General features: G+C 50.7%; 6 protein-coding genes across 11 annotated transcripts; 2 read left to right on the top strand and 4 right to left on the bottom strand.

Moving 5' to 3' along the window:
- Positions 1 to 17,699: 17,699 nt before the first annotated feature.
- Positions 17,700 to 36,271, bottom strand: ST6GALNAC1 (ST6 N-acetylgalactosaminide alpha-2,6-sialyltransferase 1). The gene is made up of 9 exons (XM_044250333.1): positions 36,045 to 36,271; positions 20,591 to 21,224; positions 19,622 to 19,790; positions 19,298 to 19,469; positions 18,957 to 19,095; positions 18,605 to 18,705; positions 18,343 to 18,432; positions 18,147 to 18,246; positions 17,700 to 17,891 (listed from the first exon to the last, which is right to left on the bottom strand). The coding sequence occupies exons 1-9, from the start codon at positions 36,173 to 36,175 to the stop codon at positions 17,700 to 17,702; spliced, it is 1,728 nt and encodes a 575-aa protein (XP_044106268.1). The 5' UTR covers positions 36,176 to 36,271.
- Positions 36,272 to 63,580: 27,309 nt separating this feature from the next.
- Positions 63,581 to 90,459, bottom strand: MXRA7 (matrix remodeling associated 7). Its single transcript, XM_044250202.1, has 4 exons — positions 90,199 to 90,459; positions 75,612 to 75,684; positions 71,450 to 71,546; positions 63,581 to 64,621 (listed from the first exon to the last, which is right to left on the bottom strand). The coding sequence occupies exons 1-4, from the start codon at positions 90,457 to 90,459 to the stop codon at positions 64,507 to 64,509; spliced, it is 546 nt and encodes a 181-aa protein (XP_044106137.1). The 3' UTR covers positions 63,581 to 64,506.
- A 1,284-nt stretch (positions 90,460 to 91,743) lies between these two features.
- On the bottom strand, positions 91,744 to 101,771 carry JMJD6 (jumonji domain containing 6, arginine demethylase and lysine hydroxylase). Of its 2 annotated transcripts, XM_044247357.1 has the most exons (7): positions 101,518 to 101,771; positions 100,607 to 100,995; positions 99,827 to 100,113; positions 98,924 to 99,059; positions 97,455 to 97,593; positions 96,437 to 96,564; positions 91,744 to 95,183 (listed from the first exon to the last, which is right to left on the bottom strand). In XM_044247357.1, exons 1-7 carry the CDS (start codon positions 101,644 to 101,646, stop codon positions 95,147 to 95,149), a joined length of 1,245 nt encoding a protein of 414 aa, XP_044103292.1. In that variant the 5' UTR covers positions 101,647 to 101,771; the 3' UTR covers positions 91,744 to 95,146. The 2 variants fall into 2 exon arrangements, with proteins under 2 accessions (XP_044103292.1, XP_044103293.1); XM_044247358.1 differs by lacking the exons at positions 91,744 to 95,183; positions 96,437 to 96,564 and adding an exon at positions 98,363 to 98,456 and having other exon boundaries at positions 97,461 to 97,593.
- A 420-nt stretch (positions 101,772 to 102,191) lies between these two features.
- Positions 102,192 to 106,330, top strand: METTL23 (methyltransferase like 23). 2 transcript variants are annotated; one of them, XM_044247355.1, is made up of 5 exons: positions 102,192 to 102,419; positions 104,225 to 104,329; positions 105,543 to 105,780; positions 105,866 to 105,950; positions 106,100 to 106,330. In XM_044247355.1, exons 2-5 carry the CDS (start codon positions 104,246 to 104,248, stop codon positions 106,263 to 106,265), a joined length of 573 nt encoding a protein of 190 aa, XP_044103290.1. In that variant the 5' UTR covers positions 102,192 to 102,419; positions 104,225 to 104,245; the 3' UTR covers positions 106,266 to 106,330. The 2 variants fall into 2 exon arrangements, with proteins under 2 accessions (XP_044103290.1, XP_044103291.1); XM_044247356.1 differs by lacking the exon at positions 102,192 to 102,419 and having other exon boundaries at positions 104,241 to 104,312.
- Positions 106,331 to 106,755: 425 nt separating this feature from the next.
- On the bottom strand, positions 106,756 to 109,972 carry SRSF2 (serine and arginine rich splicing factor 2). Of its 2 annotated transcripts, XR_006384499.1 has the most exons (4): positions 109,367 to 109,971; positions 108,835 to 109,145; positions 107,708 to 107,806; positions 106,756 to 107,205 (listed from the first exon to the last, which is right to left on the bottom strand). XR_006384499.1 is itself a non-coding variant. In XM_044247353.1 (3 exons), exons 1-2 carry the CDS (start codon positions 109,726 to 109,728, stop codon positions 108,842 to 108,844), a joined length of 666 nt encoding a protein of 221 aa, XP_044103288.1. In that variant the 5' UTR covers positions 109,729 to 109,972; the 3' UTR covers positions 108,470 to 108,573; positions 108,835 to 108,841. The 2 variants fall into 2 exon arrangements, 1 of the variants encoding a protein (XP_044103288.1); XM_044247353.1 differs by lacking the exons at positions 106,756 to 107,205; positions 107,708 to 107,806 and adding an exon at positions 108,470 to 108,573 and having other exon boundaries at positions 109,367 to 109,972.
- Positions 109,973 to 110,559: 587 nt separating this feature from the next.
- On the top strand, positions 110,560 to 135,500 carry MFSD11 (major facilitator superfamily domain containing 11). 3 transcript variants are annotated; one of them, XM_044247351.1, is made up of 14 exons: positions 110,560 to 110,602; positions 110,884 to 111,054; positions 111,589 to 111,644; positions 113,140 to 113,247; positions 114,183 to 114,262; positions 114,384 to 114,480; positions 115,711 to 115,769; positions 116,397 to 116,538; positions 120,235 to 120,275; positions 127,290 to 127,355; positions 129,507 to 129,632; positions 132,768 to 132,942; positions 133,806 to 133,941; positions 134,865 to 135,500. In XM_044247351.1, the coding sequence occupies exons 2-14, from the start codon at positions 110,959 to 110,961 to the stop codon at positions 135,027 to 135,029; spliced, it is 1,347 nt and encodes a 448-aa protein (XP_044103286.1). In that variant the 5' UTR covers positions 110,560 to 110,602; positions 110,884 to 110,958; the 3' UTR covers positions 135,030 to 135,500. The 3 variants fall into 3 exon arrangements, with proteins under 3 accessions (XP_044103286.1, XP_044103285.1, XP_044103287.1); XM_044247350.1 differs by lacking the exon at positions 110,560 to 110,602 and having other exon boundaries at positions 110,624 to 111,054; XM_044247352.1 differs by lacking the exons at positions 110,560 to 110,602; positions 133,806 to 133,941 and having other exon boundaries at positions 110,624 to 111,054; positions 134,865 to 135,025.
- Positions 135,501 to 136,247: the final 747 nt, after the last annotated feature.

The raw sequence follows: 136,247 nt of genomic DNA, 5'->3' as shown, positions 1-136,247 counted from the left end.
ACTGCGACTCGTGGACTGGCCTCATGACTTCCTTCGGCTAACGGAATGAGGCCCAGAGGTCACTGTGCCTTCTGACATCGGCCTCCAGTGACCTTGTGGATTCTGCTCATGTGCTCTCGGTTCCCCTCCCACCGCATCCAGGAGCTCGCTCTAGCCTCCTCGAGGATGAGAGGCCACATGGCAGAGGACAGAGATGCCAGGAACTGGGGCCGCCATGACCTCCCAGACGGGAGTGAGGCCACCATGGACAGCAGCCCCATCCAGCCCCTCGATGTCCGCACCTGCAAGGGTCACCCCGGGCCAGAGCAGAGGGAAATTGACCCCAGCCCCAGTTGCTGGTCCATAAAATCATGAGCCTTTAAGCTTTCAGATTTTGGAAGGCCTGGAGGGCAGCCTCACGGGCAGCGGGCTGTGCTCATTAGGACTCTTGCCTTTGGGGTACAGCTGCTGGGAGCCCCTTGAGCTGTGAGCATTTCCCACCCAGGCTCCAAGACAGGGCTTGGGGTGTGCTGTTTGTTCATACCTCGCCCACAGATGTGGACACTGTTGCTCTTACCTCACATCTCAGATCCTTGATGCCTGGCCTGGTTGATGAGAAAATACAGGCTCTGAGCAAGCGGAAGGAGAGTGGCTAATTTAGAAGAAGAAGGATTGCACAACCCAGGAAGGAAGGTCAGGTCGAACCACCAACGCCACCTACGGCTGTGGAGCACGGGAGGGGCTCCTGGGAGCTTGAACTCGAGGGCAGCAGGAATCCTTTCCAGGAGGTTTTGTTAGAACAGCTTTAAACAACTTTAAACAACTTTAAAATGAGGGGAAGAAAAGGGAGTTGCTTTAAACAACTTAAAAACAAGTTCTGGGATTAAAAACAAAATGCAAACCCCATGTTTTTTTTTGTTTTTTGTTTTTTTTTTTTTTAAGATTTTATCCATTTTATTTGACAGACAGAGATCACAAGTAGGCAGAAAGGCAGATAGAGAGGAGGAAGCAGGCTCCCTGCTGAGCAGAGAGCCCGATGCGGGGCTCGATCCCAGGATCCTGGGATCATGACCTGAGCTGAAGGCAGAGGCTTTAACCCACTGAGCCACCCAGGCGCCCTTTTTTTTTCGTTTTTTAAAAGATTTTATTTATTTATTTGACAGATCACAAGTAAGCAGAGAGGAGGCAGAGAGAGAGGGAGGAGGAAGCAGGCTCCCTGCTGAGCAGAGAGCGCGATGCGGGGCTCGATCCCAGGACCCTGGGATCATGACCTGAGCCGAAGGCAGAGGCTTAACCCACTGAGCCACCCAGGTGCCCCCCATGTTTTTTTAATTTAAAAATTCACTAGACAATCTGAAAAAAGAAGATAGCCTTTGTGGAAATCCCAGTGATTGATGGAGGGAAACGGCAACAACAACCCTGTTTGTAAGATGTGAATTTTAACGGAGAGTGGGGAAGCGATGGGGGAGAAGCCGACACCCGGAAAAGGCAAAAGACCAAGAGATGGCAGAGAAAGGCACATCGCGGGTAAACGTTTCCTGGTCCGGGGGAGCTGGGTTCGCAGGCTAGAAGGGCTCTCGAATACCCGGGTGGAATCACCTCGGCAAAGCCAGACATGGAGGCCTCTCCTGGCCACACTCTGGAATTCCAGGGACGAGAAGGTCCCGAGGGCGAGAATGGGCTAGAAAGAAGAGAGAGCTCCCCTCACGTGGACTCTCGCTCCTGAGTGGGGTGTGGGTACGTTTCTAGGTTCTTTCAGGCCACCAGCAAGAGTGGACGTGCGTCTCTATGCCCAGCCAGGCGCTGTGACGGCAGGGGGTGCTTGGCTGGTGGAAATGGTCTTCTCGAAGTCAGACACCTGCCTGCTCCCTCGCCCCAAACGCCTCTTCGCCAAGCTTCCCTTGCGGACCTCAATCATGTCACCTAAAGTGGTTTTTCTGATCTCATGAGCCCCTAGCTCTGACACATTGATGTCACTGCCGTTTGGGGAGACCCGGAGACGACAAGCAGCCCTAGATCAGTCTGAGGCATCTGTGGGCGAGAAATTCCCCGTCTATGACCTGGGTTTGGCTCTGCCAAGTTTGTCTTTCATTCGGAAGGAGTGTGGCGCCTACACGGAATGAAAGGGCATGCTGGGCCGTGTTTTCCCTGCACTAGCCGTCAGCTAATGTAGCTGTCACGCATGGCCCTGCGTGTGCCGTGAGCGATCCCAGGACCCCGGGATCACAACCTGAGCCAAAGGCAGACGCTTCACCGACTGAACCACCCAGGCGCCCCAAGAATGTCATGTTTTAGTATCAACTGCTTTGCCAACAATTCTGTGGCCAACTATAAATCTTTGACTGTGGTAAGGGGTACTTTTCTCCTGGGAAACCAGGGTTGCACTTGAACCTTTTTTTTCCATGCAGGTCAACAGGGTGTGTGTGTGAGGACCACCACGGGGAAAAGTCCCCGTAACCACCCTCTCCTCAGCAAACAGCACGCCCTCCTTTCCTAGCCAGAACTTCCATCCTGCTTCTTAATCTCTCGTAATCTCTGTGGCAGCTCAGTGGGACAGGGATGGACAAAGCAGAAAATTGTGTGCAGTATTAGAATTGTAACTTCATCTTCCAAATCCCCTAAATCTATTGACATAGCAACATGCGCCCGAGGAGAGATGAGAAAGGAGGAACGTGTTACCCATGGGTGGGGGGTGGGGTGCCAAATAGGGTGCGTACTAGATCCACGGCTCCAGAAAGGCCAGGGAAGCTGGGAGACGGGGATTCCCACAAGGCTGCGAGCCGCACCCTTGAAAGGGCAAACCGTGGTTCCGCCCGTGGGGAAACAGCTCCCTTCCTGGCCCAAGCTTTGAGTCCGGCCCAGCTCACGCCTGGTGAGAAGAGGCCTTAGGGTTTGGAACTGGGAACTTGGAGCTGTTTAGCCTGACAACTTCTCTCATGAAACCGTAAGTTCCTGTCAGCATTTTATTTCACGTCTGCGAGAGAGCTCGGCTGTCAGGAAAGCCAGTTTGAGGGGCACCTGGGTATCTCAGCCGGTGAGGTGTCCAAGTCTTGATTTCGGCTCAGGTCGTGACCTCAGGGTCATGAACTTGAGGCTGGGGTGGGGCTCCCCGCTCAGCGGGCAGTTTGCTGAGATTCTTTCCCTTTCCCTGTGCCCTTTCCCCTGCTCTTAAACGCACATGTGCACTCTCTCTCTCTCTCTCTCAAATAAATAAATAAAATATTTTTTAAAAATGAATATGTCATAATACATATAACATACAAAATATGTGTCGACTTGTTTATTCTCTTGGTAAGGATTCGGGTCGACAGCAGGCTATATTAGTAGTTACGTTCTGGGGGACTCAAGAGTTACATGAGCATCATTATAGCAAGAAAGAGCGGCTTCATAACATTGTGAGACCAGATATAAGAAAGTAACCTGTGCTTGAAGATGTTAGACCTCTCCCCAGAGTTAGAGTCAGCTGTGTGGGTTCAGGACTGCTCAGAAAGGGCTCTGTCTCAAGACGGCTTCCCAGAAGCAGAGCCTGAGGCAGGGATTTTGTCAACAGAGGCTCTCCGGGAAATACCTGGAAGGGGGAGAGGAAAGGACAATCACGATGGGGCCCCAGCTAAAGTCTAGACATGGGTACCCAAACCGAGATGACACCACACAACTGTCCTGACCTAGGCATGGGGACAGGCCTTCACACTCCTTCAGTGAGGCACTGGACTCCAGGAAGGGGGTTCAGGGTGGAGGGTCCCAAGATTGTCAGAGCAAAGGGTCCCATCTGCCAAGGGCCATCCTCCAGGGAAGGGCACAGGTGTCGGCTAACAGCCTGCGTGCTGCCACACTAGCCCTGGGCTGGGGATTTGGGTGGGTCCTTAAAAGAGTCTGTTATCCTCACCAGGCAGGAGTTCTGACCGTCTGTCAGGAGGTTGCTCAACGATTGCATCAGAAATGCCCGATAAAGAGACTTCACCTTTTTTTTCAGGCTCAAGACTGTTCCTTTCTCAGAAGCTTGTACTTTATTTCCCCTTTGCACAGCTTGTGTATTCCTCGGGCACACAGGTCATACACAGGACTGTAGCTGATGAATGGCAAATGATCATGGTTGTTTTCCCCCCTCCTACCTGAAATGTAGGATAATCTTTTTTTTTTTTTTTAAAGATTTTATTTATTTGTTAGAGAGAGGGAGAGTGAGCGAGCACAGGCAGACAGTGTGGCAGGCAGAGGCAGAGGGCAAAGCAGGCTCCCTGCCAAGCAAGGAGCCCGATGTGGGACTCGATTCCAGGACGCTGGGATCATGACCTGGGCCGAAGGCAGCTGCTTAACCAACTAAGCCACCCAGGCGTCCCTTTTTAAGTTTTTTTGTTTTGTTTTTGTTTTTGATTTAACAAGGCTCCATACCCAGTGCAGAGCCCAACATGGGGCCTAAACTCAGGGCCCTGAGATCAAGACCTGAGCTGAAATCAAGAGTCAGATGCTTAACTAACTGAGCCACCCAAGTGACTCAAAGATTTTTTTTTTTAAGTTTATTTATTTAAGTAATTGCTATACCCTGTGTGGGGCTGGAGCTCACAACCCTGAGATCAAGAGTCCCATGCTTCATTGACGGAACCAGCCAGGCCCTCCCAGGACAAGCTTTTAGATGTGTTTAGTGGCCTGTGGCCAGGGTGGAGAAATCCCATTTCACCTTTATCTCCCCTTTGATCTTTATCAGCCTGGGTCTCCTGGACTCAAGCATTTTTAAAGGTTCTCCTTACTTCCTGGGAAGACAGCATTTCACTGTCTGTTTTAGGGAGTACTGTTCAGGGAATTTTACTGTGGGGCTTAGTGTACTCACGAAGTTGTTTAGGTTTTCCTTCATTTTTACTCTATCAGAAGAACCCAGTCTACCCCGTGTCTTTATTTTTACACAAAACACTTCACTTCTGACGCTTGCAGGCAAGTTCACTTGGAGACAGCGTCAGATTCCACAGGTTAAGGGGCTCCAACCACCATTTTCACCAAAGATGTCTCAAGAGTTCTTTCTTGGTCGTCTGCCCCGGGCCTCACCCATATTCCAAAACTGCATTAGTCTCTATGAAGCTCCATCAGGAGAAGCTTCCGTCCCTATGGAGATGGGATTCCAATGCGTGGCTGTGTTGGTCCACCTGCACACTCTCCAAACCCCATACTACTAGGGACTTCATCACTCTATTTAAAGCCCCTCTCCCCTCTCTGGAGGATAGTGGGTGAGGCTAAACATTCCAAGCTTCTAATCTTGGCTTTGTCTCCCTGGTGACCAGCCCCCATCCTGGAGTCCTCCTGGAGTCACTGCCTGAGAACAAAAGCCATTCCTTTCACCCAGGGAATTCCAAGGGTTCTAGGAACTGGGTGTCAGGAGTGGGATGGGTCCAGGGGAGGGGCCAGGGAGGAGGCAGAGACCAATATATATTTACATTTTTTTTTAAAAGATTTTATTTATTTATTTGACAGAGAGAAATCACAAGTAGGCAGAGAGGCAGGCAGAGAGAGAGAGGGAAGCAGGCTCCCTGCTGAGCAGAGAGCCCGATGCGGGACTCGATCCCAGGACCCTGAGATCATGACCTGAGCCGAAGGCAGCGGCTTAACCACTGAGCCACCCAGGCACCCTATATTTACATTTTTCTCTTATCTTACATTCAACAATTTTTTTCTTGTTTGGCCCAGCTTTCTTCTCCCATTTCAGACTTTTGTAGGACCATTTCCTTTCCTCTAGAAATACATTCTCTAGAGGTCCCTATAGTGCATTTCTGTTCGCAGTAAACTCAGTTTTTAGACATCTGAAAAGGCCATTGGTTCACCCTGTCGTTGCTACTTTTACAGGGGTGGGGCTGACATTCTCTCAGCACTTTGAAGATACAATTCTGTTGCTTTCTGGTGTCTGTTATGGCTGTTGAGAAAAGCCTGCTACTGACTGAATTATAGGTCCTTCAGAACTGTTCTAGATTTTTCTCTCTGGCTGCTTGAAAGATCCTTGCCTGAGTGCTGTGCAGTTCACCACAGGGTGCTGTGTGCAGATTTCTTATTTATCCCTCTTAGCATACGTTATGCTTCCTGGGCTGTAGATTCCTATCTCGGGGCGTGTGGCTGGCTCAGTGAGTAGAGCACATGATTCTTAATCTCAGGGTTATCGGTTCAAGCCCCATGTTGGGCATGGAGTGTACTTAAAGAAATAATAATAGATAAATCAAAAAGATTCATATCTCAATCACATGTTGAAAATTGTCCACCTTTAACTCTTATAATGTCTCAATTCCATTAAATTTATTTTTTTAGTGGTGGGGGGAGGGAGGACTGTTTAGGCTTACATTAGATATTTTTATTTCATTTTCTATATTTTTTCAAAAGATTTTTTTTAAAAGATTTTATTTATTTATTTGACAGAGAGAGATCACAAGTAGGCAGAGAGACAGGCAGAGAGAGAGGAAGGGAAGCAGGTCCCCCGCTGAGCAGAGAGCCCAATGTGGGACTCGATCCCAGGATCCTGAGATCATGACCTGAGCCAAAGGCAGCGGCTTAACCCACTGAGCCACCCAGGTGCCCAAAAGTTTTTTTTTTTTTTTTTTAATTTATTTGTCAGAGAGAGAGAGCACAAGCCAGCAGAGTGGCAGGTGGAGGCAGAGAGAGAAGCAGGCTCCCCGCCAAGCAAGGAGCCCAGCAGTGCAGGACTCGATTCCAGGACCCTGGGATCATGACCTGAGCCGAAGGCAGAGGCTTAACTGACTGAGCCACCCAGGCGTCCCTTGTCTTCTATATTTTTAAAACTCTCTTAATTAAATATTTTTATACCTCTGCTGGAAAATTTCTTTAGATCTATCAGTTTACTAATTATTCTCTTTTTAAAAAATATTTTATTATTGTTTTCCTAAGTAAGTTCTACGTCTAACAACAGGGCTTGAACTCATGACCTGGAGGCCAAAAGTCACCTGTTCTTTTTTTTTTTTAGATTTTATTTATTTATTTGACAGAGAGAGATCACAAGTAGGCAGAGAGGCAGGCAGAGAGAGAGAGGAGGAAGCAGGCTCCCTGCCGAGCAGAGAGCCCGATGCGGGACTCGACCCCAGGACCCTGAGATCATGACCTGAGCCGAAGGCAGCGGCTCAACCCACTGAGCCACCCAGGCACCCCAAAAGTCACCTGTTCTTCCAACTGAGCTAGCCAGGCACCCCATCACTTTCTAATTTGCAGCTTTTTTATGGGAAAGAATTTGAGGCTAGGGAGATACCTCATTCCTCGTCAAACTTTAATCTATTAGTTGTGGCATCCATTAATGATGCTTGTTTAAACCTATAAATATGATGTTTGTCCAAAGGTGGTTTTCTAAATTCTTCATCCCAGCGACAATTATTGGATAGCATTGTTTTGCTTTTAAATGAGGTATGCCTGGAATTACTTATCAGTTTCTTCTGGAGCATTAAAAAGTCCTTTTTTCCCATCGCATTGCCACGCTCCCAGCTCTTGGTCCTCTACTTCCTGTTCCCAGTCTTGAAGCATTTTCTCAGCGCTCAGTGATGATCATGGCAATGGCCTGAACATGGCAGAATGCTCTGCTGTCTCGTGGCCACACCGGGAGGGCCGAAGCAACCGTGACCAACAAGGATTCCCCTTCCACAGGCTGGCTGTGGGTGGTGAAGGCTCCTATGCGGTCTGCAGCTGAACCCACTGAACTTGGCCATTGCCTACTCGGGTAGGATTCTACTGCAAGAGAAAGTATTTCCTCCCTGCCGCCATGAATTGTGTATCTGTATCACTATAGACCTGTTGATTCCTGTTCTATTGAATGTGTTGGAATTCTTTACTATCATTATTTGTTTTGGGGTCCCTGGCTGACTCAGTCAGTAGAAGATGTGACTTTGAATCTCAGGGTTGTGAGTTCAAGCCTGAGTCAGGCATAGGGCTTACTTAGGGGAAAAAAAAAAAAAAAGAAAGAAAGACTCCCTTATCTTAATTTGTTTTCAGTCTCTGATTGTCCAGTGTGTAGCCAGTGGGAGCGCCTTCAAGCTCCTTTCTTTGGTCTTTTGATGTGTGTACCACGGTTTAAGCACTTCCTTACTTCCTGGGATCATAAGATGTTCCAGGTTCATTTTATGCCTTCCTTACCCCAGCTGTGGAGCTGGCCATTTGTCCAAAAAGGCCCTGGTTCCTTCTTGTGGAGAACAGTGTTTAGGGACCCACGATCTGGTCCCCTGCATGCGGTCGTCGTTACTAGAGTGTCATTGCTTCTAGGCCCTCACAGCCGAGAGGGAGGAAGGCGTGTATGCATGTACGTGTGCGGGTACATACGTCCCCTTACATATAATGCTGTGTCTCACATCACAAGTGCGCACTGACACCTCCAATTCCAGTCCAACCTACAAGGTTCATTGTTCACTATCGTCTTGCCCCTTTCCGTATTTATAACTTTCTTTTCCTTCTTAAAGAACAAAACAAGTACAATTTTCCAAATGTAGAAGGGAGCGGTGCTAACAATTCCCAGCCCGGCTCTGAGCTGTAACAGAGTATGTAAACGTTTTTAGATCAACTCTCATGTTCCTACTTATCCATACATAGATTCACATACTCTGCTCCCTCTCACCGCGGGGATGCGGAGAACAAAGGCAAAAAGAAGTGGAAAAAGTAAATCTTACAACTCGCAGCCGGGTGACACACTCCGGAGGCAGACAGAGTGACCTTCCTCCAGGCTCAAACGCCTTCAGGTTCATACTACGCTGGAGGCAGAGTGCAACCTCGGTGTAAGTTAGGGTGACCTCCAGGACCCCGTAAGTCTTCTTTAAAAATCCGTTGGAGGGGCGCCTGGCGGGCTCTGTGGGTTAAGCCTCTGTCTTTAGCTCAGGTCATGATCTCAGGGTCTTGGGATCGAGCCCCGCATTGGGCTCTCTGCTCAGCAGGGAGCCTGCTTCCCCCTCTCTCTGCCTACTTGTGATCTCTCTCTCTCTCTCTCTCTCTCTGTCAAATAAATAAATAAATAAATAAAATCTTAAGCAAATAAATAAAAATCCCTTTGAGGGTGCCTGGCAGGCTCCGTCAGTAGAGCACGTGACTCTTGATCTCAGGGTCATGAGTGTGAGCCCCACGCTGGGTGTGGAGCCTACTTAAAAAAAACAAAAACATGGGACGCCTGGGTGGCTCAGTTGGTTAAGCAGCTGCCTTCAGCTCAGGTCATGATCCCAGCGTCCTGGGATCGAGTCCCACATCGGGCTCCTTGCTCGGCAGGGAGCCTGCTTCTCCCTCTGTCTCTGCCCCCCATTCTGTCTGCCTGTGCTCGCTCTCTCTCTTTCTCTGACAAATAAATAAAATCTTTAAAAAAAAAAAAACAATAAAAATCCTTTTGAAACTTCTTTTATCTCCACTCCCTTCCCACCTCCCAAGATAGATGTTGGCAGTCATCCTCCAAACACATGGCTGACTGATACACATCTGAAGGGTCTCACTGATGTGGGAAACAAAGGCAGAGGAAAAATTACTACGTTTCCTTACTACCTACAGCCCATTGACAAGTCCTTGAAACAGGCAGAGTGACCTTCCTTGAGGGACTTAACTGCCTCCATGTTAATACTTTGCTGAGGGCAAAAGGCAGTCCTGGCCTGACCCCTTCCACCCACAATCCTGTAAGTCTATTTTAACATATAAAAATTCCTTTGGAAATTTCTTTTATCTCTAAAACCCACCAAGCATATGGCCTACCCATATACGTCTGAAGAGTCTCATGACTGAGGTTTTATTAGGCAGTAATAAATGACCTTTCCCCAACAACAGCCAGCCCCCTCAAAGTCCTAGAAACTTGCTTCCAGAATTCCTTCGAAACTTAAGCAATCCCTCACCCTCTCCCAGCTTGGAAGTACAGAATAGGCCACTCCTTCTGACCCCTCTGCAGCTCTCTCTGCCCATGGGTCCTGTCCCAACGCTTTAATAAAATCACCTTTTTGCGCCAAAGGTGTCTCAAGAATTCTTTCTTGGCCTTTGGCGGCTTTGGGCCCTAATGTTCTTTCCTACATCATCATCATGAACATTATCTTAACAGCAGCTAGCCCCTCCAGGTCCTGGAAACCTTGCTCTAAATTCCTTAAAGACATACACTATCCCCAACCCCCAACTAACTAAAAAGCATATAGTCAGTCATTCCTCACCATCCCAGTGCCCTTCTCTCTGCCCAAGGGTCCCGTCCCCCTGCTTAAGAAAGACACCTTTTTTTTTTTTTTTTGCACCAAAGACATCTCAAGAATTCTTTCTTTCTTTCTTTCTTTTTCTTTTTTTTTTTTTTTTTAAGATTTTTATTTATTTGACACAGAGAGAGAGAGCACAAGCAGTGGGAGAAGCAGGCAGAGACAGAGGGAGACACAGGCTCCCCGCCACAGAGGGAGTCCTCTGTGGGGCTGGATCCCAGGACCCTGGGATCATGACCTGAGCTGAAGGCAGACGCTTAACCGATTGAGCCACCCAGGTGCCCCTCTTTCCTCTCTCTTTCTTTCTTTCCCTCTCTCTTCCTCTCTTTCTCTCTTTCTCCCTTCCTTCTTTTCTTCCTTCCTGAGAGAGAGAGAGAACAAGCACAAGAGCCCATGTGCAGGGGGTTGTGGTGAGGGAGAGACAATCCTAAGCAGGCTCCACGCCCAGCGCAGAACCTAATGTGGGGCTCCATCTCAGGAATCTGAGATCATGACCTGAGCCAAAATCAAGAGTTGGACACTTATGGAGCGCCTGGGTGGCTCAGCCATTAAGCATCTGCCTTCAGCTCAGGTCATGATCCCAGGGTCCTGGGATCCAGCCCCACCTCAGTCCCCCTGCTCAGTGGGGAGTCTGCTTCTCCTTCTCCCACTTCCCCGGCTAGTGTTTCTTCTCTCTCGCTGTGTCTCTCTCTGTCAAATAAATAAAATCTTTTTAAAAAAAAAGGAGGGAGAGAGTTGGGTGCTTATCTAACTGAGCCACCCAGGTACTCCGAAGATATTAGAATCCTTTAAAACTGTCAGGTGATCTTCCTGGAAGACCAGGAGAGGTCTGTTGTGGGGGGCACAGATCAGCTGACGTGTAACATTGAGATAAATAAAGTGTTGTTGCATTTCATTTTGGATATAACTTTCTTTTCTGATAATGAGAAAATTGCTTTCCATTATCCTTAATATATTTACTTATTTGCTTAATCCTATAATACACTGAAAGTGCTTTCAGAATTACTAAGCCACAGCACTGTGTACAACAAACCTACCGATAAGAATTTAATATTTACTTGCAATTCTTTTTGTCTTTGTTCTGAGGACATACAGTTGAAATATAATCCTGTGTCCCCCACTGCGTCTGTGTGGTTATAAAAAACATTTTAATACAATTATGTTCCATTTTTCTTCTTTCCATTTTTTTTAAGAGTTTACCACTTTGTCTTTTTTTTTTTTCAGTTGCTTTGCAGGGGCCTACTTAGCTAGAGCGACTCCATCTCAGTTAAACAGCCATTTTGTTGTTTCTGCAGTAAAACTTAAACTGACCCTGCACCCCCCGCCCCAAGGGAACTTACTTAAAAGCAAGTCCGGGAAACCAGTAAAATATGGTCAACCAGTCCCTGATAACAGAGCCCAAATACATGGATGGTCAGGGCAGGGGGAGATAACAGAGCCCAGAATGCAGGGACAAGTCAGGCCAGGTGGAGACATCCAATCAGTAAAGCAAACACACTATCTCCTTAACCACCAAAGATTGTAAACCCCGCCTTTTGGGCACCAAACGAGGGCGCCAATTCTGACCAGAGTGATAGGCCAGTTCCAACAGCTACTATAGGGTAAATTGTAATTCAGATGGCCACCTGCGTGTGACCTAACATGACTGTGCATCTTTCTCTGCATGTTACAATCTTGTTGGCCAGGCTCAACCACAGGCCCTTTGCTCTGTAAAAGCTAGTCTGTGAGGCTGGGGGTGGTCGCTCTCTCCATAAGGGATGGCCCCGGCCGGTCGGTTTGATTCTTGGTGCTGGTGTGAAATAAAGCTTTGCTTGACCTTCGCTTTGTATCAGTCTCGCTCCTTTGATCATGGACCCCATCGGTTTATCTTTGTATTCCGCGTTGGGATTTTCCCCCATCCTGGCTGATTTTAATGTTTTTTGAGGATTAAGTTTCTGTTAAAGAAGAAAAGAGACAACGGACTCCAAATACAGTCACTTGTGCTGGGCCATATGTCCGCAAACCAAGACTTCTCAGCTAATGTAATTGCAGTTTTAGCCTTTCCTGGGATGGTGACCTTTTCCCGGTCAATCTGGAATTACCTGATCAGCACCTCTGAGGTAATCTGCAGGTGACCTGTGTGACAGACCCCAACCCTTCCCCCAAAGGAAGGAGACTTTTCCTGAAACAATCCACTCTTTTGTTAGAAACCGCCCCTCCCCCAACCATCTTTGGCCTGTGAAAGCCTTATATTTTGCGAGCACAAAGCCTTATATTTTGTATCGCTCTTTGGAGCTCTTCTTTGTTTGTTAGATGACATGCTTCCCAGTTCACGGCTGCTAAATAAGGTCAATTGGATCTTCATATTTACAGTTGGATTTTTTTTTTTTAACAGTACAAAGACAAAGCTATGCCCAAAGTTTCGCTTGGAGAAGTGTCACTCCCTCCCCGCCCCTGTTCTCCACGCTCATCCTTTCCGTCCTGTTCCTATTCACCCCGGAAGGGGTTCAGAACCAGTCTGTCCAAAATGTGCCCCTTGGGTTGTGGACGACTTAGAATGGAAGTCAATCACGACCTGTGGGCTCAAGAGAAAGTTATGACTTTCTCTTAACTTCTAAGAAGAATCTACAGTGCAGTTCTTTCCCAGAACAAGACTCACTGCCAGAGATAAGTTATATCTGAGTGACCCATCTGTATGGCAGGGCAAACATCTCGTTAGGAAAGATCCTCTTTTCTCATTGCGCTGTGAACTGCACTCCTTCCCTCTGAAGCCCGAGCTTCCATTCCCTTCCTTGGCTCAGAATGGGGATTTGGGAAACAAAGGCAAAAGAAAAAATTAAATTTCCTTATAACCTGCAGCCCATTGACAAATACTTGAGACAGGCAGGGTACTGATGAAGTTCTAGAACATAGGTGAGGTTCGGTGGAGTGAGGTCTGGAGCCAATGACCAAGAAAGAATTCTTGAGACATCTTTGGTGCAAAATGGTGGTTTATTGAAGCTCGGGGACAGGACCCGTGGGCAGGAAGAGCTGCTGCCCTGGGGATATGAGGAGGGGTCTGTTATATATTGTAAGTTGAGGAGGGGGTTAGGGATGGCATAAGTCTCTATGGAATTTTGGAAGCAAGGTTTCTAGGACCTTGAGGGTCCAGATATTGTCTGGGGAAAAGGTTATTCATTACCAGTAATAAAACCTTCTCATGAGACCCTTTAGATGTCTATCAGTGGGCCATATGCTTGGGAATGATTGTCGACACTATCTTGGAGGTTTAGAGATAAAGTTTCCAAAGGAATTGTTAAAGTAGACTTTCAGGATCCTGGTTGGGGGTAGGGGGTCGGTCAGGCTAGGATTGTCCTTTGTCCTTAGCAAAGCCTTAAGGCGGGGGTAGTTGAGTCCGTAGAGGAGAGTCACTCTGCCTGTTTTAAGGGCTTGTCAGTAGGTAAGGAAATTAATAATTTTTCTCCTGCCTCTGTGTCCCACATCAGTATAACACTGCTCTAGGAAAATCTCAACTGTTAAGAGCCCATGGGTCCTGTTCTTGTACTTTAATAAAATCACCTTTTTTGCACCAAAGATGTCCCAAGAATTCTTCCTTGGCTGTTGGCTCCAGACCCCAATAACACCTCTCCAAAATGACATCCAGGGCATATATACCTCATTTTACCTTTCTGTCTTTGAACCTCTCATGTATGTGGGGTTCCTGTACATATGAAATTAAATTAGATTTTCTCCTATTACTCTGTGTCATGTCAATTTCATCCTTAGACCAGCCAGAAGAACTGTTAAAGGGTAAAGAAAAAAATTTCCTTCCCAACACCCCATTTAGGTAACCAGTCTCACTGGTTTCTGGTATCTTTTCCTCGCATTTCCTTTTTGCAAAAATAAGCAGGTACATGTATATTGATTTCTTCTTTCCTATGTAAAATGTATAAATGCTATACTCTTTTCTCTCTACTTAAAAAAAAAAAGACTCTTTATTTGTTTTTGATAGAGTGAACAGAGGGAGGAACAGAGGGAGGGGGACGAGCAGACTCCACTCTGAGCACGGAGCCCCACGTGGGGCTCATTTCACAGCCCTGAGATCACAACCTGAGCAGAAAACAAGAGTCAGATGCTTAACTGACTGAGCCACCCAGGTGACCCTTGTCTTTCCTTTTTGAAAACAACTAACAATATACCATAACAACCACACCATGCCGGTTCACAGAGATCTTCCTCACTTTATTTTGGCTGTTCAGTCCTCCATTGTGTGGCTGTACCATCCTGCACGTTTACGTCTCTTATGTTGAAGTAGCGCAGCACTTCCCAGTAGTGTGCAATTTTGAACAACGCTGCAGGGAGCCACCTCGTGTCTATTTATTTTTGTATTGTTGGAGATAAAGCTTCAGGGTAAATTCCTAAAGAGAGGATTTTTTTGGTCAAGAAGCTGTTGATTCCTGTGTTCATTGTATATCTTGCTGATGTAGGGGAGACTTTAGGGTTCAAAGCCAATGGCCAAGAAAGAATTCCTGAGACGTCTCTGGTGCAAGAAGGTGGTTTTATTAAAGCCGTGAGACAGGAAGCGTGGGCAGGAAGAGGTGCACCGGGGTCACGAGGAGCGGCCCATTATAGACTTTCAAGTTGGGAGGGCGTTAGGCACAGCATAAGCCTCCCAGGTATTTTGACAACAAGGTTTCCAGGATCCTGAGGGGTTTGGCTAATTTTAAGAAAAGGTTTCCCACGTCACTGCTACCTAACTCTATGGGGCGCCTGGGTGGCTCAGTGGGTTAAAGCCTCTGCCTTCGGCTCAGGTCATGATCCCAGGGTCCTGGGATCGAGCATGGGACTCTCTGCTCAGCAAAGGGCCTGCTTCCTCCCACCCCCCCGCCTGCCTCTCTCCTGCTTATGATCTCTGTCTGTCAAATAAATAAATAAAGTCTTAAAAAAAAAAAAAAAGAAAAGGTCATTTATTGGTGTTTAGTAAAAACTCAGTCATGAGACTCCTCAGATGTTTATCAGTGGGTCATATGCTTGGGGGATGATTGCCAACATGCATCATGTAGAGATAAAGAAAGTTCCCAAAGTTATTATTATTATTTTTTAAAGATTTATCTATTCATTTATTTGACAGAGAGAGAGAGAGATCACAAGTAGGCAGAGAGGCAGGCAGGGAGAGGGGGGGAAGCAGGCTCCCTGGCGAGAAGAGAGCCCGACGCGGGGCTCCATCCCTGGATCCTGAGATCATGATCTGAGCCGAAGGCAGAGGCTTTACCCCACTGAGCCACCCAGGCTCCCCAACCCCCAAAGTTATTTTTATAAGTTAAAGTAGACTTACAGGTTCTTGGGGGTTGGGCTAAGATTGCCTTTACCCTTAGCAAAGTATTAACATCGAGGCAGCTGCGTTCCTAGAGGAAAGTCATTCTGTTTCAAGGTCTTGTCAGTGGGCTGTAAGTAGTAAGGAAACTTAATTTTTCTTTTGCCTTTGTTTCCCACATCACTGCTACCTAACTCTATCAACACCATATAGCGTATTGTATCATATACTATCAGCAGACGACATCTGAACCTACCTCCTCGAATTTAAATTCAGGCTACCCAAACATAAAGGTTGAGCCTCATTTATTTGGATCCAAAGGGAAGTCAACCATTGTGTTAGCTCACTCCGGATGTACCAGTCAAAAGATGCAGAAAAGAGATCATCAGAGGCATAAAGAATTAGAAAATAATCTATGTGCCGATGATATGATAATAGATCACACCCTTCACCAACAGTTACCAGGGAGAGGATTTAATGTAAGAGAAAATCCATTTAGAACAGCAACAAACAAGATAAAATACTGAGCAGTGCATTCAACAAGGAATGTTTGAAATCTGTATGAGGGAATACTAAAATACTGAAAGACACAAATTTGGAGAAGTGGAGAACCATCTCTTGCTCTTGGAAAAGAGGACTTGATGTAATACATCCATTCACTCTTCCCGGGGAAATGTATAAATCAAATGCAATTCCAATTAAAGTACCAAAACTTTTTTCCCCCTAGATCCTAAATAGATACTAAAATTCACACGGAGGAATAAACATGTAAGAACAGCTGGGAAAACGTGAAAAAGACCAGCTGAGCATTCCAGAAAGGGGCAGAGGGAGGCGTGGGGTAGGGTGGAGGGGGAGTGTGTGCAAGATATTGCCACCTGCTGCCCAGAGCTGGTACTGCAGCCTTTCTGAACAAAGCAAATCCTGTCCTATCTGTATTAAGTTAGCTTTTGATCCTTGAGCATGAAGTCTACAAGACAGCTTACTTTTCTTTCTTTCTTTCTTTCTTTCTTTCTTTCTTTCTTTCTTTCTTTCTTTCTTTCTTTCTTTCTTTCTTTCTTTCTTTCTTTCTTTCTTTCTTCCTCTCTCTCTCTCTCTCCCTCCCTCTCTATCTTTCTTTTTTTTTTTTTCCTTCCACACCCTCCATCTCCTTCATTGGGGGCCTTTATTCAGTTTGGGATCTCTAGAATTCTTCTGGGTTTCAGAGTCCAAATCCTGTAGCTAGAGCTCGAGGGGATAAGATGAGCCGAAAAACCTTTGGCTTGTTCTGGGTTCTCTACATGAGGTCTGAGGAAGTGCAGGCCCGGCGGGAGGATGGAGAACCAAAGGGGAGGAAACTGGGTCCTTGTTGCCCCAGGTTTTTATAGAGAGTAATTTTTTAAAATCATTGTGGAATGGGTACCCCAAAAATCGTGCTACGGATTATAAAACAGTGGCCTCAGGACATGATAGAAGATATTTTTTCAAGGGTAGAACAGTAACTCTCATACAAATACAAAATGAACGCATGTCAAGGATTTTATTAACTGGTTAACTAATGAAGAAACCAGTAAGATGCAAAAACCGGTTCGAAGGAGAACCTCGAGTACAGACAGACACACAGGCAGTCAGGAACGTGAACATGAATTTGCTTGTTTGTACAGAACAGGTCACTGCCCCCGGGGGGGTCATCACTTGCCTCTTGACTGTACAAGATTTATTTGCATCTTCACGGGCAAGAATTATTTTTATTACTACCCGTTTTCTGCAACCCAGAGAGTTGTCAAAGAGCTCAAAGACAAGGAAAGGTCCAGATCCTTCTAGAATCAGATAAGTCCCAGGAGGAAGGGTCCTGTAGATGATCCCTAGTGAAATTAAGTAAGGCCTTCAAGATTTCACAGCTGCTAAGTACAAGATTTGGAATTCGAAACCGAATCTCCATGTCTCGTCTCCTAGGCTGGGGCTTTTCCCTGCCGGCGTCAGGTAGCTTTTGGATGGTGAAGGTTGAGATTCAGTGGGCGGTGTGGGCCCGTCATCACTCCATTTAGTTCAAACTCTTGGGTCTCAAGACGGGAGTCCTCCCTCCTTTGAGCATCCATGTTCCAAGGTCTCCAAGGCCTCAATTGGTCATTTGCCATCTTGAACGTGTGTCCCCTTCGGTGCCAGAGTTCCCCGGGGGGACAGGGTCTGGAGGGGCCAGGAGGCCGGCCTGAGCTCCGGGAGAATGGTGGTTAGAGTTTCAAGACTCCCACCTTGCCCGTGCCTTGGAACGGCCCATGAGACCGCAGCGGCCCAGGCCCCAGTCACATCTTTGGTTTGGAAATTATGGGCCGCTGGTACAGTCGGATGATACCTTCGTCGTGCAACCGCTTCCAGAGCGTTCTCTCTAACGGGAAGTCATGGTTGATGTAAAAGACGGTTCGTTTCCAGGACTTATCATAGTAGTGGTCAGAAAAGCGCTCATGGCCCTCGGTGATGAAGCCATAGGCGCTCACCTATGTGAAGGTTGGAAGAGAAATGAGGCCCAAGGTCACTCCCTCCTAGGCTTGTGCTCAAGGGCTACGTGTTATTGGGGGTCTGGGAGGCCCTTCGACCTAGGGGGCCGGGCGCAGGCTCCCTGGTGTACGCTTGCACAGGTGTGTGCATGCACACTCACATCCCTCCCCCGTCCCAGCCGTGGTCCCCCACCGAGGGGCCAGTCCAGGGACCCCCCAGCTGCTTCTCCAGCAGCTCCCGCCGTAGAGTCTCACCTGGTCACAGAGCTGAAGGGCCGTGAGCAACAGGAGGGCTCCCGTGGTGGGGCGGTAGATTCTCCAGTGTTTAGTATCCAGGGTCTTCGATCTCAGAAACCTGGGAAATAGCCCAGCCCCCCTCCCCGCTGTCAGGAGGCGCAGGGATTCGAGGCAACCCGGTGCCTTCCACAAGCGCCGGCTGCTCTGCTCTCACCTGTTCTTTATGTAGCGCATCAAGTCTGGGTGCATCAGCAGGTACCTGTCCATCCGCAAGCTTTCCCGGAAGGCCTCCTGGGGCCGGCGCCTGTGGGTGGCGGTGGGTGTTTCACCTTCCTGACTCGGGCCAAGTCAGGGCCAGGGGCATGGCAGGGGGGCCCCCCTCTCCAGGTGATCGCTAAGGTGGTCCCCACCGGTCCAGCCCTTCACAGCCGCCCAGGACGCAGCTCGGCCAGGGGAGAGGAAGGGGCGGTGGGTACCTGAACCATAGAAGGCTTTTCACCAGCGTCTGATTCAGAAGTAGCGCTTCCAGCCACTCGTAGTCTCGGGTACCCTCCAGGAAGTGCAGGTAGCGGACATCCTGAGGACAAAGGACAGCGGCTCCGGAAGTCCTGCCTTCAGGACCCCCGGGGTGGGGGGCGCCTGTCTCCAGTACCAACCTGCCCTCTTGCCCTACCACAGGCCTGTCTGCCCATCCTCCCTGCCCGTGCCCCTCGGATGAACAGAGCCTGCGTCAGCCAGACTCCAGACACGGGACGCTGGGCTCCCTTTCTCCTCTCGTGCTCCCCATTCAGATTCTGTGTGTGGGCAGGCCCGGTCCTCTTGGCTCACCTTCCCCAGGGGCACGTGCCGGAAACCCCGACCGCCCAAGGCAAGCAGGGACTGCGTTATGGAGAAGGCGGTGAAGCCGTAGAAGGACGTCCGGGTACCCACATCCTGTTCGTAGCCCTTGGTGATAGCTCCACTCAGTCTACGGGCAGACAGGACAGACCCCGTGAGTGCACGAGGGAAAGGCATGGAGGCCGGTGGGGAAGGCAAAGAGAGATGGGGAAGAAGTAGGTATAAAGGGAAAGTCTCTGGACAGCCCAGGCCTTCCACCTTCTGGATCGGGGCGTAGAACACCCTCCTGGATCTCTCAGTCGGGATGGGGCGCTTGGGATGGGACCGCTTACCGGAACACGTAATTGTGGCTGTCTATCTCCTGGCCCATGTGGGAGTTGTTCAGGATGCCCCCGTTGCCCACCACGGCACAGGTGATGCACTGGGAGCTCCCGGGGGGCAGGGCGGCCAGGAGCAGCTGCTGCTGGGGCACCGGAGGGAAGTGTTTCACCACCTTCTGCACCACTGCAAGGAGGGGCTCCGCTCAGAGCCCTGGAGGGGTGGGGGGGAGCGGCCCACCATCTCTCCCAGCGCCGGTGGGGGTCCCCCAGGGAAGAAGCCGGACCAGAGCCAGAGGCTCAGCGGCTCAGGCTCCTCGGGGCGGGGGACAGACTCACGGGAGTGGTTGAGCTCCATGAAGCCAAAGGGCGGTGCGAAGTGCTCTAGGCGCTCCCACTCGCTCTGGTTGAAGTGGTCGGAGTCCAGGAAGAGGGTGAGATTGGCCAGAAAGAGCTTCTGGAGCCAGGGTGACTTGGAGGCCTTGACCTTCACTGAGTCGGGGCAGCTCTACATGCAGGAGGGTGGGTCAGGCAGGCAGAGGCCCAGGAAGGCCATGGCCAGGGGCCGGGCTGGGGGCAGGGGCAGAAAGCGGGCCTCAACGTCCGGAAGGCGCCACTTCTGCTGCCTCTCCCGTCACCTTCGGAGGCCCCCTGATCCTCCTCGCCCTTGTCCTGGCTGCTGGAGCCCCGAGGGTCCCAGAGAACGGACCTTTCTTGGGGCTGGAGGGGATGCACCCTGGTGGGTGGGAGGGGGACGGGGCTGCGGGAGAGCCTGGAGCGCTGGCCGGGGCCTGGCTGCAGGTGTGTGTGCAAACATATGTATTCTGAAGGTTTCCCTCCCGAGGCCGTGGGCCCAGGCTGCTTTTCTTAGAGACGGAAGAGGGGGAAGGCTGGCGAAGCCAAGGCATTCCCACGAATCAGGGTCGGCATCAGGCTGGGGGGTCCTCAGCTATTAGTCCTGCCCCTCCTTGCCCCCTCTCAACCCTTGCCCCTTCCCCCGCCTGAGGAGGGCCCCAGAGCAAGTAGACGTCTCTCCCCCTGCTCAGTGACCTTCCAGACCTTCTGGGGGGCTCCTGGGCAGGACTCTTCTCCCTCGCCCCTTCCCACGCTGCCTGGGCTAGGATCTGGGACCTGCCTTCCCCTCCCACTTCGAACACTTAAGGAAAGAAGGTGGGGGTCAAAGCAGGGTAGGGTAGGGCACTGTGCGGTGGGGATAAGGCAGAGCCTGAGGGCAGAGCCTGGGAGGTCATGGAGGTGGGGGGCTGTCCGCAGGGGGCTTCAGAGCAGGGAGGCTGTGGCCAGACTCACCGACTGTAGGGCCCGCGTGTCAAAGCTATATTGTTCCTCAAAATCCCACTGGGGCTCAGACTTGAAGTTGGTGGCCCGCAGACTTAGCTTTCTCTCTGTGGTGCGGTTCCAGAAGGGAGTGGAGGGTGGTGTGGCCCGGACTGTCTCCCGGGGGGGGACAACCACTGTGGTCACTCCTTTCACTGTCCTCCCCCTGGACCCTGCTCCTGGCATGGTCAGTGCCTCGGCCTGACTTTTTGGCACGGGTGTCCTTGCTGTGGCCTGCGCTTTGCCCTGAGGCTTTGGGGGCTCTGTCCTGGCGGCTGTGGGCTCCTTCTTCTGGTCCTGCTTTCCTTTGATGGTCCTGGGGTCCTGACTGCTCAGCGACAGTGTCTCTGCCCCATCAGAGGCCACCGTCCTGTCCTGCGCCTTCGGAGGCAGCGTGTCCTGCATGGGGTCCTTCTTCTCACTGGCCTCTGCTCTGGTGTCCTTCTGGGTGGGGTGTGCGGTGGCCTGGGCCAGGGGGGCCTCTGTGCTGTTCTCCTGTGCTGACAGCGCCCCCGGGGCCATTGTCCTTCCTCCTGCGGTGGTGACCTGCCATGCAGTCTTGTGGAGAAACCCTGGAGACCTCTTCTCGTCCAGCGTGTGCTGATCCCTAGGGAAAGATGGAAATCTGGATGAAGGCCAAGGATCATATCCACAGGTTGTTAGTATTTTTTCTGGCGCCTTGGGTAGACTTCAAACCAGTTTGCATAAGACATGAAGGCAAGGCGTGTCACCGTCCATACCCCCAGATTAAGCTGCACCCGTTGGCGATGGGTCTAGAAACTTGCCTCTGACCCCTAGAGACCGTGGTGGACTCGCCCTGGGGAGCACATGTACTTGGTGGGCACAAGGGAAGGGGCTCTGTCTGGGCAGGGGCTGGTCCCAAACAGGTGGGCAGAACCCGATTAGTATCTGCCTTGTAAGTCAGACTGAGGAGTTTGGACTTTATCATTCATCTTCTTGTCCAGGAGAAGCTACTGGAGAATTTCAGGTCAGAGATAGGGATTAGGACAAGGGTCTGGGGGCACAGGAGCTGAATTCCAGCCGGGCCATGCTTTCTTCTAGCAGTGGGAGAAGACCGGTGCAGGGTGCCTGCTCTGGCTTCTGGCACCCCCAGTTTTTGGCTCCGAAGATTAGATTTCTTTTCTTTTCATTTCCCCCCTTTTGCCTGAGGCTGCCAAAAGCATCCCTTCATTTCTGCAAATTAGCATTAGGTGTTCCGCTGAGGAAAGCGTGGGGCCTGCACTGGGCAGGTTTCCCCAGCTGGACTTCAAGGTGGGTTCTCTGTGCTACACAGGTTTTCGGGGGATTCCTGGGAACCGTGGGAAAAAGAACTGTCCTTTCTGGTGACCCATAGCCATCACCCTCATGGATTTCCAGATGTCCTTAACTCCTGCTCCTTTCCCTGACATCCTTGGCCTTCCTGGCTCACTTGACGCCTCTTGTCCCAAGTAGCTCTCCTTTGTCTGCTTCTACCATTCTTCTTCCGAGCCCTATATCTCAGACTCGCTGAGGCCACAGAAAGAGAAGGAGAGAGAACATGGAATGTGTAGCCAGAGAGAGCTGAGGGAGAATCCCTAGCACTTTCCATGTCTTAGCTGGTGTGGCTGGGAGAAATCTTAACCCACCTGCCCCTCGGTTTTCATATCTGTAAAATGGGTTGCTGCCTTTTGTTTCCGCAAGAAGTCTCTGTGAGCATTAACACGGGCGTGGCCTCTGGCACAAAATACGTGCTCAGCCAAACCAGTTCCCAGCTTCTCAGCACTGCCTTGGTGCTCTGCTCCCAGTCACTCATGGTTTGTCCTGCGCAAGGTGGGGGTCTCCTGAGTCTGGTCTCCTCCTTCTCTGGTTGCAGCTTTGACGTCCCACCTCCCAACTCCATGGCCTCTAATTTGTTCTTTTATGCGGCAAATATTTATTGAGCGCCTCCTATGTATGGTGGTGTGCTAGTTACTGGGGTATCTTCCTTCCCCGGACAGAGCCCAGGATGTAAAGGGGACGACAGATCATCACACAGATAGACGTCAAGTTGTCCCCCAGACATGGGCTGGGGAATGGGCGAGCATGAAGGAGCCATGGGCGGTGGCCTGACCCACAGCTCCGTCTCCTGGGACAAACGACAGGACTACAAACCTACGGGCTCTGCCGAACTGGGCGTGTCTGGGGATTGTGTTCATTCAAGGGCAAGGTCAAACTCCTCCCTAAGTCGCAAAGTTGGAGGCAATCACACCCAGCAGCCCTTCCCACGAAGCCCGCCACCACTTCCCACATCATCACACAGAAGCTTTAGAGTCTAGAACAGACTCTGAAATATGTAAGACGGAGAACATCTCATTCAACAGATGTTGGGTGCAACATGCTGTGTGGGTCCCGGGAATGCAGATTTGAATAAGGCACAGCCTTTCACCTGTGGAGGACGCTGTAGACATTGTTATTACAGGCGGAAGATGGAGGGGACGTTCATCACTAGAGAAATACAGGGCAGCCCCCCCCCCCCCGGTGGTCTGTGCACGAGGCAGATTATGTCTGTCAATCCTCTCTCATTTAGGGTCTCCCTCCCGCATCGCGGCCAGCCCTTGTGGCAGTACCGTATTTCCTGCTTTCTGGGCACCAGGGAAGCACATTCATTCTGGTTTTGCAAGAAGGGCGCTCTCTGGCCTGACCTTGAAACAGAGAAGGCCTTACTCCTCTGGGAGGTTGTTAGGGAAAAGGCTAGCAGTGGGTCCTTCCGTCTTGGAGCACACGCATTTTTAACTGGCCTCATGTAGCCAATGCCACTGCCTGTTACCAGGCTCAAAGAAGCGATGCGGAGAGTTATCCCCGCCCAGAGGGGAGAGGAAGGCGGTGACAAGGGGCCAGATTGTGACATGGAGCAGCCTGGAAAAACTAATAGCCTTCGAGACTTTTAAGCCTTTATTCCTTGTTTTCCATTTTTAACTAAGAAAAAAAAAATGGAGGGAGGGATTTATCATAAGGATAGAAAATGTCTTGAGGAGCCCAAGCGTAAGATGTGGCAGAGCTTCTAGAAGGGTCTGGAACCTGGAGTCTCTCTCTTAGGCTGCTTTCCGCTCTCCACTCCTCAGCCCGCGTGACGGCGGAGGACGGCCGCCCCAGAACACCTCTTCCCGGGACTCAGGACTCTCTGCTCCCAGTGCTTAATTTTTATGGTTCCGGCCCACTTGTGTCCCTTCCTGTGCCTGACCAACATGGCAAGTGACGCAGGTCCTGGGGTCCACCCTGGGCAGGAGAGGAGGACAGTCTCAAGAGAAAGAGACGGCTGTTGGCTCATGAACTGGATAGACATTGCCGAAGTGTCCATTCTGGAAGGGTACCATCCGTGCAGAGTGGAAACCCTGAGATAGTCCTGATCCTATTCATTTTTAAAATATTTATTTATTTATTTATTTGAGAGAGAGAGAGGAGAGCGCACAAGCAGGGGGACCAGGAGACAGAGGGAGAAGCAGACTTCCGTTGAGCAGGGAGCCCAAAGCGGGGCTCGCTCCCAGGACTCTGGGATCACGACCTGAGCCGAAGGCAGATGCTACATCGAATGAGCCACCCTGGCGCCCCGGTCCAGAACATTCTTGAGGGATCTGGGCCACCTTATGTTGGTGCTGTGAAGTTTGAGTACCGTAAGACTCACTCTTCTCCCCTTCAATGGCACAAGGGAGCTGAAGCTTCAAGCCAGAGGCACAACAAAGGCCTAGGCGTTAGCTCAGAGAGCAAACAGCTCTTGTTACCCACCCGTGAACCTCGGAATCGCCTCCCCCTGCATTTCCCACCCCCAAACCACAAGAGGCCTCTAGAAGTTTCCCTTCCAAAGTGCAAACACCTCGGCACGGCTGTGATCGGGGAGATGGCGCGGCAGGGTGGGCTTCTCCACGAGACGTCTCACACACACGGCCCAGAGAGCTGGCCGTCCGCCTCGTGGCCACGCCAGCCCCAGGCCAGCCCCAGGGAACGGAGCTCCCCCGAACTCCTCTCTACAGTCCCTCCCAGAGGCAGAAGGCACAAGGTCCCTGGCAGGTTACCAATGACTCCTTCACATTTTACAGGGAGTCGCAGCAATGACCTAGGTACTGACAAAATTATGTAATTAAGTTTCATTTCATTTCCCTATAATTAAATACAACTATGATTGCTAGGAATGTGGGTGTCTATGTAGGCATTTCCTTATGCTCATGCATGGTATTTACTGAATGCTCAAATTCCTTCCGTCTGTGTGGTGGGTGCCCTGTATTCGCCTTGTCCAGACCTTGGGCGATCCTGGGTTTGAACAGCATGAGTAAGGCCAGGGTGGGGTGAAGGGGGGGAGCCTGTTTTCTATTAAGGGTTCAGAGGGATAGATAAGTCACGCTTGGATCTCATCCAAGCAAAACAACAACTCAGTATCAAAGTCTGATCTAGTTGGGAGGTAAAAATATAAAATGTTGCACTTTAAAAATAAATTTATCCTTAGCAGGGTTTACCTGGCTCTGTGCAATAAAGGAAATGGATACAAAAGATTAATTATCTGGCATCCTCTTCCCTCTTAAGTCTGAATTACCCAACACCGCGGGAGACCTGGAAGTGAAGAAAGGGCAAAAGGCTCAGAGTTTATATGTACTTGAAGTCATGAAAAACTGTGGGCAAGAGAGCAGAGTTTTCCCACGAATATGGCAGAGATGATCCTTGAATACTGTGTGGATTAGGGGCACTGACCCACACACTGTCGAAAATCTGCACATGACTCTTGGCTCCCCAGACCTTGACTACTAATAAATAATAAATAATAATATAAATAAAAATAATAAAATAAAAAATAGAATAAAAATAATAATAAATAAATAATAATAAAAATAAAATCTTTAAAAATATCTACGTACATAATACATATAACATATAAAATATATGTTGACTTGTTTATGCTGTTGGCCAGAATCCTTACCAATAGCATAAACAAGTCAACATATATTTTGTATGTTATATGTATTATGTACATAGATATTTTTAAAGATTTTATTTATTTATTTGACAGAGAGAGACACAGCGAGAGAGGGAACACAAGCAGAGGGAGAGGGAGAAGCAGGCTTCCCGCTGAGAAGGGAACCCGACATGGGGCTCTATCCCAGGATCCTGGGATCATGACCCAAGCCAAAGGCAGACGCTTAACAAGGGAGCCACCCAGGTGCCCCTATTATGTACATATCCTTACAATAAAGTCAGCTAGAGAAAGGACAATGTCCCTCATAAAACTATAAGGAAGAGAAGATACACGTACACTACTGTACTGTAAAAAATCCATATGTAAACAGACCCACATGGTTCAAACCATGTTGTTCAGTGCTCAATTGTATCTACCAGAAATAATACAGGGAGTGTTGAAGGTGTCTCAGCCACGGAAGAGGTCATCCCAACTGAACCTGACCAATAACACCCGGAATCCGAGGCCATTGATAAAACCAGTAGGAATAGAAGATTATTTTATCAAGGAAAAGACAAGAGCTCAAAAGACCTCCTTGATGATCTCGCAATTCCACTTCTAGATATTTATCCTAAGAGGGGCCCCTGGGTGGCTCAGTGGGTTAAGCTGCTGCCTTTGGCTCAGGTCATGATCTCGGGGTCCTGGGATCGAGTCCCGCATCGGGCTCTCTGCTCAGCGGGGAGCCTGCTTCCTCCTCTCTGTCTGCCTGCCTCTCTGCCTGCTTGTGATCTCTGTCTGTCAAATAAATAAATAAAATCTTTAGATATTTATCCGAAGAAATGAAAACACTAATCTGAAAAGACATGCACACCCCTGTGTTCACTGCAGCGTTATTTACAATGGCCAAGACATGGAAAACAGCCCAAGGGCCCAGTGACAGATGAATGGAGAAATATATATGTATATGTATATATATATTATATCCATTTATATATATATGGATATGTATATATATATATATATATATATAAAATAGAATACTGCTCAGTCATAAGAAAGAATGAGGTCTTGCCATTTGCAGCAACTTGGATGGGCATAGAGGGTATTAGATTAAGTAAAATGAGCCAGACAAAGACAAATACCGTAGGATTTCACTTATATGTGCAATCTCAAAAACAGATAAAAATGAAACAGAACAGAAACAGACTCGTAGTTACAGAGAGTACAATGGTGGTTGCCAGAACAGAGGTGGTAGGGGAGGATGGGCAAAATGGGTCCGAGGGATTAGGAAGTACAGTGTCCCGCTAGTAAAATAAGTAAGACACAGGGCTGTACAGTACAAGCCTAGGGGACATAGTCCATAATATTCTGACAATTTCATATGGTGACAAATGGAAACTGGCCTGATTGTGAGCACTTCATAATATATATAAACATCAGTTCATTCTTGTGCACCTAAAACGGATATACAATATTGTGTATCTGTTATTCTTCAATAAAATCCCAAAACCAGAAACCCTTTGATTTCCTAAATAATTCTGGGCTCTGATGTTCAGTGGAACAGATGATAGAAGAGGCTCCAGGCATCACAGGCTCCTGCTCCGTGATGAGTGGCTGGTCACAGTCACGCCTCCACTCGCGGCCTCGCGACCCGGACCCCCTCCCCGCAGTCCCCACAATCCGCTTTCCTCATCGCTCGCTCATTCTATCCGGGGCATGCTTGCCTCTTCGGGGTTACACATCTGGTTCCCCATCCTTGGCTTCCCTTATGCCTCTCCTTGAAAGGGGAACAAACCCCAGGCTCCCCAGCACTGCCTTTCCTCACCCCCAGCCCAGGCCCCTCCTTGATGGGCGGCTCTCACCCGCAGCGCCCGCCTTCGTGGTCAGCCCAGCCTGGAGCCGCTGAAACTCCCTTGGTGTCCACATAGCTCTTTAGGGGCTCTGGTCTTATCTGAAATGGAAACCAGTCATTCCATTGTCCCCCCCCATACCCCAAACTCTGCAGTATCTTACCCCCAGGAAATCCTGAAACTTTTTGTATGATTTACATTTTAGAACTTTACTTTGAAACTCTAGATGGGTCCACAAGTTGCTTCCATCACTAAAATTGTACTTTGCTTTAACGAGCCTTAATTCTCTTTGTAGGCTGGGAAAAACAATACAGAAATCTGTATTCTGTTGTTACTCCAAATGTTCTTTTTTCAAATCAAAGCCAATTCTCTTATTTGTTTAGCTTCTGGCCAATTAAATCCTAATGGAGAACAATATAAAATGGGAACAGAAGAGGAAACACATCTAAGCCACTGTTTCTAGTGCTTTAGGAACTGGATCCAATTTCCAAAGCTCTCCCCCAACAGAGGGGCCCAGAGTATTCCCTGAGATCCTGTTCACTGAAGTAACTGTGGCCCGGGAAATGGGAAGCTGGTTTAAAATTTGGATGTGCTCCCTCCCTCTGATACATGAATAACACACAGGTCTCTCCAGACCCCCTGGGGTGAGTCTTGAGAGTTTAGGAAAGTAGGGACGACCTTGAACAGGGTGGTGGAGGGTGGGACCAGGGTAACAGGGGAAGAAAGTGTTTTCAACAAAACAGTGGCAGGTACGTAGAGGTCCAGAATCACAGATACGAGGCGAGACCCTGTGCTCCAGTGGCTGGAAACTCTCCCCGCGAACCTAGATTGTTCAAAGCGGGGTCAGTTTTCATCACCCGGATCTGGCACCGGGCTTAGCTCTTTTGCGGCTAATCACACCTGCAAGTACAATTTGTTTCAGGGGTAAGCCCGAGTTCCGGGGACATTTTTATCCTGGCGTGTTTGACATAGTGACCTTGGGGGAAAATAAGATTCCTCCCCTTCCCCAGCCCTCCGCCCGAGAGTTAGGAGAAGAGCGAGGGGTCCAGTGGGCCGCTACCCCTGCCGTCTGTTGGGGCCAGAAGCTCTGCCCAAGAAACTGCCAAACCCCACAAGTGGGGTGGCTTTTAATAACTTCCAGATGAGGCTCCCTGAGGCCACAGGGCAGCACGATCAGCCCATCCCCCACGAGGAGGCGGCCACCCCGCTGTGGCTGTTACCTACCCAAGACTCAACCTCTGGAACTCTGGCTGTTCTCCTGTGTTGCGCTTGAGTCTGACACAAAACTAACTTCTTGGCACTTGGCAAAAAGGCGGTGGCACACACGGGGCGGGAAGGAGCCTGCTTTAGTTCCAGCCCGGCCAAGAACCAGTCCGCTGTGTGACCTTGGGCGAGTCACAGCACGCTTAGACCCCTTGCTTTCTTATCTATTAGATGGGAACCTTTTTTTTTTTTTTTTTTTTAAGATTTTACTTATTTATTTCACAGGGAGAGAAAGCATGAGAACACGGGCAGGGAGAGCAGCAGGCAGAAGGGGAAGCAGGCTCCCCGCTGAGCAGGGAGCCTAACACGGGGCTCGATCCCAGGACTCTGGGATGATGACCTGAGCTGAAGGCAGATGCTTAACGACTGAGCCACCCAGGCGACGCCCCCCCCCCCAGATGGGACTCTTTTTTTAAAAAAAATATTTTATTTATTTATTTGACAGAGAGAGAGACACAGCAAGAGAGGAAACACAGCAAGGGGAGCGAGAGAGGGAGAAGTAGGTTTCCTGCCGAGCAGGGGGCCTGATTCGGGGCTCGATCCCGGGACCCTGGGACCATGACCTGAGCTGAAGGCAGACGCTTCACCAACTATGCCACCCAGGCATCCCCCCTGAGATGGGACCCTTCATACCAGTCTCATAATACCATTGTGAGGACTTCATGGTGTTATAAAAGCCACTTGGGAAAGTACCATGTTACACAGATGGGTCGGGTGCTAACACGTAGACAGACAGTGACCATCCGCTCCCCTTTGGGTTCACGTGTCCAGAGATTGAAGCCAAAAAGGGCGATAGGCGTCAAGGCCATGGTAAGTGACATTTCATTCACAGCACTAAACCACTTAATTGAGAAGTCAAGAGGTAGCAGGTGGCATGTGACTTAGAAATAGGATGGTACGGGGCACCTGGGTGGCTCAGTCGGTCAGGTGTCTGACTCCGGCTCAGGTCATGATCCTGGGGTCCTGGGATCAAGCCCCACATCGGGCTCCTGCTTAGTGGGAAGTTTGCATCTCCCTCTCCCTCTGCTGCTGCCCCTGCTTGTGCTCTTTCTCTCTCTGAAAAATCAATAAATAAAATCTTTAAAAAAAAAGGTGGTAAATACCAGAAGAAAGGGCAGAAAATTGAAGTAGGCACCTTGGGAATCAGGATTCTGGAGGAAGGAGAAGTCACAGGGAGCGCTCTGTGTTCAGTACTATCTGGAACATTTGCATGTTAGCGTAATAAAAAATAAATAAATAAAGGGGGAAAACATGAAAACTAAATGAGATATCTTATCAAAAATTCTATGAAAATCTGAAAATGCAATGCAACATGTAGTGAACAGATACTCAGTGACTGTTGCGTGATTAGATTCCTGGTACTTAGAACTATCTGTTGAGGATTAACGATGAGACAGCCAGAGTCACTGATCTTAAGAAGGTCCAGCTCTAAGAGGAGAACAGACATAAACAGTGACCCGGAGTTAGCAATCCGAGGCTATTAGTCACGCAGGCGTGGGGAGAGAGTGTAGACACGACCCAGGGACGGGGTTCTGCTGGGGGGGAGGGGCGCTTCACTATGGCAGTGGGGGGGGCCCTAGATGGGTCTTCTGTTCCTGAATCTTCAGAAACGAACTTTGCTGAATTATTCTTTCTTTTATAAAAGCAATGTGCGCTCATTCCCAAAAAAGCAGAAAAGAAATTTAAGCAGGAAAGGATATCAGCCAGTGATTGTGGAATCACAAGAATTTGCTGGTTGCCCCTTAGGGGGCGCACACCCAGATCCCCTTCCGAAAATTCCCACACCTAAGCTGGTGGGCATGGAATAGCTAAGAGACAGAGACGATGGATGTCTCGAAGGCAATACAAGGGCCAAGAATCAGCGTCGCCCCCCGGCACCCCCCCCCGACCCTGGCACCACATCTGGTATCCGGGAGCCCTTGATGCCATCCTGGGAAGGGGGCAGAGGAACAAGAACGGCTGAAATTAGGTTTCCCAGACGCTCGGTGAACGGGGGTCCACAATCAGAAATCGGGAGGTTATAGAAAATAAAGTTATATTTCTTAGACCAAAAGAAAAGAAAAAGAAAATCCATAGCCCTGATTTTATAGCTCACGCTTCCCGGGTTAGCTCTAAAGCCAACACAAGGCACAGAGCCTTTAAGGGCAAAGTCATTCCAGACCAGGAAACCTAAGCAGGTAGAGACAAGGTCTGAGATCCGTATCTACATACCCAGGACCACGTAGGAGACTGGGACCAAATGAAGAAAATCCGAAAGGTAGTCCAGTAACCTCGGCTGGAAATCATACCGTCCTATCCCTTTGTTGGCAAATCCAGCCAATCTCATTCCCAATCCTTTCTCCCTAATGTCCTTCCACCGGAGCCTTCCTGCCCAGGGCTCCTACCGTAAACCATTCCAACAGCCTCAATCCCAGCCACCCTGAGAACACCCCCCCACAGTCTCCCCTATAATCTGGTAACAGAGGAGTCTTGAAAACGCAGGAATGTCATCAAGTCCCTCATGCTAAAGTTTTCGGTAGCTGGAGAATAAAATTTAAACTGTTGATACGTTACCGAGGGTCCTGCCTTTACTCTTTGGTCAACGAGCATTGAAAAAATACCACCGTTTCTGGGACCGGCTCAAAATACTGTGGGAAGAGACAAATAAGCCAGTCCCTACCCATAGGAAATGCACTGTCTGTCAGGAAACAAACTTTGGGTTCAGGACAACGCGTTATGAGGGGTGTGATAGAGGAAGGAGGGACAGTGCTCGCCCAGGGCATGGCTGGGAGCGGGACTCTGGAGCTGGCTGGTCTGGGTTTGAACTTAACTGACCAAGGTGACCTTGAATAATTTGCCTAACCTCTCTTATTTGGAAAAGAGGGTGTTGTTAACAACAATATTTACCCCAAAGCCTTGATATGTGGTCGCTAATCAGGGATTTTGGAGGCCAGTGCCTGGCATGCCAAGCCCTCTAGCGTCAAGTTTCATTAGTCACCAAGCTCTCACGCCCGCACACGCCCGCCAGTTCCCGTGTCTACACTGCTGCTCCCGCCGCTTCCTCGGTGCGCAATCTTCCTGCGGGCCGAAATGTCCCACGGCCTTCAGGCGCTCTACAAACACCACCCTCTCCAGGATGTTCTCCGTACCCTGCCCCCGGGGTTGAAATGACTCTTTTCATTTTGCTCTCATAGCGCCTGGGACTTAACTGCGGGGACTTCTCACGACTCCTAACACCCCGCACTGTCTCTGGTTCTGTCTCCGTCTCTCTGCTCCGTTAGACTTTGAGGCTCTGGAGAGTCAACCTGTCCGAGGGAGGGAAAAGCACGGATTTTGGAGCCCAAATCCCCCGGGTTCACATCTCCAGTTTGCGACTTCCTGGCTGGATGGAATTAGGCTCAACTTATTACTTTTTTTTTTTTTTAAGATTTTTTTTTTTTTAATGTCATCTCCACACTCAGCACAGGGCGCGAACTCACAACCCCGGGATCAAAAGCCGCAGGCTCCACCTACCCAGCAAGGCCGGCGCCCCCAGGCTTAATATTTTGAGCTTCATATCCTTCATTTGTGTAAAAGAATAAAAATGCTACTCTTGGGCGACAATTGTGAGGACCAGAAATAACCCACAGAAAGCTTCTGAACATGGATTCAGGTGTACGGACATCTCCAGCTCTGAAATGATAATCTTGTGTCATAAACAAGGAAATACCTCGGTAACAATGACCTTCAGAAACCACAGATAACAGGGCACCTGGGGGGCTCAGTTGGTTAAGTGACTGCCTTGGCTCAGGTCGTGGTCCTGGAGTCCCCAGACTGCTTCAGGCTCCCTCCTCAGCAGGGAGTCTGCTTCTCCCTCTGACCCTCCCTGCTACCAAACTCACTCTCTCAAATAAATAAAAAAAATTTTTTTTAAAGAAACCACGGATTGGGGCGCCTGCGTGGCTCTGTGGGTTAAAGCCTCTGCCTTCAGTTTGGGTCATGATTCCAAGGTCCTGGGATCGAGCCCCGTTTCGGGCTTTCTGCTCAGCGGGAAGCCTGCTTCCTTCTTCCCTCTCTGCCTCTCTGCCTACTGTGATCTCTGTCTGTCCTTACCCATAGGAAATGGGTATGAATAAATAAATAAATAAAATCTTTCAAAAATAAATAATAAATAAATAAAATCTTTAAAAAAAAAAAGAAAAAAAGAAACCACTGATGCACATTTGGGTTGGCGTTTTACAACTCCATTTTATCTGATTTTATTTTCCCCAGGCTGCACCGTGGGGAGAGATGCCTCAGCTCCCCCTGCACCCCCCGCCCCCACCCTCCACCCCCACCTCCCGTCTTGAGCTGCACCCTTGTCTCTCCCTCCCACCCCTCTCCTTCATCAAAACGTGACCTGATTTTCCACTTCTTCCTTCCCTCCCGCCCCAGGTCCTCTTCACCTTGTATTTCAAAGGCTAAAGCCACCTGTCAGCCCCAGTCCCTCCCTTCCTCGCGGGATAATCCGCTTGTGAAGTCCGTCCCTTGGTGGCCACTATGGGCCAGCCCAACGCGGTGACTCACTCCTCGTCCTAATCTATCTTGTTCCCTTCGGACAGACTTACCATTGCACAATACCGTTTTCAGGAGGTCGCCTCCCTGCCTAAAAGCCTCCTGGCGTCTACCCTCACCCGCGCCCTTCTGGAATGCCCTTCCCCTGCTCCCGAGATCGAGCCCCTCATTTCTGCAAGGCGTGTTGGTCCGCGGCTCAGCCAAGAGGACACAGGCAGTCCCGCCTCCCTGTTTGTGCTTTCTGCCCACACGCCTTACCTGAGCCCTGTGGGTCTCGGATATCCGAGACCCATCTTCTCATGGAAGCTTCCAGCGGACACACCTCCTTCCCTCTCGGGACCTCTGCTCTCAAGGTGCTCACTCGTCACTTGGTTTGTGGCTTAGTTATGGAGACGCTTTACTGAGACGTCTCAGTGCATTACCTTCTCCCTCATGTCTAACGCCTTGGGCAGTTCAATAACTTTATAGTCATGTTTCATGGTTAAAACTCAGTCTAGGGGCACTTGAGTGGCTCGCTCAGTGGCTAAAACATCTGCCTTTGGCCCTGGTCATGATCCCAGGGTCCTGGGGACCGGCTCTCTGCTTAGCAGGGGGCCTGCTTCTCTCTCTTTGCTCCCCCTGCTTGTGTTCCCTCTCTGGCTGTCTCTGTCAAATAAATAAATAAAATCTTAAACAACAACAACAAAAAAACTCAGTCTAAAAAAGTTACAGCAGGGCGTCTGGGTGGCTCAGTGGGTTAAGCCGCTGCCTTTGGCTCAGGTCATGATCTCAGGGTCCTGGGATCGAGGCCCGGGCTCTCTGCTCAGCAGGGAGCCTGCTTCCTCCTCTCTCTCTGCCTACCTCTCTGCCTGCTTGCGATCTCTGTCTGTCAAATAAATAAATTAAAAAAAAAAATCTTAAAAAAAAAAAAGTTACAGCAAAGATTGAAAAAAAAAAAAAAGAAACCCTAAATTCAGTCTCATCCATTTTAAAGCTCCAGGTGTCCTCTCGGTTCAGAGCTCTTTCCCCCACCCCGCCAGGTCAGAGCCAAGGCTTGGGGGGTGGGGCAGGAGGGGTGGGGGAGGTGGAGAAGCTGGAGGGAGCGGGGCCAGAATCCGGGTCAGCCACAGCGAGGATCTTCCCTTGGTTCTGAAAGCCTAGCTCTTCTGTGGACATGCACACCCGTTGTTCTAACCTTCTCAAAGGGTTATCTGGGGGCGCCTGGGTGGTTCAGTCGTTAACCGTCTGCCTTGAGCTCAGGTCATAGTCCCAGGGTCCTGGGATCGAACCCTACATCAGACTCCCTGCTCCGTAGGAAGCCTACTTCTCCCTCTCCCATTTCCCATGCTTGTGTTCCCTCTCTCGCTGTGTCTCTCTCCGTCAAATAAATAAATAAAATCCTTAAAAGAATAAAAAAAGGGGTGACCCGATGGCATCTGTTGGCATTTGCTGCCAGTGTACCCATTGCCTTGGCCATTCCAATCTTAGAAATTTGCCTTCTCAAATACCCATGTAAGTGTGTGACGAGCCAGTGGCAACCCAATAGGGTCAACCCAAGGGTCAACCGATAGAGATTGGTTGAGTAAACCCATATCCTTGCCATGCACCGTGAGTAAAATGGGAGTAGATTTGTACATGTCGACACGGAAGGATGTCCATGGCATAGTGTCGATTTAAAAAGCCAGCCCGTGGAACAATGTGTGTGGTGTGAAGCCTACCTACCTGCCATATATCCACTTATCTACCCACCTATCTGGTTTTTTTTTTTTAAGATTTTATTTATTTATTTGCCAGAGAGAGAGAGAGAGAGAGAAAGCACAGGCAGGCAGAGAGGCAGGCAGAGGCAGAGGGAGAAGCAGGTTCCCGCCCGACCAAGGAGCCCGATGTGGGACTCGATCCCAGGACGCTGGGATCATGACCTGAGCCGAAGGCAGCCGCTTAACCAACTGAGCCACCCAGGTGTACCCCCACCTGTCTGTTTATCCATCTGTGGTAAGGGCTTGTGTAACATAAGGTAAAAAGCACAAGCTAAAGAAGAACACCAGGTTTTGAATCCTGGCCATGCGACTTCCTAGCAGGGTGACCTTGGGAGGTTCACTTTCTGTATCTCTGTAAATTCATAACCATCAGAATTAATTAATGGTACATAAGGCATTTTGAATAGAAGTGTTGCCTACAATTATGTAATAATTATAGGTCCACTAAAGAAGCAAGTGTGGTCAGCCCTTAAGAGTGGATAGACATGGGGGTGTGATGGGGGACCCTCACTTCTTGCTTGGATTTTTCTAAACATTATGAAAGCATGTATTACTTTCAAATTTTAAGAGTAGTGAAATAAAGTCATTCCCCCAAAAAAACTAGTCTGGAAAGAAAAAAGGTCTTCTGCAGCTGGAGATGTGTTGATGCTCTAAGAAAATTGATCTACAAGGTCCTTCTGAAGGATGAACTTGGAGCCCAGAAGTAAGCTAAGCGGGAGGTATCAAAGTTTCTCACCAGGTCCTCAAAGAGAATGAGATTTAGAAGGGAAGGGTAACCACGGTGTAAATCTTTTACTTTACGACACCGTGAATGGCAGGAGTGGCATGTGAGAACTATCCCCAAAGCCCCTGTTGTTACTCACAATCCCAGAGGGAGACGTCATCTCCCATCTGTGCCTTCCAGAGACCCAAACCCATCGTTGGCCAGCTCCTGCCCATGTTTCCGCTCGATGTGGACACCTTGGTTTCCCCACTCCTACCACCTGTGTGTTCCCTACGTGCCCCCTTGGATCTCCCTTGCCAGGGGGTCCTTGACAACATTCCTGCTTGCTGACACCCCGTGTGGACACGACAGCATCTCGGGGCTCCCAGGGCTTCCCTGGGCTAGAGTCCTTTAATGTGCTTCCAATAGAGTATGAGGAATTTGGGAAGGGTCAGAGCCTTACCTGGAAGGTTTTATGTTGGGCTCCTTCATAAAGGAGGGCAGCAGGAAGAGGAAAACCACCAACACCGCCAAAAGCAAGAGCCACTGGGCGGCATGGTTCAGACGGCTGATTCGAGGCAGACAGGTCCTCATGACGCTGGGTCAGGCACCGCCAGAAGGTTCTGCATATCCTGGAGCTCTGATGGGGCCCGCAGCTGGTTTGAGCGCTGACGCCTCCTGGTCAGGGAGTGCACACCTCTTGTCTTAACAATGAGCCACTCGGGTAAACAGGGAGTTTATCAGCATCTGCCAGGGGAAGGAGGAGCTGCTGTCCCTGCTTTGCAAGGGCTGGCGTGGCTTGAAGGAAAAGAAACTCCTTTTGTTCAAACAAGTTTACTTTCCTTTTCTTGGTCTCAGGAGCCAATTTCTGCATGTAGAGCTTTATGAGAAACATGTACGTGTTATAGGGAACCTCGCTTTTATCAGGTTCCAAACCCCTGGGGATCCTGGGCAGCTGCACGGGCTGGAAGACCCCTGCACGGCCTCCGTGTGCCACATGACCTTTAGGAGAAAAGCACAGGGACTCTCTTTGGCTTGGAGAGCCCTCTAGCAATAGTCCCTCAAAGAACATTGTGCCACCAGAGACTAGAACTACGAGGACAGCTCATTTCCAAGGCATTCCAGAGTCCCGGCTCTCAATCCTGGGATGCATACAGGAAACACTTGGGAAACTTTCCTACACCAGGTTGCAGAGAAACCAACAAAGCCAGGATCTCCGGTACATACTGTTTTTCTGGCAGGGTTTTTTTTTTTTTTTTTTAGTCCCCCAGGTGATTCCAATATGCAGCCATGCGGAGGACTGATTTACAGTCATCCGGCTCAGCCTTGCCGATGTCCCTTTGGCAGTCATGACCGTGACAGCCCTGAGCTCATACGTGCAGGCGGGAGCTTGGAGCCAGGCTCTGGGGGGGCTGTCCTCGTGCAGTGATGCCTTTGCAGCTGCTCGAGGTGCTGGTGTGGTTGTCAACCCCATTCTACCGTTGGCGAAACCTCCCGGGGCTCAGATCTCCTCAGCGTGGAGACCCATCCAGAGGACCCAGAGAAATCATTAACTCTACTTTGATATGAGGAATAAAAGCCGTAATGCTTAGGGGGAATGTGCAACTCAGAGGAATAATGATCGAGTTCGGGGTAGAAAACAGAAGATGCAGAGAAGCAGCCCTCCCTGAAGTACATATTCAGAGGAATGCACAGCTTCCCATTCTGTACCCAACGTCCTTGGCCTTCACCCAGGACACGCACCAATAAATGCTTAAAACACCTTCGCCAAGCAGGATGAAAAAGGCAAAACATGCTTCTGAGTGGCAGGGGGTAATACGGACGCACGATGGCCTTCCCTTGTCCCGCACCGCACCCTGGAACTCAGGGCGCTATTCCAGGGATTGGGCTGGGAGCAAGAAGAAAAGATCCTTTCGGTACTAATTTAATCTCTCTCTCTCTCTACCTGAACACACCTAACCTGTAACGGCTGATAGAATGACTCTATAAACAACTTCTGAATGACTCTATAAACAACTTCTGAATGGACTCGGATCAAATCATCACCCTTTGCTTTAAGTGATCCTTAAGTGACCGGAGTTCCCCTGTGAACTTGCCACAAACGATTACCCTACGCCCTGCTTCCAGTTTGCAATGCTAGGCAAATCACCTGCACAAGGGGAAGGCGTTTTCTTACCCCCTGCCCGGTTCCACAGCAAGGAGTGTCTCTCTCATCTCGCCCCCTGTTTTGGGGAAGGCTCTCGGGGTCCGTGTTCTCTCTGGCTTGCAGAGCATGAAGATCTAGGGGGGCTCCCGGGTGTAAGCTGTGCTGCGGAACACGGTCTGTGCTGCTCGCCACCTCGGGGGCGGTTGAACTTGAAGCTATGGAAGCCCTGCGGGGAGCGGGGCGGAGAGGGGGCCGGATCATCCACAGTTCTAGCTTCCTGGTTATCAGGGAGCAACCAACGCTGCTGCAGTGCATGCCTGTGCGCCGTGGGAGATCCAGAGGGACACGTGTTCTAGTGGAAACAGACTCTCCAAATGGGTTTCCAGCCATCTCCCCTGTTCCACTGTTTCACATTCAGTAAGGTCAACTCCCCTCTCCTTTTTAAAGCTTTTGCCTTCAGTTTTTATACACCTGTCACCAGGAGGCACGAGACCTCCCATGCAGACAAAGTTGTTAAAAGATCATTTTCAGGGTACCTGGGTGGCTCAGTGGGTTAGGCGTTTGGCTTCGGCTCAGGTCATGATCCTGGGGTCCTGGGATCGAGCCCCTCACTGGACGCCCTGCTCAGGGTGGAGCCTGCTTCTCCCTCTCCCTCTGCCTGCTGCTGCCCCCTGCTTGTGCTCTCTCTCTCTCTCTGTCAAAGAAATAAATAAAATCTTAAAAAAAATTAAAAGATTTTCGGGAAAAGGGAAGCTCGCGACTCTCATATGGATAGGAAACATGAAAATGTGTTAAAGATTTTTTCCTACTCATGAGAGTGAGTAGATGCGGTAATTGATTCAAAAGAGAAGGCTGGAGGCACGAATTAACATAGAATAAGGATAGCTGACCATGAACGGCAAGTGGGCCCAAACTGGTTTTTCCACAGGGAGGACAAGCAGAATCAGTGTGACTATCAACTCCCTACAATTTACAGAATTGTAAAATAGTTCAAAGGCTAGAATAGTAAATTGTAAAATAGTTCAATAGGCTAGAATCAGCTAAGCTGGAAGGTTATCTCCTAGATGATGCATCCTTTTCCACGTAAACACACGTGGTGTTTCTAGAGTGAAGGTAACTTGGAACCACTCCAGGATTGCAATTGTTGGAAACGTCCTCTCCACGGGAAGATACTCTTGGTGACTTAGGGGAATGCTCGTACTGACGGAAAGAGGTCAGCTGTTTAGGGACATTGAGTAGCAGGCGTTCAGCCTCCCCTTATATGTCCTGCCTTCTCTGTTTTCTGTACCCCGCTCACCCCTAACTTTTAAAAAACAGTCTCATTGTGATATAAGTTATGTACTATTTAGTTCACACACTTAAGTGTACAATTCAATGGAATGAATTGAGTGTATTTACAGAATGGTGCAACCATCGTAATACTCTAATTTTATTATTAGTTTTTTTATTATTAGTTATTTTTATTTTTAAGTCATTTCTACACCCAACATGGGGCTCGAACTCACAACACCGAAATCAAGCGTCCCAAGCTCTGCTGTTGAGCCAGCCAAGCACTGCTCAGTAATCTGATTTTAAAACATCTTCATTGGGGCGCCTGGGTGGCTCAGTGGGTTAAGCCGCTGGCTTCGGCTGGGGTCATGATCTCAGGGTCCTGGGATCGAGTCCCGCGTCAGGTTGTCTGCTCAGCAGGGAGCCTGCTTCCCTCTCTCTCTCTCTTCCTGGCTCTCCATATACTTGTGATTTCTCTCTGTCAGATGAATAAATAAAATCTTAAAAAAATGCAAACTATTAAAAAAAATAAAAATAAAACATCTTCATCACACTCGAAGGAAAAAACCTTATGCCATAAAGGGGAGCAAAATACACCACCCCAAAATATGCCTCTTTGGTACATTGATTATTTTAAGCTGGTTATTTTTAAGAAACTGCAGGCATGAGAGAGTTGCTCTGAAGACCAAGTATAAGTTTGCCTTTTATAAGAGACTTTCCCATTATAAAGGAAATCTCCATTTGTAAGGGTGACTCCCTCCACGTACCAGGAAGAGGATACTAAATTCCCTAGGAACTCTTGCTCATGGAGGTGGTGTGGACTTGGATCTGCGCAGCAACCTCACCCTTGTGAGCCATGAAAACTGGGGCAACTGGGTAGCTCAGTCAGTTGAACTCTTGATCTCAGGGTGGTGACTTTGAGCCCCGCCTTGGGCTCCAAGCTGGGCATGGAGCCTACTTAAAAAAAAAAAAATGCAGTCAAAACACAGCAGATTCAGGAAAAGCCCTTTATTCCCTTCTCCCCCACAAAAAAGGTCAGAGTTGCTGCTCTGGGAACAGAGTTGTCAGCATGGATAACCTTGTAAGGATGGGAACAGGGAGGAGGCTAGCAAGGTCTGGTCCATCAAAGTCCTCTCTGTCCCATTGTTTCTGAGTGACCCTGCAAACATTTCCCAGTTTTCATCTTCCTGTGAAGTGCATTCCTTCTGCTTGAAATCCCAGACCCCAACCCCCTCCTCCTTAGTTCAGGATGACATATGTACCTCCTTGAGCCTGACTGTCTTTGGAATTTCCACATCTTTGTGGATTCCCTGCATGTATGCTATTAAATTGGATTTTCTTCTGTTAAAGTGCCTCATGTCAATTTGATTCTTAGTCCAGTTAGAAAGTGCTTGATAGTATTTAAAGTGATGGCTTTGGCCATTTAGGGGAACCACTGTTTTCCTGGGTCTCTCCCATGTATACAGGAGGGATGAATGTTATTCAGCCTCTGTTTTTCGGTGTTAATCTGTCTGCTGTCAATTTAATTGTTAAATCAGTCAAAGAACCTAGAAGGGCAGAAGAAAAGCTTTACCATCCCTGCAGCCCCTGACTTGCCACTTGTTCCCTTGTTGTAACTGTTTGTCTGGTTACTTCTGTATTTGTTTAATTCTTTTTTTTTTTTCCAGATTTTATTTATTTATTTGACAGACAGATCACAAGTAGGCAGAGAGGCAGGCAGGGAGAGGAAGGGAAGCAGGCTCCCCGTTGAGCAGAGAGCCCGATACGGGGCTCGATCCCAGGACTCTGGGATCATGTAAAAGTCCCCCCTTATAACTAACTCTTTTCTCTTTCTTTCTTTTCTTTTCTTTTTTTTTTTTTTAAGTAGGCTCCACACCCATTGTAGGCTTGAACTCATGACCCTGAGATCAAGAGTCATATGCTCTACCAACTGAGCCAGCCAGGTGCCCCCAAAGTTCCTCTTTCTGAGGGTAGAAGCCTTGGGCATTTACACAGTGTTCTAGATCACCGAGAATCAGTGTGATTTTATTTCATATACTTATTTTTTCTTTTAAAGTAAGGCATACTCCCATTTGCAGTCCTTCATGTGGATGTGTCCGGAGTCTTGGAAATTTGACTACCCTACATTCTCTTACAAATGGACCTTGAGGGGTGCCTGCGTGGCTCAGTGGGTTAAAGCCTCTGCCTTTGGCTCTGGTCGTAGTCTTGGGGTCATGGGATCGAGCCCCTCGTCGGGCTCTCTGCTCAACGGGGAGCCTGCTTCCTCCTCTCTCTCTCTCTCTCTGCCTGCCTCTCTGCCTACTTGTGATCTCTGTCAAATAAATAAATAAAATCTTAAAAAAAAAAAAATGGACCTTGAAAGCTCTTTTAGCCCTTTTGGTAGGAGACAGCAGGTATTTGTATGCCCTTGACCATAGAATAGTCCTCCTCTGTTGGGGAAGGTCATCCTATTCCCCCCAGTACACAGCTTTGGGAGGGATGCCCGTGGAGTGGTGAGGGAGGATGGGGACCCCACCTAGCCAGTCAGATCAACCAAAGCAATCCTGGAGCGACGGGGTGATGGGTATCACAGTCAGATGGCTCTCACAGCCAGTGTGATCTTATTTTTAAATCTGAGGTCCAAGTTGCTTGTTTCAGTCCCTTGAACCAGGAAGACTCCTGACCTTTGCTGATGGGTCTTTGTGGTGCAGAAAATTCTCTTGACTCTGCTCCCCATCCTACTCTGACTGCTCCAGTGTGGGGACACGTGCTTTCTGGACCCCCAGGAATGAGTGGAATCCTGTGAGGATTCTTCTTGGCTGTCTCTTTCCCTGGCTCTTTCCGTTAAACTTTTGGCTGGTCTGCTGTTTTGCTTGTCTCTACTAGGATCATGGAGCTACCATCCCTATTAATGGTTTGCCCAAGATGTGCTTATCTCTGAAGAATCTATAAGCCTTCATAGCACCAGGACACTATTGCCTTTGACTTTGAAGATAAAGGGCAAAGGACATGAAGAAGTCTTTCTCTGGGGCTTGAGCAGCGTAAGTCTGAAAAGCATATGTTGACAGTTATGGGTCATGCTGTGACAGCGTTGAGTACCAGCTTCAAGTGAAATAATCTTTAATTTTATCTTTGATTAAGTCTGTGTTTGTACGTCTATGACATGGGGGCTTCTAAAGTGTGGGGTCCAGGCTAGGGGCTCCTCTTATCTGTATCTTAATGTAATGTTATTCTATACCCTATTCAACCACACTTTTCATCTCTTCTCTTCTCTCTCCCTTCCCTTCCCTTCCTTTCCCTCCTCTCCCTCATTTATTTCCTTCCTTCCTCCCTCCCTCCCTCCTTTCTTCTTTCCTTCCTTATTTTCCTTCCTTCTTTCTTAGCTAGAATGCCCTGGTTCACAAAAGTACAGTATTTTACAGCATTTGTCTTTATAACAGGCTTACATGGCATATTCATTACTTAGAAGTTTCTCACAGAAAGAGAAAGGCAAACATAAAGCCATTTGGTTAAAACAATACAATTTCAATTCATGAGTCTTTATGGTCTGATGAAGGAGTCGATGATTACGGGTGCCCTAGGCAAGTGTTCACTCTTATGCTAGACAGCCTGTCTTCCATACAGAATGTCCTATCTCTTGGGTGGTCATGGTCAGAGGTGTGCTTGTCTTGGAACACTGAGTCTGGATCGGGCGGCCTGTCAAGTGCCTTCTGGGCTACTGCAGTGTTTGTGGAGGTGGCTAGAAAGGCCAGGCAGATGCTGATGGACCTTTTTGACAACATTTCTTCCATCTCCAGATGCAACGACAGTATTTCCTGTTCTCTTAAGACTCTAACATCAGGGGTGCCTGGGTGGCTCAGTGGGTTAAGCCTCTGCCTTCGGCTCAGGTCATGGTCTCAGGGTCCTGGCATTGAGTCCCGCATTGGGCTCTCTGCTCAGCAGGGAGCCTGCTTCCCTTCCTCTCTCTCTGCCTGCCTCTCTGTCTACTTGTGATCTCTCTCTCTCTGTCTAATAAATAAATAAAATCTTAAAAAAAAGGACTCTAACATCAAAGAAGAAGCCTACCTCACTTTCTAAGATCATTGCCTCTCCTTCCTCAACACATGAGAAAGCTTCTGCCCTTCCCTCGTCCTCTCATCATGAAGAAATCCATCCAATAGAAAGGTCGGTGCACCACTGAGCCTGGTGTCATGGTGACAAGTGCTATTGAAAGGAAATACAGCACGAGGTCAAAGTTTCTCCTGATGAATTTGTTCATTTCATACTTATTGAGAGATTCCTGTATGCTGGGCTCTTGGGTGACTCCATGATGGAAGACGTACAGGGTCACTGAAGGCATGGGGCCGGGGGTGCTGACCTGGGGGTGCATGAGTATAAAAAGCTTCTCCAGCAGTGCTCCCAACATGGCCAGTGAGTCCCACAGGATAACACAGGACATGGATGCATGAAAGGCAGCACCAGGAAGGCTGAAGATGCACTGTAAGCAGGAAAACTCTGCCCAGCGCACATCCAGCACTGAGTGCCATCAGTATCTAGAGAGGAAAGGCTGAGCGTAAGTGGCCAACTTGCCCTGCAGACCCCCTGCAGCATTAATAATTGCTATATAGAAGGCAACTTTGTGCAGAGGGTGGACAAAGACAAAAGCCCATGTGGCTGGGGCTGAGCCAACAGAGGGCACAGGGTGGAGGGACAGCTAGTGTTGGGAAAATAGAATTAAAAACAAATCTCCCAACCCCAAACCATCTCCACAAAGGTAGAGGAGAAAGGAAACACGCAATTGAATAAACTTAAACCAGAATTCAGTGGGCTTTGTAAGCAATCCGCTAAGAGATTGCTGCAAAGATGGAAAGAAACCTTGCCTTCTGATGCAACCAAGTGGGTACAGGTCCCTACAAATATGTTCCCATCATAAACAATGATTAATCCTCAACTAAGAGTGCTGGACAGCACAATCGTCACACTGAGTCCATCCTATCCTCTCTTGGTGGTTGGGGGGACCATCTGGGTAGCTAACTGGCTTTGAACAAAATAAACGAGACTCCTGCCTTCCCACAGAAATTGGATAAAGGGGGTGCTATCTTCCTCAATCATGTTTCCAAGAGATGCTTCCGGGAGTCCAAAAAGTCCAGAAAGACTTTCCTGGGTCTGGCAAGAGGATTCTTCAGCTTTAAAAAGACTCACATGCATTTCAAATGGACAGAGGAAGAATTCCCAAGTTTTCTAAAGCAAATGCTCTAAGAAAAGGGAGGGGAAGCAAAATCTCCATCCTTATTCTCAACAAGGGAATTAAACATCTTAATTTTTTTGCTTGTATCTGCTCTTACCCTAGACAAGCAGAGCATGTGGGCCTCGAACATCTCAGTGAGGAATTTGGGTTTACTCTGAGCTTGATGGGAAGCCCGGGGAAGTCTTGAGCTGACAGCGTTTGAAAAGTTTAGTCTCGGTGCTGAGTGGGGACCTGGCCCCCAGGCTTGGCCTGATGTCTGTAGGGAGGAAGCGGCCTTTGGAGGCACCAGAAGGTTGAAAATGGAGCTGATTTCCATTGATGGTTTGTGCCAAGGAGCCAAGCGGGTCTGCTAACTACAGCACTTAGGGGTGTTTCTTGGTATTGTTCTGCTGGGGCCCCAGATTCCTGTATAACGAGTGTCATCTGGTCATTGTGGAATATGCCAACGTTCTTCCACTTTTCTGGTCTTTTCTCTAGTACAGTGTCTCTCAAATGTTTCAAACTTCCCCCTAAAAGGTGGAGGTAAAGTAGAGCTCTGAGAAACAAATTCAGAAGAGCTATTTATGAGAAGAGTAAAGAAATGCTAATGAAGGCAGTGGCTCAGGGAAGTCAAATGAGGTAGACAGTAATGTGTGCAACCATAGGGCAAGGCTGTGAATGTGCCCACCTCCTGAGAAAGCAAGCAAAGAGAGACGGCATTACCCAAATCAGACCAAAACCAGTTTTTTTTTTTTTTAGGTTTTCCACCTGGATCCTTTGTGCCTTCATCATCCTTTATGTAACCATTTGCTGGGAGAATATTCTAGCTAAACAAACAGGTCTCTGAAAAGAAGCAAACTAATTACATAGTCTCTTTTATGCTTGTGGCATAGAATCATAAATAGAATTACACACCACACTGCTCTGAACGTTTGGTTTCCTCTCTGCCTTGCAGGCTGGGAGCTAATTCTTACCTGTTGGATCCACCTGCTCACCTGAATTCTTGGGCTTGTTTTTGCTCTTATTTGTTCTTTGGCTGTTTGTTGTTGTTGTTGTTGCTCAGCGGCCGGTTGGTTTGGGAGCACTCACCCTGTTTCTGAACCTCTGGCTGTTCTGAAACAAGAAGCTAATTGGGTCTTTACAGCTGCAGGAAGATTTGTTTTGTTTTTATATTTTTGCAAGGTCTTGGCTCTCAGAAAACGCAGATGTCATTTCACATGGTACATGGATCCTCTACCGTGGAAACCTTTGTCTCCTAATTGCACAAGTGTAACGGATAAAGACAAAGTGCCAAATTGTAGAATAAGAAGGACCTTCAGGTAACTTTGGGAGTGAAAGCCCTTTAATCTTTGCACAGTCCTCTCCCTTCTCTGGGGTGAGAAGGCTATTTGCAGCTGTCTGCTGTAACTGGGTATCAGTGGGTTCCATGGCAAGCAGCCTCCCTCCTGAGAGCAACACAGAAAGCATTTCATCCCTTCCCTGTCTTGCTCGCTATACCTGGCCACTATTTAGCTGTATGTTTTTTTTTTTTTAAGATTTTATTTATTCATTTGAGAGAGAGAGGGATTGAGAGAATGAGTGGAGAGGCAGAGGGAAAAGCAGACTCCTCACTGAGAAGGGAGTCTGCTGTGGGACTCAATCCCAGGACCCTCAGATCATGACCTGAGCTGAAGGCAGACGCTTCATTGACTGAGTCACCCAAGCACTCCCTAGCTGTATAGTCTTCAGCAAATCACACATTAATGGTTATAATAACAGTTCACAGGGAACTTGTTAGAACTCTGTTGTAATCAGTTACATATATTATCTTAGTCCTCAGAACAAGCCAATGAAGTTGGCAGTTAAAATCCCCATTTTATAGATAAGACAAAGCAAACAGGAATTTGCCCCAGGCCCCTCAGCTGGGAAGTAGCACAGCCAGGATTAGGACACCTGTACCACGATGCTGTGTGGCCCCGGGCTTTGTTAAACCTTCGTGTGGTCATCTGTACCATGAGCTTGTTGACCAGATGTTCTCAAAGCTCCCAAAGACTCCTGGATACATCCGTGATGGGCAGTGTCTCACTAGTTTGACTGCAGAAGAGGAATGCTCCATGTTGGCTCTGTTCACTCCCCAGAACCTACCGCAGCAGACAAGTTCAGAAACCACTGCAGGCGGGACAAACCAGATAGGGCTCGTCTTCATGGACCAGTGTTCATGGAACTCTGCTCTGTCTGACCGTCAGTGTCTTGCCCTACATCATCGTTCATATACTAGCTGAAATTCTTGGTCGGATAGAGCCCCCAAACTTCTGGAAACAATTGGTTCTGGGGTTGTTTAATGGAACTAAAGTAAGTTAAGCCTTCTACACCCCAGCTAGAATTTGCTTCTCTGTCCTTCGCCCTCACATGTATCCAACCAAGATTTGATCAGTGGTATTTATCACATATCTTCTTGGTTTCTCCCTTGACAATACAGTGCATGTTCTTTTTTTTTTCTTTTCTTTTCTTTTTTTTAGCCAGGGACATTTGTATGTGTTTCCCCTGGCACAACCACTATTGTGTAGTTGGCATTTGGTGAATATATGGCAAATCAGCTGAATCAAAACAAAACAAAACAAATAGACAATAACATATGTAGTGTAAGCCCCTGCAGGCATTTTTCCCTCCTCTCTCTTTTTTGTAATCCAAGTGCTTTATTTAAGTTTTACTTGCCAAGGCATGCACTTCGAAGACAGCTAGTTCAAATAAACACATCACCAGCCACCCCACTCGATAAGGAGCCGACTGTCTCCCCTGCACCGAGGATCTTGCTTGGCGCCGATAACTGACCACGGGCCGCCTTGCCTGTTCTCTTCCCATGCTTTAAATGCCTGCTATTGTGTTTTAAATTTACCAATAAGGCCTAAGCCCTCCAAACCCCAGGTCCCAACCCTCCACCCCAATAAAAGCAGAACCCCAGGCCTGCACTCCTCTCTCTCTCTCTGTGCCCCCAGCTGTGTGGTGTAATTTCCAGATACTGTTAAATCATCAACCTCTTTCAGAATTTCCTCATGTTGTTGCTGAAGGGCCGCTTGTCATTGCAGCAAGAACCACGAGGGTCTACCCACTCATAATGCTGGTTTGGAAACGGTGGGGGTGGGTGGGTGTGTAAGGGAGTCTCACCCAAGCTGGGACTGTGACAAAGCAATAGAAGACTCTGGTTTTCCAACCCAGATGTCAGGGGTACGTGTTGTCAAAGAAGCACTCAGTCTAGTCCAGGAAAAGGGTTGGGAAGAGATTGAACTGAAGCTCTCTGGGCCTGTTATTATACATGGCACATCCAAAACATCCTGCAAAATGGAAATTAACTTCACATTAGTTACGTAGGGGCCAGAGCAGTGCCCCTTCCCATCCCCAAAGATGGGCCACTTTGGCGTGAAAACTATCTTGAGATAAAAAGTAATCAAGGGGTGCCTGGGTGGCTCAGTGGGTTAAAGCTCTGCCTTCAGCTCAGGTCATGATCTCAGGGTCCTGGGACCGAGCCCCACATCGGGCTCTCTGCTCAGTGGGGAGCCTGCTTTCTCCTCTCTCTCTGCCTGCCTCTCTGCCTCCTTGTGATCTCTGTCGGTCAAGTAAATAAAATCTTTAATAAAAAAAAAAAGTAATCAACCCAGCAGATTCAGGAAAAGCTCCTTACCTCCTCCCCCTCCCCCCAACTGCCTAAAAAGAACTCAGGCAGAGAAGCTGCTCCAGGAACAGAGTCGTCAGCATGGATAACCTTGTAAGGATGGGAACAGGGAGGCTAGGCAGGGAGGAAGCTATCGAGGCCTGGTCCCTCGAAGTCCTCTCTGTCCCATTGTTTCCGAGTCACCTGCAAACATTTCCTGGTTTTCATCTTCCTGTGATGTGCAATCCTTCTGCTTGAAGTCCCAGACCCCTACCCCCTCCTCCTTAGTTCTGGATGACATATGTACCTCACTGTGCCTGACTGTCTTTGGAATTTCCACATCTGTGTGGATTCCCCAGATGCAAAAAATTAGACTTTCTCCTTAATCTGTCTTATGTCTGGTTTACTCTTAGTCCAGCCAGAAGGACCTTGAAAGGGACAGGAAACTCTTTTTTTTTTTAAAGATTTTATTTATTTGTCAGAGAGAGAGAGAGAGAGAGCACAAGCAGGCAGAGTGGCAGGCAGAGACAGGGAGAGAAGCAGGCTTCCCGCTGAGCAAGAAGCCCGATGCAGGACTTGATCCCAGGAACCTGGAATTATGACCTGAGCCAAAGGCAGAAGCTTAATGAATGAGCCACCCAGGTGTCCTAAGGACAGGAAATTCTTGCTCTGTGACAATTAACCTGCAGTAATGTGGCCATTCCATGCATCCGATGTTCCCTAGGATTCTTTTCTCTGTGACACTTTCCTATCCTCAGGTCCTCCACAATTACCCCTGAGAAGATGCAGGGTAAGTAAGCGTCTTCTGTCTGGCATACTTGTACCAAGGAGAGAAACCTTGGAGGATGTCCATAAAAGAAGAGAAGGGGCTCCTTTGGGCACCCCCTTTGAGCCATGCCTAATAAGAAGAAAATGCCATTTCTCTAGACTCAAAATAGCAGCATATTTTTGCTAACATTAGAATTTTTACTAATCTTCTTCCCAGGTTCAAATTTCGAAAATGAGGCCCTCATCAGAATTGTGTCTTGAAAAATGGGAAAAGCTGGACTTCCTCCAAAGGATCTAAGTAGGAGATATCTTACTGCCCAAACCAGCGAATGACGGTGGTAGAGAAGGGACAGCAGCTTTGGGGAGTGGTCAGGACCCAACTTCTTTGCCATAGATGCCAAGGTGTTAAGCGGCATTCTCCATGGCATTCCAGAACTACTGGCTAAGACTCGAAGCTGAAGACCAGAGATGCCAAGTGGCTTGGATAGGAGCAGCAGTGTAGACAGGACCCCCATGGGAAGCGGAGCCTGGTGTCTCCCACTTACCGAGTTATATAGCACCATGACCCTTCCACGAGCATGTGTCTTCGTGGGGTAGGACCTTTTGAGAACTTGACATATATTCCCTGGGGCTTTGGGGTCGCATATGTGTAAACATATAGAGTATTCCCAATAGAGCGACTCTTATTTCCAGTCTAGGGATTTCTGAAGGCAGGATACCCACTAGAGTGAGTGGCCCTCGCCAGTGGAGTCTGAGAAAACTGTGTGAGTCTGGGAATGAAGACGGGGTGCCCCTAGGCCAGTCTCCCATCGCCCTTGGAAGGTGCAGAAAAGCCTCTGCATTTACTGAGTTCTTAGAAGCAACAGCATGGAGGTCAAAGGAAGGGTGGCTCTCACGGGCTGTCCAGGGGCCTCCAGACGAAACAATGGGCTCTAGAGATGGGGCAGTGGACTGCTGGGAGGGTCAGAAGATGAGACTGTCCTTTCTGGGGGTGCGGGGGGCTCAGCGATGGAGGGGACCGAGGGAAGCCTGCCGTCTATGCGGAGACCACACTCTATGTCGATGACCAGTCGTAGTAGATAGAACTAAGCCAAGCCTGACCTGGGGCACACAGCCAGTTCATGGAAAGATCTCTCTCCCTCCCTCCCCACCCCAAGTATTTCCACTTCCTGTTCTCCACACCAGGGCAGAGCTTGGAAGCCAAGCCTTGCCAAAAGAAGGAGCCCCCGTGCCCCACGCTCACCCCTGGACCTGCCTGTCTCCACATTCTCCCGGCAGCCAAGGGCAGTACCCCAGCGTGGACTGGGGAGAGGCACCTAACCTCCGAGGCAGATCAGCAGGGAGTTTTCGGCAGAGCTGGCCTGAGCTTTCCCCACCTACAGTGACCGAGTCCGCCTGCCACCCCCTCCCGCAAACCCCGTCCTGCCAGGGACTAAGAGGGACCTGGCATGGAAAGGCTGAGCTAGAGGGAGAAATTAGAGAATTGTTACTTGTTTCTTCGCTGGGTCAGTTGAGGCTCAATGAAACCGCACTTAGATTATTGTCTGGACCGGAATTTTCCTTGTCCTCTGATGCCGTGCCCTCTGGTAACTCGCTGTTCTGTCCGGAGGCCCTGTTCTCAGACAGCCCAGAGCACTTTCTTCGACCCTTCCATCTGGAAAACTGAGACACAAAGCGTAGGTAGGGGTCCCGTAGAGCCCCAAGGGGAGATCTTTTACTCTAGACTTTGTGGTGGTTGTGACCCTGGGGACAGCGTCTTCCGCAAAATCCAAGACAAAGGACTGCATATCATGTAAGAAGTTTGTTCTTTTAGGGAATTCACAGGAATAAGAGAACAGATTGCTGATAGGAAGGCTGCTGTCTGGGTGAGTTAGGAAGCCTTCTGACCACAGACGGAAGGACTGTGCCAAGATCAACAGCCTCCAGGGACAGGCAGGGCTGCCCAGCCTGGGACAAAGCAGGTCCTCAGCAGTGCTGTGTACTTACTGCTTAACCAGAACCAGGGTTCAGTTTCGCTCATCAGGGTTCAGTTTACGTTCATCCGGTCGTCGGCTGCGTTTTTCACCGCCTCCTGACACTCTGGGTTCTGTGTTTGCCTTTCCAATGACTACAGTAAATCAGTGATGTTAGAGAATAAAAAACAAGTCCATCTTCCCAGCCAGAAGATAAGATAAAGTGTGCCCTAGTAAATGATTATAGGTAGACGACTCAGCGCTTATACCAAAGCCACCCCAGAGGATAACGGCCCCACGTCCTCCTGATTTTCCTGGTCAGAAGAGCTGGTTCCACCAAAGCCAGCCTGGAGCCGCTATTCCCCCAGATGTAGGGTCCACGGTGCTGCTGGGAAGCAAGCCAGGAGCCCTGGGTGCTGCCCGCCCGCCTGCCCCAGCCCCCACTCTCACCAGCCGTCACCAGGATTCAGTCCTTATCTCTAGATCCCATTTTCCTTGGAAGGCAACCAGCGAGCGCGGGACAAGCAGCCAATTAGGCTCCAGAGCAGGAAATGTACAAGCGGGCACGGGACATCTTGTTACGCCAGAAAGCAAGGAGGCTCTCAGACGAATCACGTTAGAAGTTCACAGAATCTCTTGAGACCTGGCTGTTCCTCTTCAAAAATGTCAAGGTCAGGAAGGACAAAGATGCAGGAGCTGTTCCAGAGGAAGGGAGACAAGAGAACCAAATGTAGTGCTTAATCTCTGATTCGATCCTGGAACAGGGTTTTGTTTTAAGATTTTTTTTTTTTAAATTGAAAGACAGAGAGGGAGAGAGAGTATGAGAAGGGAAGGGTTGGAAGGAGAAGCAGACTCGCCCCTGAGCAGGGAGCCCGATGCAGGACTCGATCCCGGAACTTCAGGAGTATGACCCGAGCTGAAGGCAGTTGCCCAACCAACTGAGCCACGCAGGCGTCCCTTATTTTGTTTTTAATTTTTTAATTATTTATTTATTTAAATATTTTATTTATTTGACAGAGATCACAAGTAGGCAGAGAAGCAGTCAGAGAGAAAGGAAGGGAAGCAGGCTCCCTGCTGAGCAGAGAGCCCGATGCGGGACTCGATCCCAGGACCCTGGGATCATGACCTGAGCCGAAAGCAGAGGCCTTAACCCACTGAGCCACCCAGGCGCCCCACCTTGTTTTGTTTTTAGATAAGACACTTTGTTGGACAACTGGCCAAGTATGACTATACCATAGATGAAATAATAGAAGTTAGCTGGTGATCTTCTACTGATCATTATTGGTGACTGTGCGAGAGTATGTCCTTGTTCTTAGGAAACAGACACTCTCGTGTTTGGGGGACCAGAAACACCCTGCGAGCAATTTACTCTCATATGGGTAAAATGTTATACCTGCGGAAAAGAAAATGATTAAGCAATTGAGATCAAGTGCTAACAACTGGGGAACCCGGAGGGTCTATGAGAACTCTTTTCATCATTCTTGTAACTATCCTGCAAATCTGACATTATTTTTAGAAAAACAAAACAAAACAAAACCCAACAGGGGTGCCTGGAAGGCTCAGTCATTAAGCATCTGCCTTCAGCTCAGGTCGTGGTCCCAGGGTCCTGGGATCCAGCCCCGCATTGGGCTCCCTGCTCAGCAGGAAGCCTGCTTCTCCCTCTCCCACTCCCCCTGCTTATGTTCCTTTCTCTCGCTGTGTCTCTGTCAAATATATAAAATCTTTAAAACAACAACAGCAACAGAACAAGGTCACGGGACACCATCAGCCAAATCCAGAGGGTGGACTATTCTGTAAGACGCATGAGTGACTTGGTGTCTCTATCACATCAATGCCATTAAAAAAAAAAAAAAAGGCAGGTAGACTGTTAGCTAATAAAAGACTTCAGACACAATGACTAATTGTAATGTGTGGCTCTTGTTTACATTCTGCCTTGAACAAACCAGCTAATTTAGACAACCAGAGATTAGATAATATGATGGAATTATTGATTTTGTTAAGAGTGACAGGGGCACATGACTATGTTTTTTTCCAAATGTTTTTATTAGTTAAAGATGTAAACTAATGTATTTTTAAATTTTATTTATTTATTTATTATTATTTTTATATATATATATATTTTTTTTGATTTATTTGACAGAGAGAGATCACAAGCAGGCAGAGAGGCAGGCAGAGAGAGAGAGGAGGAAGCAGGCTCCCCGCTGAGCAGAGAGCCCGATGTGGGACTCGACCCCAGGATCCTGGGATTTTTTTAAAGATTTTATTTATTTATTTGACAGAGAGAGATCACAAGTAGGCAGAGAGGCAGACAGAGAGAGAGAGGAGGAAGCAGACTCCCTGCTGAGCAGAGAGCCCAATGTGGGGCTTGATCCCAGGACCCTGAGATCACGACCTGAGCCGAATTCAGCGGCTTAACCCACTGAGCCAACCAGGCGCCCCGGAAGTAGGGTTTCAATACCCGATTTCCTCTACATTCATGTATGTTTGAAATTTTCCATTTAAAAATCTTTAAATCAATTATGCCCAAAGACTGCAATTTAAATTCCATTATTTCAGATGACTATTTCTTTTCTCCCACCAGTCAAGCCTTCCGGAAATATGGTTCAGAGTCTCTCTCTGGTCCTTGCCTGGCGGTCTGGTGTCTCTTTTGATCCTGCCTATGAGTGGCCCGCCTGCGCTTTCCTGCTGATTGGAAAGAATCTAATTTGACTGGATTTCAAACCAAGATTGCAGTCATATGAAATTAAAAAGAAACCATCCAGGGTGCCTGGGTGGCTCAGTGGGTTAAAGCCTCTGCCTTTGGCTCAGGTCATGGTCCTGGGGTCCTGGGATCGAGCACCACATCGGGCTCTCTGCTCAGCGGGGAGTCTGCTTCTTCCTCTCTCTCTGCCTGCCTCTCTGCCTACTTGTGATCTCTGCCTGTCAAATAAATAAATAAATAAATAAATAAATCTTTAAAACAAAAAAAAGGAACCATCCAACTCATGATGTCACTCACCTGTCCTCAACTCACGTCCCTGGTCTAGGTTGATCACATAACTGAATTTTTGACAAAGAAATTAGTTCCACAAATGTAGAATGCAGAAACTCTAGTGTTTACAGAAAATGATATGCTCTTTCCTGTATAATATGCAGACTGGACCTTTGTTGCATGTACCTCCATCCAGCAGTGAGGTTGACAGGCCCGAGGCATTCTTATCTGAAAGCAATTCACTAAGGAAAACTCTGGAAAGAGGAAAATGGTAAAGTCCGAATTAAAAACTGTCACTGAGTTTCATGAAGTGTTCTCAAGAAGCAGACTCTTAAGTCGTTTGGTACTCACGACTGCAGAAATCAAGATGAAACACACGAGAAAGCAGAAGAAATCTTGAGCCATGGGAGAAGCAGATTAACTCCTTGCTCACAAGCACGATACAAAGAAAGAACATGTCAAAACTCACACGCCAGGGGCTCCTGGGTGGCTCAGCCATTAAGTGTCTGCCTTCGGCTCAGGTCATGATCCTGGGGTCCTGGGATCGAGCCCCGCATCGGGCTCGCTGCTCGGCAAGAAGCCTACTTCTCCCTCTCCCATTTCCCCCTGCTTGTGTTCCCTCTCTCGCTGTCTCTCTGTCATGTAAATAAATAAAATCCTTAAAAAAATAAAGACTCACACGCCACTCAGACATAAACTTTAAGGGTAATACTCAAGTCTCAAGTAAATAGCTTGGACATACATGGAAAGATTTAAATTCTGATGTTTGCACAATGAACACCGACTCTTCCGTTTTGGTCATCTCTTTGCCACAGAACTGATTTTTAGTATTTGCCCGAACCAGGGTGGGTTTTCCTTCATCTTCTCACCATTTTTTCTCCCCACCCCCCCTTCCCGAGTGGGAATCTTTGATAGGGGGAGAAAAAGAGACAGTTGTATCGCAAGAGACAGATAAAAAGCAAGAGGAAGAAGTGTTTGTTCTAGATGTGTTTGGCTTTGAGCTTCCATGCTGCCCAAAGGGCTGAGTCCAAAGAGAAAAGAGCGAACGTGGAAGGTGCTTGAGGAAGGTTCGGCCACGTGTCTGAACACAACAGGGTTCCTGGGGCAGCCGGCCAGGAAGTCCTGGTCCAAGAGCTCGTCCGACCAAAGGCAAAGTTTGGGTGCCAGAAGCATCGCTGTCCCCTCCGGCCCGGTTCTGGATCTCAAGGCCTCAGGGTGAGTTGAGCTCCCCATTTCCTTGTAGGAAGTGTCCCTTCCTCTTAAATCTGCCAGAGCGGTTCCTGTGACTAGCATGAACTCTGACCCGTATCATGCATCAGCGAAAAACAAGAATTCCTGCATTTGTAGAAACTGATGCCTGTGTTATCTGTATTGTTCCTGGGCTCACCCCCACCCCAGATCCCCAGTCCTCCTTTACCTTAGGGCTGCAGGGTTGCCTGGGGCGTGGGGAGGGGGAAGTCAGAAGACTAGGGGGCTCTACATCTTGGCGGAGGGGAGCTTGGTGCTTCTGGGCTGGTTCAAAAGGGTGAGAGGCACGGGGGAGGTTCACCAATGGGTCACCAGGTTGGTCCCAGAGGGGTCCACGCTCCAGGGGACACCCCAGGCTGTGTATCACCGCTGAAGGGAGCCGTTCTCTGCAGGACCCTGGGGTGTGTGGTTCTTCCTTCATCCCAGGGCTCAGGGCTTCTCAGGGCAAGGGCAGGTAGGAGCAGACCCCCAGCTCTGCAGCCAGTGGGAGGAGATTAGAGGGTCTCTTGGCTTCATCTTCTACACTGCTGGGCTAGTGACTCAGCCTCTCTTTGCTTCAATTTTCTTTTCTGTAAAATGCAAATAATAATCATGGTAGACAGGTTGATGCGCCCACCAGGTTCCCCAGCGGGAGGGAGGATTTCTCCCTTGCCCCCCTTGGTCAGCGCCTGTGCAGGAGCACTTGGCCCGAGACAGCAGTCCCCTTTCATTGATCCAAAGAGTGATGGACAAGACAGTGTCAGCGCATGGTCTCCGCACTCTGCAGGGTCAACGGAATGGCCATCCGGTCTTCAGCCCTCAATCCAGGGTCCTCTGCCGCCCCTCTCTTCCTCTGGGAGGGGTTGATGCTGGAGCTCTGCCCCTTGAGACTCTGGTACAGGGATCTCCACGTCAGAGATTCCTGGGACCCAGCCTGCCACACGCCGCCTTCTCATTTAGACTAAAGTGCACAGAACTTGGGGCTCCTGGGTTGCTCATCATTAGGCATCTGCCTTCGGCTCAGGTCATGATCCCAGGGTCCTCGGATCGAGTCCCGTATCTGGCTCCCTGCTTGTCCCTCTCCCACTTCCCCTGCTTGTGTTCCAGCTCTCGCTGTGTGTGTCTCTCTCAAATAAATAAATGAAATCTTTTAAAAACAGTAATAATTAAAAAATTAAATGCACAGAACTTAAAATTCTCATCACAGACCCAGGCACAAGCACACAAAAAACATCATGGGGGCTGTTACAAACCCAAGGCCTATCTTTTTTCTCCTTATGATTAGAGATTTTTAAAAATCATCTCAAAAGACCAAAAGAGGCAACCTCTGTATGTGCTCATCTTGCCATTTTGACTGGAAGGCCAAAAAGCAAACGCAGAAGCAAAAGCCATTTATGGCTTTTAGTATATTCCCAGAGCTGTGCACACATGACCACAGTCAATGTTAGGATGTTTTCATGACTTCCCCAAAATACCATGTGCCCGCTAGTGGCGACTGCTCTTTCCTTCCAGCCCACCCCAGCCCCAGGAAACTCCCAACCTACTTCTGTGTCTATAGATTTGCCTTTTCAGGACATTTCATGTAAATGGAATGATACCATGTGTGGCCTTCTGTGTCCGGGTTTTTCACTTAAGATAGTATATTCGAGGTTTAGCCATGCTGTAGCTACTCTGTTTTTTTTCATGGTTGACTTACATTCCGTTATGTGGACAGACCACATTTTGTTTCTCCATCCACCAGGTCCTGGGTACTTGGGTTGTTTTCACCTTTTAGCTATTACGAATAATGCTGCTATGAACTTTCACGGCAAAGTTTTTCTGTGGGCATAGTCCCCCCACACACCAGCTTTATTGAGATATTGATGTTCAACATTGTGAAAGTTTCAGGTACCTGGGTGGCTCAGTGGATTAAGCCTCTGCCTTCAGCTCAGGTCATGATCCCAGGGTTCTGGGATCGAGCCCCGCATTGGGCTCTCTGCTCAGCAGGGAGCCTGCTCACCTTTCTCTCTCTGCTTGCCTCTCTGCCTACTTTAAAAAAACCAAACAAACAACATTGTGCAAGTTTAAGGTGTCTAACATGTTGATTTAATACACATACACAGGGTGCCTGGGTGGCTCAGTCAGTGAAGCATCTGCCTTTGGCTTGGGTTGTGATCCTGGAGTCCTGGAATGGAGTCCCTGCTCAGCCGGGAGCCTGCTTCTCCCTCTGCCTGCTGTTCCCCCGCCTTGTGCGCGCGCGCTCTCTCTCTCTCTCTGTCAAATAAATAAAAATCTTAAAAAAATACACATACACAGCAGAATGATTTCTACCATGATGTTAGCTAACATCCCCAATCACGTCACATAATGACCACTGGGGTTTTTCTTTTGGTGAGCGCGGACTTCTTTTTGATTTCACATGGGAGTAGAGCTAGGCATAAAATACACCGAATCATATGGCAATTCTTTAATTTTTGGAGGAACTGCAGCTGTTTCATAAAGCAGCTGTCTCATTTTACGGTCCCATTGAGAGTGTGAGGGTTCCAACTTCCCCATGTCCTCATCAACCACTCCTTTTTATCTGTCTTGGCCATTCTGATGGCTGTGAAGTAGTGGCTCATGTTTTTGACTTGTGTTTGATTTGCACATTGAGCATCTTTTCATGTGCTTCTTGGCCATTATGTATATCTTCTTGGCAGAAATGTCTATTCAGATCCTTTGCTTATCTTAAAATTGGGTTATTTTGGATAGATATATTTTTAAAAGTTTATTTATTTATTTTAGAGGGAGAGTGTGCCTATGTGGGCAAGTGGGGGCAGGGACACAGGGAGGTGAAGAAAGAGGATCCCAGCAGACTTCCCGCTGAGGGTGGAGTGCCACGTGGGGTTCTGTCGCGTGACCCTGAGATCATGACCCCAGCGGAAACCAAGAAGAGTCTGGTTGCTCAACTGCCCGGAGTCACCCAGGCACCCCATCTTCGATATTGTTTCCCTCTTCTATAAAAGAAGAAGGTTACTGTGTCCTTCACATATTTATCGTGGAGATTTCATGCAGTGCTCTGCCCGTCGCAGGCACCCCCAAAAGTTAGTGAACCTTCATCTCACCTCGCCTTGAGAGTGGAAACCGAGTCAAATTCACTTAGCATTACATCACCTAGCTCAGTGCTTTGCACGAAGACAGGCTCCATAAACTTCGGAAAGTATAAATGTGCCAATTCACACCGCTCAAATATTCTAATTGGACTCTTATGCGGTTCGCCCCCTTGCTCCCATTACTTTCAGTGAACCTCTTCTTCTGAGAACAATGTTCTTAATTTTATTCCCCTTGCCAGCTGCCTCCTGTCCCGAAATTTAACTGGCACCATCAGGGAGGCTGATTACAAGATAAGTAAAGACGCCACCCGGCAGGGCTGACGTGTACACGAGAACCCTTTGAAGGAGCGAGAGGACTGACAGCCTGTCAAACACAACCTGTCGCTTTTTGGAGAGCGCAGCGGAACGTAATTAAAGTCATTACAGAAGTGAGAAAAATGAGATTTTTTTTTTTTTTTTCCCAAAAACCCCTGACTGCTTACTGACAGTTATTTTTAACAGTTCAGTAACCCGTCACCAGCCAGCCGCGGCTGAGGCATGGCCCTCGTTCTCATTAGGAGGGGACCGGGCCACCGGCCAGCCCAAAGATCTGGGGCGGGGAGGGGAGGGTCCCCGCTAGGGTGTGCACGGGAGACCTCCAGGCCTGACCGCTCACTGAGCGCTGCTTCGGGGAACCCGGCTCAGCCGCCTGGGGTCCACCGGGAAAGCTCAGGGACGGTGAGGCCAGGCGTCTCATCCCACCTTGCACCTTCTTGAAGGTCAGCCCAATAGCAAAGGCACCCCGGGGGACATAGGGGTGCGTGAGGCTGTGCGCTCACGTACCCCAGGCCCGGGTAGAGCCGGGAATGTGGAAAACAAGGCGTGTGTGTCTTGGATTCAGCCGCAGGACGGCGGGGGAGGGGGGTGAGGGGTTCTGAAACTCTGGGTCACTTTCTCGAACCTACTGGAGGGCCGGCCCGGGGAGGGCGGGGGGATGAAGGTGGAGATGGGCGGCTTCTGGGTGCTGGGACCCGCGCGACTTCGTGTCCCCATGCAGGGTGCCCTGCTCAGGGACTGCCACGGGGCTCCTGGCCCTGCCGCGGGAGGGCACTGGGAGCCGGCTCCGGGCCGCCCAGCTCGCCAGGCCGTACCTCGACGCGGCGGGATGCTGGACGCGGGGAACGAGCTCCCGACTTGAGCCGCGGAGGGGCGGCACCCGCAGGGCACTGCGAGCCCACGGCGGGCCGCGCGCACTTCGCAGGAGGCGGGGAAAGCGGGACTCTAACCCCGGCCCCCGGCAGCCAGTGGTGACAAGGGCGACGCCTGGTGTGGGCGGGACAGGCCAGCTCGCACTCCTTATTGGGCAAATGCCCCTGTCCATCACTGAAGAAATGCGACCGGAGATCCAGGACTTCCCCACCTCAGGGGAAGGCGGGCTCTGGGGAGATGGGCGGATGCGCTACCCAGTAGCAGTGGAGGTATTTGCCTGCACGAGAGACTGGCAGATGCTCTAACCACTGAGACGTCGCGGAGGTTACTGGCTATGCCGGTGATTGGTGGGCGGCGCTTGGGGCGTTCAGGCGCGGGGAGCTTCATAGTCTGGCAAACGGGCTTCCAACGAACGCACGGGTGGGGGTGATGCTGCGGCGAGTTTTTCGTCTTGAGTGAGGCTCGAGGCTTTCACCGAGGCTCCTGAGTTTGGCTTTTCCTGGAATTAACCCAGATTTTCCGGGCCCCTTACTAAAGCACCCCCCACCCCCCGTGCAGGAGCGGGGCCGGACGAAGACGGGCGCTGCGCCCGCAGGGGCCTCGTGCGTGTTCCTGGGTTAAAGCGAAGACCCAGTGGACGAGACTCAGTGGAAAACAGGGACGAGGAGAACGGAAGGTTGCGGGGTGGGGGTGTGTGTTAGGAGCCCCTGAAAATTGGAATGGATGCTCAGCCTTCCTCCTAAGAGAAGGATGCGAGTGAAAAGTCCCCCGTCAGCGGGCGGGAGTCCAGACTTCCGACGAGGTACAGCCTCGAGCTGGTGCAGAAACGGGCTCTCTCGAGTCGCGGGCGGGCTGCGAACTGGCCCAAGCCCCGGGGGTGGGAGGGTGGGGAGAGGGGGGGGTCTGCGAAGTGTCACGTGTTCATGCACCTTGGACCCAGCCACCCATGTTAGGGGATCTGGTCTGGAAATGCGCTTCGGCAAACAGGGAACTCCGAATGCACAGTTTTAGCCACAGCGCGGTTGTTGGAATTCGCCAAAGGTGGGAAACTGCACGAACGGCCATCAGCAGGGAGGGTTTGCAGAGGCTGCGGGTCGGCCGCCCCAGGGAGCATTCTACGGACTCTAGCATTACAGAGGAGGGAGCCAGCGGTTCTTTCCGTGGAGTGAGCTCCGGAGACGGATACAGGCCGCTCCCTGGAGCAAAAAGATGCTTCAAGGACAAAACCGACACTAATAAAAATGTTTGCACGTAAGGGATAGAGGTGGTGGGGGTGCATCTCGTGGGAGACTTAGGGGGGAAGGGATAGAGGTGGTGGGGGTGCATCTCGTGGGAGACTTAGGGGGGAAATAGAATAAAAATAAAGTGATGCTGGGGCGCCTGGGTGGCTCAGTCGATTAAGCGTCCGCCTTCGGTTCAGGTCATGATCCCAGCGTCCTGGAATCAAGTCCCCACATGCTTCCTTGCCCCTCTCCCTCTGCCTGCTGCTCCCCTTGCTTGTGCTCTCTGTCAAATAAATAAAATCCTAAATAAAAATAAAGAGATACCCATAATAATAGTGGAGGAAAAACAAAACAAAAATCAGTGACAGTAGAAATCCGCCAAATTGACCACTGTTCTGGGACCCGACATTAGATCCTGAAAGCACATGGATGCTGGGCTGGGTGGGCCTCAAGTTCTCTATAACAGGGCCACATTGTAGATGGGGCTAAGGGTTTCTGGCAGCCTGCCCCTCTCCAGGGCTCCTCCAGAAGATGAAGACAGAAAGAAAATGACTTTGACCTACTTTCGGGTTTATATGACCTTGCCCTCCACGGTTAGAAGTAGGGGTGGGTTGAGGATCCCAGACAGCGAGGATGAAGGGCCTAGGAGGTGACCTCAGACTTCCCTGCACGAGGCATCCCTGTGGGATATGGCTCAGAAGGAGACGAGCTCCTTGCGTCCCTTCTCCAGCATTGCTTGGTTCCACGGAAATGAAGCCATGGCCCTCAGAAGGCACGTGGCCCAGCTGGATCCAGCCGTCCTGACACACGAGGTCTTCCAGGCCCAAGAGCTGCCCGGAGGATAAACTTGGCCTCTGTTCATCTGAGTTCAGGGAGGTCCTGTGGACAAATGTGTTTTCTCACAATCAGGCTGGGAACACCAGAACAACCCCAAAGTGATCTGTTTTTAAAAACTATTTCAATTTATAGTTGTTAAAAAATTGAGAACAAGGGGTGCCTGGCTGGCTCAGTCAATAGACGGTGTGACTCGATCTCAGGGATGTGAGTTTGAGCCCCACCATGGGTGTAGAGAGTGGTTAAAAAAATATTTATATTGAGAACAAGTACGAATCATCCAAAAAGGGGAAAAAAGAGCTATGTGCACCAGGAGTTCACAGCAAGTTTGTTCCAGGTTTTAGGTTTTAGGCTGCCCTTAGAGCTGCTTTGATGGCACGTTTTTTTCAACATGGCCATTTTTAGTACAGAAAGTGGGGAGACACCTAATTTTCCCGGATGCTGGCAGTTACAACATTTTTTTTTTTTTTTTTGAGACAGAGAGAGCACAAGCAGAGGGGGGTGGGCAGAGGGAGAAGCAGACTCCCCCGCTGAGCAGGGAGCCTGACTCTGGACTTGATCCCAGGGCCCCGAGATCGTGACCTGAGCCGAAGGCAGACACCCAACCAACAGAGCCACCCCGGCGCCCCTACAACAGACATTTTGACGGAAGGCGGCCCTGAAAAGTTCCTAGCAAGCGGAGTCTGGTGAACAGAAACGAATTATCTGCGGACTTGGGTTTTTGCGCACCGCGGGCGTATGATGTGTGGGATGGGTGACCAGCCCTGGCTGTTTGTGTCATGTAGGAAGCAGCGGTGGGGGGCGCAGGGGAACGGACTGAGAGTTGTGGGGCAGAGACTCTGGGCTTCCCAAAGCCTTCCGAGCCCCAGACCGGAGCCCTTCAGACTGGCTTCTGTCAGCCCCTGTGGCTCTGGGCCCTGCATGGCTGTGCCACGTCGGTGGCACCACGTCGGTGGTGGCCCCGCCATGGCCTGTCTTACGGGAGTCTCACTCCGTATTCGCTCTCCTTCTCCAGCCCTGCTGCTTCCTTCCCTGTACCTTAGGCTTTAAGCGGCCCTAATGGTATCGAGGTCGTTTTCTTCCACCCAATGCTGTGAACGAGGGGGATCTCCTCTTGGTTTCAGCTTGTGGGTGGGGTGGTACCTTGTGGTGGTGTGTTACGGCCTTGCCATTGACTCTGAGAACGCCAGGAAACGTCTCAGCGTGGGTTCTTCACGTTTCCTGAGCCGGAGCAGTCCTGGTATCTGTCTGGTGGGACACATGTGTGGGAGTTGAAGTGGGTTCTGAGTGGACTTTTCTGACCACAATGGACTCGAAGGGGTCCCAGTGAGGCAGTTGAGGGGACAGGTATGGTATAAGCACGGGTGGAAATGGCGGCAGAGCCATCCCCACAGTCCCAGTGAGTGGGCAATGCTTCCTTGAAGTATCAGAGGCTCAGTATGAAACCTGGGCAACGGGACCGCCACCCAGGAAGTGTGCAGGGTCCTGTGTGCAGCATGCTTCGGAGGCTCCCAAGTCCCCACCAGGTGACAGACTGATCTGGTGTCTGCACAGCCACCCCCTCCCCCATCCCTTCCTCACAGAGTCCTGATGGGGTCCTCTTCTCTGCTCCTATGAACGGCCCCGTGTTCATGGGAACACAGCCCCAGACCCAGGTACCTCAGCCAACCTTGGTCAGCCCATCTCCTCGCTGGAGATTGGTTGAGGCGTGAACACATGACATATTCTGGCCAATTGGGACCTGACAGGAGGTCGGGGACGGGGCAGCGGGACAGGCGCAAGGGTTCCCTCACTCCTATGGACACCCGGCAGAGATGCCCTTTTCCTGCATCTGGATGCGACATGTGAGCTCCTGCGGCAGTCTTGCAAGGACGAGGAAGGCTAGTGGGCCCCAGGAGCCCGAAGCGCAAGGAATTTGGAACCACGGAAACGGCCGCATAGGCCCATTCTGCCTTTGGGCTCCTCTGTGCCCCAGCTCCCCTCTGGTTTGCTGCCGGACCATCTTAGTGGATCCAAGGATATGAGAGCTCCTTGAGTTTCCTTTCCAGAGCCCTGGGAATTTTGACTCAAGTACACAGGAGTCCTTCGTGTTTGGTGTAATCAGATAAGAAGGATCCAGGCAGGAGAAGACGAAAGCCCATCAGCCGGCACCAGGGCAACGCACTGGACAGGGTGGCCCGGGATGGTGGCCCCGTCTGCCACCGCACCCAGTGGGTGGGGAGTTGCAATGATGGGGAAGGGGTCGCTGGGAGGTGACAAAGGGAAGAAAGAACTCTTAAAATCAGATTAAAAAAAAAAAAAAGAGCAGTGACAAAAGATGATTTTGAACAAAGAAAGAACCACAGACATTAGGCTAGAACGCAGAGATCAGCTCCTCGTTCCGTGCAGATTGTCAGCAAGGAAGCAAGCGGAGTCAGGGCCACAGAAGGGAGGTGCCCGAGGAGAACTCCAGCACGGAGCGAGAGAGGAAGGAAGGGGAGGGACTCACTCCCGCCATCACTAATGTCAGGTGCGCAAAAGGCCACTGCTTCTTTGAGTTCACTGTACTGATTTAGCTTTATTCCAGCAAATACAAAATATTTATAACAATATCGCGGGTTCTCTCCTCACCAGACCCTCCCTAATTCCGTTTGCTATGAGCTTTCGTGCTAATGGAACAGAGACGGCCCGTGCAGCACGGAGGAACCGCTGTATCCCCTCATCCCACGTTGGCTGACCCCAGGAACCTACGGAGCCCCCGAGCTGTCCCAGACACCGTCCCCATCAGGCCATTTTGGTGTTTTCCGGCGTGCTGTCTGTGGAAAGGCCCTTTCCCTGCACACATGGCTGTCTTCTCCCGAAGACCTTCGTCTCCCTTATAGGCGGGCACCATGTTGCATCTCTGATGTCTCTCTCTAGCAGGGGAACAGCGCTGGGTGTGTTATAAACACTCCAACGAGCCTCCCTTCCTTAAGTGGGAAGTCCGTGTCATGCTTAAATGGGAGGGGCTCTTCGCGGGTCCCAGCTCTGAGGGCACTGATTGGTTCCAGCACAGAAGGTGGGTGTTGAGGTGTTGAGTTAGGGTTTTTGCTAAAAGCACGCTCGGAGCCTGGGACAGGCAGCAGCTCGCATCCCTGGGCACAGTGCCCCTCCCCCCCACCTGCCCGCACCTGGTGTGGAAAGGATTCGGGGGCGCTGTGCAGAAGATGGGTAACAGGTCCTGCTGCCTGGGTGTCCAGCCTAACAACGCTGCCCCCTCATTCTGCCTCAGAAGGCTTTCTGGAAGCCTCCGGAACTGCGGGGAGCATTCTCTTAGCAAACGCGTCTAACTCTGATGACAGTGATCCCGATTCCTATAAAAGGAGGACTAAGCTGTGGCAACTGCACCATCGGTGCCATCCACCTCTACAGCTATGTCTGGGGGAGGGAAGGAGCCTGCGGACGTCTGCACGGGAGGGCCCGGACCTCGCCGGACCAAGGCCGCCTACATGTCGTAGAGCCGGAGCTGCTGCTGCACGTCGCCAGCGGACATCTCCCCGAATGTCTCCTTGTTGTCCTGCATGAGCTTGAAGATGGCTGCCAGCTGCTCCTTCTGCACTCTGTGGGGAAGAGAGGACAGAGAGGAGAAAGGTGCTCCGAGCCCAGGGTGGCCGGGGTGCGGGGGGGCCCTGCTCTATCCGCTACTGCTGAGTCTGCTTTCCAGGACAAGAAGAAAGTCAAACCGCACCAAAGCCCACTCCAAGCTCAACGACCTCAGCTGGAAGGTTCTAAAAGCCGGCTCTAGGTCTTGGGTGTTCCCTGCAGGTCTGGGGACCCGAGTGACCGTGTGGGTTCCGGTGCCCCCGTTTCCCCTTGGGACCCCTTTGAGCATTGACCTCGCACGTCGGGGGAGGTAACGGGGAGAGGCCCGTTCTGTTAGGTGGCTGGAGAGCGAGCCCCCGAAGAAACAGGTTAGCGACAGCCTCAGTTTAGAGGGATGAGGACAAAGACCATGGCCGGCCGAGACGGAGGGGGCGCACGTGGAGGGGCACACGGGGGCTGACTCAGAGCTGGCATGGGGTCTCAGCATGGGGTCTGAGTAGGGGAAGGGGCTCAGCACCTTTTCCTTTTCCTGATTTGCGCAGATACCTTATGGCCAGCGGGGGCCCTGCCTCTCCTGCCATAGACCGGCCCGCACAGGCTGGGCCGCTGGGACTGACCAGCTGCTGTCTTTGTGAGGCTCCGCCTCGCCATCTGACCAGCACAGGGGAACTCCCAGGAGCGCAAACATTTGGAAAGGGTGGGGCAAGACTTCCTCAGAAAGCAGGGATCGTCTGCGGTTCCCGTCCCCCTGCCGGCTGTTTGCACGGCTGGCGTCTGTCTTCTGCGTTATCTCCGGGCCACCACACCCTGCTCCTGGGCCCTCTCAGCCTCTCCCTGCAGCTGGCAATGCCACAGACACAGGCAGGTCCCACGTGGCTGGGCTCCGGCACAACCTCCGGCCACCCAGCACCCAGAACGCTGCCCGGGGCCGGACTGGGGTCTGCGCGTCTGGTCTTACACGTGCGTCTCAATAGATTTCCTTCTGTGGGAACCCCACGTCTCCCATCCAGAAGTTGGTTTTCTGGCTACAGCAGCATCTAGAAACTCAAATATGGAAGTCCCCAAACCCCAGCCTCTCTTTGTCACCCCGGGAATGTGCTTTCTACGGTCCGTTTTCCCATCTGGAGGAGAAGGAGCATGCCGAAGGTGTTTGGTACCCCACCGTCCGAAGACAGCACTGAACTGAAAGCGTGTGTGTTGAGCTCCTTGGTTGAAATCAGCATCTCCCCATCCCGGGCGACCACAGATTCTCAGATATTTTTGGTGGTTGTAATGTTTGGGCACTTTTAACAGGAGTGGACCTATGGCTTGGACTCGGCTAGAGAACAACAGGCATTCAAAGTGAGAGAGAGCTCAAATTTTAATGGGTTCAAAGGAGATTATTTTTTAAAAACAAAGCAAAACTAAAAAAACACACAGTAACCGAGATCATCTACTCCAAGTTTATTGGGCTGAACAAAGGCCGAATGCACAGATCCAAGCCATCAGGAATAGGTGAGGCCTGGTGCCTACAAGGCCCCGGCAGGAAGAGTCCAGACAACTAACTAGTTAGATAACTAACCTGGAGGGAGTCACCTACTTACTGGATCTGTAAGATCCCAGCTTGAGCAGGGCCGTTCTTACTGCTGTGTGGGGACATGTGTGCCACCAAGCATACATCTCATCATGCGGCTCAGCGTGGCTTACCCACTATTGCCTGGTCTGCTCTCCGCCCCTAAAACCCAAGCTTTTAGGCCCAGAGGAGGAGGTCACTGGGAATGTAACATGCCCCAGAGGTCGGTATCCTGGCCTTCCATTAAATGGCAAAAAAGTTCTCTATAAACTTACTGCTTAAAAAAAAAAAGTTTTAACCAACACATCTAAAAACTGCTGATTAGTCTCATATAGTATAAATACTGTCCAGTATAAAACTCCAAGAAACGGATCTGGGACTGATCTCACTATCTGGTGAAATTCTGACCCGTCTAGGACACCTTCTAGGGAACGGCACCGTCCAGAAATCTACTTCAAGCGCACTCTTCCTACTGCTTCTGCCGAAGTGAAGGTGGAGATTTGGCTGAGCTGGTAAGAGCGTCAGGGAAAAGTCCTCTGAGCTCCAAGACGACCGGATTGCAGAGACTAAGGGCAACAGAGATATGGGGCTGGCCCTGGTTACCTGCTCTGGGACCATCAACATGGCATCCCTCGCCCCCTGCCACCGAGCCAGCCAGCCAGAAAGAGGGAAGTGGGCCCCCAGGGAGAGGAGGACAGTCAGCCACCCCAGAGCCGGCTAAGAGCACAGGAGCTTGGCCTCAGCTGTCTGGAATGCCTCAGAGTCTTTCTCGTTTTGGCTCCAGTGAAGGAGAAGGCCAGTAGAGGGTAGGGGGAGGCACTGGAATGCAGCTACAATGGTTTTGCAATGACAAGGTGTCCGTCACTGGGGACATCACAGATGTGAAGGGTGAGTAGAGAGCGGGGTTCAGCGATAAGAAAGACCAAAGTCTACAAAACCCTGGCTTAACCAAGCAATCCACACCAACTGGGAGGAACACCTCTACCCGGGGTGGGGGGGGGGGAGGCATTCCCAGCACCCTCCCCGCCGAGGGGCAGGTCCTGATGGAGGGTCTGGGTCCCCGCGGATTTATGCCGGCCAGAGCCTGTACGGCTCTGCTCTGGGGATTTCCATTTTATCTCTCAAGCTTTTTAGATGCCAAAAGGAAAAGCCTTTAGCAGGAGGCTAAGGATAACTTCATTATTCTTCGGTTCTGTAAAGAGAAATAGGGAGAAAAGATCATTTATTTTGCTTCTTCCATCTAACAAGTGTTGTGGGGGAGGGCACGGGAAACGGGCATGAGGAGGAGGATGTTTGGGATTGCAGATGCTGGACACTGGTTTCTCGGTCACGGGGCAGTTGGTTCTTGTCACCTGCAGTAGGACATTCTGTTCCCCAGAGCGGGCCTAACTCAGCACAGGACCTCAGCAGCCTGCCACACCCCATTCTGAGTCCGGAGTCCATAAACTACTGTTGAGTTAGGTCAGGCAGATGCTGTCTCTGGGCAGGACAGGCCCTTTCTCTGGGCCGGTGGGCAGGGCAGACTCCAGGTCAGACACTGGGCACTTCTGATTTCTGGCTCTGTGCTTTACTGGGCCCATCCTGTCAAGTTTGACTACTCCCTATTCCTGCCGGCAGGGTTTTGTCCCCGCTGGGGAAACTGACACCCTAGGATGGACGTCCACCTTTTCTAAAGGACACCCAGCGGCACAGGGACTCATCAAGGGATCGCAGGGGATCCGGTTTTGTTTCTCCGGCGCCCTCTCCTGGAGATCAGAGTCTTGCGTGTTTCTAGACCTTAACACTGGCCAAGCCTTGGCTAACTCAGCAGGTTGCAGAGGCCAGGATATCCCACAGCCTGGGTTCCCCGGCCTCTTCCCCACCCCCTGCCTGTGACGCAGTTCAAAACACCTCCACCACAGTCGTGTCCCCCTCCAGAAAGGTCAGGACATTCTGAGGACCTTCAGAATGGGAGTGGGAGCTGGGGTCCCAGGTTCCTGTGTATCAGAGCCTTCCTGGTCTACACTTCCCTCTAGACCAGAAGGTGGGGAGAACAGATGGCGTACAAGCACAGGAGTGGGCAGGGGTGCTTCTTCTTTTTCCTGCCAAGCTCACTAGCTTCCCAAGCTCTGAGAGCCAGAGGAGCCGTCGTTAGCCGGCAAGCCCACTGTCCCGTCCACGCTCGGAAGCTGGATGCGGCCCCTCCCAGAGAGACTGCGGTGGGAACGCACACCCCCGCCAGCCAGGCATGGCAAGGCGAAGGGGGCCCTGAGCCCCAGGAGAAGCCCCGAAGGAGGGGACAGAACACGCTCTTCCTTGGGCGGCGACAAGCTCTGGATTTGCAAACCCGACCGTGTTCAGCCCCTCGGGCAGAAGGAAGCTGACCTCGGGCAGAAGAGCGAGTCCAAGGATGGAAATGTCCATTTAAACACGCAGAGGAACGATCTGAGGTCTTGATTTTAGTCCCGCTTCCTAAGTGCTATGCCCTGAAAATTTATGAAGTGAGGCTTTAGGGGGATGCGGGATCACGTGACCACTGAGTCCCCGGGCTCAGCCTACTGCTGCTCTGTTGGCTGAGTTGAGAAGTTTTTAAAGTCAGGGATTTGTGGCATTTACTTGCAACTCAGCTGGGACCCAGAATGCCAGGAGAGGAATTAGAAACAGGCAGCATTTGGTCGGAAAGAATCTGACAGGCAAAGAAGAGAGCACACTTCGCTGGCCTGTGGTTTCAGTGTTGGACAGTAACAGACGGATTTTTTCCACACTGGAATTCCAGGGCGGTGTCCTACCCGCAGCTGGGACCAGAACGCACTTGCACCCGCCGGCGCTCCCGGGCCACACGGGAACGAGCGTGCTGTCCGTGGAGACAAGGAGCCCAGCGCGCCAGCCTCTGCAACCCCAAGCATCACCACGAGAGGGACGGAAGCGGCTGCAGGAGGGGTGTGGTCAAGCAGCCCCATGCAGGGCCACGTGCGCTGGCCGCGTGCAGGGGCCAGAGGCGGCAGGCAGGCAGGCAGGCGGCACAGGCAGATGCGTCCAACAGCCGCGGGGAGCATGCTGGGAAGGGCAGGCATGAGGATGGACATGAACTCCAGCTGCACCCGGTGAGGACGGCACCACACGGAGCGAGGACTGTGTTTAAGGGCCATGGCGTCCACCAGCCCCTCCTTCTCCACTTGGGCCACAGCCTCCTTCACCCCGAGAGAAGCCCCGGGGCACAGTCTCCACCTCACGGAATAGCCAAATGTCAATCGGTGCGTGAGAAGCCCTCCCCCCAGGACCCCTCGGGAAAGAGCCCCGTGGCCGATGGAGTCTGCCGTCTAAACACAACAGAGGACAGACTTTCCCTCCTTCTTCCCCGCAGTCCTGGCTCAGAGCTCAGGGTCGGCGGCATCCGACCCCGCAGCCTAAGGCCTGGCATCCGTTCCCCGTCCTTCCTGTTTCGGTGGCTCCTCACAGCCACAGGGAGCACCTGCCCGCGCCCTGGGAATCAGGCCTGTCCCGGCCACAGCTCCGTCCACGGGGACCTCTGCGGGACCTCAAGTGTACCCCGCCCTCCCTATTCTTAATCCAGGGGCCGCACACGTTTTCTGTAACGGCCCGATACTGACTCTTCTGGGCCCTGTGGCTCACGTGGTCTCTGTTGCAACGACTCGCCCTGGCCACAGGGGCGTGGAAGCCTCCCCAGACCGCAGGAAACGGAAAGAGTGGCCGTGTTGTGGTCACACTGAGCTTACCGACCAGGACTGCACCGGCCACCCCTTCCTCTGCCCCGGAAAACCTGCCTGTCCCACCACTCAGGAGCACAGGGTTTTTTTTTTTTTTTTTTTTTTTTCTTCTTAGGGCAGGACAAAGCGGCAGGGCGACACCCAGAGGTTCCCGAGGGGGACGACAGTTCGGCCCCAGCCTCACAAGGGGGCGCTAGCTCCCCACCAGAGGGTCCTCGAGGCTCACCGGGGACTTAGGTCCCCTGGGCTCCCAGAACCCTGCGGCCCTGGGAGGGGGGCCGGGTCACAGGGCGCCCCACCCCGTGCTGGTGCCCGGAATGTACCAACTGGTTAATGAAGGTGGCGGAGGAGGGGAGGTTTAGACTCGGTCAGTCATGTTGGGGACACGTTAACAGACAGGGGGAGGGAAGCATCACTGGTCTAGGGCCTCAATCTCCTTACCAAAAGGATTTGCAAGAATATGTGTGGCTCAGGACCTAAGGAACTTGCTACAGGGAAGTGAGGTCAGAGGTCAGCTCAATCCTGAAATATAAAGGCAGCAAAGCGGGTCACACCCAGAGGCAGTGTCACCAGCACCTAGGGGAGGGGCGCGGATCCGCGGGAGGCCACCTTTCCTGCTCCGGGTCTTCCTCAGGCTGGGCCTGCCGCCACCACCCCTCTGCTCCAGGGGAAGAGCCTTCCAGGCCGGGTTTGGAAGAGCTGGGGACAGTTGACAGAGGGGAAATGGGGATTCTCGTGGGCAAAGCGGCTTCTGACTTTAGAGGGACCCCGAGTGGCGTGGCCAGCCGCAATGAACGGCTGTTGGAGTTATGCATTCGAATATGCCCTCCTGCCCCCTGTGACCCTGGCAGCCCAGCCTGGGTTCCCGTTTTGATTCCCGCTTGAACCGAAGCGCGCCAGGCCCCAGGCCGGCTGGCAGCGTGCAGGAGACAGCTGGGCTGGGGGTCTGAGCACCGCTGCTCTCCCCAGCTGTCCTGCTGCTTCCAGAGCGTTCCTTAGCACCCTGGCGGGATGAAGGGAGGCCCACGGGTGCGCAGTGGGTGTCCGGCGGGGGCGGAGGGGCCCCAGCTCTAAAACTGGGAAGCTAGGCAGCTGCCATTGTGTGGGAGCCCCGTGGAGCAGAACAGATGCAGACGGACCCGCAGACGCTGGGCAGGAGGGGTGGGAGGGAGGGGGAGGGGAGCTGCCAAGTGGATGAGCAGGAAGAATCGCCCGGTCTCAAGTGATGGATTGGTTTTGTCAGGAGCTCGCCCTGGGAGGGAACAGCCGGATCTGCTCCAGGCTCTTCCCCTGCCCGGCCCGGCCTCTCGGCCTCTCTCGATTTTCCCTTCTGAGTGGGAGAGAGGCGGGCGGAAGAGGGGCTCAGCAGCCCTCCCGTCTTCGCCCCACCCCCGAAGCACCCCAAGGGGACTATCTCCAGGGGGAACTGAGCCTGGCTGAGGACAGCCAGGACAGGAAAGAACCCTTAAACCAAAAGTGGGGGCATGGCAGCGGTTGGGACAGCGGCTTGCTGTAGGCTTGCCCCCTCAGCTCTCCCCCTGCACCGCGTGACCGTGACCGGAGAGGAAAGTGCTCGGCGGCCCTACCTCTGCTCCTCCTCCAGCTCCTCTTTGGTCATCATCTTCTTGTACTGGTTTCCCCGCAGCTTCCCAGGGCTGTATTTAAAGGAGAAGACCTCTCCCCCTGCAGAGAGGAGATGGGGTCAGAGGCAGCCGGAGGGTCTGAGTGCTGGGGGGCCTCCCCCAGACTCAGGGTCCCCTTCCCCTTTTGTTAGTTTCAAAAGGGCCATCTCGGCCAGAGGGGGTCTCACCCCGCCCCCCCCCTGCCCCCGTCCACCCCAGTGCCCGCACAGGTGCTGCCGGGCCTCAGAGAGGGTGGTGGCGACTTTTCTTCTCGCCTGACAGGGCTTCCTCCCACAGCCTTTCTGTGAAATCCCACGGCCACTGAGGAACTCCAAATGGGGATTCCGGAGACAAAATTGTAGCAGCTGGGGAGAAATCAGTCCCCCTCCTTAAACAGCACAGCTCCGTCCTCCAAATGATGGTTCCCTTCCCACACCGGGCTGAGCTGTCCACAGGTCTGTCTGGCTGTCCCTCTCCAGCAAAGGCTCCCGCCGAGCTGCTGCCTGCGAGGAAGGTCCACCTCGTCTTTGAGGCCCCCCACTACTGCTGGGCGCCTCACACCAGAGGGAGCAGGCTGGGCCAGGGTGCTGGGCTCCCTGCCTCTCCCCAAGCCTCCTGCTGGGGTCCTCCAGCTCCAGGGCCTGGGGCTGCCCGCCAGTGATTAGAAATCTGGAACAAGGCATCCAGCCCACGGTAGGACCTGAGAGTGTTGTGGCATTTCCACACCGTCTTGAATTCAGGCATCAAAACTGGTTTTGGGTGGGTGTCCTAGGATCTGCCAGCCCCTGAGGGAAGACTCCTAGCTGCCTTAGAACAAACAAACCATCTCGAGGCCTGATGAGGGCACACCCGAGGTCTGGGCAGAGGGAAGCAGGACCGTGAGACAGGGAGCAAGGGCAAGTGCTGGGCACATGGGCACGGGCTGCAGGACAGAAGAGGAAAGTGCCCCCAGAGCATTGCCTTGGGCTGAGCATCAGGGAGGAGACAGTCCCCTTGGAAGCGAGGCCCTGAAGTGGTCCTTCAGCCTGGCAGGTGTAGGGCACACAGCCCCAGCCGCCCCTCATTTTGTCTCGAGACAGAATGACCTGTCCTGTCTAATTCCCATGAAGGTGTAAAGAACGGAGCATGGGAAATGCGGAGGCCAGCAAATCGCCCTCCCATGCAGGCGCAGACCTTTTCAGTTCTGTTCTGGAGAGTTTACCGCTCTGTCACTCCAGTGCCAGGAATCTCAAACGCCTGGGCACTCTGCCCCAGGCCACCCTGGCCTCCCGCTGGCGGCTGTCCGGCTTGATCAGGCAGGCTGACGGGGGAGGAAAATGCCTGGGCCCGTCGGATTCAGCTGCTCTCTGGGCTGAGGGAGGAAGGTTCTGGATGCAAATTCCGAACCCAAATGTTACGTGGTGGGGACTGTGTTCTCTCCAAACCCTCACGGAGGAGAAAGCTGGCCGGCTCCACCGTCCTCTCTCATGGCCCCTTCATCCCGGCCAACTGCCCAGAGAGCAAAGCTGAAGCCTTGCTTGGGAAGAAGTTACTGCATTTGCACAAGGATTCCTTTGCTCTTTGTTCTTTCTGCAAATATTTAGTGAGCGCTGTGCTTGCGGCAAATAAAACGTACAGCAAGTAAAGAGAAGTCAGATACAGTTGGAAGTCGGTCGTGAGTGCTCTGCAGAAACGACATGGTGTGGGAGGGAGGGAGGGGGCTGCTTGGAAGATTCTCTGGGGGCGGGGGTGGCATCAGGAAAGGTTTTATGGAAGGTAGTTGAGGGGGTGCCATGAGTTGAAGCCTGCGGTGTCTGGGGAGACAGATCAGCAAAGCAAGGTGGCAGTGGGTGGCAGAGAGAGGGGCCAGGACATCACGGGGGTGGGGGGCTTGGTTCTTCCTCTGGGTGGATTAGGGGCCTGGCCCAGAAACAGAGGACTCTCTCCCCATCCCTCCCCACTGGGGACCCCCCCCCGGGGACCCCCCCCCCCACCCGCCGCTGGCCAGCTCTTCCTCCAGGCTGAGCTCTGCTCAGGTTGACAAGCAAAGGCTGGAAAGTTCCATTCCTTGTGGGTCCACAGAACCGGGAGCTTCCAGCAGCACCGGTATGGGCTGTCTGCATCTGGGGATCTGGGCACTTTGCTGAGTGAGTCAGAGCTGCTGTCTGTGGGGCCTGAGTCCTTGAGGACCAGGAAAGCCCCAGAAAGCCTGCCAGAGGGGCACAATCCCACAGAGGCTGCGGTCTCAGAATGAGCTCACAGCCGACCCTAGATTCCGGATCTCAGAAAGAGGCAACAGAGAAAGAAAACCAATTAGCTTCAACATCAAGGTCATTGTGTTGCTATGTTTTAGAAAAATAAAACATAAAAAATTCTGCCAGCTGGGTACGACTCAAGGTTTCCATTTATGGGGCAGGTCTGATTAGTCTCATGTTTTCGGGCCCAGGCAGAACAAACGACTAGAAAAGGCTTTCACTTAATCACATCGTATTTGGTGTACCCAGGGATAACAGTCACATCTAATTTTGCTGGCCCAGAGGTTTCGATGGGAGGGCCCCCTGGGAGCAGGACTTCCTCCTGCAGCTTTCTGTGAATCACCAGGTCGCTTAGGGAGGGCCTCTGAGCAGCACTAATCAATTAGCCTGAGAGCTGAGCGGCTCACTGCAGAGGGGCTGGGGGCTGGTCCTCTTTTCCTCTGACAGCTGCGGCCATAAACCTCCCCTCCCTCGCCTTGTCAGAGCTGCCAGGAAGACACTGGGGGATGGGGGGTGTCCTGGGGGCAGCAGTCAGATAAGGGGGAGGGCTCCTGACGAGGCACAGGGTGAGGCTGGTGAGCCTCCCCTCGTCCTAGCCTGGGGCATCTGGCAGCCTTGGCTCTGGTCCCTGTTCGTGTCCCCAAGTCACTAACAGGATGCCGACTTTTGGCATCCCTGCAGGCGCCTGGGGCCACCCAGACAGGGACAGACGCCAGGGCCACAGTCCCACGCATCTCTAACCTACAGATGATGGAGGAGAACCAAAAGCTCTGGGGAGAGCAGGCTCCCTCACCACCGGCCTGCGCAGCTGCCTGCCCTTCCGTTCTCCTCTGAGGCAGTACTGACAAGCCGCAGCCCCATGGGGCCTCAGGGGGGAGCTGTGGGGCCCCCAGCACTGCCCTGCTGCTGGCCACACGCCCACGCCAGCCGTGGTCAGGCATTCCTGCAACCCTCTCTTTCCACTGCCCCTGCCAGCAGTCGGCTGAAAGTCACAGGAACAGTCTCACTTTTTAAAAAAATGATGAATATTTCAAACACACACACGGCAAAATAAATAAATAAATAAATAATAATAAATAAAAGGAAAAGGAAAAAAAAAGGAAAGAAAAGGGGTGCCTGGGTGGCTCAGTTGTTAAGCGTCTGCCTTCAGTTGTGGTCATGATCCCAGGATGCTGGGATCAAGCCCCACATGGGGCTCCCTGCTCTGCGGGAAGCCTGCTTCCCTCCCCTTTCTCTTCCCCTGCTTGTGTTCCCTCTCTTACTGTCTCTCTCTGTCAAATAAAAAAGAAAAAGAAAAAAGAAACAAATATACACAAAAGCCCAAGTAATAAGTCCCCCAGACTTAACAAACGTTGACATGTTGGTTCTGTTCGTTGTTCGTTTGTGTGTTTTTAAAGAAATAAAACATGACGGCCCAGCAGAGACCCGGACCACGTGTGGTTGTGTCTCTGTCTGTCCGGGGGACTGGCCCCCGGGGGTGCCCAGGGCAAGCCCACCGCCGTCCACCCAGTCGGGTTTGAATCTGGCCAGTGTTTTAAATGCTCCCGGTCACTCCTGCTCCCTTCTCCTGGCGGGCGGGAGTCTGATGGTCGGGAGGTCCGGCCAGTCAGCTTGTCACGGGGCAGAACGCGTGGGCAGCGGCCCTGTGAGTGGCTTTCGCCTCCATCAGATGGAAGGGGAGACGTCTGTCGTCTGAAGTGCGGTGTTGGGACGGGAGCTGGGGGGCAGGGCAGGGAACGGAGGGTCAGGGTGCTTGGTTTACTGGCCAGATGGGCCTTCCAGAGCCTATGACAGCTCCCAGTTTAGAGACAGGAAGGTGGGGGCAGAAAGAGGAAAGGCGACCGGGCCCGGGGTGGGGGTTGGGTACGCCCTGGAGGCCGGGTCCCACTCACCCTCTTCTTCCTCAGGCCCTGCTTGGGGTGGGCTGTCCCCGCCATCCTCCTCCTGCTCCGGTTCCTCTTCCTCCTGCAAGGCAAGGAGGGAGTCAGCCTCGGGCACCCGGAGGAGCGTGAGACGGTCCCTCGGATACGTCCTGCAGGTGCCTGATTCCTTGGTGAAAGCCACCTGATCGGGGTTGGGGGGGGCAACGGTCACCCTGGGGAGGGAACCAGTGGAATCCGCACAATCTCTGTGTAAACACCACCGTGTGGCCAAGATGACCAGGGGGAGGCTGTGGGCGGAGGAGCTACGCTTTTGACCATTGAACCTCAGTCCCTTTGCCCTTTCTGGGTGGGGGCCTGGCAAAGCCTCTGGAGGCCGACCTGGGACGGGGACTCCCACCCACACTCCGCCCCTGACCCTGCGCCAGTGACTAGAACAAAAGGCACCAGGGGCCAGGCTGGGCCATCACAGGGGAGCGGCGCTCGCGGGCGCAGACTCCGTCTCTGCCTCCTGGCACCTCGTTTGTACCCCTAAGAGGCTCAGCGTCCATCTTCCCCAAATTGGAGCCCCACCTCCTTCGGGGCCGGCGCTCTCCCGCGAATGGACTCAATAACAGGTGGCTGGAAGGAGTGTCCCAAGATGGCTTTCTTGGGAGGAAGGAGGGACTTCAACCCGCAGGAATGCTGGGGGGGCGGCGGGACGGACGCACAGATTCTCCAGCTACAGGGAATTTAGGGTCCACGCGGCCCAGGGAACACTGACGGGAAGCGGGCGGGCAAACACGGACAGACCCGCAGGTTCAGCGAGGGAAGCACACACAGGAGGCAGCCGCCCACGGCCGGTGGAGACAGCAGCACGCCTGGGCCTCTGGGCCTCGGCTCCCAGAGCAGGAGCCTGGAGTGGCCGGCAGCAGGCTCACAAAACAGTGAGCGAAGCAGCCAGTCACAAGTGGCAAACCCTGAAAGGCCTTGAGTTTTCTGGGACTTTCTCGCTCTCTGGACCCCACAAAATGCAGCCGGGAGGAGCGGGGCAGGAGGCAGGAGCAGGACTTGTACGTGGCAACAGTGTCCAGCAAGCTCAGCACCAGTGAGATGGGAGAGCCACGCGTCCACGAGGGCCGCTGCCGTGATGCCCCCCAGATTTTGCACAGCAAAGCGTCTTTGTGGCTGCGGGGACGGGGCCAGGCCTCTCCGGGGGAGGCGGGAAAAGGAGACACCCCTTTGACCTCGCACACCCACTTCTGGGGATCTGCTCTGGACTGGGAAACCGCCTGTCCACGTTTTTATACAGGGCTCTGATTGTGTGCAGTAGAAAACACGGCAAACTGGAACCAAGGAAATGTTCGTCCTGAGAGTGAAATGTCTTACCGGTAAATAGATTTGGTTAACGTATTCGCCACGACACTACCAGGCTGAATATATCACGGTGTGCCTGTACCATGCAGCCCCGTGCTTTAAAAGGAGGCGGCGGTACAAACCGATGTGAGAAATGCCTCAGGTAAATTACCAAGAGGAAAAAGCAAGAAGCAGCACGGTGTGAGGGGGCCGGTCTTCTTGGTGTAAATACAGAAGTGGAAGTGCACACACATGCTGCTAAATGCTAACGACAGTTTTTCTGGAAGGATGGCAAGGCACTGTTAGCAGTCACTACCTTTGGGAGGCGGAGCTGCCATTGGGGGTGGAGCCACCTTGGGGTGGGGCTACCTTGGGGGGAGGGGCGGCCCTTCTCTGTTCATCTGATACATTTCTGTATATTTGGATTTCCTAATAATATGCACGAATATGCATTAATTACTCCTAACATATTTTTTTTCTTTAAAGATTTTATTTATTTATTTGACAGACAGAATCACAAGTAGGCAGAGAGGCAGGCAGAGAGAGAGGAGGAAGCAGGCTCCCTGAGGAGCAGAGAGCCTGATGTGGGGCTCGATCCCAGGACCCTGAGATCATGACCCGAGCCGAAGGCAGAGGCTTTAACCCACTGAGCCACCCAGGCGCCCCACTCCTAACATGTTTTAAAAATACTACACAAGCTGAACTTGAAATCTGCTGGACTATGAAATCTAATTTTTTTTTTTTTTTTAAGGAACAGAAAAGGAAAAAAAAGAGAGACAAACAGCCATTAACCCATTCAGGGCTAATAAAGAGAGGACGTGGGTTCTCCCATTACGTGTGCGGGACACCGAGATAAAAGAGAAATAAGCCCAGTCCCTTCCCCAAGGATGTCATGATGCAGGTGAGAAGACAGGTACACAGTAACCGCCATCCAAGGTGAGAACGTCAAGAACCGAGGCCGACCCCACCACCCCAAAGGGACACGGTGAAAGCAGACCTGCCAACACTCTCCTGGGGAGACGCTGGTCTATATTTGAATCTTGCACTTGACTTGTGAAGTGTGCTGTTGCTTAAACTGTGGTTGTGATCCCGTTGGCAGGTTAGGAAAGCAATTCAGAAGTCGTTACGGATGGATACATTTTATTTTATTTATTTGTTCTGACAGACAGAGAGTGATCACAAGCAGCCAGAGTGGCAGGCAGAGGCAGAGGGAGAGGGAGAAGCAGGCTCCGCGCTGAGCAGGGAGCCCGACGCGCAGGACCCCGGGACCATGACCTGAGCTGAAGGTGGACGCTTCATTGAGCCCCCCAGGAGCCTCACTCCTGATATATTTTTTAAATGTGCAACCCACGTCTTAGTGTGGTTTTCAGCTTTAAGAATTTCAGAAGCTACAAACATACCGGAAGATGACATTGGAGAGGTTATTTTCATTTTAAATATATTGCTATCGCTCATTCAAATTCGTGTAATTACCACAGTCCGGGGCTAGATATGGCTTCAGCTGATGTTCACAAAATTCAAAAACATAGTCACGAGGTTCGGTGACTGAGGGATCGCTTTTGTGATTCCAGCCTTTCGATCTTACGACGATCTGACACACACATGATGACCTGGACGTGACTTCCAGGGAGGCTGCCCGGCTCCCCAAGGCGCCCGTGGGAGAGGTCTCCTCCACCAGTGCTTCGGGCGCGCACGAAGATTAAAAGGAAAAACTTGGCATTCAAATGTCAGGAAGCTAAGTATAAGAGGAATTTAAATAAGTAAATATTCAACGGATGTGTGCTGTAACTTTGTAGCATTTACACTCCTCAAGTTATTAAAACCTAAAACTGCAGGAAGACTTTGGGGGTACCCCTGTCTCCCGGAATCAAATGACAGATAAATAGCGCAATGTGTGTGGCAGACGGAGATACTGTTTTATCAAGTTTCTGGTGCGCTGTGGCTTTATATATGGGGATGTAATTTAAAATAGGTTTTTTACCGGAGACTTCATGAAGTTTGGAAAGCAGTGTGGGGTTGGCCATGTACTGGTTTCTGTCTGTGCAGAAAACCCCTTCCTTCGGATGATGTCCCTTGAAGCCCGTGGGCCCGCTGGGCACCAGCTACCTCAGGGCGGCCAGACCATCTCCCCCAACAGACTGCTCACAGCCCACCTTGCAAGGCCAGAAAGGTCAAGTCCATGCGGGAGAGCGCAGCGGCTGAAGGCTGGGCCCTGAGCACCGCAGGGAGCCCCCACCGCAGGCTTGTCCGGGTTACTTGGTGAACTTTTAGATGACATCACCATAATGGAGCGGAGTCCATGATTAAACAAAACACTGTTTATTGCATTTTGCCCTTATTTTATAAAAAATGTCTACCCGACAGAAAAACGGAAGTGCTGGTACCGGCGATAGGGTGGGCGGGTCTGGTACCCAGCGCGCTTGGGACAAAGATGGTCGCGCTTCTGGACATGGTGGCCCATCGGCCTCCCTCCAGGGCTCTCTGCCTCCAGACGGTGACCGGTGTTCATGACCATGAAGGAGGGCGGTGCGGGGCAACCCGGTGGTCAGCAAGGCTGCACCTCTGCCCTTCCCTCCTGCCGCACGTCCCGCCTTCCATTCTGCTCTAGCATGTGCAGTTCTGAAGATGTGTTTTCTGGAACACACTGTGCGTCTAAGCAACACAAGAGAGGGGCCCCCAGGGCAGCTCGGTGAGCCTGAAGGGCAAAGCGAGGCCGCAGAAGGGACGCTGGGCAGGGAGCCTCGCGGCTTCCGCAGTGACTTGCTGGAGTTTGGTGTGGTTGCGGGGGGACTGCGGGGGGTTGGGAAGCAGGGCTCGGAGGAGGGAGATATTACAAGGGACAAGGCAACTGGTGGGGGGTGCTGCCGGCAGCTTTAAAATGGGGAGAAATGGGAGGAGACCAGCCTTGTGGGAGCAGAAAGTGGAATGGCGTAGTGAGGGCAGGATGGGAGGCAGGAGGAACTCCAAGAAGGGGGTTCAAAGCGCGGGTGAGAGACGTCAGGCCTCAACTGGGAGGTGAAGGGACTCTGGCCTCCAGCTCAGTGTTTATTGAGTGAATCAGCGAAGGACTGGCTGGCCTGGGGCTCTCGAGGTCTGAATCCCACCCACCCTTGGCTTGCTTCCCCACACTCGATCACTGTGGATTTCTGGTCAGTGCCCTCGGTCCTGAGCGTGCTGCAGAGTGCCCTGTGTCGTGGGCTGAACTGTGTCCCTCCCCACACTCACAGGTTGAGCTCCAAACTGCGAGTATCTCAGACTGTGCCTAGGTTTGGAGAGAGCGCCTTTGATGAAGGAATTCGGTTAAAATGAGGCTGATGGCGTGGGTAAGCGGGGGAGGTCCCAACTCCATCTGACTGGTGTGCTTTTAAGAGGAAATCTGTAAGAAAGGACCCAGGCGAGAGACACCAGGGGTGTATGTGCTCATGGAAAGACCCCTTGACACGGCGAGAAGTCGGCACCTGTGTGCCAGGGACAGAGGCTTCGGGAGAGAGCGGCCCTGCCCACATCGGGACCTTTTAGTTCTGGAGAAAAGAAATGTCTGTGTTCCGAGCCGCCCAGTCTGTGGTACGTTGTTCCGGCAGCCCTAGCAAACCGACACACCAAGCTCTAATGAAGGTAAGTCGGTTTTGAGAAAACCGTGAATTGGCGACGCCCTCTGGGAGCGACAGCCAGTCTCATCCCGGCTGCTCCCCAGGGCAGTCTTGGGCTGGGACCCAACCTCTCCCCTCACTGACCAGAGCCCACAGTTTAACTTCACATGTCCTGGGACACTTCTCCAATTCAGCCGTTTCCTCCAGTGGAGGGATGGCTCGGGGAGGGGGGGGGGAGAGAGGCCAAGCGCGGGGGCCAGGGGCTCCCGGAGGCCAAGGAGGGAGGCTTCTCGGAGCCAGGGTGAACCTGCAGCCGCACGTTGCCATTTATGGCTGCCCCCGCGATCCGGACCACAGCGCTGAAGCAGAGGACGGGGAGAGAGAGACAGAGAGGAACGGAGAACGGAGACAGGGTGGGGAAGAGGCAGACAGAGAGAGGGAGAAACAGACATCTTTGTGTCTGCCAGAGAAGATGTTTCTGCCCTGGGGTCTCGCACTCAGGATTCGCTGGGATCCTGGGACTGGGCACCAGAGCTGACTCGGGCTGTGGCTACAGCCCCCCCCCCCCACCGACCCCAGTTAATCCAGGATGAAATTAGAGGACCGCGGGGCCACTTGCACGGGGATGCCTGTCCCTCGCTCCCCTGCCGCAGCCAGCAGAGAGAGCAGGGGGCTCTCAAGGGCCCGTGCACTTCAGGCCCCTCCACTGCAGGGCCCGCGGCGGGGTGCGGGTACGGGGCTCCCTCCTGGCTCCCACCGCAGGCCCAGCGGGTCTGACCACACTCTCCCCCCTTCCAGACACTCTCCCCCCTTCCATTAGGCAATCGGGCTGTTCATCTTCCGCATTCAGAGGGCAGCCGCCGCGGGCGAGCAGAGGGCACAGAGCTGGTGGCAGCTCCCACCCCACCCACGCTGGATGGGGAGGGCGGGCCAGCAGAGGTCACGGCGGGCTCTCTCCACCCGTGTCTCCGCAGCTCAGCCACCGGCGCCTAAGTGACAGCTCCAGGCCAAGGACGCGTGGGCCAGCCCTCTACATCCGTATTTGCAGCTGGATAAGGTACCGCCCACCCCCGCCAAGACAAGGAACTGACGTCTTCTTCTCCTAAAGTGGTCCCTCTCAACTCGTCAGATTTTCTCTGTGGTCACAGCATCGTTGACACTTCGTCACGGCCTGGGAATGGTGATCCACGCCTGCCGCTTCTCTTCCACTTGGACTTCTCGACCGCCCCCACTCTCCACGCTCCTGCCAGTCACTCAGGGCCCGACAGGGCACCATGTCCTTGACCTTACTCTCCTCCAACTCACTGGCTCTGAAAACATCTTCAAATGCCAGCTTTATGACATTTTTTCCTACTAAAACCCTAAAATGACCGTTGCCATGCTCAATTCAAATAATCCCCGGCTCTGAGGTTCTCCTGCCTCAGGAAGTTTAGTCCCCAGTGCGTACTGGGAAATGCTGTCCACGGTTGGGGGTGGGGTGATGGGTGGGAAACTTGGGGTCACCTTGGGCACACGGTCTGCCTTCCCCTATTCACCTCTGCGTGCTTCTCCTTCCTCTGTCTGCACAGGTTCCTCTGAGGCCATAGGACCCGGCAAGGATGGTTTTGAGTTCAGTTTTTATCCTGGCCTCGGCAGCCAGAGCCCTGGAGCTGCACTGGGGTTGGGATGGAAGGGAACTGCTGTACGGAGGGAGGCGGGAATAGAAGGGCCAAGACCCTCTGCCTGGCGTGCGCACGCGTACACACACACACACACACACACACGGCAGTTCTGCTTTTGCTTTATGCACTGGACTTCCATCTAAGATTGAAGAAGAAAAAAGGTATCTCGTGCTTTTAAAAATATGAGAAAACCACTGATCTAATGTGGCTTTGACCCAAGACAAAACCCTAGCTGATAAAACCTTTGACGCATTGCCAGTTACCCAGTCTCTGTTTGAACACTTCTAGCCTCGGGGAGCTCACCACCTGACAGAGCAGTCTGCCGCTCTGGGGAGCGACACACAGCTCTAGTGCGTGCAGACAAGACGCACGAGGCCTGGGGCGTGAAGAGAAATGGCCTCAGCCTGCTGCCCAGGGTGTGCTACGAGGAGGCAGCATCTGCCTTGTTCCTTCTCTTTGCTGTCCTCGCAGCTGATACACTCGCAAGCAGGAGCTGGGCTCTGCTGTGTGCTGAGCCTGCTGTGTGCTGAGCCTGCTGTGTGCTGAGCCTGCTGCTGCAGCTGGGGCTGTGGCCGTGAACATGGCAGACCCGTTCTCCGGAGCCGACATCCTGCTGCAGCAGACAATGGAGACAAACATAAAGGGTGACCTCAGTGCTGTGAAGAGAGCCAGAGGGAGGGTGGCGTGCTGGAGTACGGGTCGGCGCACTTCGTGTTTGGAAGCTGCTCAGGGACACAGAGGCTCGCAAGGTGAAGGAACAGTCGTGTGGAAGTCTAGGCCAGGAAGGGGCTGCCAGGCAGAGCGAAGAGCTAACTCTGGGCTCTAGCTGAGGTGCAGGCCTGGGGAGTCTGAGAGCCCGGACAGTGATGGAGGGGGCACGGACAATGGGGACCGGAGGCAGGGCTGGCCGCAGGGGCCACACTCAGAGTTTGGAATTTATTCTGCATGTGACGGGAGCCATCGCAGGGCCTGGAGCAGGAACCGAGGATGTGGATTCCATGTGATCAAGATGGTGCCTGCAGACAGAGGTGACGGGACTCGCTCATGGAGGGACTTTGGGTCAGAAAATAAGAAAACAAGGATGTTGTGTGGGCTTTCAGCCTAAGCAGTTTGGGGGGGCCACGGAGGAACTCCAAGCAGATGGTGAAGAACGGCGGGGGCAGGGCGGAGCCAAGGGCATGCATGGTGGGCAGAAATCAAGAACCCTTAACAGATGTGATGGTCTCAGGGGACCTCAGGGGCTCACTGGACAACCACCGGCAGCCGGCCACGTGAGGTCAAGCTCAAGGAGAGCCTGGGCATCATCAGCCACTGATCAGGAGGATGACAGTGGCCAGCGCGTTCTAGAAGACAGGTTTAGAAGTGAGCCGTCCACTTGATACGGGCATGAGCTCTTCCAGCACGGGCAAAGAACAAAGGAAGAATATGGGGGAGTTCTGGGGAAGAGGCTGACTCCTGAGGCAGGGCTAGGGGATGGGGTGTAGACTGTGCCCAGCACACAACGTGCGGGGGGCAGGGAAGAGTGGGGCTGCAGGGCCAAGTTCAACCAGCCAGACTAAAAAGGCCATCCTGGACTCCGACCTCATGTCCCCATTGAGGGCACATTCACAAGCCCTGCACACGCTCTCTTGCTCCCCTGGCCAAGCATGCCAGATCCAATCCTATCAGATTAACGGTTTTGGGCATTGTTCCTACAAAAGAGGATTTGGAGGGCATCGAAAGCTTCACTAAAAAAAACAAAAAACAAAACCACCCAGGGGGCAGAAACATATATTCTCCCCTTATCAGCAAGAATTAGGTGGAATTTTTGTGTCTACGGTTTGCTGGGGGGGGGGCAGGGGATAAACGGAGATGCCTAAGCACAGGGAGAAGAGCTCGTGGACTGACAAGACCAGAACAAGAGGGTGAAGGGAAAGGAAACTGCTGTGCTGGGGACCAACCAGGCTGAAGAACTTTGACCAGGACCAACTTTAAGGATCCTTTTTTTTTTTTTTTTTTAAGATTTTATTTATTTGTTTGACAAAGAGAGGGATAGAGACAAAAGTAGGCTGAAAGGCAGGGAGAGAGACAGAGGGGGAAGCAGGCTCCCCGCTGAGCAGAGAGCCCAATGTGGGGCTCGATCCCAGGACCCTGAGATCATGACCTGAGCCAAAGGCAGAGGCTTAACCCACTGAGCCACCCAGGCGCCCCAACTTTAAGGATCTTAGTAGAAGACGGGTGTCCAGGGTTTAAAGTCTCTAAGGTAGCCTCAACCAGGGGCACAGGAACTGGTGAGACTTCAGGAAGAATAAAGATAAGAATGATTTGACCCTGGAGCTGGGTTTACTAATCTTCATAGGACACCACTGGGCTGGAGGGATTTGCTTGTCTCGGGATTGATCTCAGAATCTGAGCCGTTAGTACATCAGCCTCCGGCCAGGAGACACATGAGTAATACCAAGGTCACAGAGCTAGCTTCTTGCTGAGAACATGCCCAGGGTTGTCTCCAGGGAAGGTCAGGTTGGCCAGAGTTAACAATGAACGCAAGGAGTTTTTCCTTGCAAATACTAGAAACAGGTGCGCACACCACATACTCTCTCCCCTGCCAGACACACAGAGGCCACGAAACAGGAGTGGTAATGGGAAAGCCCATGTCTGCTAAGAGCTCTAGGACAAATCAGAGATGGTTTGAGTCCAACCCCTTCTACTGGGGGAAACTGAGGCCCAGAGGTTCTTCTCTCAAGTCCTTCGGAGGTAAAAATATTAGGTGAATGGGTACCGTGACTTCTCACACTGGGTTTCCCCTGGACCCGTTAAATCTCATTTGTTGTTCCTTAGCCCCCATGGCCAGGAGGACGTGACCGATCCTTCTTCCTCCCACGCTGGAGGGCAGGAAGACAGCATCCCAGACCTCCTTCGTGGCTCAGACCGAGCAGCAAACGACTCCGTCCACATAGAGCACCCCTTCCAGGAGGAGGCTTCTGAACCCCAGCAAAGTCCTGCTTTGTGCACTGTCCCTAACGGCGGCCAAGCGAGCGTGGTTGGATTCAGGTTGTTCAGAAATGCCTGAGCCACCAGGGATCGGACATTGCTCAGGAAGCACATCCACCAATGGTCTCAGGCCGTCTCAGGCCTCCCGCTCTGTGGCTGAGGCCGACCATCTGGGAAAGAACAGGGCTACGTACGGACAGAGACTGTCTGAAAGGGCGCACTCTCCACATTTCCCTCCTAACCCTCCCTCTGAAGCTAGGCAGCTTCACTACTTCTAGAAAATTCTAACCGACGGCTACATTTTCTGTGTGCAAACAAGACTATCTCTGGAAGAAAGAACAAAGTTGAGCCATTAGGAAAGTCCCTGGACTTCTTTCTCACATGAAAAAAAAAAATTATGAGCTAGAACAACTTCGCATAAAACACTCCCTTGCGCTTCCAAACACTGAACTCTTGTGCGCAGCTCTGGGCATCGTCCTCTGTCCGGGGATGTTTATGACTGTAATTACTGTGAACACACTGTTTTATGTTCTGCACTTTTCCTTACTTATTTCTACTAACTTGCTAATTAACTCAATGTCCTAATTAATGGACATTTGGAGTATTTCCAGTTTCCTTCCCAGCAAATCACTAGACCTACTACAGACTGAGTGTCTATATCCTCCCCAAATTCCTATGTTGAAGCCCTAAGCCCCAGTGGGATGGTATTTGGAGGTGGGGACTTTGTTGGTAACTAGGGTAGCATGAGGTCCTTAGAGTGGGGCCCCCAGGAAGGGATTATTGTCCTTATAAGAAGAGGAAGAGATCAGAAAGCTCTCTCTCCACCACGTGCCTACACAGCCAGAAAGCGGTTGTCTTGTGAGCCAGGAAACAGGCTCTTACTGGGAACTGAATTGGCTGGTACTTGATCTTGGACTTGCCAACCTCCAGAGCTGCGAGAAATAAATCTGTACTTTTTAAGTCTCCCAGTCTGTGGTATTTTGTTATAGCAGCCTGAGCTGACTGAGACAAGATTCCAAAGTGATATGAATAACTGCCAGATATCTATTTGGCCCTCGACTAGCTGGCTTCTGCGCTTTTGTTAAGAGAACAGAGAGCGGGGCCATGTTGACATCACGAAGGTCGGGACAGATGATGTGGGAGTGGATTCACCGTCTCCTAAACCGTTCCGTGGCCTCTGCGGGGGGTGGGGGGCACAGGGACACGCCTGTGGTGATGATGATGGTGAGGGTAAGGGACACAGCATGGACCTAACAGCAGGATAACTTCAGAAGGTGAACTACGGGGGCGCTTGGGTGGCTCAGTTGGTTAAACGTCTGCCTTTGGCTCAGGTCATGATCTCGGGGTCCTGGGAAAAGGTCCAGGGTGCATCTGCATAGTGAGGGCAGCCAAAGGAGGCTCAATCAGACCACCACCACCAGAGTGTCTGAAAAGCCAAGCCCTTTCCTGAGAAATTCCCCCACTGGTTTCTTTTTTCCAACACTGTATTTTTTTTTCACGTATAATTCATATACAGTGTTATAGAAGTTTTAGGTGTACAATATGATGATTCAACAACTCTCTACATTTCTCAGGGCTCATCAAGATAAGTGTACTCTCCAGCAGTGTGTTTTGGGAAATTCCAACTTACAGAAAAATCAGAAGAATGAAACAATGAACACTCGGACACCCTTCACCTAAATTCACCAGCTGTTAACGTTTTGCCATTTTTCCAGTCTCTCGTGCGTGCATATATGTGTCACTGTTAGAATCATGACATGTTGTCCCTAAATGTTTGGACATGCACCTTCCTTTTTAAAATTTATTTTATTTTTTTTTTAGAGATTTTATTTATTTACTTATTTGTCAGAGAGATAGAGAGAGATCATAAGCGGAGGGAGCAGCAGGCAGTGGCAGAGGGAGAAGCAGACAGAGCTGGGAACTCGGCAACAAGGGGTTCAATCCCAGTGCCCCAGGATGGTGACCTGAGCCGAAGGCAGACGCTTGCTTAACGGACTGACCCACTCCGGCCTCCTAGGCATGCATCTTCCTAAGAACAAGGACATGTTTGTAATCACAACACCAGCACCACATGCATGAAATTGAGTATCGATACAATAAAATGATCTCATAAGTCATTCCTTTGAAATATCTCCCAGCTACCTGCAAGATGTTCTTGATAGCTCCCCACGACAGCCCCAGTCCAGAATCCAATCAAGGATCAGGCATGGCATTTGTCTGTCTTGTCTCTTTAGACTTTAATCTAGACGAGTTTCCCTGCCTACTCTGTGTGGTGACGTTGTCCCTACTCCGTTGCTGAGCAGAGCGAGGACCCAGAGTGCCAAGAAGTCTGAGTTCTGGCACGGGTGTAAATCTAGCACTATTCGAGTGATCCTTGACCTTCACCTTGACCATGGTTTGGGAATCCTCTGACATTGCCTTGCTGGAATCCACACCTCCATTTCGCAAGAAGCCCGGCTCTCCTAAGATTGCAGCCTACACAACAGCACCCAAAGGCACAGTTTCCTGGCCTTAAAAGGGACCAGCTCTTATTCGTGACATTGTTGGTCATGATTCTTTGTGAGGGAGGGGCATGCCTATCATGCTTCCTCGGCTGCCCACCCCTACACTCATCCCTAGGAGACATAACAAGAAAGACCTTCTAACAATACAGCTCTGCCCTCTGCTTGGCCTCCCTGTCCCTGCCGGCTGATCACCCCCCATTTCTTCAGTGGCTGCCCAGTGCCTCAGTCCATTACGCTTCTTTGCTTCCCAGCACAGCGGGGCCGCTTCCCCGGTGACCCAGAGCCGTGCTGGAAGGCTGCTTCCCTGGGCCCCAGATCCTTTGCAATAATCAGCTTTGTGAGTCAGAGGCAGCAGCTGCCCTGGGCCTCCCGGGCCTGGTAGGGCAGAAAGATGATTGGATCAGAAGAAGTGCCATTAGTTAGGCAAGGTGGCTGCTCTGCACCCCCCTCATTCCCTTCCACGCCCCCCCATTTCCCCAGGGCCCTTCTACCCGCTTTCCAGGCCCAGCAATATGATAATGAGATCTCAAAAAATGCCCCCACCCCCCCACGTCCACACACAGACAATTTCTTAGCGGCTTCTTGCAGGGCTGATCCCACCACTGGGAAGGCAGAGCAGTGGGGGACAGTGGTATGTGTCCCCCCCAGCACCTGACCCCAGGCCTGAGGCACAGCCACGACCGTTTTCTAGCTGGAGTTGGGGGGGGCTCAGCAACTCAGCAGGGGTGGGGGTCTGAACCCACAAGGGCAGGGAAACGGACTTAAACGTAACGCTTACGTTGGGATAATCTCGGGACTGGCTGTCGCACAGGGAGGGGAGACCCAAGCCTCAACTCTCAGAGTCATGAGGCAGCTGCCCCACGTGGGAACCCTGTGATGGCTTTGTCCTCTGAGCACCCACACACCCCCACAGGACAAGCGTTTTCCTAATGAGGAAAACTGTCCTCTGGCTGCTCCTGACCGGGGACGCTGAGTCCTGCCCACCAGCTCTGGAACTGCTGAGGGCCCCACAGGCCTTGTGCAAAGCTCTCTCAGAAGTGTGTCGTCCAGGGGATCGAGACGCTGACTGAGCGCAACTAAGGGCGGCGTTGCAAACTTCTGTCTAGAATTTGCTGCTGGGGTTTCGAGGGCCCTGTGTAAACCGTGAGAGCAGGGCTGGTTGAGAACTGGGGCTGGCTGACAAGGGCCCCCACATCTCTCCTAGGCCCAGGAGGCTGTGAGTGCAGGCAGAAGCCCAACCTAACACACCAGCACAGGTCCCAAACCCTACCTGCCATTGGCCGGGGAGGTTCACAAGAGCAGGTGGGCCTCCATTAAGCAGAGTCTCTGTCCTTGGCCCCCGGGGGGGCAGGGGAGGGGGGACTATGACAGCCCTCCTCAGGCATGAGAATCCGCTCTCATGACACAATTAGTCACCCACTTGTCAAACAAAGCGCCTGCTCAGAGGGGTCCCTGCACGCTTAACTTGGCAAAGAGAAGCCACGCCTTGGCCCAGCCTCATGGCCTTCTCCCCTCAAGGGTTCTTTCCCCTGTAAACCACAGTGTCCAGCAAAATTCTAAAGGGCGCTGCAGATACTCTACTGACCGGGCCCCCAAGCAGCCTGCTCGTGGTTTCTACTGTCCCAGCCGTCCTCCCCTGCAGGAAGAGGGGCTTGGGAGCAAGAGCAAGGCATTCTGGTCCAACAGACTCAGGGCCCCGAGTGGAAGCCTGCCGGGGGTCGAGGGCGCTGAAATCCTGGCAGCGTGTCTCATGGTGGCCAAGTAGGCTTCAATGTGAAGAGCAGCACTGGAAAAAGTGTACGGGGCTGGGGGATGGGCGCACATCTCTCCTGATGTTCCAAAGCAAGGAAGCAAGGAAGCAAGGCGTGAGGTCAGGACGGAGCTCAGGGACCGCAGGGACCGGGATGGGGCAGAAGCAGGCGGGCCGGTTCGGGGGTGCTCAGCAGAGTTTTTACCTTCTCCTCCACTCCCCCCAGGCCTGGCTTATCTGCAAGTCCGGGCCGAGGTGCCAAAGCACGCGTGCACTTTGACAAGCACCATACAATGACTGCGTTTGTTCAACGCCTCTTCTTTCGGCCCCGCCCTGTGGCTTCCCACCCCGAGACCTCAATGGCTCTGGAGTCTGGATTTCACATTAGTTTAACAGGAAAAATCAGCATTTTTTTCCCCAAGTATGACCATTTGTTCATTATGGAGACAACTCTCATCATCGCAGACCGTGAACGTGCACGTGGATCCGGGAACCCGCGGGCCGGAGGGGTGCGGGGCGCGGGGTGGGTGTGAGCCGAGCCTGGGAGGGAGGGAGCCGGGACCGGGAAGTGGAGCGCCAGCACCGGCCGCTACGCGACTCCCATAGGCTCGGCGCTCGCAGGCACTTGGGAGGGGGAGGGCCATGGCGAGTTTGCTCGGCGGGGTCTGCGCTCCTGGGGGGCAGTCGGCCCGAGGCAGGGAGCCCGGTCCCCGGCCCCGCCTGAGCTGGGGGGAGGGGGAGGCGGGCCCGGAGGTGGGGAGGGGGCGCCCAGGAGGGCCGGGTCCGTACCTGCTTGGCCTCGGCGGCCTGCTCCTCCGCCTCCGCCGGCGCCGCCTCTCGCTCCCCCGGCCCCTCGAGCTCCCCGGGGCCCTCCGGCGCGGCCGCCGGCTCTGGGGCGCAGGGAGGTGCGGAGGTCCCCGGGGCCTTGGCCGGGGTCACGGGCCCTGGGCTCGCGGCCGCCCCGCGCCGCACTAGCAGCCAGGTGAGCAGCAGCGCCAGCACCGTGGCCAGCACGGGCAGCGCGGCCAGCAGCTCGGCGGGCGCCTCCATCGCGCCGCGGCCGCCCGAGTGCCCGCCCGCGGGGACCCCGAGGGAGCCCGCCGCGCCCCGCCCGCGCCCCGCCCCAGGGCGGAGCCCCTGCCCGTGCCCCGCCCTCTCGGACCCCCCTTTGCGGGGGTGGGGGTGGGGAGGACACGGGTGCTGGGGGACCCTGACCCCTGCGGCGGCACTCCCGAGGCGGGCCAGTTCCTCCCTGCACCGGGAAGGCCTGACGCTTGCGCTTGGATTTGTTTTGAAAACCCAGCTCGAAACGCTCTTTCCTCAGGCGCCCTTAGATTACTGTCATTTTCGGCATCATTTCCGCTCTGTACAGAAGGTCCAGCACTTTGGCACCGCAGGCTGGGAGATGCCGAGGCCCCCGACGGCCGGGAAGACTCGCCTAAACCGTGGCACTGGACTGCCCGTAAGGCGACGAAAGCCAAACGTTAGCCGGCTTGCTCCGGGCCACTTCCAGACCCGTCCGCAGCATCTTCCGGGAGCACCCGAGCTCCTGGCGGGGAATGCCCGGCCCTAACACCCAGCAGCCTTCAACGCAAGCCTCACTGTAACGTGGCTGCCCCCCAAAGGCCGCTTTCTGGAATTCAGCTCCAGGCGCCTTGGGATAACATTCTCCCAAACTGACCTTTCCTCTTGGAGTATTTCCCGTGTAAGGAGGGTGGAATGAAGGGAATTCTGCTGTTTCTTTTTCCCCAGATCCTTCCTTCCGTTGTACTTGTTTGAGATAGATACGCTATAACCAAAAAGTTGTGTCTTTACCCCTCCCAGTAAACACGGCAAAGTTTGTCAGGTACCAGTTGAAAAAACAGGATGCCAGGTTTTGCTTAGGACACATTTATTGCTTTTTTGGAAAAAATTCCAGTGCCTGAGCTGGTATCTGGTGCACGCCAGGAACTAGATGGAGTGCAGCTTACATGGGCGGCAGAAGGATGTGCTCAGGCTTCTTCCTGGGCTCCAGTTACGACCAGCAGGCCTCCAGGAAGAGGGGGAGCTTAGTCCTGGTGCTTCACATAATGGTAAGGGGTACCAGCAAAAGGGATTTCAGTGGTGACTGGTGAAAAATGCCCCATAACTATAAAATGTGGATTGGGGCTCCTATCTGACTTTTGACCCCCAGGGGACTTTCAGCCAAAGTGGGCCTCCTTTTTTGGTCCCTGCCTTCGTTGTTTGAAAGTACACGTTTAAGGGGGACCATTGTGCAAACTTAGCTACGTTCTGTATCTACTACCAGATGAATAATGAGAAGAAACAAGAACAAAACAATGCAAAAAACCCAACTCCAAACCAAGTTGCTTTATTTAAAATGATGAACAAGTTTCATCCAAGTGAAAGTTAAAACCACCCATCAAACGGCGGAGCCATAGGCAGCCCGTGGTGGAGCGCACGGCGAGACGGAAGCAGACGGAGCGGGCTGCTGGGTGTCTCTGTGGCAGCGGCCAGAGGCACAAGGACTCTGCATGGTCCCAGTTCTTCTGCACCGTCCAGTCACCTTGAAGATAGCAGGCCAGGCCAGTTCTCATGGGACTTTCAGGGAGGACTAGATGCCTCACGTTTTTGAACAATGAGACCAGAGTCGAGAGCCACCACCCGAGGGTGCCAAGGCGCGAGGTTCATCTCGTTTTGTGGCATATAATGTAACATCAGTGGAACATCTTCACAGAAGGCAGGGAGGGAGGGGGGCGTGTGAGGAGAAACCACACAGGGAACCATCACACTACCCAGCACACACCACAAAACACCTTGTGGAAACGCTATGCACGATTCAAGGAACCTACAGCTGTGCACGTACACGCCTACGTCCTAAAAGCACTTTTTACAACACTTCCCACAAAACTCCTATTCTGTCCCACACTCTTGTCTAAAATCCTATGTCACGACCAGACTGAACCTCTAATAAGTTCATAAAGCACTCACACCAGCATCTTTCTTGCCGATGCTTAAATATCTGTAGCTGATACAGAGAAAAACCAAATACTGAGGCCATAACTTGATGTATCTCATAGACTTGTATTTAGTAAGGTCTCATCTTGCTTTTCTGGTCATGGAAACGGATGTGTGACCCCACCTAGCCTGAGCAGTGACCCTTGGGAAGCGTGCACGGCACACGGCCTTTCAGCTGCACGAGGGGAGGGACCTGCGCTTGCCCCAGCTGCATGGCCAGCCCCCAGAACAGGGCCTGCCTCTCAAACGCGGACTGAACACTTGCATGATTCATAAACGGGCGTCTGCAAGCCTAAGCCAAATTGCAACAACATCCCTGGGCTGGGTGGCTCTCCCCTCAAAGGTGTCCCCCTGAATATCCCAGCACTGCTAATGAGCCCAGAGACACCCGTGCGCAGCACCGGGTCCTTCAGGCTGGTGGTCAAGTCTTTGGTGCTCGCTCCCAAAGCCCCGGAGCCACACACTGTCTTCTTCGACCCTGCTCGTCCCTGTCAGTAGTTTTGGACCCAAGAGTCCTTCTTCCAGGGACCCCCAGCTTGCTGGTTTTTCAGTTGGAGAAAAATCCCTACTACTGTTGATGTCACTCAGAGGAGGAGGCTCAGACCAGGTGGGGTGAACGGTTAATGTTAGAACAGACCGGGTTCCCCCTGCCCGCCTGGTCTACAGCACCCCGCCATCACTGCCCTCCTCTCCCTCGGCTCCCCACCTCCCCCCTGCTGCATTCCGCTAACGGTGTGCTTGGGTGGCCCACTGCAACAGGGGACAGCGGCGGGGTGCGAGGTGTTCAATCTCCGGCCTGGCTAAAACAAGGACTGTCCCAGCGTCACTCGTGGGGTGGCAAGAACCAAATGGCAGCAGATAAGCGGTGTGATCCGGATGCTCTCCGGTGAGGTGACTGTGGGCCTGTCAGGTGGGCTGGATCCCTTCTTTCTGGACATTGTTTGTCAAACAGGAATCACCCTTGGCCTCTCAGGAAGGCTAGTCTCTCCCATTCCAACTTCTGCCGTGTCACCCGGCCACAGCGAAGGAGTCCTATCCTGCCCCCTGGCGGCAAATAGTTTTGGTTTTGCTTCTTTTCTTTACACGGACGTTTAGAGACAAGCTGATATGAATGAGAGAGGAAGGCGTGCTACCCGACAGCGATACTGGGGTACAGAAGAAAAGCGTTTCAGAAAATAGCACGAACATTTTAAAAAAGGAGACAGAGGAACCCCAGTCAGGTATGACCACAAAGAGTTGAGTTCAGGGTTTGATTTTCCTCACCCCCAAAATACACGGAGGGAAGCAGGGCTGTCTGAGCCCAGGGGGCCTGGTGGGGAAGCGGAGTGGCACCGAGGGCAGGTGACAGGCGCCAACGCTGAGAAACATGATGGACGTTCTCCATCCAACCCAGCCATGTTTTTGGGTCGGGATTTGAGAATGCAGAAAACTCAGACAAAGTAGGGGACGGGCCTCTTAGGGGCAAGCCACGTGACCAACCCAGGGTCCAGAAACAATCATCAGTCTGTTAAAAATATAACCTTCGCACAGAAGAGCCCTGGATTCCTCAGATTATACCCATGGTCAGGGAGGATCCAGGGAGGCAACACCACAGTTCCAGGCCGCCTGCACACCCGCTCCCGTGCGCCCCTGGGATGCACCGGGCCAGCTCCTGCCGCCCTCCGGCTGTTCGTGTCCTTACCTACATCCCGCCCGGAAAAGGGCATGCTGCTCAGTGCTTTTCACTGGGCATATCCTTGACAAACGCCCTCTCACTTTTATTTAAATTTAGCTGAATTTAGGGTCAGGTTAAGGCAAGCAGGTCAACTGAGAGGGCAAGAGATGGAACCTGCTGCTCAACCCCCAGTCTTCATACCAGAGGCCTTCAGAAGCCTCAACATACCCGAGACCAGAAGCGCCACGTGTGCGTTTATTCCGACGTGCAGCCCAAGCCACCCACCTAGCATCTGCGGGTCTAACCAGCGGGGACACTGACTGTGACGTCTCTCAGAGAGCGAGAGCTTCTGCCTTTACGGATCACGTGGGGAGAAAGACCCATCTGCCGGAAGCGGGCCCTGTGCACAACTCGAATTCTGTGGGGAGCACACACCGGACCTTTCCCCTCCCGTTTCTAAACAGAAACCCTGATCTGTCATCCCTGCCCCAAAACACACCGCACGAAAACGCTGCTGGAATTCCTGAGCCCGTCTGGCGGTGGCGAGAAGGTCCCGTGTCTGAGGCCCCGGCTCACGGTGGTGAGCGGCGCCGCCCACGCTGGCTGGGTCGGTGACACATTGGGGGTGGCGCTGGAGTGGCACTTTTTACGCGCGATTGGCTCAGACGCAAATCCAAATCCACTCGCCCCCCGGGGCCTGCTGGTGACCACCGGCCCCCGGAGAGCAGAGGCTCCTCACCCGTGTCGCTGAGGAATCAGACGCGGCGAGACATTCGAAGGATCCCAGCCCTGCAGCCTCGAGGTCGAGCAGCGTGGCTTAGAGGGGACAGCACAGACCCCCCCGGCCCCGCAGCGCGCCGGCCGTCAGTGTTTCGGGTCTCACTGAGCTCTGAAACTTCTCGACCCTCTACTCTTAGCAAGTGGTAAGAACAGCATTTGACCGAAGACAGAAGCTTGGACCAGAGAAGGATGATCCGAATTCAAAGGAGACAAAGGAGAAGGTGGGAGCAGGAGATGTGAAAACTGAGTCGGGCGGCCGCCCACAGCGCACACAGGAGCCACCTCAGGGAGAGTCTCTGCATTGGCTCAGGGGTGAGCCCGGCCTCCGCAAGTGTCCCTAATCCTGCCAAGGAAAGCACAACCGCCTGTCAGCAGCGTGGAGACAGCATGGCAGGTACGAAGCTGGAAGGACACGTTAAAGCAGAACCCCAAGACCCCACATGCAAGTCAGGGCAGGGCTGACCCTAAAACTTTTTCTGAGTAACTGCTGAACAGGTGGGGTCAGGGGGGGTCTACAGCGACAGAAACACCCCAGAAAAGCAAGAGGAGAAATCGAACGGTGGCTGTGAAGAGGGCAATCTGGTTGGGAAAGGCAGAGTCTAGCTCAATTCACGCCACTAGGACACCTGAGCTTCTGGAATTCCACCGTGAACAAACAGCAAGGCCTGTGGGTCCGCCACTCTGCTAACAACACACGTTGAGGAAACACCCAGCTGCTCAGAGATACGAACAGCGCAACAGCAACGTCACCCATGGCAAGCCAGGCCCCCAGACACTTAGGGTCCCCCGAGCTTCCGTCCTGAACTACCTCCCCGAAACCCCCTCCCCCGCTTACCGCCACCGTCAGACACATCAGGACTCGCACGTGAGAAGAGGCTCTGTACCTGAACCTCAGTTTAGCCCACAGCGTGTCCACCGTGAGGGCATGTGCCGGCAGAGGTCACCTTACTGACTCTGAGTTAAATCTGAGCTCAATTAGATCCCATCTGGTTCAAACAAACAAACGTGGGAGACGTGATGAAGACCTTCGAGAAAATTGGAGCTCTTCACGGCTGTCTCACGTGGTGTGAGCACTCCAAGTGACAAGGGCAAGCGGGGGAGAAGGCAGGAGGCCACCCCTCTGGCTCCCGGGAGACATCGGGGACCTGCTCTCGGGCCGACCCGACTGCCGCAACCATCTCTTCCCCATCGAGGGCCTGGGGGCAGTCGAGTCGCTGCCTTCCCACAACACCACAGGAATTGCCACAAGGGGAGGCTCTGGGATTCTCCAAGGACAGAAGTTGCAAAGATATAAAATGGTTTGAATTTTTATTAAATAACGTTAAAAGTTTCCTTGGCACCATCCGCACAGATCCTTGCCTTTATGCGTAAAATAAGCCACGTGACTTTGCGTCAGTAGCTGACTTTGCGTCAGGAGCGGAGGCAGAAGCTACTGGAGCAAACGCTAAGTGAATGGACTCCTATTCCAAGGGCGTGCTCGTTCTCGGGCTTTCTCCGGCCCTCCCCTTGTCTGCAGATCCAAAAGGCAGCCCTCCCCGGGGCCCTGGCCTCGCCCGCGCACGCCTTCCTACAGAGACAGCAGCCGCGTGCGGTCACCTGGAGGAGCTGCGCTCTTTGCTCGCACAGTCGTCTTGGGAGGTGGTGTCCCCGTTGCCCATCATGCCGCACGTTCTCCGCTTCTTCCTGCGGTGCATCGTCCCGTCGCCTTCAGACCCCGACTCGCACTGCACGGGAGGGCGGGAGGAGGCAAAAACCAGGAAGTCAACCAGATGCAACCCCTTCTGTCTGTGAATAAACCTCCGGCCTCCGGAGGCAGCACGAATGTCACCCGAGTCCTCCAGGAAGCGAAGCAGCCACGGACGACAGCTCCGCAGCACGGTGCGCACCGCCTTCTCCCTCGGGGGTTTCTGGCCCCCGGACGCTACGACCTCCCTCACATGCCAGGTGTCCCCCCAGGGCTTGCCAGTGGGAGGGCTGTTCGAAATCGAGACACGCATCAGCACCCTGAGACTGCGTGACGCCATTTGGCTGCATCCAGGCAGACCCCAAGAAGGACACAAGAAGTCCGGCGCTGATACTGTTCCCCCACGCCCCTGGCCCCTGCAAGACACCGTATCCCCAGATTATGCAAAGCGCTCCGAGAGAAATTCCATCCAGTGAGGGCCCAGGTTCCTCTTCCCCAAAATGATGTCAGCTTCTAACAAGCCACCGAATTCGGGGAGCTTCCAGGCTTACAATTTACACTCACATGGACAACTGTCACCGCCGGCTGTGAGGTGACAGCGCTCCAAGTCTGGAGCCCCACACTGCTGTTCACGAGCTGGGCGGCCCTTGGCCATTCACTTAACGCAATCCCCCAATACCCCTTTTATCTCCTCAAGTTACTGCCAACAACGCATGAGTTCACACGCGTGCACACACACGTGCGAATGCACACGCACACGCACACGTGCCAGGCTATAACATGGACAAAAGTCACCACCCGGCAGGAATGGTGGCAGTTGTTAACTCTTGGAACAAAGCGGGAGAATGTTCACCCCTTTCCCCGTCCTGGGCAGGAGGTTCCCAGGGGGACCTGCCCTGCAGGCCTGGGTTCCAGGAAGCGGGGCCTCACCTCGGAGTCCGAGTCGGACGAGCTGGAGCTGGAGGAGCTGGAGGAGTCGCTGGAGCTGTCGGAGGCGATCCCCGTGGACTCCTGCAGGTCGACGGAGTCAGCCAGCACCGCCAACTCGGGGTGCTCTTGCTTCAAGATCCTGGGAGACAAGAAACATCGTTCCCAGTGCTGGGAGCGGCGGCGACACCGCGCGCAGTAACCCGGACTCAAAGCTGAGGCCTGTCTCTCTCGGAGGCACCTGCGAAGGGCGGGCGCCTTGGCTCAGAATGGGCGCTGGGCCGTGGTGAGGCCGCGCGGATCCGCAGGCTGGGAACAGAAGCTCTAACGTGCTGCCCAGGCTTTTCTGGAAGGCGGACTAGCTGCACGCGAGTTACTGCGACCTTCGCACGCCAACGAGCCAGCCGTGCTGCCGACGTGAGGCCGGGTTGCCCCGAGTTAGCCACTGATTTTTTTCCACCTGGGAGAAAGCGTCTCTCTTCCGTTTTTTCCTGAACCATTCCTAGCTAACTTCTTTCAAACCCTTCCTTTCCACGACACAGCACTGAGCGACCGCAGTCGGGCTTGGTTACGTTCCATTCGTAAGAGGAGCAACAATTAGGTTTGCGAGAAAGAAGACGAGGCAAGCAACAGAGAGGGTCCCCCTCACTCGAAGATAAAACTGGACCGGACTTTCGGAGGAAGCAGCCCTCCCCACAGGGGCCTGATCTCGGCATCCACTCTAAGCTGGGACAAGAGACCAGCTGCGTGGTCAGGCCTTTAAGATGACCAAATCCCAGCACACAGCGGCCGACGGGATGGCGTCAGTGGGCCTTAAGTGCCTGAGAGTCCGGGGAGAACGAAGCCACCACCCTTGCTGGCCCTCTCAGCAGGGAGGCTGAGCACTGACCAAGCCAGGATCCCTCTCTTACCCCGAGAGCTGGTCCCTCCAGGTCAGGGTTGGGACACAGTGGCACGGGGTGGCTGGGGGTGGCTTGCACTGCCGCTGCCCGTGCTGTATCTGTTCTGTGGATAAACAGAGGAGCTAAGTCTCCAGGGCAGTCACCTCACTCACAAGAACTGAAGGTATTAAGTTTAAAGGGGAATAATGCTTCTCAGTAAGAAAAAGAAAAAACCAAAATACAACCCAAACAAAATGGCTTCCTTTGCTACCGCTAGCTTTGGCGGGGGAGGGCGGGGGGGGGACCAAAAAACAGAAAATAAAACAAAACAAAAAACAGAAAACAAGAACCAATCCCAATTATGGCCATGTTTTGACTGACTGATCAAACATGCAGAGTCTTACCCTGTCACCTGGAGGCTGGCAAGCATCCTGAGAACTAGCCCTGACCTCGGACCCACTCTCCTCTGCCCCAGCTCTCCCAGCCTAAGATCAGCACACGTCACTGCAGCAGTGAACTCTTTCCATTTCACCTCTGGGGTATGAATTGGAACAAAGTGAAAATAAGGAAAAAAAAAAAAAAGTCTCTCACCTATACCATTTCCTCGATAACTTTGGTCGCCCTCTTACCGTCTTGTGCCATACAACAGGGAAGTTGGTGCTGCTGGCAAAATTCTGCGTGATGGCAATGGTGGTGTCAAGGTTAAGGACAACGTGCCACCAGCCTCCTGAAACCCAACAAAGAAACAGTTAAACAGGGTTTGCTTCTGTGCACGATCACAAACATAAGCTTGGTGAACAGAGGGTTCCTATCTACCGATCTACAGGCGAGACAGGTAGAGACTCAGAGACAGGAGATCCGGACTGGTCAATGCTTCTCCGGATTCAGAAATCACAACCTATTTGTGGAAGGTTCTACTGGAGCACAGCCCATGCCTGTTCATTTCCGGATTGCCTGTGGCTGCCTTCCTGCTCCACAGGCAGAGCTGAGCTGCTGGAATAGACCCAGTCCGGCCCACAGCACTTAAAATATTTATTCTCTGCCTTTTACAGGAAAAGTGTGTTGACCCCTGTGAGTCCAAACCTGGGATTGAAACTGGAAAGGCAGCAAGTTTTTCAGCTCCTAGGAGGAGAACACCTACCTCCAGTATTAAACACCCTCACTTTCAACGCTTAAGTCTGAAGTGAGCCAATGTTACACCGTATTAAAAACCCAATTTACAGAACAAGTCACAGTTTATCCACAGACACACAAGATTGCTACTACGCAAAGAAGGTGAGTAGAATCTTTACATACAAAGAATTTATCAACACGCATTATGTATGTAGGTTATAAGAGATGTGGACAGCAGCCCATCACTGTCCGAGCTGGGCAGCGGTCAGTTCATTTACAGTCGGCAAGCAGACGGTTCTCTTTGACTCCTAGATACACTTGTGCTCGGAAATGACAAATAACTGAAATCAAAGAATGTACTTCCTCTTAGTTCGTCTATACCTGGTACAAAGACAGTCTCTCCTGGTTTTTGTAAGATTTCCAGGGGTTTGAATTCAGGTGGCCAGGTGGGAAGCTGTGTCCGGGGATGAATGATACTAAACCAAGTAATAGCTTCATCTTGCTGGTTCCCTCCTTCTTCACGGGTCACCTTGATGAGTTCCCTGGGCGTGCTGGTAGGAAACAGGCACCAGCGCTTGTGGCCCTGAACTAAGGCATTCCAGGCACTGGTTCCCAGAGGGTCGATGTGAATTCCAGTTCCAGAGCGCGGTGGCCCCATCACAAACCATCTAATGGAATGGAAATGTCCGAGATATGAAAGGTAATTCAACTGTACACACATACTACCAAAGAGCGAGTTTTTAGTCTTATACTCTTTATTTCAGAGACTACATAAACCCTGCTATACAGAAACGCTAAATGAATCATGCCTGAAATGCTCTGTAACAGAAAGGAAAAAAACAAACAAACAAAGACTGATGTGGCTTACTCCTACTGAGCTTTAACTATTAAAATTTCCTCTAAAGACCAGTGGCTTAACTGTGGTAGCGTGTTTGAGTCACCTGGGGCGCCTTCAGAAATCCTGATGGCCAGGTGGCCATCCAGACCAGTGAAACCAGTCTGTGGCCGTAGGATCTGGGCAGACAGCAATAACCCACTAAGTAAATTCCATGTGCAGCCAAAGAGAACCACTCACTGTTATGGAAAAAGGTTAGCCGACCGAGCTCAGGTGACATACTGCCCTACGTGAGACTGTAAGGGCTTCACCGCGAGGTACTTTACCTGTAAGGGGGCCTGCGTTTCTCCCCAGCATACTGGAAGAGGTCATCGGTGAAGAACTTGGGCACCTTGTAATCTTCCAGAAGTTTCCTTCTTTTGGGGTGTTCACCATAGCTGCTGTCAAAGATGTAAAGGGGGCTGTCATCCCGAGTGCTCTCCATGTACTCGATGTAGTACTTCATCTTCATCTTCACCGAGTAGCCATCATTATCCTCGCCGCACTTGAACTTCTGGTTACGGTACTTCCTTTTTAGGCGCTCCAGGGTCCACTTCTCCTGCGCAGACCAGCCCTCTTGGGCATTCAGCAGAACCACGGGCTTGTACGGTCTTTCATATCGCTCCACGAATTCTTCCACCGACAGCTGTAATGCATCTGCCCTTTCCACGTTATCCTGAAGGAACCAGAAAAGACCTATCCAGTTAAAAAAAAAAAGTCCAGCGGCAGCAAAGGGCGTCCCCCAGGACCAATTAGCAACGACATACCTAAGAAGCCAGATTCTTTTCCTGGCTTATTTTGGGGGTGGGGGAGGAGAGGAGGAACAAGGACCTGCGTGTGCACTGACACGTCGCACCCAGCGCCGCCCCACCACGGGAAGGGGGCTTCGCATCTCCCACTCGTGGGCCTCCACAGTCGAGTCCCCGGGGCCGCACCGCCCAAAGGGGTCAAGGGGCGACAGTCCTGCCTGTGGGGATCGCCGAAAGCGCCAGCCTCCAGGTGGCCCAGCAGGCAGGCGGCGGCGGCGGCGCGGGAGGAAGGAGGCCCGCCCTGGAACCCGGCCCCGATGACCCCGACCTCCGCGGGGTGCGGATGAGCCCATCGGAACTCGGGGGTGCCGCGCTGGACGCCGGGGGAGTCGCGCAGCCGCCCGGAGGTGCCCGTGCCCGGCCTCAGCCCGCGACCCCGGCCCACTCACCGCCACGGCCGCCGGGTTCAGCGAGAAGCTTTCGTAGTAGTTGTGACGGGTCCAGTCCAGCGAGTCCTTGAGCTCCGGCCGCGCACTACGCTTGGCCTCGCGGATCCGCTTCTTGCTCTTGTGGTTCATCCTCCGGGGGTCACCAGCTGCTCCCGCGACGACCTCGGCGCGCCTCGCTTCCTGCTTCCAACGCACCCCTCCCCTGCCCGGACAGCGGCTGCAGCGGCGGCACCCAAACGCCCTTCGCCCTGGCCCGGCGCCTTTAAAGTCGCCTTCCAGAAAATTCACTCCCCAACCACCTCCCGGGCCTCGGGTTGGGCACGCGGCTGCCGTCTTCCCCGCCCCCCGGCCTCTCGCGGTGAGCCATTGGCTCGGGCACCTCCGGGGTCCGCCCTCACACTCGCCGGCTCTCCGCCATGTTGGGAAGGTCGCGCCGATCGAGGAGCCGCCTCGTTGCGGCCCCGCCCCTCCTGCGCCCGCTTCCGGTGTGCGCGTCACTTCCGGGCGTGGGTCCCTTACCCGGCGGCCCGTTTCCGGCGTGCAAGTCGCCGAGGCCACCTGTTTTCCGTGTCTCTTTTGCCTGGCGTCCGGCGTCTTCTCACCTCGCGGCCACGTCGTCGCCCGCTGGAGCGGTGCCTTCCCCGCCTTTGCAGTCGAGTTAAAGCGACCCAGTAGGGCAGCGTAGCGCCCGTGAGGCGGCCCCGTCGGCCAGGGGTTTCCCGCGCGCGCGCAGCCTGGCAGCCCGGCGCTCTTCGCCGTTCCCGGCCCGTCGGGGAACCCCCGACTCCCCCCTGGACAAGCGTGGCCTCCGAGGGCATGAAGTCCGGGCCCAGCGCTTTCGATTCTCGGAGGAGCCGGGCCTGGGGGCCGAGGGGGCCGTGCTGGAGGTCAGCGTCCCGCAGGTGCGTGCGTCTCCGGTCCTTTGCGGAGACGCCCGGGGCAGGAGACGCTCCCAGCCGGCCTGGAGGGGCTGGGAGGGGTGGAGCGAGGTTTGGCGGCTACCCTGCCTTAGGATGGACCTCAGGGCGGGAAGGTTTGGGGCCTGAAGCTCTTGGCAGTCTTTAAGGAAGAAACTTGGGGACCCTGCCACGAGAAGGGCTTTCCACATCGAATATTTCCTGCCAGAAAGGTGGCATTTTTGACACCCAAGTATTTTCTTTGATCTTGTTGAAGGGCTTCTTAATTCAGCTTTATCCAAGACGGGGGACTCCACCCTCACTTTCCAAATACAGTTTCTTGGGTTGGCACTCACTTGTTCCTTTCAGCTCACGGCTGTCCCCAAACCCTCAGTAATAGTAGCAGTAATACATTATGCGTCCGGTTTTGCAAAGCACTTGGACGTTGCAGTGTTTCGATTTTAGCAGTATTCTGTGAGGAGGATATCCTGCGTCAGATCTTTCAGGGCAGGCATTTTATTCACGCTGCTTCCCTACACTTAGAACCAGTGGCAAGGCACTGCTCTTTTTGTTGAGTGAATTCACCTTTGATGCTTCCACGGCTTCAGCCCCCTTCCCAACCAGTCCACTAGCAGCACCCTCTGCTCTAGAAAACAGAAAGATTTTCAGTTTTGCAGTTTAATAACTGCTCGCTTTGCTTATTTTGTGCCTGGCACTGTACTAAGCAGTTTGCATGGAGTCTCACAAGTCACGGTATGAGATAGTGTTTTGCAGGTGAGGAAACTGCAGCATAGACAGGTTAAGTAATGGGTGAGGTCATACGGCTGGTAAGTTACACATCTGGCTTTTGAACTCAGGCAGGCTCATTCCAAAGGTGTGAGCCGTTATTTTGCATCCCTAAATACTGTGCTGTCTCAGAATTCTGTATCTTTCCAAAGGCTGTGTAAGCTGCTTGCCTTCCCAACTCCAGGACTGAGCTCCTCTCAAACTTCTGGAATGTCTTTCTGGCCTCATTGTTTTCCATCAGCATACCAGATTATGCCTGTGATTGTAACCCTCTGATACTTTTTTTTTTTAAGATTTTATTTCACAGATCACAAGTAGGCAGAGAGCCCGACTTGGGGCTTGATCCCAGGACCCTGAGATCATGACCTGAGCCGAAGGCAGAGGCTTAACCCACTGAGCCACCCAGGCACCCCCTTCTGATACATTAACTGTACTTAAAATAAAAGCTAATTTTCCCGTGGCCTTGTAACCCCCCAGTTCTGATCCATGTTATCCCACTGACCTCAGTACTACCACAACCCTGCCTCCCAGCCCCCATGCCCCTGCCGTCAGTGCCGTCTGTACTTCAGCCAGAGACTTTAGTTCCTGCTTCAGGACCCTTGCCAGACTCGTATCTAGGACAGCCACCTGTGGTCGCTGTCTCCACCCCTCGCTGCCCCCACTACTCTCTCACTAGATTTTGTTAACATTATCTCCAGCTAAAAATGTATGTGCTTACTTGTGACTTATCTTTTCCCATAGGGTATGTATGTGTCTATGTATGTATTCCGTGATAACCTAGTTACGTACTTAGCCCGCTAAACAACGCAGTCCCTGGATAAATGCTTATTGAGTGAATGAGTGTATGAAGCGTGCTTATCACACCGTATTGCAATTTTATAAACCCCATGGGATGTGAACTGGACAGCAGGGAATTGTCATTTTTGTGATAGATGCCGGGTGTCGGGCACTCTGATTCCTCTGAAAATAAATATTACAACTGTCAGCAGATGAGTTATTTTTGGCATACAAAAAATTCTTTTCAGGTGCTGCATCTCGAATATGGAATGTATGTTTGGCCCTGTGCGGTGGTCTTGGCTCAGTACCTATGGTTTCACAGAAGATCTCTGCCAGGCAAGGCTGTCCTAGAGGTACAAGTGCTCTTGAGTCTTCGAAAATGCTGGGTTCAGATTTGTCTATGTGCTTGTTACTGACTTTTGTTAAAGATTTTTAAATCAAGTGATTTGCCAGCTTGTAAGTCATGTGAGCTAAGGATGCTTTTTATGTTTTAAATTGTTTTTAAAAACCACGTGCACCAGAGAGCACGGGAGTCCCACGGAGACTAAAATGTCATCTGGCCCTTTACATTATGCTGACCTTTATTCTAAGTGAAGCCCGTTGACTAATTCCACACAATCTTGGTACGGAAGCAGTCATTAAGACTATCTTTTCAGGGTGTCCCAACAGGGTCATCTGGGGTCTACTGTGACACATGCATTTTCTCATACAATAGTCCTTTCCCAAACTCTTTCTCATCACTCCACCTGACTTAAGACTGCTAAAGGCTTGGAGAAAAACTTTTGTTAAGTTTGCATAAATGGTACAAGGCTTAAATCTTAAGGCTGAGGACAAACCCAAAACTTAGTAACCTCTTAACTTTTGCAAAACCATGTGAGGGATGTGAGAGTACTTAGCATACTTCTGACCCTGAACAGTGGCAATTTGAAAACATTCAGGAAAGACTGAGAATCTCCAAGCTCAGGCTCAGAACTGGAAATTGCATTTTAAATAGGGAGAATACTTATAAAGGTATTACTTGGTCATTCCTTACTTAGCACGCTAAAGACCTTGTCACTTTGAAGGCCCAACTGGAAAGTCCCCTCTGCAGAAAGTCCTGTTGCAGACCTGTCCGGTTATAGCCACATAAAAGCAGTAAAAATTGGTACTAACAACCATAATGGCCAGGTGTGCATGCAAGTCACCCATCAGGCTTCTAGAGACACAATGTTCTGTATAATTAGGAGTTCCTTTATAGACTATAAGAGAACTGAAAATGACAAAGTGTCCCAAACTGCCTAGGGCACATTGAGCAATGGAGCTGCCAGGTACCATGAAGGTTGGAAGTCATAGTCAGTTGCAGAATGCAGGGCCCTGTGTGGGACTTAACCTTCCCACCCCATAAGAGGAATCTCAAGTATTTTCTACAAATCGAAAAGCTTAAAGCTTCATATGGGAACGCAATGTAATTACAGCACCTTTTGTAGATGGGACAAGCTAATCAACTCTGTACTTATGGAAACTATGCCCCCAAATTCCCTGCAATGGTTAAGCAGAACTTGGAATGCTGTTTTTTAAATGTATTAGATTGGAGCTGGAGTGAGCCTTCCAGGAATTATGGCTGCAAAATGTGGTGCTGAAGTAATCTTGTCGGACAGTTCAGAGCTGCCTCACTGTCTAGAAATCTGCCAGCAAAGCTGTGAAATGAATGACCTGCCACAGGTACGCGTCCTAGGACTGACGTGGGGCCATGTGTCTCAGGATCTTCTGGCTCTACCATCACAAGATATTATACTTGCATCTGATGTGTTCTTTGAACCAGAAGGTAAACCTTTTTTGGTCTTCAGTAGTAAATTTGACTGGAGAGATGACCTAAGTTTAAGTCCATTTAAGAAGTCTTTTCTTCCCAGATTTTGAAGACATCTTAACTACAGTCTACTTTTTGATGCAAAAAAACCCCGAAGTCCAATTGTGGTCCACTTACCAGGTCAGAAGGTAAGCCTGAATAATCCTGGTTCACTCTCAATTTTTTTTTGAAACTTAAATCCTTACTCATGCAGTATCTACTGAAAGGATAAAATGAAAATGTATCTGAAGCAAAACAGGAAAACGTGATTTTAAAAAACAATTTATTTTTTTTTTAGTGCTGACTGGTCACTTGAAGCTTTGCTCTACAAGTGGGATATGAAATGTGTCCACATTCCTCTGGAGTCTTTTGATGCAGACAAAGAAGATATAGCAGAATCTGCCCTCCCAGGAAGACATACTGTTGAAATGCTGGTCATCTCCTTAGCAAAGGACAGTCTCTGAATTACACCTACATAACAGGCTGTTCTCAGACAATGTCAATACTAATTAGCAACCTGCCATGCCAACTAAGACTCAGACCACTTTTGCTTCTTGGGAGTACAAGCATTGAATTTGACGATGGTCAGATCTGTTGGCCTTTAAGATTGTGATGGGTCACCTAGACAATACTCACAGGTTACAAAGCCATGAAAACAAAAATTAACACACCTGTTTTTTTTTAAAAAGGGGGACTTGGATTGTTCTTTGGGGGGGGATCTTCAAAAACGACATAAATTAAGCAGAGAGAAGGGGGTACCCACAACCTCAAGAGACTGCTACCTTAGAGCATTGATTTTAGGGGTTATGGGTGCTGAAATGGCATTTCCATTTTAACTTAGGGAAAAAAGTCAACACTACACATATCACTTTCATACTGTACAGTCAGTAACAATTCACAAGGTAATTGCACAGGTCTTTCAAATAAAGGGGAGGGAAAAAACACCAAGACATATTCTGAGAAAAGCTAACACCAAGGAAACGTTTTAATTAAACTACAGAAACAATGGTTATAGTACAGAATTTTCATGAGCAAAAAGATACACCATGTTATAAGTACTTACAAAGTTACAAACCATTTTTGCTTCCTTAACATTTTCCATATTTTAAGTTCATACATGAAGATGATCGGATATACCATTTTGGGGGGAAGGGGGGAAAAAAGGTGTATTTATCATCAGCTAGATGTGCTCACTGTATGCTCCGTTATTTATATGCAAGGCCCGGGTGACTGGAAGTGCAGTTGTCAGGCATTTTAATAAACTGGACAGCCATTTGTTTCTGCACGACAAGGCATCTTTACACAGGAGCAATCAGGAGAAAACAGGAAACAGCCAAGCACTCTGCACTGCAACACGCCACCTTAACAGCTAACCAGCATTACTCAACTGCTACACAACTGCGCCTAGTGCACAAAAATACACAAGAGAAGAGATTAGAATTGTGTTTGGTAAACAATCCTTTCAAAAAATCAAGTCTTTTCACCTGAAAAGTCTTTATACAAATTTGGGTTCAGATTACCATTTAGATCTGAAGGTAAATAACATATACAACAAATTTACACCGACTTTTGTAGGTTTTTAATTTTAAGGAATGAAGGCAATGTTGAGTCAATCTCTTGACAGCTTTAGGCTGTATGTAATGGCTGCACACGTTTCCTTAAAAGTCAGGAGGCCACAAATTAGGTTACCAATCTGTTTAATTTCAAACAAAAAAAGTCAGCACTATATAAACAAAAGGAAAATTTACCTCAAATATCCAAGCCAATAATGAAATCTGAAGTCGTTCACCTCACTAAATTACAAGAAATTTGAATAACAGCAACAAAATGGCACATAAAATGAAGTTTGCCACCTGAGGCAAAGCTTAAAACAAGTAAAAAGTTAGACAAAATGTTACAAAATAACCTTTTCAATAGCCAGTTGCTTGTTCCAAGTGACTCTTCGATGGACTGAGTATGTGGTCCTTTGCCCCCAAGTCTTCTGTTAGGTTGCTTGCTGACCCATCTAGGTTTGAAAAGAAAAAAGTTCAGTTTACCTTCCATTACAATGAAGCTACCGAAAGTGCACATGGTTTCAGTTTCAGGCATGTACTTACTAAGGCTCTGGTGAAACAAGTAGGTTACGGAAAGGTTCCACCCAGCCATTATCAGTTTTTTAAAGGCCCAATTAGGAAATTTTCACAAAGGCTACCATCCGCTTTTACAAATTTGTGTTTATGTAATCTTGGCCAAATAACCAAGGTGAAAAATGATATAAGGGAGGGAAAAAAGAAAAAGGAAAAAGGGGGGGAAAAAAAGGGAAAAAAAAAAAAAAAAGGACGGTATCCAAAGAAAAACTTGAAATCAGAAAATCAGTCTATTTTAAGATAAATTTTTAGTCTTTAAATGAAACATTTGGCAATTGAGAATAAAGCTTTAATATCTGAGCTACTTAGGGCCCTTTCCTTTTAAAAAATAGGACCAAACAATTCGAGAGTTAAAGACACACTATCCTTTCCCCACCCAGTGCGATACCTGTAAACTTTTTGGGGGTTCCAAAAGTTCATTGCTTCTTTTCGCAATTCGTTTGCCACATCCATTAGAATATGAAGTCCCAGTCAGTACAACAATAGTTGAACTGATCCTTCTCTCTAAGAGGATAGTGCATCTTTAACATTTAAAGACAAACCTGCTCCAATACACGCCCACAGAAACTGGTCCCTGGAGGATCAGCCAAATCAGTTAAAATCTGCAATACTGGCCAATATTCTTTTATCAAACAGGAGACCGCAGCTTTAAAGGGGAAAATGCAGACGTTGGATAAAAACAGCAAGAAATAGTCATTTTCATTAATAGGTCTCAAACAGTTTACGAAACAGCCATTATTATCTAAGCTTTCCGCACATCCTCTCTGCAGACCCCTCTCTTCAGCATCTCTCCCAAAGCTGCTCCCCGACATCGGGAGCCGCACTTACACTAACACGGATCGCCACAAGCTCCTACACACCCCAGCTCTGAGTTCGGGCCGTGCGCCTCGGATCCCCCCGACATTACCATTCGCTTAAGAGGACACCGCTCCTTCCTCCTCGGGAGACTTGGGGGGGCTCTTGGAGCGCGACCTGGACTTGGACTCCCTCTTGGACACGGGCGGCGGACTCCGGGACCGGGAGCGGGACCGGGAGCGCGAGCGAGACCTGGACACCGACGAGGACTTGGACTTGGACCTTCGCGCCGACCTGGACTTGGACGTGGACCGCGACCTCGAGCGAGTGCGGGAGCGAGACTTGGAGCGGCTGTAGCGGGAGCGACTGCGGGACCTGGAGCGGCTCCGACTCCGGGAGCGGCTGCGGCGGCGCCGCCGAGGGCTGCGGGCGGACGGGCCGGGCGTCAGGGCGGCCATCGGGGCTCGAGGGCCGCGCCCCGCCCGCGTGCTGCGCCCGCCCCGCCGCCATTACCGCGCCGCCCGCCGCCCGGGCGCCATTTCCCCCGCCGCCCGCCGCGGCCCCGAGCCCGCCAGCCGCCGCCACGTGTCCACGCGGACCTTTGTGCCCCCCGCCCGCGCCCCCGCGGCCCCCGGCCCGCTCACCTGCGGCTCCGGCGTCCGTAGCCGCCGCCCCCGTAGCGGCGGGGCGGCGGGCCCCGCCGGCTGTGGTGCGAGTCCGGGGGTCGGCCGTAGCGCGCCATCTGCACCCGCAGCTCGCGGCCGTCCAGCACCGCCCCGTCCATGGCGTCCATGGCGTCCTCGGCGTCGCGCTTGTCGTGGAAGCGGACGAAGGCGAAGCCGCGGGATTCCTTGGTGTAGCGGTCCCGCGGGATGTACACATCGCCGACGCGCCCGTACTTCTCGAACACGCGCCTCAGGGTGTCGGGCGAGGTGCGGTAGGTCAGGTTGTCCACCTTGAGGGAGGTCATGCCCTCCACATCGGGAGGCGGGCGACCGTAACTCATGGCCCTGGAGAGCCGGCCGGGGGCCGCGACTGCGCGCCGAAAACTAACGCCCTGGGCGGGCCCGCGCGCTCGGCTGAGGCGGCGGTTTCCTCACACTCGCCCGGCTCGACGCCGCGCCGCGCCTCTGGCAGTTGGCTTCCGCGTGGAAACGCTGGGCGAGGCCGGACGGGGTTGGGGGGAAACGCGAGAAAGCAGCCGACCCCACCAAAGAAACAACTGGGCGGGCAGCCGGCCCTAGCGCCCGTTTATATCCCTCCTCACAAAATGGCGCCCGCGCCACCCGGAAATGAATCCCCTGATTGGCTCGCCCCTCCCCGCCCCGCAACGCCGCGGCCACGCGCCCCACCCCTGCCCGACGCGCGTGCGCAGAGTCCGGCGGGCGGGCCGAAAAGCGCGGAGTCACTGTTGCTGGGAGGGGGGAGCGGAATTTTCGGGCAGTTGGAAAGCCCGCGAAAAGCTCTTTCCGGCTGCGAGGCCGTACGAGCGTTCTCCCGCAGGAGGAACAGGAAGCGCTCCCCTTCCAGGCCACGCCTTCTTCTCATGCCAATATCCGAGCCCCACGCAGCTTTTCTGCTCGGACCTCAGCAGGAGGTTCCCGCTTCTATCAGAGGGTGTACTTCTCCTCCTCCCCCCGTTTGCCCCGCGGTCTCCGGCCTTCTCAGGCCCCGCCACAGCGTCTCCGGGTTCCCTCCGGCAGTTCCCGATTTCTCGGCGGGGTTCCGCTTTGAAGCTCCTCCTGGGGGGTGGGGCGCGAGTTCGGCGCCCCTCCCCTCACGGCGCGCCTGCGCGTCTCGGGCTGTGCAGGACTACATTTCCCAGCCGGCGGAGCGGCTAGCCGCGGCTGCGGTCAGGTGACCGGGTCGCCTGACCCGCGGTGAGTCAGGGCCCGGCGGGCGGGGCCGCGCCGGCCGCTGCACCTCGGTCTTGGCCCCTGATCCCCCTCGCGGGCCCCTCAACGGGAGCCACGACATTATTGGCGCCTCTCCGGGGGTCCGGCCCTTCTCTGCTCGGATCGGCTCCTAGGAATGTCCTGACTGCCCGCGGGGAGGACCTCACTCTGACCCGCGATTCTGATCCAAGAACTGGAAGTTGACAGCTTGGCAGCCTTGCCCCCGGATCGGCCTCCTCTTCTCACCGTCTCGTTTCCTTCCCCAGGATTGTCAGTGGGTTCGCCCCGAGGAGAGCTGACCGCCCTGGGCCGCTGCGGGCCCCCGGCCGAGTTGAGCCACAATGTCCCCGGAATCTAAAAAGCTCTTCAACATTATAATTTTAGGAGTTGCCTTTATGTTTATGTTCACCGCCTTTCAAACTTGCGGAAACGTGGCGGTGAGTCGGGATCTGTTCTCCCTCCTTTGACGTGCCTCTCGTAACGCATGCCGAAAATGATAATAATCAGTAATTGTGCCGAACAGCGCGCTTAAGTTGAGCCTTCTATTTCTCCACCTGCCCTTCCTCGTTTTTTATGCCTCAGGTCAATTTCGAGTGTCAGACGGTTCTTGCTAATATTGTACCGGGATGGGGAGTTAAACCGTGCGGCTTATTGCTCCGGTTGACCTGGGGGTTGTACGTTGACGTGTTATTATTTCTTGTCTGCATTAAGGGCTCCATTAGTCCTGGGAGAATTGAGGAGAAAAGAACCCCCAAGCATAGCTACATCTGATCTTTTCCCCTTCCCTGTCGTCGGTTTGCTTTTTCCTGTTCCTGTAGTCCGTCTTCTCTCCTAGTTGACTTTCAACATGTACTGAGTATCTTTGAGTTTTTGCTGAGGGCTTCATTTTCAGTTCTTGGAGACAAACTTCGGTGGAGATGGGGAGGGAGATTGCAAAATGTTTTCATTGATTAGCTTTATCTTTCACGCAGCAAACTGTCATCAGGAGCTTAAATAGCACAGACTTTCACGGCAGTGGCTATACCAGGTATGGTACTCTGTGACTTTCCTTCCTATATTACAGTAGTTAACCGAAATCTTACCAGAATCTCCCGCAATGATACTGTGATTGAATTCGTAGTGGTTGCTTTTTCTCTGTGTCTGGTCTGTTTGGGAGACCATAATAAACATGGCGAGTTTAGGTGTCATGTAGAATTAAATACTGGGTTTGAAATCCTGGTTTCATGGTTTAACACTGCGTTACGTTAGGCAGGTTACTTCTGCGAGCCGTTTCCTCGCTCAGAAAATGGGTGTGAAGCTCTTGGCACAGCGCCTGGCATTTAATAAACACTCAAGTGTTGTCATAAGTACATCTTCCCCATCCTAAACAGAGGATGTTTTATATGATTCTTGAATCAGCCTTCCTGTCTTTGTAATTTTGTGATGAACATGCTGTCATCGGGAGCTTTTAGATTTTTGTTGAGGTGTTTAGTCCCACTTTTACAGACAGAAAATAAAGTGAAAAGACCTTCATGAGTCACTAGTACATTGTAATTGAAGCTGGGAGTGTAATGCACACATGGATATAAACACTTGGATATAAGCACATACGGGTTCTCAATTTCTTTGCAATTAACCATTAGATGCTGACCAATATCCTCCCCTCCCCCCCAACTCCTCTTATTTGGTTATTCCCTATGCTAAACCTGATCTTACATATGATGTTTGAGAATAAAGGGGTGCTAATGTCCATCTTTAAAGCGATTAACAATACTTCAGTTTTTATTTTGTCTTCCAATTCCAGCAAACCCTTATGTTTGAGAGCATCATAAAAGTCACAGAATAATTTACTTTGGGTTTGTGGATAGTGTCTGGGGAATGAATTGAGGACCCTCAAAATGGTTTTATCACACTGCTACAAGACATGTGTTCTAGGACTGGGTCTATAGTAGCTGAATAATGTTCAAGTGAGATGATTAGATTGAGTTAAATAAATTCTGGTTTAAGCGAGTGATAACTCTGTGCCTGTTGTTTATAACCAGGAAATTTCATGTAGTTGCCAGGAGTTGTAAGCTAAGTTTGTAGAGCAGACTGGTTGACTAGGGCCTCTGGAGCAAGACCACCAGGGATGGGATTCTGGCTTCACTATTTCCCCAGCTATCTAGCTGGACTTAGTAGAGTGAGGATAATAATAATAGTTTATAGAGCTGTCAAATTTAATAAAGAAAACATCCGTAAAATATTTGGTTTGATGTCTGTTACGTGTTACATGTTAGCTGTTTTTATACGTTACCATTCCATTAAAAGCATATTGTCCAAGGCAGGCTGAGTCCAAGGGAAATTTGATGAGACTTCAAGATTCTGTGTACGTGAAAACCTAACTGTAGGATTCAGCTTAATGACAGACTTATCGTTAAGTTCAACTAGAGAAATGAAGGTTTATGGCAGAAAAATTTATAGACTCTAAGCAGATTTGGGAAAACACACTTTGGAGACAGTGATTCAAGGGTTTTGTTTGTCCCTTTTATGTGTTGTGTGTACAGCATGGCAATTATTTATGGCGTGTTCTCCGCTTCAAATTTGATTACACCATCTGTGGTTGCCATTATAGGACCTCAGCTCTCTATGTTTGCAAGTGGTTTATTTTACAGGTGAGTAGTGTGATTTTCTTTCATTTAATCCAAACTCCCTCAGCACCTTCCAAGCACGTAGTAAACTTTTCACAAGAAATTGCTGACTTGGGGGCGCGTGGCTGGTTCAGTCAGAAAGGCATGTGACACTTGATTTCCGAGTTGTAGGTTCACGCCGCACTTTGGGTGCAGAGATTACTTAAAAAAATTTTTTTTTTGCCTACTTGGGTTGAATAGTTGACAGGCAGTATTTTAGGGATTTGGTTCTCTTCTTGATGCCCAGAGATGCCATGTTGTTTTAATGTGATGACGTGTGCCCACTTGCTTTCATTTTACTCTTCATAAAAATAGTATCCCCACATCTCTTTCTGTGGGAGTTGGAAAGAACTTCCTGTGAAATACTCTTATTTTATATCACGTTGATTAACAGGAATTCAACCTGAGGTAACTAAGCTTTTCTTCTGGGTTGTAGAACTACAGTCCCAGCACAAGCTGAGCTATTGGCAAAGACCGATTGCAAACCCTTATTCCGTGTCTGACCCAATTCGAAATAATACATTAAGAAATGAGTAGGTCGCCTCTGTCCCTTTTTTTTTTTTTTCCAATACTGGAGAAGTCCTTTATAGGTTGACTTTTGTGTTTTTTTTTTTTTTTTTAAAGATTATTTATTTATTTATTTGCCAGAGAGAAAGATCATAAGCAGGCATAGAAGCAGGCAGAGAGAGAAGGGGAAGCAGGCTCCCCGCCAGGCAGAGAGCCCGATGCGGGTTTCAATCCCAGGACCCTGAGATCATGACCTGAGCCGAAGGCGGAGGCCTTAACCCACTGAGCCACCCAGGCGCCCCCAGGTTGACTTTTAAAACAAAAGAATCATCAGAACTGATTCCTAGAAGGCATAATTGTCATTCTCTATGCGGTATTGTTTGACCGTAATGCGTTGACCTGTTACATTTTAGCATGTACATTGCCGTTTTTATCCAGCCTCTCCCGTGGTCCTTCTACACAGCTTCTGTTTTCATTGGAATTGCAGCTGCCGGTAAGTATCTTGATGTTTATTTTCTCTGTTTTCTGGGATTTACTTAAGCGCATCATGTGTTTTGTGGGGTAAGAAGCCAAGTGATCTCATTCCCTTGACAAACTTTTGGTTTGAATTTCAGTGCTTTGGACAGCACAAGGAAATTGCCTGACAATAAATTCAGATGAGCATACTATTGGGAGAAACAGTGGAATTTTCTGGGCACTCTTACAATCTAGGTAATAATCCTCCTGGAGCTCAGTCTTTCCTTTAATTCTGTTGTCACACCATTTTTTAAGATCTTTTTGTGTTGAAAATTGCATCCTTCCACGTTCCAGGACCTGACTTCCTAGCGGCGTATGATACGGAGTTAACGTTTTAGAGAATTGCATGAAAGGCATGCACCTGCCTCATCGGCAGTCACGATTAATAAAGAGGAAATCATGTTAACCGTAATGTATTTAGCATCTGCTATATTTCAGGCAGGGACCGTTGGCTTCCTTAGTAAATCTCAGTAATCCTCACCACCTCAGGAGACCAGAAGGTATTATCTGTGTTCTACAGATGAGAAAACGGGCTTAAAAGTGAAGTAACTGATCTGATTTAAACCATCCTTATCTGGATTCCAAAGACCACATCCTTCCCACTGAGCAGCTTTTGATAACTATGAACAAATATATTAAAATTCAAAAATGAGGGGCACCTGGCTGGCTCAGTTGTGGGAGGGTGCATATGACTCTTGATCTCAGGGTCATGAGTTGGAGCCACACGTTGGGTGTAGAGATTACTTAAAAATAAATGCATTTTTAAAAATTTGAAAGTGAGACTAATTATATCAGTGCTGAATGATCTAGCATGTTATATATTTCCTAAGTAAAATGCAAAAATGGTCATTCTGTCGTGGAATCTGTCCTGTGGCTTTACCCTCGTGGTTATTGCCCAAAATTGTGGTGTTGATAAGTCTTCATAAATACAGATGTTTAGTTGTAAGGGGGTGTGTATTAAGAAACCAAAGTGTAAGTGAATGATTCCTTTTCTGGGAAAGTATGCTAAAGTGTCTGATTAGATGCAGGTAACTGAATCGTGGATTCCCCCCACCCCAACCCCCGCCATAGAGTCTTTAAAATAGAGAATTGGAGAAGTAGCATAAGCTTGTTTCCAAGTAGTCATTTCCGGAGTCCCAATAAATCACATGTTTCCAAGAGAGTCGAGCCTTTGAAGGGCAGCTCTGATTCAGGTCAGGTGGAAGGAGACCGAATTCCATCTGGGTCAGTTAATTTTTTAGAAGGAGTCAGGGCGGAGTTGATACTTTTAAATGATCCAGGGCAGGTAGATACTTTAAAAATTATATATGCTTTAAAAAAATCTCTTTTTCTCTCTCTTTTTAACAAATAATGGAAAAACCGCTTTGAAAACTATAAATATGGAAATAAATTCTCAACATCCTGTCCTCCCTTTTCTTCCCCCAGCTTGTTCTTTGGAAACCTCTACATATATTTTGCTTGGCAAGGGAAAACTCAAATATCAGGTTTGTGCGTTTTGCTTTGCTTTATGCACACATGTTTGAAAAAGAAGAATTTCACAAAAAGATCCATTATTGCTCTGTTCACCTTGTTCTAATGAACCTTGCTTCCTTAATCCTCTCAGATTTTAGTCTTTAGTAACTTTTTCCTTATATTATTTTTTCCATTTTATAATTTTTAAATTTTTTAAATAAACATATAATGTATTTTTAGCCCCAGGGGTACAGGTCTGTGAATCGCCAGGTTTACACACTTCACAGTTTGCTTATATTATTAAGCTAGGATTTTAGTTTTTGACTCTGCTTTGAGCAGCAGCTCAAGGTATAGAGGAAGCTCATGCCGTGTACAAGCTTACCAGTTGCTTGTTAGACTTTTGAACCCTTGTTTTGTCTGTGCACTTTTTGGTTAAAAGAATATGATTAATTTCTTGTGCCATTTTTCTTTTGGCTTATTAGTACTTTAACTGAAGGACAAAGGTGAAGGTATTCTGTTGAGTTTCTTGTTTGAGATTTTCACTAATGCAGTAAAGTAAACATGTAACAAGGAAACGTTTGGATGGTTTTAAACACAACAATAACTCGAACTGTTTACATGGCCAGTGCTATCTGCTTTCTTCTTTCTTTTTTCTCTAGAGAGTGACCGAAGAACAGTGTTTATTGCCCTGACAGTGATTAGCCTTGTGGGGACAGTTCTTTTCTTTCTCATTCGGCAGCCAGATTCTGAAAATGTCCTGGGAGAAGATGAGTCCTCTGATGACCAGGACCTGGAAAACGAGTAAGAAGTTGGCAATGTTCCTTTTTATTTGAAAATCTATTTTGAGTGGATGTAGTATAGAGATTCCCAACCTTTTCTTTTTAAAAATATTTTTTTTGTTTATTTGACACAGAGAGCGATCACAAGCAGGCAGAGAGGCAGACAAAGAGAGAAGAGGAAGCAGGCTCCCCGCTGAGCAGGGAGCCTGATTGGGGGCTCGATCCCAGGACCTGAGATCATGACCTGAGCCAAAGGCAGAGGCTTTAACCCACTGGGCCGCCCAGGCGCCCCTTCTCAACCTTTTCATAGCCCTAATATCCAGTGTTGGGCAGTCAGGAGGAAAAACTTTCATTTATTTATTTTTTATTATGTATGTATGTACTTACTTTAAGTAGGCTCCACACCCAGTGTGGGGCTACAACCCTGAGATCGAGAGGCACAGGCTCAGGGCCCCTGGGTGGCTCAGTCAGTTAAATGTCCATCTCTTGATTTCAGTTCAGGTCACGATCTCAGGGTCCTGGGATTGAGCCCCACCTCCGGCTCTGCACTCAGCAGGGAGCGGAGAGTCTGCTGAAGATTCTCTCCCTCTCCTTACCTGGCTCCCTCAGGCACCTGCTTGATCCCACATGTGCTTTCTCTCTCTCTCTCCCTCTCTGTCTCTTTCTCTAAAATAAAATCTTAAAAAAAGAAAGAAAAAAGAAACAGTTGCAGACTCCACTGACTGGGCCAGCCAGGCGCCTGGAGGGATGTTTTTTTTTTTTTTTTTTTGTTTTTGTTTTAAGATTTTATTTATTCATTTGACACAGACACACACACACACAGAGAACAATTAGGCAGAGCAGCAGGCAGAAGGAGAGGGAGAAGCAGGCTCTCTGCTGAGCCAGGGAGCCCGATGTGGGGCTCGATCCCAGGATCCTGGGATCATGACCTGAGCTGAAGGCAGCCTCTTAACAGGCTGAGCCACCCAGGCTCCCCAGGGACGGGTTTTAAAGCCCATCAGAAGAGAAAGAAGACAGAGTGAGTTGCGGGGAGTCAGAAGGGAAAGGAAAGGAGAGGCGGGGAAACATTTACAGGGGATTTGAGTCAATCCCAGGTTGTGGCTGACAAGTTGACCCTCAACAGTAGCCATAATCCTCTTCTTTCTCTGGGCCTCAGTTTCCTTTCAATTTTACTTTCAATTCAGCTGGCATCCCCTGTGTTTTAATGTACAAAGACGTGGACTTATAAAGTTAAATGGAAGATAGTCTTTGCCCTCCGTTATGGTTTCTCTGACCCAGCCCCCAAATTTCCCTCTTCCCGTGGTGCATGGGCACAGCAGGGCCGGGGACAGTTGTCCTTGATGATCCTCAATCACACGCACCCTTCTGTGCACGCGGCCAGGTTTTTGCTCTGACCTATGCGCGTGCTCCTCCCCAGAGGAGTCCAAATGGGGAAACAGGTGTATAGCCCTGTGTTTTCCTAAAAACTGTAATTACCTTGCGCCTGTTTGAATTTTAAGTAAAACTACAACATCACAGACAATTTCTCTGCAGGTATTACTCAGGTTGGAGGAAAGGGAAATGAGAAATCTTTGCCAGTCTCTTTTTGCTTTGTTTCTGAATCAGTAAATCACGAAGATTACTTTATAGTGTGTTATTTATTGTTAAAACATTGGCACTGAGCATGCTGTGCTGCCTTGTTAATCCCAAAAAGGCCTAAAATTCTCCGGTCAGAGGATCACTAAGCATTCAAAATTTCACTAAGTTTGTTTAAAGCAAAAGAGAGGGGCACCCGGGTGGCTGAGTCACGTAAGTGTCTCCCTTTAGCTCAGGTCATGATCCCAGGGTCCTGGGATCGAGACCCACATCAGGCTCTCTACTCAGTGGGGAGCCTGCTTCTCCCTCTCCCTCTGCTGCTCCCCCTGCTTGTGCTCTCTCTCTCTCTGTCCTCATACATAAACAAAATATTTAAAAAAATAAAAATAAAGCAAAGGAGAAGAGTCACCTTTGGTTTGACTATGTATATGTACTTATGGGTATATATTTCTGGTCCATATACATAATGTGAACTATGTGTATGTATTTTTAATCATAAGCTAACAGATATTGGAGAAGGATTCTGTGAAGGTGAATACCACAGATTGAGCAGAAACTAAAACCCCGGTTTGTTTAGCCAGCATCCGGTGGTGGTGCCGTGCAGACGGATACAGGCCATCCCTGTTCTCAGGGAATTCGTGGACAGAGGATTGTGTAACGGCTGGGATGCGGTGCTGAGGAAGGAGTGTTGCTTAGTCCTTTTAGCATTTTGTCTCCCAAACTTAAAGCTTCCTTGTCTTTATTCTATAAGGAGCACAGACCCTGCGCCAGCCCCCCTCTAAAGCTGAGGGGTACAGCAGCGAACAAGACAGATAAGTCCCTGCTTTAGTGCAGCTTAATTTTAGAGGGGGTGTAGACGGTCCTGGTGTAAAACCACAAAGTGTGTGCGAAGAAGGCAGTGCAAGGGGGAGGTGATGGAGGGCTGGGTGGCTCCCTGAGGCCTGACCGGTGAGGAGGGAGGATCAGCCGATGGCCACCGCCAAGGCCAGGTGGTGGGAAGGGGTGCGGTGGGTGCCAGGGCTGCAGGGAGGCACAGGGAGGGAGTGGAAGTGGGCGTGTCTGCAGTGGGCAGGGAGTCAATCCCGGGAGGCCGTGCAGGGACGCAGGTTCTGTTCTCGGTGTGACTGGAAGACGTTGAAGAGGGGAGGTGCCTGGCTGGCTTAGCTGAGCATCCAACTCAGGATCCTGAGATCAAGCCCAATGTCAGGCGCACGTGAGGTCCTGTGAGCTGGGCGACCTCTAGGAATTCCTTCATTGGCAGTTGCCTCTTTGGCCTCCCTCCTCCCCTCCCTCCCTGGGTCTGTATCTGAGTGTCTGTTCCAGGCTCTGTCTGGAGGGTGTTTCGTTGAACGAACAGAGAGGGGTTCGTGCATTCATAGAGCTTTCTAGTAGGTGAGAGAGAAGAGAAGTAGGAATCTTTTTAAAAAAACAGTTTTTATTGAGATATAATTCACATGCTATACAGTTTACCCATTTAGAGTGTACGGTTCCGAGGTGTACGGTTGCTCAGTTGGTTACGTGTCAGACTTTTGATTTTGGCTACACGGTCCCGTTACATCGTTCCAGTGAAGTGGTGGCGCCCCTGTTTTATAAACAGGCAAATGAAACTTGGAGGCCAGCAATAACTTATCTAAAACTGTACGAGGAAGAAGTGGCAAACCCCTGAAGCCCACGTTTCTGACCCCCAGCTTCTCCCACACCCGGCTGGCAGCCCAGGGGCTGGTGTTGCTTTTGAAGAGTTTTCACGCCGCACAGCTTCGTTTTGAAGGAGTCAGAGTGGAGGGAGATCGTGTTCTTCCAAGGGGTCTTGAGCGAATGGGAATAGCAGGGTGGAGGAGAGTTCTGTCCTGCCTGAAGTAGCCTTTCTGAGAAGGACACGCGTGGGTGTGTGCTTTCAGCTTAGTTTGAGGGACTTGTGTTCAGCTGTTAATAAAGGGTCACACAGGTAGCCCTTGTTCTCTGAGGCAAGGATGGGGTCCCGGAGGGACACCCTGGACCGAGGAGCATCTCGGACAACGGCAGTGTTTGCCAGACCACGTAGAGGACGGAGCTTTGACGAACATCCATGCACGTATGATAGCATTTTGGTTCTCTCTTCAGTTTTCAGGGGAAAACGCTTTGATATTTTGTTTTATTTTTCCAGGTCTGCCCAGAGCACTATGGGAAAAGCAGTCGATGCATTCAGTAAGTATTTTCTGTGTCTGAAATGTAAGAGCTGTTTGGGAACAGCCACAACATCTGCCTTTCCCCCTTTCCCTGGTGGCTTTGGATTGACGATCCTGCAGTGTTTTCGTTTCTCCAGGTATGCGGCTCTGCAGGCTGCTCGTCTTCTCGGCGTCTCTGGGGTGTGCGGGATGGACGGCAGCCCGACTGCCCGGCCTGGTGCCGTGCAAGGGACGCGCGGGGAGGTGCGGGTTGCTCACGGACTGCGCTTTACAAGGCAGTGAGGACACACAGACGGTCTCCTCAGAACCGAGTCGGGGAACAGTTGGGCTCGACTAAAGGGGCCTCTTCCCTCGGTGTTCTTTTTGTGTTATCCTCAAGGTGTGTATCCCTAGAACACGCACCTACCATTCTCTGCATTTTCTAGAAGAGAGAATCGAGGCTTAGAGAAATTACCTACCCAAGATCAGATAGCTGGGACATTGCTGAGCTGGGATTCCAGCCCAAACTGTGTCACGGGCAAAGCCAGTGAGTCCCATAACGGCCATCTTGCAGTTCCTTCAGAAACCGGCAAACATGGCTTCCGGTTCTTGTAAGGCCTGATGGGGCCCAGTTCTCTGCTTCTGCCCTAGCTCTCTCGGCCTCTTTGTCTCCCAAGGAGAGAGAATCTGACTGCTGTCTTGTGGGGAACAGCCTTTTAGGGCCCGTGTTGTTTCAGTTAAGCCCTTTGGCCTTATTCGCTCTGTGCTTGTGGGGAGTCGACAGGATGCCTTGGGCATGGATGCAAATTCTTCATCTAATCAGCCATGGCCTGAGTCCGAGGAAACAAAGCAAGAATCTAGCCAAGAATTCCTATGGTCCTTTTTTAGAAAAGGCTATGGGTGTGGTAGTCTGAGTTTCGAATATATAGCATCTTGTTGTTCAGCCTGTTTAATCAGGCTTCTGTTACAGGTATTTCTTATGTTTCAGGACCAGTTTTTTGTTTTTGGTTTTTTTTTTAAGATTTTATTTGTTTTTGAGAGAGAGAGAGAAAGAGCACGAGCCGGTGGCGGGACAGAGGGAGAAGCAGACTTCCTGCTGAGCAGGGAGCCCCACGTGGGGCTTGATCCCAGGACCCTGGGGTCAAGAACCGGGCTGAAGGCAGATGGTTAACCAACTGAGCTATCCAGGCGCCCCCTCAGGAACACATTCTTAATGATATGCTGTAATTAAAAAGGATGCAGCCTACTGTCCCCCAGCAGGACGGGAGGTCGCCACAGTCGAAGGTCTTTCAGCTTTACGGGCCTAGAAACTTGTTTGTCATAGGCCCTTTATTGATCAGAGGGACCAGACGGGAAAGGAATCAAACTAAACAAACCCACAGAAGTCTCAATCTAACCATTATTTTTTTAAGATTTTATTTATTTGAAAGAGAGAGAACAAGCAGGGGGAGAAGCAGACTCCCCACTGAGCAGAGACCCTAATGCAGGACTCAATCCCAGGACCCTGGGATCATGACCTGGGCCAAAGGCAGTCGCTTAACAAACTGAGCCACCCAGATGCCCCTCGATTTAACCATATATGATGGCATTTAATATTTTTTAGTGACTCCTTTCGTAGATACTCACTTCTTACTGTTCCCTTCTTGGCCTAGAAAGCCACATTGGCTTACTGGTGAGCCATGGAGTCAAGGAAAAGGGAGATTGATGACCCCCAGGCTTATGGAATGGTCCATCCAGCCTTGGTGAGGCTTATACGGCCTCTCTGCACCATTGCGGAACCTGCTCTGCCTGGCTGCTGTTGATAGTAACCAGATTCAGGATATCCTTCCTCAATGTACAGACCTCGCCTCAACTTCTCTGTCATTAAAATGGGGCACTAACACAATGGGGGCCAACTAGTTCCACGCGGAACTAGTTGGTTGCTCAGGAGGGTGTGGGAGGGATAGGATGTTGAGCTGTCTCGTTTGAATGGGGAGAAAGAAGGAGCAGCCAAAAAGGTAAGGGGCGTGTAAGGTGTTACAGGACAGGTAGATTTAGGAGCTGGTTGCTGGGCCCTGGGGAGCAACAGAAGGTAATGATGTAGCAAGGAAGTCAAAGAGAAGACAGGAAGGAAGAAGACTGTCTAAGTTTTAAGTAATCCGTCTGTCTTGGTCGGGGGCAGCGTGGGGGGCTGTGTTTCATTTATTCTCCATCATCACATTCCTTCTGTCGACGCTGTGATGCGTGTTGTACGGGAAAGGCTCCTGGTTATCTGAAAAGCACCTCATTCCTCAACTGAGTGTGTATGCTTCATGGGATTCTAGAAAGTTCTTTAAAATTTATTTTTTGGTCTTGAAGCAGTCCTAAAGTCGATCTGGAAGAATAAATCAGAATAGCCCAGGAACTTTTTGAAAAGGAGGAGGACGTTCCCTAATGAATATTAAAGTTGACTGTGAGTTCATTTGAACACTTTGGGATAGAAAGAGCCATGGAACTGGATTCTAGAATCAGCCCCATGTCCACAGTACAATAAACACAATAAAAGATTCTTAAATAAGCAAAGTTAAGGAGTGGGCTGTGTAGAAAAATAGACTCAAATGTCGTATCTCCTAGCATTCCGGGTGGGTTCAACGTAGAAATGAAACTAGAAAAGTAACTGAAGAAACTTTTAAGGCAGGTCACTCAGACGATAAGGGAAAAGAATGCCCTTTCGTTGCTTAAACTGTGAAACTTTGTCAAAGCAACTTAATAGAGCTAAAATGGCAGGGAAGGTATTTGTTTAAGTCTAAGAAATACAGGTTTGAAAGTTTTCCATCAAATTTCAAAAGATAAAAAATTAATTGTCCGTGTTATGGGGAGTAGGTGTTTATATGCATGAGACCACCTTGCTGATGGGAATATCTATTTGTGTTATTTTCTGAAGAGCCATTAGTCAGCCAGTTATCAGAAGCCTTAAAATGTTTGTGCCTTTACCCCGGCAATTCCACTAATAGGATTATCCTCAGGAAATAATTTAAGAATTTTTATCAAGATTTAATGGCTAAGATGTCTCTATTAGGGAGAAACTGAAAATAATTGAAATATTTCTCTATAAGGCCTCAGTACATCTGTACTGTAGATTATCTTGGCCATTAAAATGAGCTCGATGATGTTAGAACATATTTGCTCTCTTATGTGAAAACAAATTTTGAAATTGTATATGTAATGAAATTTGTTTCTGTCGAACATTTTTTTAAGTCTGCAAGGGGATCCATTAAGCTGTTAGGTGGTATTTTTTTCTCCTAATAGAACAGGTTTATTGAATATAATTCACGTGCTGTCTGATCACCCATTTAAAGTAGACAGTTCAGTGGCCTTTAGTACATACACGGGGTTCTTCATCTGTCACCACAGTCCATTATAGGACCTATTCCTCACCCCAGAAGGAACTAATGTCCCATCAGCATTCACTGCCCATTTCCTGCCCACCTCTCCCATCCCTCACCCCAGGCACTCGTTAATGCGCTTTCTCTGGTCCTGGAGGTTATTTTGTATACATAGAGTCGGACTCTGTGTGCTTTTCTATGACCTATTTCTTGGCTTTGGTTTTACTTACAGTCATGGTTTCGAGGCTCATCCGTGTTCTAGCATGTTCTGCAGAATGGGTTGTTTGTAGGCATCACGAATAATGCTGCTGTGAACATGTGTGGACAGGTTTTTTTGTTTTGTTTTGTTTTAAATATTTTATTTATTTGAGAGAGAGAATGAGAGAGAACGGGCATGAGAGGGGGAAGGTCGTGAGAAGGAGACCCCCCTGCGGAGCGGGGACACCCTCCCCAACCATGCAGGACTCGATCCCAGAACTCCAGGCTCATGACCAGAGCTAAGGCAGTCACTCAACCAGCTGAGCCACCCAGGCGCCCTGTGCATGGGTTTTTGTGTGGCTGTACATCTGCGCATCTCCGTAGGCGCCGAGGAGCCGCAGGATTGCTGGGTGTTCTGGTCGCCGTGTTTCACCCTCCGGGCACCACCAGATGTCTCCTGGGGTGGTTGCACCGTTTTACGGTCCCATCAGCCGTATCTGAAGGTTCCAGTTTCTCCAGGTTCTCCACTTCTTGAGCTCTTATCTGTCTTTCAGAGGGTAGCTGTCCCTGTGGGTGTAAAGGGGTGTCTCGTGGTTTTGATTGGCTTTTCGCGAACGGCTAAGGACGTGGAACCTGTTTTCACATGCTCGTGGGGCATTTGCATTGCATCTCAGGAGACCTGTCTGCTCAGGTCCTTCGCCCGTTTTTTATGGGTTCTTTTATTATTGCCCAGTTGTAAAAATTCTTTTCGTACCCTAGATAAAAGTCTCTCATAGATGATTTGCAAATCTTTTCTTCCATTTCTTAGGTTGACTTTTCATTTTCTCAGTGATATCTCTTAAAGCTCAAGAGTTCTGAATTTTAGATGAAGGCTCATGATTTATCCATTTTATCTTTTGCGTGTGTTTTTGGTGTTCTAAGGTTTTGACTGGCCCAGGTCACAAAGATTTGCTCCTGTGTTGTCTTCTAAGACTTTTACAGTCTCCGCTCTGACATTGAGGCCTGGGATCTCTCCTAAGTTCCTTGCTGTGTGTGTTGCGAGGTGCGAGTCCAACTTCATTCCTCTGCATGCGGCCACCTGCTTGTCCCGCTGAGAAGGTTGTTGTTCTTACCCCCCTGGATTGTGTCGGGTCGAAAATTGACAGTAAATGTGAGCGTTCGTTTCCGGATGCACGTGTCTGTCCTTACTCTGGTGGCACGCTCTGCTGATGGCCGTCAGGCTGTGGCGTTGGGAAGGGTGAGCCCGCCAGCTTTGTTCTTTTTCAAGATCATTTTGGCCACGGTGGGCCCCTTGAATTTCCGTATGAATTTTAGGATCACTTTATCTATTTCTGCAAATGGATGACATATTGTTTTTAAAGCACTTCATTTTTTAGAATCTTTTTAGATTTTTTAAAAATTTATTTGAGGGGGGGAGTGAGCGAGAGAGAGAAGGAGAAGGGGGAGGGGCAAAGGGAGAAGGAGAAACAGTCTCCCCACTGAGCAGTGTGCCCCACGTGGGGTCTGATCCCAGTTTTCCAGGATCACCACCCGAGCTGAAGGCAGACACTTAACTGTCTGAGCCTCCCAGGTGTCTCATTAGAGCTGTTTTAGGGTCACCACAAAATTGAGAAGGAGGAGAGTTCCCCTGTGTGCCTCACCCTCACAGAGACGCAGCCTCCCCACTATCCAAGTCCCCCTTCAGTATGGTTGAGGCTATGTTCACACTTCATCGTCACCCAGAGTCCACAGTTCACACAAGGGTGCACCCCGCGTGGTGTATATACTGTGGCTTTGTACAAGCGTAATGACATATAGTCACAGTCATGGTGTCATTGTAGATCACATTTAAAAAAAATTTTTTTTTAAATATTTATTTATTTAGGGGCGCCTGGGTGGCTCAGTGGGTTAGGCCGCTGCCTTCGGCTCAGGTCATGATCTCAGGGTCCTGAGCGCCCCAACATTTTAAAATTTTTTGTTAATCTTCTGATTATTCAAAAGCAAACATACTTTGCTAATGTCTTTTTTTTTTTTATTATTAAAAATAATGTTTTAGGGGCACCTGGGTGGCTCAGTGGGTTAAGCCACTGCCTTCAGCTCTGGTCATGATCTCAGGGTCCTGGGATCGAGCCCCGCATCGGGCTCTCTGCTTAGCAGGGGGCCTGCCTCCCCGTCTCTCTCTGCCTGCCTCTCTGCCTACTTGTGATCTCTCTGTCAAATAAATAAATACAATCTTTATTTTTTTTTAAAGATTTTATTTATTTATTTGACAGAGAGAGATCACAAGTAGGCAGAGAGGCAGGCAGAGAGAGAAGAAGAAGCAGGCTCCCTGCTGAGCGGAGAGCCCGATGTGGGACTCGATCCCAGGACCCTGAGATCATGACCTGAGCTGAAGGCAGCGGCTTAACCTACTGAGCCACCCAGGCGCCCAATAAATACAATCTTTAAAAAAAAATACTGTTTTAAACCTCATATTGATCCTATATTTTTTCCTGGAAATGCGTGAAAATGGTGACAATGTCTTACTGCATTTAGTCTCTCTATATTTCCATGAGATTAGAGAAAAAAAGTATCCTGTTCTGCATGTGGCGAAATTCAGGACAGACCGTTTGTGTCTTGTGTAACTTTTGTAGGGAGTGGTTGAATTAGAACTAAAATCTGGAGACACTGTTCATTTAGGACTAGTTTAGATCAGTGACCTTAAGCTATGAAATGGGAGCAGGTTCAAAAAGATGGTTAAAGTATGCAGTTGTTAGGGGCGCCTGGGTAGCTCAGTGGGTTAAGCCTCTTCTTTAGGCTTAGGTCATGATCTCAGGGTCCCTGCGTCAGGCTCCCTGCTCAGCAGGGAGCCCCCCCCCAATCCGCCGTCTCTGCCTGCTTGTGATCTCTGTCTGTCAAATAAATAAATAAAATCTTTAAAAAATTATATGCAGTTTCTAGACCTGCATTTCCCATTGCAGATCTCCACCACATTGAACAGCATGAAAACAGACGTTAAAGTAGTCCTAAGCAAATACACCGAACTAACTCTTGCGTCCCCAGATCCAGAGAACTGCGAATCGCAGGAAGTGGTGTGGCAGCCCCAGTGCGGTTGGCAGTCTCCCCGGGTGGCAGTTGTCCTCTGGAGTCCGCTCGCTCGTCAAGCCGCTCTGCACTCCCTCCTTCCCCCAGGACATTAGCTCCCTGCCGGCCATGGTCGCCCTTAGCCCAATCTTCACTCAAGTCTGTTGACACAGTCTTGTTTTGGTTGATCCTGTTTCTTTTCTCCGTTCCATTGTTGTTTTTTTAGATTCAAGCTGGGGAATGTGTGGGGCAAAACAGCACTATAGGATGTAGCGAAGCAGGTGCAGAGAACGTTTTATTTACAGGCCGGATTAAGTTCATCCCTTCAGCGTCTGAATCCTTAACCTCGGTCCCACTGGATCTGTCTGCTGGCGTTACCGACAAGAGGTGTCTGGGTTGAGTAAGTGTTTTAGAATCTTGGGGCAATTAAAATCGCATTAAGCATTCTTGCATTGTTTTCTTTCTTACAGAAAAGTCTCTGAAGTTATGTGTCACCAAGGAGATGCTGCTCCTTAGTATTACGACTGCCTATACAGGTAACGGGGCTGACAGTGGCCTGGGTTTTCTGTGGCTGCGTCATGACTGTGAGGACTGAAAACAACCACCACGTGATTCTTTCTCACAGCTCTCCGCACTGATGGGGCTCAGCTAAATGATTCTTCTGATGGTCTTAATTGAAGTCTCTTCTGGGTGCTGGTAGAGGCAGCTGGGGCCACAGCTTTTGGATAGTTTCCTTTGCATGTCTGAAGGGGTCAAGTTCAAGGCTGGGTCTTTGTTCACGGTAGTCTCCGTGGCTGCGTGGCCCCCTCCCAAGTGATCCCTTCCTTCTGATCCAGCAGGAAGGCCAGATTGCTTAGGGGCTCCAAAAAGAGCAAAAGGAGAACCAACCAGACTTTCCGAAGGCTTGAGCCTGGTGTCACTTGGACTGCGTTCACTGGTGGAAGCATGTCACAGGGCCAGCCCAAATTTAGCGTGGGAGGGTTCTACCAAAGTGTTGACTCTGGGAGGCATGGTTCATTGCAACCAGTGATTTTTTTTTTTTTTTTTAATTTGACAGAAAGATAGATCTCAAGTAGGCAGAGAGAGAGGAAGGGAAGCGGGCTCCCTGCTGAGCAGAGAGCCTGATGCGGGGCTCGATCCCAGGACCCTGGAACCATGACCTGAGCCGAAGGCAGAGGCTTTAACCCACTGAGCCACCCAGGTGCCCCACAACCAGTGATTTTAGGGGAAAATGGAGCTCTGCAGAAAATAACTGAGTAAATCCTTCTAACTTTGTATGGATTCATACACTTTCTAATGAAATGGAATGAGCTCTGTGGTTTCCCGGTGGCTCTGGAGCACTCTCGGATCTTCAGAATGATAAGGAAATTTCCTTTTAAAAAGTGCTATTATGTCGAGGTGCCTGGATGGCTCAGTCGGTGAAGCATCTGCCTTCAGCTTACGTCCTGGGATCAAGGGCACTAGGGTTCTGTGCTCCGTAGGGAATCTGCTTCTCCCTCTGCCCCTCCCCCATTCACACTTGTGTGCATGTGCACGTTCTCTCCCTCTGAAATAAAATCTTTAAAAAAAAAAAAGTGCTGTCATGTTAAAAAAAAAAAGTTATAATGGGCCAGTGTTACTTTTGCCTTTATTTACCTTTCAGGTATAAACATCTTTTTTTGAGAAATAGAATGAATGGCAGACATCTTTAAAATTCACTTAAGTTTTGGTAGCATTAAGGAATGAGGTCCTCTACTGATGACCTTAATTTTTTTAGCCCTAATTTTTAAAACTTCCTTTTCTGGGAAAAAGAGTTGAATGAAGACATTTTGCCCTTAAGCAGAGGAGGATAGCATGCATTGGTTTTCCAAACCTACTTCCGGTTAACCTTGGAGAGCAACTAATAAGGTCACGGTGCTTTAAAAATCACAATTACAGACTTGCATGTGTACTGTCCTCTGTCCATCCCGTATCCACACAGGATCATTTTGTTTGTTTGTAAGATTAATTTATTTGAGAGAGAGAGAGATCGAGCCTGTGTATGCGTGTGTATGCACACAAGCACAAGCAAGGGGGAGGGGCGGAGGGAGAGAGAATCTACACGGAGCAACGAGCCCGTCCTGGGGCTCGATCCCACAGTCCTGAGACCATGACCTGACCTGAAATCAGGAGTCAGATGCTCAACAGACTGAGCCACCCAGGTGCCCCAAAGGACAGTTTCTCTCTCTCTCTCTCCCTCTCTCTCTTTTTAAAAAGATTTTATTTATTTATTTGACAGAGGGAGACACAGCAAGAGAGGGAGCAGAAGCAGGGGGAGTGGGAGAGGGAGAAGCAGGCTTCCTGCGGAGCAGGAACCCCAATGCGGGGCTGGATCCCAGGACCCTGGAGATCATGACCTGAGCCGAAGGCAGATGCTTAATGACTGAGCCACCCAGGCACTCCCAAAGGACGGTTTCTAACAGAAGGTGTAAAGGGTTTGCTTATTTGAGTTGTGTATTCTTATCTGAAACACATGGCAGCTGCCATCTTGTGGCTAATTCCGTTTCATCAGCCACACAGCATTAAGACCGCTCTGCTTGGGGGGAGGAACGCATCAGGCTGAGTGAGTTTTACTGTGTACATGTATATAGCTCAAATACCACCAGCCATGAAGAGAAACCAGGAATGGAGATTGTGAATGTGTAATTGAATCCGCTTTTTTCCTAAAGGTCTGGAATTGACTTTCTTCTCTGGTGTCTATGGAACGTGTATTGGTGCTGTAAATAAATTTGGAATGGAAGAGAAAAGCCTTATTGGACTTTCTGGCATTTTCATTGGCATTGGAGAAATCTTAGGTTGGTCTGAAAAAATGTTCCTGTGTGAAATCAGTTCATTGTTGTTATCATAGGTATTGTATGTGTACTTCACCTCTCTGTCCTTGAATTTTAATTTCCTTGCTTATTTTTACCCAGACAGGTAGGTCTTTGGGGTTTGTTTTTTTTTTAAATTATCATTGTTCTAAGATAACTGTGAGATGTTTGCCATCTAATTCCCTGTCAAAACTGTACATAGGAAAGCTTGTAGTCTCTCCGAGCTTTTTCTCTTAAAATTCTTAGGGAAAGTGTCTTCTGAATCTTGGACGCAAGCTGGATGCCCCGCGTAAGTCCTGGGTCCGCAGGCTACCTTCTGTCTGATGTGGTTGCAAGTTTGGAGGTTCCCGTGGGCCCCCAGGAAAATGCTGTACGTGCTACTAAAGCTTATGAAGGATGCAGGTGAACGGCCAGATGAAGAAGCACACAGGGCAGAGACCAGGAGGGTCCCGAGCGCAGGAACCTCTGTCCCGTATGGTACCCTACCAGTATGTGGACGTGTTCCCCAGCCAACCGGGGTAGCTCTCCCAAACCTGTTGTTTAGGGGTTTGTGCAGACATTTCATTACAGAGGAAGGGTTGATGAGATCATTGGCTAATGACAGTTGAACTGAATCTCTAACCCCTCTCCCCTGCCCCAGGCCTGGGGGTCGGGGCTGAAGGTTCCAATCCTCTAAGCATGTCTTGGTCCTTCTGGCAACCAGCCCCCCTCCTGAAGTTAGCTGCACCACCCCACACCCCTCAGGGATCACCTCATTTGTATCAACTCTGGTGTGGTCAGAAGGGAGTAATGGAGAACAACCAGAAAACACACCTGACCCTGAGGACATTCCCAGGTACTAGGAGCAGCTCTGTGCCAAGAAGTGGGGAGGGGGACCAACAAGGAAAAAGACCCAATTTTTTTTTCTGTAGCACAGTAGGTATTCCTCTTTTTTTTTTTTAATGTTTTTTATTCAAATTCTAGTTAATGTACAATGTAATACTAGTTTCAGGTGTACGATGTAGTGATTGAACACTTCCATACCCCTCCCAGAGCCTGGCACACACAAAGCGGATTCCATGCCTGGAGTGGTGTGTTGGATATTGTCCTGTAGGAGGAACTTTCCAGTTTGTCAGATACTTACTGTGCATCCATTGTGTGAGTAAGAGACTCCCTGCCCACCGGGAGCTTATGGCTGAGGGAAGAGGACAGAAGCTAAAACCCCGTAGGACCCTTGGAACGGCCGGTGGTGGTGACCAGCATGACAGGGAGAGCAGAATTCTGTGGTTTCTGTTCCTTCCTTTACTGCGCACACCTCGATCCGTACTGGGCGTTTATATGTATCTGAACACGTGGAATGTAGTTAGAGTAATCGTCTTAATGTTTTTGCTCGTTCTCATATCCGACAGTTCTGGGTTTTTAAATTTCTCTGTACAGCTTTATTGAACCATAACTCACGTGCCATGTATGTCACCCACTTAAAGTGTACGGGTCAGTGTTTTTTAGTTACGCGCACAGGGCTGTGAGTCATCCCTGCAGTCTAATTTTAGAAAACGTTTCTTGCCCTTCCCCAGACAACTGCTAACGTCCTTTCTCTACGGATTTGCTTATTCTGGACTTTTCATATGAATGGAGTCACAGGATACATGGTCTCTTAGCTCTGGCTTCTTTCATTTAGCATAATATTTCCAAGATTCCTCCACATTCTAGCACATACCAGCAGCATCCTTTCTTATGACTAGATAATATTTAATTGTACGGATCTATCCCATTTTACCTAGCTGTTCGTCATTCCCTGGACATTTGGGTTGTTTCCACTTGTCGGCCAGTGTAATTAATGCTGCTGTGAACACGTATGTACGGTTGCTGTCCGGATTTATGTTTTCATTTCCCTTGGGTTCTGGAACTAGCACCGGAATTGTTGGGTCATATGACACCTCCACGTGTGACTGCTTTCTCTCCTCATGGTGGGTCGTGCTTTCCTGCTGCTTTGCCTGGTCGCGTGGGAGATACCAGACTTTGTGAACTCTGCCTGGTGGGGCGCTGGATAGTTTTGTATTCTTAAAAATATTCTTCTTTTTTTTTTCTTTTTAAGATTTTATTTATTTATTTATTTGACAGAGAGAGAGAGAGGGAGAGCGCACAAGCAAGCAGAGTGGCATGCAGAGAGAGAGGGAGAAGCAGGCTCTCTGCTGAGCAGGGAGCCTGATGCGGGGCTCAGTCCCTGGGATCATGACCTGAGCTGAAAGCAGACGCTTAACCAACTGATCCACCCAGGCGCCCCTAAATATTCTTGAGCTTTGTTCTTGGCTGTGGTTCACTTACTTGGAAACAGTAGGACTCTTTCGGGGCTTTTGAGGTTTGTTGGACAGAACCAAAGCAGTGCTCAGACGAGGGCTAATTATTCCTCACTCTTGAGGGAAGACCCTTCTGTGCACACCCAGTGCCTGTGAGTCACGAGATGTCCTGTCTGGCTTGAGGGACAAGGCCCCCAGCCCAGGGCAGGGTCTTAATACATCTAATATAGCTAACCCTTCTAGACAGTTCTTTTGCAGCTCTCTGCTAATTTACTCACAGTCTGTGTTGATCAGCACTTAGGGGAGACTCAGAGGAACCCTCTGTAGATCTTTGGAATTGTCTCTCTGTGCAGCTTTCCTTTCTCATAGCCTGTTCTGGAACTTTGTAGCCACCTAGGTATCCCTCCCTTCAGGGAGGGCTGTGGGCTCCACCTCCACTCCCCCACGTCCCCCACCCCTGCCGCCCAGCCTAAGCTTCTCTCTAGACCAGCACCTGGGCAGTAGCAGGGCTCCCCTCCTTCCCTTCTGTCTCAGAGATCACTGCCCTTTGTCATATGATGTCTCGTGTCTTCAAAATTACTGCATCATATTTGTTGTACATTTTTTTTCAGGCAGGGGCTGAAGCCACTCGCTGTTACCACACTGACCTTGGAGTCTATTCTGATTCTTGACATTTCTTCTGTTTCAATGGTTATTTTTTATTTTTAACATTTGTGCTTTCTTTCCCCTTGATTAAACTAGTTGTTGGATGCTCTGTTTTCTTTATCTTTTTCAAAGAACCAAAATTTTGATTTATTAATCTGGCCTTGTGTTTTTCTGTTTCTCTACTTCATTGGTTCTGTAGGTGGAAGCCTCTTTGGTCTGCTGAGCAAGAATAATCGTTTTGGTAGAAATCCAGTTGTGTTGTTGGGCATCCTGGTGCATTTTATAGCTTTTTATTTGATATTTCTCAACATGCCTGGGGATGCCCCTATAGCTCCCGTTGAAGGGACCGATAGCAGCGCTTACATCAAATCCAGGTATAGTGACTGTCATTTTTCTAGTAATTTAAGGAAGGATGGGAGGTAACGGTGGCTAGATGTTCATAATGGAGCAGTTAATCGTTTTATGAAATTCTGTTTTCTTTATAAGGTCCTCTGGCAAATGTTGATTATTTTAAATAGGAGTTCATGGAGAATCCCAAGTTATTTTTGCAATTGTTAGGTTTTTTTGTTTTTTTTTTTTAAGATTTCATTTATTTATTTGACAGAGATCACAAGTAGGCAGAGAGGCAGGCAGAGAGAGAGGAGAGGGAAGCAGGCTCCCCGCTGAGCAGAGAGCCCGATGCGGGACTCGATCCCAGGACCCTGAGATCATGACCTGAGCCGAAGGCAGCGGCTTAACCCACTGAGCCACCCAGGCACCCTGCAATTGTTAGTTTTAACCTTTTGGCCCACGAAATGCTTTTTTTGATCTGTGAAAGGACATACAAGTATCCGATGTGATCCTGTATCTGCTCTAAGCCGTGAAGAACAGTGGGGAAGGAGTAGGCCATCCCGTTCATTCACAGCTGGTTATGTCCATTTCGAGGATCTTACTTCCCTGCACTCAACTCAGATCCATTATAGATGGAGACAGTAATGCCCAGACACACCATCCGGGGCGGGGTGGGGGGCCCTGCCCAAACCCAGTTCATAGACCAGACTTGGCTTGGACTGTGCAGGTGAGTGCATTTGAGCATAAATTCTTACTTTGTAGCATCCAGTGTTGATTTCTTCTTATTTCATAGTGTTTAAGCCTTGAAAGCGAAATGCTCCTGTAGGGGAATGCTCTGACGTTGGAAAGGGCTCTAACACATTCTCTTAAGAGTGCTCGTTCGAAATTCATTTTCCCGTTTGTGCAGCAAAGAAGTCGCCATCTTCTGCAGCTTCCTGCTGGGCCTTGGGGACAGCTGCTTCAATACCCAGTTGCTTAGTATCTTGGGCTTCCTCTACTCTGAAGACAGTGCGCCGGCCTTTGCTGTCTTCAAGTTTGTGCAGGTGAGCTCCCCTTCCGGCGGGGCTGATGCCAGGCTCCTGGGCTCCTTTTTTTTTTTTTTTTTAAAGTGCTTAAACATTGTTTTCTCGATGGTTCTGAACCGAGAGCCAGGGGCATCCTTGAAAGTATTTCTGATTGGACTGAGGAAGCGACGGGGCGTGATACCCCCCCCCCCCGCCCCGTGCAAGAGATTTGCTGTTCCGGTTTTAGTGTGCGATTAGAGGCTTCCTGCCTTAGGTACCAGAGTCCCTTTGTCCTGTAGACGAGTGCATTTCTGACTGGGTGTGTACATTATTTTATTACTCAGTTTCTCACAAAAATTCTATTTTATTTGTTTATTTAAAGATTTTATTTGAGGGACGTCTGGGTGGCTCAGTTAGTTAAACATCTGCCTTCGGTTCGGGTCATGATCCTGGGGTCCTGGGATCGAGTCCCACATTGGGCTCCTTGCTCAGTGGGGAGCCTGCTTCTCCTGCCCCCTCTGCCTGCCACTCCTCCTGCTTGTGCTCTGTGTGTGTGTGCGTGTCTCTCTCTGACAAATAAATAAATAAAATCTCAAGAAAAAAAAATATTTTATTTGAGACTGAGAGCAAGTGGGCCCACGTGAGTGTGGTGGGGGGCAGCGGGAGAAGCAGGCTCCCCGCCAAGCAGGGAGCCTGATGTGGGGCTCAATCGCAGGCCCCCAGGATCATGACCTGAGCCGAAGGCAGAGGTTTGACTGACTGAGCCACGCAGGCGCCCTGCAAAATCCTATTTAGAATAACATTTCCGCTTGCCTGAGTTGCCGGCTCTCCGCCGGAGTATACGGTGCGCATCTGTGACCTGGTGGCTGATAAAGTCCCATCCGGGCAGAGGGTGGCGGGGCTTGCTGGGGAGCAGTGGGGTCGCCCGAGTGCGTCTTCTGACCCGTTCTGTTTCCTCTCAGTCCATCTGCGCAGCCGTGGCATTTTTCTACAGTAACTACCTTCTCCTTCACTGGCAACTCCTGGTCATGGTGATATTTGGATTCTTTGGGACCATTTCATTTTTCTCCGTGGAGTGGGCAGCCGCTGCCATCGTGGCCCGGGGCTCTGACTACCGGAGTATTTGACCTGGGACACCTGCGAGGTGGGGCGCTGCGGCGGACGACACGCGGGACGTCGGCTCGGCTGAAGAAGCCACCTTCGGCGTCCGCAGAGTGCTGGACGCTGTTCAGGAAGGAAACACAGAGAATCAAGACCGCTCAGTCGGCCAGGGTTGGTGTTCAAGTTTACAGACATTAGCTATTTAAAATAAGCAGAATAAGGGAAACTTGTTCTGTCAATTATAATCGTTCAGAAATGTTGTTTTGCAAGTCCTCTGTCTCAAGTTCCTTATCATCATGCTATAGAGTGTAAATGTTTTCTTTCCCTCCTGTTCTCCTCGAAAGATGCTGCCCCCATTCAGAACACTAGGCCGTTTGTCAAGCGAAGATTCTTGCCCGGTGTGGGGTGTGTGCTGCTGTGTGATGATGGGGAACATATACAGCCCCCTATGTGTCTGGGAGTGATGTTTAAATAAACTGTGAGATGCTGAAGTGGAATATTTGAAAAGATTTGCACTTTCTTCCTCCTTAAACGCTTTGTTTTGGTAAGTTTCCCTACCTTGTCATGCGTAGCAAGGAGTAACTAATTATTATAAAACAAGGTGAAAATTGTCCAGAGTTTTAAAAATGAATCTAACATGTAAATGAACAAAAACACATTTAAAACAATATATTTTTTTAAGATTTTATTTTTATTTCTTTGAGAGAGTGAGAGCGAGCATGGGCAGGGGCAGAGGGAGAGGGAAAGACAAGACCCTCCGCTGAGCAGAGAGCCCAATATGGGGCTCGATCCCATGACCTGGAGACCATGACCTGAGCCAAAGGCAGATGCTGAATCCACTGAGCCACCCAGGCGCCCCCCAAAACACATTTAAACAACAACAACAATACACATTTACCGGAGAAGGATTTTTGCTAGCATTTTCCTAGAAGACGCAATGCAAAGAAAGAAAGAAAGAAAGAAAAAGGGACATGTAAGCTGTTCTGCGGTGAAAGGCTTCAGTCTGTCCTAGAGCAGACATCAGTCCGCACGTCCTTCTGGGGATGCAGCGTAACTGTCTGGGAGGGATGTTTAAAGGGACTCACTTTCCTCCATAAGAGCTTGCTTACAGATTCTTTCTAATTGACGTGTAATTCAGAAACCATGAAACTCACCATTTTAAAATGTACAATTTAATGTTTGTTTTTTAGTGTATTCACAAAGTTGTACAGATAAGCAGCATGGTGTAATTCTAGAACATTCTC

Source organism: Neovison vison, chromosome 5 (genome assembly GCF_020171115.1).
Source record: "Neovison vison isolate M4711 chromosome 5, ASM_NN_V1, whole genome shotgun sequence".
NCBI lineage: Eukaryota > Metazoa > Chordata > Mammalia > Carnivora > Mustelidae > Neogale > Neogale vison.
Note: the sequence above shows the minus strand (reverse complement) of the source record. Positions and strands in the feature narration are given on the sequence as shown.

Excerpts from the sequence above, each read along its gene's own strand:
- ST6GALNAC1 (XM_044250333.1), bottom strand. The coding sequence starts at position 36,175 with ATGAGGACCTGTCTGCCTCGAATCAGCCGTCTGAACCATGCCGCCCAG. Across the intron at positions 19,470-19,621 it reads CATGGAGCTCAACCACTCCC|TGGTGCAGAAGGTGGTGAAA; the intron begins GTGAGTCTGTCC and ends CCCTCCTTGCAG. Across the intron at positions 17,892-18,146 it reads CCCTTCAGCTCTGTGACCAG|GTGAGCGCCTATGGCTTCAT; the intron begins GTGAGACTCTAC and ends ACCTTCACATAG.
- MXRA7 (XM_044250202.1), bottom strand. The coding sequence starts at position 90,459 with ATGGAGGCGCCCGCCGAGCTGCTGGCCGCGCTGCCCGTGCTGGCCACG. Across the intron at positions 71,547-75,611 it reads AGGGCCTGAGGAAGAAGAGG|GGGGAGAGGTCTTCTCCTTT; the intron begins GTGAGTGGGACC and ends TCCTCTCTGCAG. Across the intron at positions 64,622-71,449 it reads GAGCTGGAGGAGGAGCAGAG|AGTGCAGAAGGAGCAGCTGG; the intron begins GTAGGGCCGCCG and ends TCTTCCCCACAG.
- JMJD6 (XM_044247357.1), bottom strand. The coding sequence starts at position 101,646 with ATGAACCACAAGAGCAAGAAGCGGATCCGCGAGGCCAAGCGTAGTGCG. Across the intron at positions 100,114-100,606 it reads AAACGCAGGCCCCCTTACAG|ATGGTTTGTGATGGGGCCAC; the intron begins GTAAAGTACCTC and ends CCATTCCATTAG. Across the intron at positions 99,060-99,826 it reads AGAGACTGTCTTTGTACCAG|GAGGCTGGTGGCACGTTGTC; the intron begins GTATAGACGAAC and ends GTTGGGTTTCAG.
- METTL23 (XM_044247355.1), top strand. The coding sequence starts at position 104,246 with ATGTATGTTTGGCCCTGTGCGGTGGTCTTGGCTCAGTACCTATGGTTT. Across the intron at positions 104,330-105,542 it reads CAGGCAAGGCTGTCCTAGAG|ATTGGAGCTGGAGTGAGCCT; the intron begins GTACAAGTGCTC and ends TAAATGTATTAG. Across the intron at positions 105,951-106,099 it reads TCCACTTACCAGGTCAGAAG|TGCTGACTGGTCACTTGAAG; the intron begins GTAAGCCTGAAT and ends TTTTTTTTTTAG.
- SRSF2 (XM_044247353.1), bottom strand. The coding sequence starts at position 109,728 with ATGAGTTACGGTCGCCCGCCTCCCGATGTGGAGGGCATGACCTCCCTC. Across the intron at positions 109,146-109,366 it reads TACGGACGCCGGAGCCGCAG|CCCTCGGCGGCGCCGCCGCA; the intron begins GTGAGCGGGCCG and ends GTCCGCCCGCAG.
- MFSD11 (XM_044247351.1), top strand. The coding sequence starts at position 110,959 with ATGTCCCCGGAATCTAAAAAGCTCTTCAACATTATAATTTTAGGAGTT. Across the intron at positions 111,055-111,588 it reads AAACTTGCGGAAACGTGGCG|CAAACTGTCATCAGGAGCTT; the intron begins GTGAGTCGGGAT and ends TCTTTCACGCAG. Across the intron at positions 115,770-116,396 it reads AGGGAAAACTCAAATATCAG|AGAGTGACCGAAGAACAGTG; the intron begins GTTTGTGCGTTT and ends TTTTTTCTCTAG.